The following is a 144,179-nucleotide window of genomic DNA, read 5'->3' on the forward strand; positions in this document are numbered from 1 at the left end:
GTCATTTCTTGTAATAATTTCCTTTCTTCATTGTCCAGATTTTTCTCTAATACTTTGGTTTTGCTCTTATTTAACTTAAATCCTGTTACCTGCCTGAACTCCTGTATCATCTCCAGTGCTTTTATTGCACTGGAGTCTGGATCTTGAAGTGTCAACACCAAGTCATCAGCAAAGGCTTTTAATTTATACTGTTTGGATCCTACTATTATACCTTTAATTTGTTCTTCTTTCCTTATCATACTTAACAAAACCTCAAGGACAGAAATAAAAAGCAGAGGGGAAAGTGGGCACCCTTGCCTGGTACCCTTCTCAATTCTAATTTCCTCCGATACCACATTATTTACAATAATTTTAGCTTTTTGTTCGTAGTAGATCACATTGATACCATTTAAGAACTCCTGACCAACCACAATACTTTCTAAATTTTGTGTCATAAAATTCCAAGATACATTATCAAAGGCCTTCTCCGCATCAATAAACATTAACATTGCTTTACAATTTTTTCTTGCTTCCAATTTTTCCAAAATATCTACTATATTCCTGATATTATCCTTCATGTGTCTTCCAGGCAGAAAACCTGCCTGGTCCTTATGTATATATTGTGACAAGACCTTCTTGAGCCTATTGGCCAATATATTGGCAAAAATTTTGTAATCCACGTTAAGTAGTGAAATTGGTCTATAATTTTTAACATTCAATCTATCTTGATCTTGGGCAGATCTGTCATAAAATCAATGGACACCACCTCCCAGGGCCTTTCCGGTGTTGGTAAGGGTTCCAGTAACCCTGCGGGGGTAGCCCTCTCCCCCTTTGCCCTCTGGCATCGGTTGCACCCTCGTACATATTTTCGTACGTCTTCCCTCACCTTTGGCCACCAGAACTGCCTGGTGACAAGCAGCATGGTCTTGTGCTGTCCAAAGTGTCCAGCTGTTGGGTTGTCATGGAGTTGTTTAAGTACCTTCCCCCTCAAGGTATCCCCCGGTACATACAGTGCCCCCTTATAGTACAGTAGCCCTTCGTTTTCCTCAAACCCTCCATTGTCTTCCCTTCTGTCCCGGAGTTCCCTGATTTTTGCTTGAGCGAACGCGTCGTCTCTAGTAAGCCCTGCCAGTTCTCGTTTCCCAACCAACGCTCCCCCCCACACCCACTGGTCCTCGGGAAACACGTGTTGGGTCTCTGGTGGTCCCTCTCATTCTATGTACTTCGGTTTCCAGGAGAGAGCATCTGCTATTACGGTTTCCTCTCCCGGCACGTATCGGATCTCGAAGGAAAACTTGGCGAACTCCTGGGCCCATTGAATCTGTCTCTGGTTGAGCACTCGCGCGGTCCGCCAGTATTCCAAGTTCTTGTGGTCAGTACAAACCTGGATCTTGTGTTCTCGGTCATACACTGTGTAGTTTTGCTCTGACTTGCTCAGCTTCCTTGAGAAAAAGGCACATGGCCTCCAGCCCTGCTTGGCCCCGGGCTGCAAAAGGACCACTCCAACGGCTCGGTCGGACTCGTCCGTCTCCAGTCTCATGGGCTTCTCCAGATCCACGTGCAGGAGCTCCTCTTCCGAAGCGAACGCCTTCTTCAGCCTTTCAAAGGATTGCTGCGCACTCTCTGTCCACGCGAACTTCTTTTTGCTACTAATACAATCTGTTATGGGCGCTGTCAAGTGAGTGAAGTTCTTTATGAACTTCCTGTAGAAGTTGCTGAAGCCTAAGAACCTCTGCACATCCTTCCGGGTTTTGGGGGCTTTCCATTCCAGCACTGCCTTCACCTTGCCTGGGTCCATAACTAGGCCCTTGTCTGACAACTTGTATCCCAGAAACTCGACCTCTCTGGTGTGGACTTGGCATTTTTCCAGCTTGACCCACAACTGATGCTTCTGCAATCTCTGTAGCACTTCCCTGACGTCTCTGATGTTTGCTTCTCATTGTCCGAATAGATTAAGACGTCATCCAAAAAGGCTACGCAATTCTTGTACAGCAGGGGCCCCAACACGTGGTGCATGAATGCTTGAAAGCAGGCAGACCCCAATTGTAATCCAAATGGCATGACTAAGTACTCAAAAGCCCCCAGGGGGGTGAACATGGTTGTTTACCAGTCGTCCTCCTCCCTTATGCTAATCATAAGTAGGTTGATTTGGCAGTCAAAGGGCCTGTGGGGGGGGTAGTCTATCTGCCTCCCTCTCGCTGAAGACCTCCTTCAAGTCAGCATATTGTGGTGGCACCTCCCCTTTTTGTTCCAAGGCCAGCCCAGCCACCCTGGCCACCGTCATTCTTGGGTCCTTCCCCCCCAGACAATGTTCTAAGCAGTAAGCTGACCCAAAGGTGACTGACCGCTGATGCCATGCCACTACTGGATCATGTAGTGCCAGCCAGCTCATTCCCAGTATTATTGGGGGTCCTGCTAGCGTGGCTACGTGAAAGGCAATGGTCTCCGTGTGCCTGGAGACCCTCATTCTCATTGGTGGGGTCTGGTGTGTCACCTCCCCTCCCAGAAGTTCCCTGCCATCGATGGTGGTCACCTGCAAGGTGGAGTTGGTTGGCAGCCAGGCATTGTCGTTTCCCTGCACCTGCCCTTCCTCCCCCTTCTCGTCGTGGCCTGCAGCCCCCACCATCCCTTGCCAGGCTTTTCGTTGAGGGCAGACCTTAGCAAAATGTCCCGGTCGTTGACAGAGGAAACACTTCTTGGTAGTTTTCCACTCCTTCCCCTCCCTTTTAGGACCTTCACCAGAGTTTGAAACTTCGCGCGCGTGCACGCCATCAATTTCCATCGGCTCTGCCGCCTGGGAAGGCTCCCTCGGTATCTCAGGAATGCGGTTGTCATGGAAACGTTCCCCTCTTATCTCCCGCTTCTCCTGAGCCCGCGCTTCCTGGCGTACGCCGATCGCCAGCACAGCCTTTGTGAGCTCATCTATCGACCGTGGCCAGGGCGCTCGGGACAACTCATCTTTCACTTCGGGGGATAGACCTGCCTCAAACAACATTTGTATCGGTTCAGAGTCCAGATCCCACCCGTGTCGGTGGACTAACATCGCAAAACGCGACCAGTAGTTTCTGACGGACTGGCCCCCCTGCTTGCACCCCATCAGTTCCCGCCGTGTCACACTTTGCTCCACCTCGCTGGAGAACATCGCGTCCATTGCCTGGTAGAATTTCTTAAGGTCCTTCAAGGCATCATTTTGCGTCGCCATTAGGGGCCTGATCCACTCGCACGCCCCATCCTGCAGATGCCCCACAATGTAAGCCACCCTCTCCCTGTCATCAGCAAAGTCATCTTTCTGCAGTTCCAAAGCGTACTGCACTTCTGTTCGGAAAGCATTGTAGTCTTGGGGCTTTCCACCAAACTTGTGTACCAGCCCCGGTACCTTCCTTGCGATGGGGGTGGTTCTGACCTGTGCATCCTGAGCCCGTCTCTCGTCCAGCCGCGCCGTCAGGGTAGCTACATGCGCCTCCAAGTCTCGGTTCCTCTCGACCAGACTCCGCACCACAGCTTGTAGCTCCGGCTGTCCCTGTTTGGCTCATCGTGCTGCCTCTCCGGGGCTGCGCACAAGCAACGTCAGTGACTGACGGATTGCTGTGATGGTTCTAGGGGTTGCTCGTGCGTAAACCGGCGCCACAGCTGGCTGGGTTGCCTGAGTGAACCTTTTCTGTCCAGACAGCCACTCGCCTGTGGCTGTCTCAATCGCTGGCAGAATCCGTCAGTGGGCATTTCTTGAACTTCTTCTAGCAAAGAAGCTCTTTGACGCCTAGTCTCCGCCTACTCTCCCTGCACAGAAGCCTTCTGCGCAAGGAGGGTGTGGGCAGCGGAGGACCCGTGCTCTCCCCGCTGGTCCCCGGCGAGGAGTCATGGGACCGCCTCGCCGATTCCCCCATCTGCCCCCCTTCTCCACTGGTGCTACGCTGATTTCCTTCCCCAGAAGATGGGCTGCTTCTCCCCATCCCGGGACGCTCTCCGGAATCCCTCTAGAGCCCTCTCTCTCCCTCTGGCTCCGATGGCAGTTCCCTGACACATTGCATATTCAATTTTCTCAAATTATTAATCAGGAAATAGAATGGAAAATTAAAATGATGAAACAGAGAAGTTCTGAATCTGCAAATAAATGTGGGAAATTGTTGGCCTGGCAATTAAAAAAGAGACAGAAGCAAAGCACTATTACAAATATTGTATCTGATGGAAAATATATGAAAAACCCTGCAGATATAAGAAAATGTTTTCAGAAATACTTTAAACAGCTGTATAAAAAGGTAAAGAAGAGAAGGATAAAATTGAGCAATTTCTTGAGGCAAACAAAATGCAGAAAATTCCTGAGGATAAAAGGTTCCTACTAAATGGCATGATTACAAGACAGGAGGTCGAGATGGCAATAAATAAGATGCAGTTAGGCAAAGCCCTGGACCAGATGGTCTTTCTGCAAAATACTATAAAATATTGAAAGATTGGTTAATTCAACCGTTGGCAGATGTGTGCAATAAGATTCTAAGAGGGGACAAAGCTCCCGAAACATGGAAAGTTGCATTTATTACTCTGATTCCAAAAACAGATCAGGATAGATCTGATGTAAAAAACTATAGACCAATCTCATTACTTAATGTGGACTATAAAACTTTTGCAAATATTTTGGCCAACATATTGAAAAAGGTTATATCAGATTATATACATAAGGACCAGGCAGGATTTCTGCCTCGGAGACTTATGAAAGATAACATTAGAAATATAATTGATATATTAGAAAGACTGGAAGCGAAAAGAAACTGTAAAGCAATGTTAATGTTTATTGATGCTGAAAAAGCCTTTAATAACACTGGGCAACAATTTTTTACTTTTTGAATGTTGTCTAGATTTCTACAACTGATTTAGGGTATTTTTGCACTGCTGAATCAGGAAATGGCATCCGTTTCTCTCCATCAGGTCAGGTTTACTGTAAACTGAATGGTGGGCACTGATAAAGGTAAGTACACGTAAATTGCATGTTGCTTCACCATTTTTCAAACTTCAGGGATTGAAATTCCGTTTCTTGGAACTCCTGGAATGCTCAGCGGCAGGGAGGTCTCTCTTCAGAGTCCAACAGTAGTCAGCCATCATGACTGCATCCCAGCGACCCTGATACCTGGTCTCCATCTCTTTCATGTCCTGATGGAATCTCTCCCCCTGCTCGTCACTCATTGAACCCAGGTTCTCAGGAAACCGGTCCATATGTAAAAATAGGTAGTGCATCTTGACGCTCATGTTGCAGGCCAGGTTTCTGAAAGCAGACAGCATGTTGTTGACAAGTTCTGCGTAGTTTCTGGCCTTATTGTTGCCAAGAAAGTTCTTCACTACCAGAACAAATGCCTTCCACGCTTCCAGTTCCACTTCGTTCATTGAGTTTCCAAACTCTGGATCTCTGATGAGCTGACGGATCTGAGGACCATCAAAGATGCCAGCTTTCAACTTCTCCATGGTCAATCCTGGAAAAGCCTGGCACAAGTAAGTGAAGCAGTCACCATCCTTGTCCAGAGCCTTGGTGAACTGCTTGATTAAGCCAAGCTTGATGTGCAGCGGTGGGAAGAGTGTTCTGTCTCTGTCCACCAGAGGGTCGTTGATGACGTTCCTTTCTTTGCAAGGCACCAGTTCCTTCCGCACAGGCCAGTCCTTCTTCGTGTAATGCTGAGCACAGTCCCTACTATCCCACATGCACAGAAAACATGGGTACTTGGTGAAGCCAGACTGTTGTTCCAACAAAAAGTTCACCATCTTCAGGTCAACACAAATAAACCACTTATGCTGATCATAACCAATTTTCTCCACCACATACTTCACCACTTCATAGTTCTCCTTCAGTGTACTCGAGTGAGCCAGGGGTATAGAGGCAAACTGGTTGCCGTTGTGTAGCAGAAAACATTTCAAAGCGATAAACAACTGCTTGACATTCAGAAGACATCTTAAGGCAGCCCTTTTTAGGGAAGTTTTTAACATGTGATATTTTACTGTATTTTTGGTTTTTATGGAAGCCGCCCAGAGTGGCTGGGGAGGCCCAGCCAGATGGGCGGGGTATAAATAATAAATTATTATTATTATTATTTCAGTGATCGCTTGCTGCTGTCAATGAACAGTCTCCAATCTTTGGGTTCGTACTGTGGCACTCCAAGCTTGAGCAGAAGCTGTGCAATATCTGCACAGTACACCAAGTCCTTCTCTTCCGAGAAAAAACGGAGGTACTCTTGATGCCTGTTGCGGAAGAAGCTGATGCGAGCACTGTCAGAGAGGAGGTTTTTTCCCCTTCAATCTGGATGCCAACAGTTCGGCAGAGTCTTTTGACAAGCTGAGGTCGCGAACTAGATCATTCAACTCCTTTTGGGAAAATGGATGTGGAGCATCATCTTCAAGAACCACTTCTTCTTCTTCATGTCCTTCAACACTGGAGGCATCTTCGTCACTAATGTCAGGAAGTTCTCTGAAGATAGGCACTGGAATTTCATCACAATGAGCTACAGGACGACGTGCTGATTGAAGATCAGGATACTTTGTGGGGTGGCTGCCCCATTAACTTAGTTTTGATCCCCCAACTTTATGCTTTGCCGCACCAATTTATGGAAGATTTCGAGGTTTTATGACTTAAAACTGATCCCTTTTCGACGTAGTCACCCAGAACTATCAGACCTGAATGCTTGTCATTAAAATAATCATTTCCAATCAAAACAATTATTCGACATGGCATTTTACCCCCACCAACGTCTTCTAAAATGCTCCACACAGGCGTACATGTGAACAAAAACCTAAAAAACGACATGTGGCCATAGCTCAAAAACTCGACCTGATTGAGCAAAACCAATGTGATTTTTGAAAAGATATTTTGATTTTATATAATAAAACAGATATTGCAATCAAACAAAACAACAAAGAAATACAATAAAAAACAACATAATAAAAACACAGTATAAAAACATATGACAAAAAAAATAAAAAAGAACAGAGAATAAAGAAAAAATAGTTTTTGAATTCTTATCTTTATAACCCTCTTTCCTGACTTCCTCACGTCTCCCTTTCCTGCATTCCCCTTTACACAATCAAATTTAGCAGCTCCTTACCCTCTTTCAAATCTTAATCAATATTGTACATTCCAACCTATTATGTCTTCTAATTTCCCCTTTCTTTTTAAATACATTCTTGCATGTTCTTTATAACTTAATCCCTTATATCATTTTATTTAATTTCGACATAATATTACTCGGCCTTTACACCCTTTTCCTTTGAAACATTCTTGCATTTTTCTTTTTACCATGTCACTAATGCCATGTTATCTTTATATCCAACATCATTTTAACATTCAAACATTTTACAATGTTTTTGTAAGTATTCTTTGAACTTCTTCCATTCCTCTTCCACCGACTCTTCTCCCAGGTCTCGGATTCTGCCAGTCATTTCTGCCAATTCCATATAGTCCATCACCTGCATCCTCCATTCTTCCAGAGTGGGCAAATTTTGTGTCTTCCAGTACTTTGCGATGAGTATTCTTGCTGCGGTTGTTGCATACATAAAGAATGTTCTATCTTTCTTTGACACCAATTGGCCGACAATGCCCAAAAGGAACGCCTCTGGTTTCTTAGGAAAGGTAAACTTAAATACCTTTTGTAGTTCATTATAGATCATTTCCCAGAAGGCCTTAACCCTTGGGCATGTCCACCAAAGGTGAAAGAATGTTCCCTCAGTTTCTTTACATTTCCAACATTTGTTATCAGGCAGGTGATAAATTTTTGCAAGCTTGACTGGGGTCATGTACCACCTATAGATCATTTTCATAATATTTTCTCTTAAGGCATTACATGCCGTAAACTTCATATCAGTGGTCCACAACTTTTCCCAGTCAGCAAACATAATGTTATGACCAATGTCCTGTGCCCATTTAATCATGGCTGATTTAACTGTTTCATCCTGAGTGTTCCATTTTAGCAGCAAGTTGTACATTCTCGAAAGTGTCTTAGTTTTAGGTTCTAACAATTCTGTTTCTAATTTCGATTTTTCCACCTGGAAGCCTATTTTTTTATCCAAGTTAAAGGCCTCTCTAATTTGATAATAGTGTAACCAATCTCGCACTTTATCTTTTAGTTTCTCAAAACTCTGCAATCTCAATGTATCTCAATCTTGTTCTAGTATCTCCCAATATTTCGGCCATTTGGCCTCCATATTGAGTTTTTTCAAAGCCTTAGCCTCCATAGGTGATAACCACCTTGGGGTCGTGTTTTCCAATAGGTCTTTATATCTTGTCCAGACATTAAACACAGCTTTCCTGACCATATGGTTTTTGAATACTCGATTAGCTTTTACCTTGTCGTACCACAAATATGCATGCCACCCAAAAGCATTATTGAACCCTTCCAAGTCCAAAATGTCAGTGTTCTCAAGAAGTAGCCAATCTTTCAACCAGCAGAATGCTGCTGATTCATAGCACAACTTCATGTCTGGCAGGGCAAACCCCCCTCTTTCTTTAGCATCGGTCAATATTTTAAATTTTATTCTGGGCTTTTTGCCCTGCCAGACAAATTTAGAGATATCTCTTTGCCACCTCTTGAAACAATCCATCTTGTCAACAATCTGTAAAGTTTGGAACAAAAACAACATTTTTGGCAGTACATTCATCTTTATAGCTGCGATCCGGCCCAACAAGGAAAGCTTCAATTTTGACCAAATTTCTAGATCTTTCTTGACTTCTATCCAACATTTCTCATAGTTATCTTTAAATAAATTCAAATTTTTAGCCGTCATGTTAATCCCTAGGTATTTCACTTTCTTAACCACAGTTAAGTCTGTCTCCTTCTGAAACCTTTCTTTTTCCATTATTGTCAAATTTTTCTCTAAAACCTTAGTTTTTTGTTTGTTCAGTTTAAATCCTGCCACATGACCAAATTCTTGAATCAATTCTAACACCCTTTTCGTACTAGATTCTGGCTCCTGTAATGTCAACACCAAGTCATCTGCGAAAGCCTTAAGTTTATATTGTTTGACTCCGACCTTAATTCCTTGGATCAGCTGGTCCCTTCTAATCATGTTCAAAAGCACCTCCAGGACCGAGATAAATAACAATGGAGAGATAGGGCATCCCTGTCGTGTTCCTTTTTCTATTCTGAACTCTTCTGACACCACATTATTAACTATCAATTTTGCTTTTTGTTCTGAATAAATTGCTTCTATACCATTTTCAAACCCCCATCCCACTCCCATTCCCTTAAGATTTTTCTTCATAAAATTCCAAGAAATATTGTCAAAGGCCTTCCCCGCATCAATAAAAATTAAAACTGCTTTTGTATTTATATTCGTTTGCAATAACTCCAAAATGTCAATAATGTTCCTTGTATTATCAGAAAGATGTCTGCCTGGAAGAAAGCCTGCCTGATCTTTATGTATCACTTCATTTAAAACTCTTTTTAGTCTGTTGGCTAAAATATCTGCAAAGATTTTGTAATCCACATTTAAAAGGGATATGGGACGGTAGTTTTTGAGTTGTGTCTTTTCAAATTCAGATTTTGGTATTAATGTGATGAAAGCTTCTTTCCACGACTCCGGCGCCTTCTTTCCCTCCAGAATCTCGTTGCACACCTCCTTTAATGGTTGAATTAAATAGTCTTTCAAAGTCTTGTAATACTTGGAGGTTAATCCGTCCAGTCCTGGAGATTTGCCTAATTGCATATTTTGAATGGCACCTTCAATCTCCTGTTCTGTTATTTTATGGTTCAATGTTATCTTATTTTCCTGAGATATTTTTTGTAATCCATTAATTCTTAAAAATTGGTCTATCTCAGTCTCATTCTGTGGCCCCTGAGTATAGAGTTGCTTGAAGTATCTCTGGAAGCACTTTCTGATCTCCACAGGATTCTGGATGTTTTTTCCTTCCACCTCAAGATTTGTAACCGTGTTCAGCTTCTGTCTTTTTTTCAACTGCCACGCTAGCAGTTTCCCACATTTATTTGCTGATTCAAAAGTCTTTTGTCTCATTTGTTTAATTTTCCACTCAATTTCCTGATTTGTCAATTTCAAATATTGTACTTGGTATAATTTAATTTCTCTCAGAATCTCCTGTGACTTTGGTTTCGATCTCAATTTTTTCTCTCCTTTTATTTTCTCCAAAATTTTATCTTTTTTCTCATTTTGGGTTCTCTTTTTTATAGCATTCTGTTGTATCAGAAACCCCCTCATGACCGCTTTACTTGCATCCCAGATTATTCTTTTTTCCACTGTAGTTTTCAAATTTACTTCAAAATAATCTCTCAAGGTCTTTTGGGCCTTCTTAACAATCTCTTGATCTCTTAATAGGGTGTCATTCATCTTCCATCTGAAGGAACCAGTTAATGTTAACTTCATTTCCATCTTCACGGCGTTATGGTCGGAGCAGGTTTTGGGGAAGATTTCCACCTTTCTAGTCTTTGGTGCCAGTCCTCTAGTTATCCATATTTGGTCAATTCTAGTCCAGGTCATTTTGGCTTCAGAGAAGAAAGTCCCTTCTCTCCCTAAGGGATTTTTTGTTCTCCAAATGTCAATCAAGTCCATATTGTCAGTTAGGTCAAAAAAGGTTTTAGGTAGTCTGCCGTCTTTTGTCATGTTTTGTCTTTGTGCCTTGTCCATATTTGTGGATACCACCCCATTCATATCGCCCATCATGATAATATTGTTGTAGTCCATATGATCCAACATTGTCTCATGCAACTTCTTGTAAAATTCCGACTTCCCCTCATTTGGTGCATAAATTCCTAAAATCAAAAATTTTTCTCCTTGTATTTGAATTTCAATTGCCACAATTCTTCCTTGCTCGTCTTTAAAAAGGAATTTTGGTGATAGGCTCTCTTTTGCGTAGATAACAACTCCTCTCTTCTTCACTCTGTTCGATGAAATAAATTCTTGGCCTAACCTCTTGTTGATTAAAACCTTCCGGTGGAGCCTAATCACATGCGTTTCCTGTAAACAAATTAAGTCCAATTGTTCCTTTTTTAATATGTGAAATATCTTCTTCCTTTTCTGGGGGGAGTTACAGCCGTGAATGTTCCAACTTAATAGTTGCAGAGTCATGTTGCAGTATATCTATTTTCCTCCTACTGCTCCCAAAAGTTCTTCTCCTTTTGGCGGTGGTGTCACTTTCTCCTGCACGTCAAGAGCCAAAGGTGTGAGTAATGGTCTCAAAGGATCAAATCCTGAGGCTCCTGGTTCTTTTTCAGTCCCTTTCTGAAGGTCTTTTCCGTAGTCACTCAAAAAATTTTCCTTGTCTTCAACTGTTTTGATTTTAACTTTTTTCCCTCTATAATTAAAAGATAGTCCCTGGGGGAACTCCCATCTGAAGATGATTCCGTTGCTTCTCAGTAATTTTACCAAGTCTCCGTAGTTAGATCTGAGCTCCAGAAGATGCTTAGGAATATCCTTGTAGACTTCCACTCTAAAGTCCTGAATCTCAAGAGTCTTTTGAAAGTGTGCACCCAGAATCTTGTCTCTTTCTTCTTTCGTTCTGAGGGAGATCAGGCAGCCTCTTGACCTGACCTTCCTCCCTCCCTTTCCAAGTCTGAATGCACTTATAATTTTAAAGTCTTTATCCTCTTCCAAAGGCCAAAATTTTGAAAACTCTTTTGTCAGAAACTCAATTAAGTCCTCCTTTTCAAGCTCTGGAACTGACCTCAATCTCAATTTATTTTCCCTGGATTTTAGTTCAATCATAGACAGATATGCCTGGTGTTCGCCAATCTGTTTGCGCATAGGTTTGATTTCCTCTTGCACGGCCTCTACTTTCTGTTTGGCCTCCTCAGCTGTTTGACGGTTTACTGTAGTGGCTTCCAATAACTTCCCAATAGATTCTGCATTTGACTTGACTTGCTGGGTCAAATTGTTGACACTAGCTGTGTTTTGGTCAAGTTTAGATGATTGGTCCGCCACTTGCTTACTTAGGCCATCTAATTTTTCAAAAATTTTATCTAGCACTGTAGTAAAGTCTCCTCCTGTGGCCATTCCTTCAAGCCTTGTTTGTTCTAAATCTTCCTCTTGTGCCACAGGAATAGCAGGAACAGATGACCTGCGCAGCTGTGAGATTATGCTAGTCTGTTGTGTTTTGGCTTTGCTTGATCTTGTCCTCCCTCTCATTCCACTGCTGTCTATGTGTCAAGGTCAGTCACACGGTTTGCAGTTCCCATGGAAATCCCCAAGTCCAAAGATGGAAAAATACCCCCAGTCTTTACACCACTTCAATCTTCCACTAGAGGGACACAATGTTTATCTCAAAAGTCACAATTTATACAGTCTCAAATTTACAAAATGTCCCTTCAAATTTATAACAGTTGCAAATGTCCAGCAGACCTAACAGATCCTCTATTTTGCAGAGTTAATCCTAAAAAGTTACAATGTCTCCAAAAAGCGCGAGTTGCAGTTTGACAGTTCCTGCAGCCTGACAGCTCTAGTAGCCTGGCAGCCCGATCTCCAGGGGTTCAGTAAATTAAAATATTTATAAATCCACACGAGAAGAGGGAAAGCCAAATTCTTCCTCTTCCACCTTAAAATAAGGTGAAGTTCTATATCCGATGTTCAGATAGCAGTCTTTTATAGCAAAGTTCTAGGCAACAGTAAATTAATTGTCGTTGCTTTAAACTTTAAACAGAGCCGGGAGACGGACTTCCTGGTTGCATCTCCCGTTTCAGTGTCCAAATTAAGCTTCTTTTTTAAAGATACGAATTTCTTAAACTTCACCTACTCACGGTGGTCGTTTCGTAGCCAAATTGTCCCAGAAAAAAGGTCAGCGCTCACCGGCAGCAGCTTTGCGGCTTCACTCCAAGGAAAGAGCGATCAACTCTCAGCACCGCGCCAACCCCGTCACCTTCCGGAGCCCCTTACGGGGTTCCTATCCAGTTTCGGGGGGCGCTGCAGGTGCCCGCTGAGTCCCACGGCCACAGGCTTCTTCTGCCTGTGGTTTTCCGATGCGGGTCTCCGCTTCGCCGTAGCGGACGACCCGTTTCCCCGGAGCTCCCTCTTCGCGGTTAGAAGAGGGCAGGCATTGCCGTTCGCGCCGCCTCCGGAAGTCAATGTGATTTTTGGATTCAGTGCATCAGATTCGTCCTAAATCAACTGAAAAAATGCAGACAACAAATTTGTTGTTGACCAGTGTAATATTTATTGGTTATTTATGATGAAAAATTTAGAAAGAATTGAGGTTGGCCAGGAATTTCTAAATGGTATTAATGCGATCTATTTTGAGCAAAAAGCAAAAATCATAGTTAATAATGTGGTCTCAGAGGAAATCAGAATTGAGAAAGGAATCAGGCAAGGGTGCCCGCTTTCCCCTCTGCTATTTATTTCTGTTCTGGAGGTTTTGTTAAATATGTTGAGGAAAGAGGAGGAAGTTAAAGACATTGTAGTAGGATCCAAGCAATATAAATTAAAAGCCTTTGCTGATGACTTGGTTTTAACTTTACAGAATCCAGAAACCAGTGCAATAAAAGCACTGGATTTGATTCAGGAATTTGGGCAGGTAGCAGGATTTAAATTAAACAAGAGCAATACCAAAGTTTTAGGGAAAAAATAGATAATGAGGAAAGAAACCCCCTTTTTGAAAGGACAGGCCTTGTTTCTGTGAAAAAAGTTAGATATTTGGGTGTGAATTTATCGGTAAAGAATTTGAATCTGTATAAAGATAACTATGAAAAATTATGGAATGAAATCAAGAGAGATCTTGAGATATGGCCAAATCTAAAACTTTCATTGATGGGCCGAATATCGGTGGTTAAGATGAATGTATTGCCAAATATGTTGTTTTTATTTCAAGCTCTACCAATCATTGATAATGTTAAATGTTTTAAAGAATGGCAGAAGACATTGTCTAAATTTATCTGGCAGGGGAAAAAACCTAGAATCAAATATAAATTACTTACAGGTATAAAAGAAAAAGGGGTTTTTTCACTACCATACCTGAAGATATACTTTGAAGCTGCTGCCTTCTGCTGGATCAAGGATTGGATTCAATTAGAGAATGTTGATGTGTTAGACTTGGAGGGACTGGATAATCGATTTGGATGGCATGCATATCTATGGTATGACCAGATAAAGGCCCACAGTGGCTTTAAGAATCATGTAATTAGAAAGGCGTTATACAATGTATGGACTAGATACAAAGATCTCTTAGTAAGAAAAACACCAAAACAGATTGCGCCAATGGAAGTACAGGCCCCAAAAAAGTTAAATATGGAAAATAAATGGTTGAGGTACTCAGATTTGTTGTTAGAGGATCAGGAAGGTTTTAAATTAAAACAATTTGAACAAATTAATGATAATGTGAATTGGTTGCAATATTATCAAATTAATGAATTATATAAGATGGATAAGAGAAATGGTTCTGCAACAGAAAAAAACAAATTGGAAACGGAGTTGTTAGATACTAAAGTTAAAAATATGTCTAAAATGTATAATTTGTTGTTGGAGTGGAATACAAAGGATGAACAAATTAAATCGGTTATGATTGATTGGGCAAGGGATGTGGGACATAATATAATGATGGAGAATTGGGAGAGGCTGTGGAAGAAAGGGGTTAAGTTCACTGCATGTACGATGTTAAAGGAAAATATTATGAAGATGATGTATAGATGGTATTTAACCCCTGTAAAACTAGCAAAGATTTATCACAATAGTGATAACCTTTGTTGGAAATGTAAAGAAAAAGAAGGTACTTTTTTCCATATGTGGTGGACTTGTCCCAAGGTGAAAGACTTCTGGGAGAAGATTTATAATGACCTGAAAAAAATAATGAAATATACATTTATTAAGAAACCAGAGGCCTTTCTTCTTGGACTAATAGGTTTGGAATTGCCCAAGAAAGATGTCAAATTATTTTTGTATGCCACAACGGCCGCTCGAATATTACTTGCTAAAAATTGGAAAACACAAGAACTACCAACAGTGGAAGATTGGCAGATGAAGATGATGGACTTTTCAGAGCTAGCTGACCTGACTGGAAGAATCCGCGACCAGAAAGGACTTTCAAGAGGACTGGAGAAAATTTAAGGACTATTTGAATAAATATTGTAATATAAAAAAATAGAAATTACTTGAAAGAAACAAATAGGCCTAGGATTAAACTAAGTTATAATTAAATAAATGGGATTTAGAATATTAAGAAATGTGAATAAGATGGACTATAATTGGAAATTGTTTTAGTTTAATAATGATATTGGAAAGCTGTTACTTTCTTTTTTTAAAAAAAAAAATTAATTTTTATTAAGTTTCCATTTACCAAATTAAACATATCATACCAATTAGTCCAAATTGTATCAATACACATCATAAAGTCCAAATGTTTTCCAAATTAATTTTTTTTGTGGGGGGTACCCATGCTTCTCGATCGGCAGGAGTCCAATCATCCATATTTCTGCTGCTTTCATGTTTCCTTTTTAAAAAAAATTATATTTTTATTGGTTTACAAATACAAAAAAAAGAAAACAAAGTTGTACATTCAAACTTCTTAATTACCTCTTAATTCCATTTTTTTGACTTCCCTCAATTTGTCTGAACTTCCTTCATTTTATAACTTTTAACACAATCCTACTTATTGTTATTTATTCTGGTAGCTTCAATTCATTGTTTATACTTATTATTAGATTTTCACATCACAGAGCTTCCTTAAAACTTACAAACGTAATCTGGTTATCACTTAGTTTTTGCAAATATTGAATAAACTTCTCCCAATCTTCTGTAAATCTTTGATCTCGTCGATTCCGAATCCTTCCTGTCATTCTGTGCAATTCCGCATAGTCCATCATTTTGGCTCTCCAATCTTCTATCGTAGGCAGCTCCTCGTGTTTCCATTTCTGGGCCATCAATATTCTTGCTGCAGTCACTGAGTTCATGTTTACAATGATGTTTTCAGTCCCATCTTCTCAACTCTTTGTCGTTACTCATTTTCCTTTTCAGTCACCTCCGAGTTCTCTCCACAAGTGGATTGAAAGAAACAGTCTTATTTATATCTCTGTGTGGGCTTTGTAATGCTCTCTCGTAGATCTCTCACAGAAATCCAATAGTCCAGGCTTTCATTCGAGCAGACATTCGCCATCTTGCCACTCCGATGAAATACAGTCTAAATGTCCGCTCATTAACTTTCCAGATCCGCTGCATCATAATTAGTCTCTCCAGGAGGATAACAGCCCTTTCAAATTTACGATCCCAGCCTGATAACGGATCCACGGCTCTTCCTCCCTAAGACCATATATCATGCAGCAAAGGTCTGCCTGTCCATATCGGGTCACATTTCTTGCTGCTTCACAAAGAGAGCCTCCCTTCTTTCCAAATCTTTCATAAAACAAAACCTTTAATTCCTGTTATTTTCCCCACACACAGTTCATTTTTAATCCCACTTGCAAATTGGTCATTGAGATGGTTCTTTAAGGGGGAGGGTTGTTAGGTAATCACATGAAAAAATAAAAAGTCTCCCCCTCCTTTCCGTTCCGTTCCACCTACCAACATGTCTGCGATTCTCTGATGTTATCTCTGTTCCTTCCATCCTTCCGTCCCAATCTTCTTCATCTCAGTGGTAAAATTATTAGCAGATAAAAACACTCCTGACCTCTCTTGAAGCATGTGCGTTTACTTCTCCATTTTTTTCTTCTTTTTAAGCAACGCAATCAGGCTCGCTCCTGAAAGCAGCTGGCAGGGAGCTCCGAGCCTGTACGAGGGCTTTCCGCCCAGTGCCTCTCACCCCCTCCTTCATCCAAACTCGGGGGTGATTTATGGCAACCGCGGGCGAGGGCAGCATCTTCCCCTTTCCCTGGGAAGATGAGGGAGACTGATTTACTGATTTACTGATTTACTCCCCATAATCAGCCTCTAATTACCTTGTGCAAGCTGGATAGATGGTATTGGCAGCCATCTTCCAAGGCGCCCCTAGCGGCCCCCTGGAAAGCTGTTACTTTCAACTACAAGGAAACTCAGAAGGGAGGGACTAGAGGAAGTCAACCAAGATGTTTAAAAGGTTGGATTTGTAAATAATTAGGTTTGTTGTTATTGTTTATCTGTCTATTGTTCCTTTTTTCTTCTTTCATTCATTGATGTATTTTTCTTTGTGTGTGTGTGTGTGTGTGTGTGTGTGTGTGTGTCATTCTTCTTTGTGGTTTTTGTTATTATTGTGGAAAATCTAATAATTTTTTATTTTAAAAAAACAAGTATTTTTCGCCTTGTGCTGTAATTTCCACTGTGACGTATCTTCCCTCCTCATCTTTAAAAATCAATTTTGGGTTCCATTTTTCCTTAACATAGAAAACCACTCCTCTTTTTTTCACTTTGTCTGAAGAAATAAATTCTTGACCAAGTTGTTTATTCAATAAGATTTTTCTGTGTAAACTTGTAATATGTGTTTCCTGTAAACAAATTACATCCAAATTCTGCTTTGTCGAAACATGATAAACCCGTCTCCTTTTCTGAGGGGAATTTAAGCCATTTACATTCTAAGAATAAATTCTCAAAGCCATAATGGTGAATTAAGGGGTCAATGCTCCCGCCCCTGGCAACTGTGGGCTTTCCAATCCAAGTTCAACCAAGTGCTTTTGCAGAAATCTGTCTTTCTCTCCAACGGACTTATATATTTTTTATTTTATTATTAAATAACACAAGAATGTCAAAAAAGAAAAAGAGAAAAAAAGAAAAAAATCAGATTTCCATCATATGCATATATATAATTATTTACATATTTCAAGCAATATTTAAAAAAGAAAAGAAAAAAGAAAGATTAGAAAATAGAAAATTATTTACCATAAACAATCATTTTAAGTCTGTACTTGCACACAAATGTGTATTTCCATGTTACAAAATACAAATCTTGATTAAAATATTTTAAAAGACTTCCACCGCCTGCACTACACGTCTTTTATACCTAGTTCGCATTAACCTCTGTTCTTCATATCTTTCCTGAAAGTGTTCCCTAATCTATTACCTTATGTTCATTTATATTCTTCACAAAGTTATTCTAAACACAACCAAATTTTGGTATTTGAGCCCTGGTTACGTAAATACTCGTTTAAACAATCCCATTGTTTCTGCACCATAATTTTGGGTTTTCGCCTTATTAAATCCGTCAATTTGGCCAACCCAGCCATTCTCTTTTTGTTGGGATGTTATTCCCTTTCCAGTAGCTATCAATATTCTCACTGCTGTTGTTGCGTATAAAAATATATTGATTTTGTCTTTAGGAATATCTTTCCCCAAAATTCCTAATAGGTAAGCTTCTGCTCTCTTACTGTGTGAGACCTTTATCAATTTTTTCACCTCTTCATGGATCATGTCCCAGAAAGTTTTAGTCTTTAGTCTTTGGACATGTCCACCACATATGGTACAGAGTGCCCTTCATCTTGTTACATGTCCAGCATTTATTGCTATTTGTTCTATTCATTTTTGATCATCTATCTGGGGTCAAATACCATCTGTGATGGATCTTCATGTAATTCTCCCTTAATAAATTGCAGGCTGTAAAATTTATGTTTTTCTCCCAAAAAATTTTTCAGTCTTCCAGATCAATTGCATAGCCCAAATCTTGTTCCCATTTTATCATATTCTCCCTTTTCACCTCCTGTTCTAAAGATGCTTTCCCTAACAATCTGTACATTTTTGAGAGTATTTTTTATTACTTTGCAGTACTTCTCTTTCAAATTCTGAAATTTTTATTTTCAAACCCCCTGGTTTTTATATCTTTCTCATACGTTGCCTTCAATTGAAAAAATTCTAGCTACTTTATTCCTAATGTTTGGAGTTCTTCATAATTTTTTAATTTAAGATTTCTGTTTGTTTCTTCTGCTAACTCTCTATATGCTGGCCAGATAGTTTTTATATTACTTTTTAATATTGAGGTTGCCTCTAGTGGGGAGGTCCACCATGGTGTTTTTCCTATAATACTCTCTTTCGTTCTCTCCCATACCTCAAATAGGGCCTTTCTTACTAAATGGTTCGTAAATACTTTATGTAGTTTGTCAGGGAGCTGACATCGGAGCCAGGAGTGGAGGCAGAGCTCCCAAGCGATGCCGGAGAAGGGCCAAGCAGGGAGAGAGGGAACTCATCGGCTGGGGAAGGAAATCAGCGTAACACCAGGGATAAAGGTTGGGGGAATCGGAGAGGGGTCTCCAGGACTCTTCGCTGGAGACCAGCGGGGAGAGCACAGGTCCTCCTCTGCCCACACCCACCCTGCGCAGAAGACTTCCGCGCAGGGAAAGTAGGCGTAGACTTGGCGTCAAAGAGCTTTTGTGCTGGAAGAAGTTTAAGAAACGCCCACTGACGGATTCTGCTAGCGACTGAACAGCCACGAAGTGAAGGGCTGTCCAGTCAGGAAAGGTTTAACCAGGCTAACTAGCCAGGCAGGGTGGCAACTTACGCACGAGCAACCCCCATACATTCATTACAGCAATCCGTCAGTCCCTGACGTTGCTTGTGCACAGCGACAAGCAGGCAGACCATGAGTCAAACCGGAGGAGCCGGCGCCACGGAGCAAGCAGCTGGAGTGCAAAATCTGGTGGAGAGGAACCGGGATTTGGAACAGCATGTGGCTCTGCTGACGGCGCGGCTAGACGAAAGGCGGACTCAGGATGCACAGGTCAGACCCACCACCGTCGCAAGGAAGGTACCGGGGCTGGTACACAAGTTTGGGGGGAAGCCCCAGGACTATAACGCGTTCCGAACGGAAATAGAGTACGCTTTGGAACTGCAGCATAATGACTCTGCTGATGATGGGGAAAGGGTAGCCTATATTATTGGGCATCTACAGGATGGGGCCCGGGAATGGGTCAGGCCCCTAATGGTGACACAAAATGCTGCCTTGAAGGACCTTAGGAAATTTTTTAGCGTGATGGACGCAATGTATTCCAGTCAAGTGGAACAAGATGTGACTCGACGGCAACTGATGGGGTGCAAGCAGGGAAGCCAATCAGTTAGAGACTACTGGTCGCGCTTTGCCATCCTTATCCACCGGCTCGGGTGGGATCTGGACTCTGACCCCATGAAAATGTTGTTTGAGGAAGGGTTGTCCCCAACGGTGAAGGACGAGCTTTCCCGCGCGCCCCGCCCGCAGTCGATGGATCAGCTGATCAAGGCTGTGCTTGCGATTGGAGTACGACAGGAAGCGCGGGCTCAGGAGAAGCGCGAAGGGAGAGGGGAACGTTGCCATGACTACCGCATTCCTGAAATGCCGAAGCAGCCTTCCCAGCCGGCTGAGCCAATGGAAATAGATGGGGCGTGCGCGCGAGAGGTTTCTAACTCCAGTGAAGGTCGCAAGACGGAGGGAAAGGATTGGAAAACGACCAAGAAGTGTTTCCTCTGCCAACGGCCAGGACATTTTGCCAGGGTCTGCCCTCAAAGAAAGGCATGGCAAGGGATGGTGGGAGCTGTTGGCTGTGAGGAGGAGGGGGAGAAGGGGCAGGAGCAGGGAAACGCCAAAGCTTGGCTGCCATTCAGCGGGCACAGCAGCCAGGCCAGCAACCAATAGAAGTGCCCCAGCCAGACCCCCCCAAGGCAGCTATAGCCATAGAAGTGGTGCTAGAACTCCCGAATGGGCACCCAGTCAAGGTGAAGGGGCTACTGGATTCAGGCAGCTCCTGCAATTTCTTCAGCAAGGACTTTGCTCTGGAGCACCAACTCCACCTGCTGCCCCTAGATTTCCCCTTGCAAGTGATGACCATAGATGGCAGAGAACTTTTGGGAGGGGAAGTGACGCACCAGACCCCACCAATGAGAATGAGGGTTTCCAGGCATACGGAAACCATTGCCTTTCACGTAGCCTCACTGGCAGGACCCCCAATAATATTAGGGATGAGCTGGCTGGCACTACATGATCCAGTAGTGGCATGGCATCAGCGGACAGTCACCTTTGGATCAGCTCACTGCTTGGAACACTGTCTAGGGGGGGGGGAACCCAAGGATGACCGTGGCCAGGGTGGCTGGGATGGCGGTGGAGCCTAAAGGGGAGGTGCCACCACAATACGCTGATCTGCAGGAGGTCTTCAGTGAGAAGGAGGCGGATAGACTACCTCCCCATAGGCCCTTTGACTGCCAAATCAACTTACTCCCAGGGGCTCAGCTGCCGGTGGGTAAACTGTATGCCATGTCTGACAGGGAAATGCAGGAGTTGAGGAAATTTATTGACAAGAACCTGAAAAGAGGTTTCATAAGAGAATCAAAGGCGGTGGGGGGCAGTCCGGTGTTCTTTGTGGACAAAAAAGACACTAATCAGCCTAGACTTGTAGTGGATTATAGGGGGGTCAACCTTGTGTCCGAACCCGTGACCTTCCCAATTCCCAGAATTGACGACATTTTAACACGGGTGAGGCAGGGGAAAATTTTCACCAAGCTGGACCTCAGGGGAGCGTACAATTTGATTAGAATGAGGGAGGGGGACGAACGGAAAACCACCATGTTCACCCCTCTGGGGGCCTTTGAGTACTTAGTTATGCCATTTGGATTACAGTCGGGCTCCGCCTGTTTTCAAGCTTTCATGCACCACATGTTGGGGTCCCTGCTGTACAAGAATTGCGTAGCCTTTTTGGACGACGTCTTAATCTATTCGGACAATGAGAAGCAACATGTCAGAGACGTCAGGGAAGTGCTAAAGAGACTGCAGAAGCACCAGTTGTGGGTCAAGCTGGAAAAATGCCAATTTCATGCCAGTGAAGTCGAGTTTCTGGGGTACAAGTTGTCAGACAAGGGCCTAGCTATGGACCCCAGCAAGGTGCAAGCGGTGCTGGAATGGAAGACCCCCAAAACCCGGAAGGACATGCAGAGGTTCCTAGGGTTCAGTAACTTCTACCGGAAGTTCATCAGGAACTTCGCCCACTTGACAGCGCCCATCACAGATTGTCTCAGTAGCAAAAAGAAGTTCGTCTGGACAGAAAGTGCCCAGCAATCCTTTGAAAGGCTGAAGAAGGCGTTCGCTTCGGAAGAGCAGCTCCTGCACGTGGATCTGCAGAAGCCAATGAGGCTGGAGACCGACGCGTCAGACCGGGCCATCGGGGCGGTACTGTTGCAGCCGGGGCCCCAGCAGGAGAGCTGGAGGCCGTGCGCCTTTTTCTCGAGGAAGCTGAGCAAGTCGGAGCAGAACTTCACGGTGTATGACCGCGAACTGCTTGCAATTTATGCAGCATTTCGACGATGGAGACATCTGCTAATAGGGGCGCAGCACAAGATCCAGGTGTGTACGGATCACAAGAACTTGGAATACTGGAGGACTGCGCGAGTACTCAACCAGAGACAGATTCGATGGGCACAGGAGTTCTCCAAGTTTTTCTTTGAGATCCGGTACGTGCCGGGAGAAGAGAATGTAAGAGCAGATGCTCTCTCCCGGAAGCCGGAGTACATGGAAGGAGAGGGCCCGCCGGAAGTCAGACACGTGTTCTCAGAGGACCGATGGGTGTGTGGGGGAGTGTTGGTTGGGAGACGAGAACTATCCGGGCTTACTAGAAACGACGAATTCGCTCAAACAAAAATCAGGGAACTCCGGGACGGAAGGGAAAACCAGGGAGGGTTTGAGGAAAAGGAAGGGGTACTGTACTACAAGGGAGCGCTGTATGTACCGGGGAAGACCTTGAGGGGAAGGGTACTCAAACAACTCCACGACAACCCAACGGCGGGGCATTTTGGTCAACACAAAACCATGTTGCTGGTCACCAGGCAGTTCTGGTGGCCAAGGATAAGGGAAGATGTACGGGAATATGTACGGGGGTGCGACCGCTGCCAGAGGGCAAAGGGGGAGAGGGCTGCACCCGCAGGGTTACTGGAACCCTTACCCACGCCGGGAAGACCCTGGGAGGTGGTATCCATAGATTTTATGACAGATTTGCCCAAGTCAAGGGGGAAGACAGCAGTCATGGTAGTAGTCGATCTGCTAACAAAAATGTGCCATTTCATAGCTTGCTCACATGCGGTAACGGCGGAGGAAACTGCCAGGTTGTTTGTAGATCACATCTTCAGGCTGCATGGGACTCCCTCGAGGGTCATCTCGGATCGCGGGAAACAATTTACTTCCCGGTTCTGGAGGAAGCTGATGGGCTTGCTACAGGTCGAGGTAGGCTTCTCGACAGCGAGACACCCGGAAACCAACGGGCAAGCAGAAAGAGCGAACAGTATACTCCAGCAATACCTACGCTGCTACGTCAGCGAGAGACAGAACGATTGGGTAGCGAAACTAGCGCTGGCTGAATTTGCGTACAATAATGCTGAACATGTGTCCACGGCAATGAGCCCGTTCATGGCCAATCATGGGTGTCACCCCAGGGCCTTCCCGGGGAAGGGGGAGGAAGGGTGGAGCGTACCTGCGGCAGAGCAGTTTGTGGAAGAAATGGAGGCCTTGCACCAGCAACTCAAGATGAACTTGGATAGGGCCAAGGAAATTTGCAAGAGGCAGGCAGACAAGCACCGTCAGGAAGGGGAGACCATACGGGTGGGAGACCGGGTGTGGTTGTGAACCCAAGGGTTACCTTTTAAGGGAGGGTGCAAGAAGTTGCGGCCCAGGCCGTTGGGACCTTTTGAGGTAACACAGCAGGTGAACCCCGTGGCATTGAATCTCAAGTTGCCTGACAGCATGAAAATACACCCGGTGTTCCATAGGTCCCTACTCTCACTGTACAGGGAGGGGCGGGAATTCCCTGGGCGAGGGGAAGAAGTCACCACGCACCCGCAGGTAGAGGAGAGGGAACACCACAACCAAGCCACGGAAATACTCGATTCCAGGTGGCGAGGGCGCCAGGTGGAGTACTTAGAATCATAGAATCATAGAGTTGGAAGAGACCACAAGGGCCATCGAGTCCAACCCCCTGCCAAGCAGGAAAGCCTGGGAGGGAGAACCCAAGTCAGAAAACACGTGGGTTCCAGCGGAGGCCATCAATGATGGGTATCTTGTGGAGGAGTTCCACCGCCTGTTCCCAGACAAACCGAAACCACTAGCGAGATTCTGGGAGGAGCAATTTGGAACCACGGAGGATGAAGAAGATTTTGTGGGTTTTCCAGCCTCCGAAGAGGAGGGAGGAGAGGCGTCAGAGGGAGAGGAATCGGACTGGGAGAGCCACCACGTGGGAAGAAGTCGGAGCGGGTGGGAAGCGGAGTTTGAATCCTCAGGGGATGACGACAGCTCCTTCCGGGGATTCCCAGCATCCTCGGCCAAGGAAAGGGACGAAGTTGGGTCAAATGGGCGGGCCGGGGGTGGAGGGGGTCCTGGGGGGGAGGTGGATGTCAGGGAACTGACATCGGAGCCAGGAGTGGAGGCAGAGCTCCCAAGCGATGCCGGAGAAGGGCCAAGCAGGGAGAGAGGGAACTCATCGGCTGGGGAAGGAAACCAGCGCAACACCAGGGATAAAGGGGGGCGGTTGGGGGAATCGGAGAGGGGTCTCCAGGACTCTTCGCTGGAGACCAGCAGGGAGAGCACAGGTCCTCCTCTGCCCACACCCACCCTGCGCAGAAGACTTCCGCGCAGGGAAAGTAGGCTTAGACTTGGCGTCAAAGAGCTTTTGTGCTGGAAGAAGTTTAAGAAAACGCCCACTGACAGATTCTGCTAGCGACTGAACAGCCATGAAGTGAAGGGCTGTCCAGTCAGGAAAGGTTTAACCAGGCTAACTAGCCAGGCAGGGTGGCAACTTACGCACGAGCAAGCCCCATACATTCATTACATAGTTGTATCTTTCCGTAAAATAAATATCCGTGCCAACCATATATCTTATCACAGCCTTCTAACCTCAGAACATCAGTATCTTTTAATAATATCCACTTTTTCAACCAACTCCAACACACTGCTTCAAAGTATCTTCTTAAGTCTGGGACTGCAAACCCTCCATTTTCTTTTGGTCCCATCATTACTTCTGATTTTATTCTGGCTTTCTTCCCCTGCCATATGAAATTGGCGAGGTGTCTTTGCCAGCTTGTAAAATACTTTGTTCCAATTATTATTGGGATAGTTTGAAATAATTATTTATTTATTTTTGTAATATCACCATTTTAATCATAGATATTCTCCCCCCTAGTGATAGTTTTAATTTATTCCATTTTTCTTTATTACCTTTAAATTCTTTCCATTTTTTGACGTAATTGTACTTAAATAAATTTGTATTTTTGTTCGTGATCCATACACCTAAATAATTTACCTTGATTTCTATTTTTAATCCTGTTATTTTTTCTAGATCCTTTTTATCTTTCTCACCCATATTTTTTGTTAGTAATTTTGATTTATCCTTATTCAATTTAAATCCTGATACCTCGCCGAATTCCTTCATTTTTACAAGTGCTTTTTGAATGCTTTCTCTTGGTGTTTCAGTTGTTATAATTACGTTGTCCGCAAACACATCTACTTTGTAACATTGTCTTTCAAGGTTTATGCCTTTTATTTTGTCATCTTTCCTTAAAGCTATTAATAAAGTTTCCAATACTGTTATAAATAGGAGTGGTGACAGGGTGCATCCCTGTCGTGTAACTCTTTCAATATTAAATTCTTCTGTAATTTCATTATTTAGAATTAATTTAGCTTTTTGTTTTTTATAGATTGCCTGGATACCATTCATGATTCTCTTTCCTATTTTTAAATTCTCACAAGTTTTAATTAGATAATTCCATGAGACGCTGTCAAATGCCTTTTCGGTGTCTACCAGCAGCATTGCTATTTCTTTGCTCAGTCTCATATCATATTCCAGCAGGTCTATAATAACTCTAGTATTGTCCTTTATTTGCCTCTCTGGCAAACCCCCCCCTTGATCTTTTTTTATTATTCTTTTTAGCATAATTTTCATTCTACTTGCTAGGAAGTCAGGCTCCTCTGCTCTTAGTTAAGCTTTTAAGTAGTTTTTAGCCACTTCCTGGTTTTAAACTCCCAGTTTTAACATCTTACCAGCTGTTTTACTACCTCCTCTCTTCTCTCTGTTTTTAGTTTATTCTTTTATTGTTTTACTGGAGAACGGCGGGGCGGAGCAGTGGGTCGAGTGAAGCCACTTTCTACCTCCGAATAGCGAAGCCCCAGGCTCGCAGAGAAAGCACCTCGCTCTCAAGTTAAAGAAATCTGGAGCATAAACTGAAGTCTGGGAGCAACAAGGAGAACCCGGAGAGAGAAAAATTTTTCGTGGAGTACAGCTGACAGCCGAAATCAGCACAGACGCTAAGCCATATGCAGAGCGGAAAAAGGAAAGTGAGTTGCCCTAGCGGCTATTGTTTCTTTCCCCCCTACTAACTTTTTTTAAAAAGTAACTTTTTAAGAAGATACACTGAGTGTTATATCATTGTTTTAAGTGATAAGGAAGACTAATAGCTGAAGGAAACCTGCTGTGAACTTTGACTGCAGTTGAGCATTGTAGCGTGTTTATTACAACAATAAAAAAATAATTTACAACTTTAAAGAAACAATGGTGACGACCAGGAGTGGCTGCAAAACATCAGGCTTTTCTCTGAAGGCTGTAAGACCCACCTTTAAAAGAGCCACTCTAAAGAAAGCGCAAACAAAAATCACTCGCTTCTACATGAACAGAGCAAAATGTGGAACAAATGAGGAGACGACTGAAATGAATGAGAATGAGAACAAGAAGGGAAGAGAAATTCTACTCTCTCCTACCAATCTCTCTTACAGCCATAGTGAAGGACTGGTTATGCAAAGAAAGGAGTGTACTAAAAGCAGTGATAAAAGCCTGAATATATTGGAAGCAACACAAAATATCCTCGATACAGCCGATGAAGCATCCCCGAAACTGAAAGCCAAATCCCAAGTTCCCCCTGAATCATCGTTAGATCAAAAAATGGAGGAACTAATGTTAAAACAAATTTCGGAATTGGCCTCGGGAAATATTAAACCTTCGAAAGACTCTTATCCTCATTCCCATGAGACAAATGAAGAGGGTCTCTCAATCATCAAATGGCTAGTGCTCCTTACTGAGGACATTGAATCCATAAAGTCCTACTTGGACATTTGCACAAAAATTCTTACCATCATGGCTGACTCCTGTAAAACTCTCTGGAGAAAACCCGTCGGAATGCCTGCAGAACCGGAAAGTAATCATGGCCTCGCCTCCACCCTCTGTAGGAGTGGCCCATTAAGGAAGGGTAAGAAAGCCTGCAGAGCTAATGCTTGTAAAAGGAGATCCATAGTTGTTAAAAATGTTTAAAAAAGTAAAAACATAATTTTTTTTAAGACAGTGCATTATAAAAAAATGGTTTTTAAAAAGCTTTTTAACCTACTTGAGAGCACAACAGTCTCTGGGACTAGAGGGAACCTGGTGAAGTCTTTAGCCAAGAAGTCAGTTAAACAGGATTTGCCCCCAAACGTCTGTGCTGATAAAGCTCTGGATTGTCTAAAACCTTCAGCGCATGCTCCACCACCAAGCTCTAAGCAAGATTTATTGCCCCAAGATCCATGGTCCTACGTTTTAACCATAGACAACTCCAAATCCAAAAAGGAGAGCATTCCAACAAATAAGAACTGGAAGCTGGTGTTGCTTCAAAACAAGCTTGTTTTTTCAAGCTATCCAAAGCCTCCAGGATTTATATCACAAGAGGATCGCAAAGTCCATTTACTGAACTTCCTTAAGGCATACATGCCAGGTACTTTGAGTAATCCCTCGGAGTTGGACAAAGTGGAATATCTATATTTTGATGGCTTGCTTGCCAGGGCGGTGGCTACATTCCATGATCGGAGATTGGCAAAACTGATATATAAACACAGAGAACACCTAAAGACAAGTGGTGTAAAAATATCAAGATACTTTAAAAATGAGGCCTCTCCTATCCCACTATTCCCCAATCCACCAACCTCGACTGCAGCACCTCATCAAAAGGCTGAATACCACACTTTAATTGATATAAAAACCACTGAGGAATCGCCTAATCACCACCCAGAGTTACTTACTAATGATCTTCAAAGACCAGACTCTCCCGGGACTTTATATGAGGCGAGCCAAGGTAACGGGTTTGAAAGTTTTGAAAATAATTTAATTAACTCCTACTGCGCTCTCCCCCAAGAAACTCAGAACAAAATACTCTATAGACTGAATAACCTTCGTTCTTGTCTGACAAATCTGACGAAGGACCAACCAGGACCACACAACCAAAACATATCTGATTATGTCCCAGATCAGGCTTCATGCTTCTATCATCACGAGCTGGATTTATGGGTCGGGAAACCCGCCATTACCCCAGGCCAATTGGTTGCTGCGGAGATGAATCCATCCCTTCAGATCTTGGAGCCGAAACGCCCCTCCTATAACCCAGCTCACATGCAATCCATCCCAGAGGCAAACCTGGTCACTACGTTAGCATGGGATAAAATGAGAGAATTAAATGAGACTGAATTGGGCTCCCCAAATAAAGTGCTCAGCATGGGTGCGCCAGGTTGCAACCCTAGCATTCCACCCTCCTCAAATGTGAGCATACTGAATACATCTTTAAAGATCATTGAATTAGCATCTGAACTATATGATCCCGCTGAAAGGAATAATAGTAAGAACCAGAGGAACTTGGTGTGACATCCGGAATGCACCATGCATAACTCACTAGCAACCTTAAATCAAAGATCTCTCCAAACTCTTTCTATTATGTCCTGGAATGTAGCTGGACTCTCATGTAAATTAGCTGATTCTGATTTTATAAATTTTCTTGAGTCTTATGATATAATACTTCTGCAGGAAACCTGGTCTCTCAAACCTTTAAATATTGCTAATTTTATTACTTATAATTTACCCGCTACTAAAATGTCAACAAAAGGTCACCCTAAAGCCGGTTTGATCTGTGGTATTAAACAGTCTTCTAACCTTAAAATTAATTATATCAGAAATATTGGACAGTATGTACAACTGTTGTCATTTTCCACTGTTTACAGGGAAATTCTTCTTTTAAATATATATTTTCCTCCCATAGAGTTGGAAATGAGACCAGATTATGGTTGGAATATAGTCTCTGAAGAGTTGTATTTAATACGTAGTAAATCTCCAAATATCCCCGATTGTAATGGGAGATACCAATGCTCGAATTGGATCAGATAATACAGCTCTCTATAAACGCTATGTCTCAAATCTAGCTGAAGATGCCCCACTTCCATTGAGAATAGGGAGGAATTCTAAGGACACCATTATTAATAAAGCGGGAGGAAAACTTTTACAATTGGTTTTATAATTTAACCTCTCATTTTTGAATGGCTCTATGTGGCCGGATATTCCAGGAAATTTTACCTTTAGCTCCAAAAGGGGTAGGAGCGTAATCGACTATTCTCTAGTTTCCGTTGAAATGTTAAATGAAGTTGCCTCTTTTACAGTTGTACCTCGCTCAGAGAGTGACCACTTCCCAATAGTTTTAGAGATGTACAGGAATCCTAGAAATAATGATATTAGTCCTCTTATTAGTATTGATAAGACTATTTATGCCAAAAGAATTTATATAAGTGATAAAAATAGGAAGGATCTATTAGCAGTATTTGAAAATAACCCAGTTACTCTCGAACCTGTGGCTAACCAAAATTTGATGCCCATGGAGGACAATGATTGTTACTATAAGACTATACAGGAATTATTTTCTTCTTTTTTAGACCCTCAGTTCAGCAACAAACCTTTAAATAAGTATAACTGGTTTGATAAAGATTGTATTAACTATAAGAAAGAACTTAGAACTTGTCCAAAAGAAGCCTATATTACCAACTCTCAAGGTCTCTGGAAGACTTATTTTGAAATGAAAAATGCTTTTAAGAACATGCTCCTGGAAAAAAAATCTGAGTTCGCACTAGCCAAATGGTCTAAAATTGTTACTGCATTAGAAATTAAAGATACCAAAACTTTTTGGTCACTTCTCTCAATAAAAGATATCACTGATTTCCCTAATATAAGCGATGAGGCTTGGATTTCACATTTTACTGCTGTTTTTTATGATCACCAAGTTTGTAAAAAGGAAAATTTTAAATTTTCTCTGGCAAAAACCACACATTTTCAAATTACTGTTGAGGAGATGAAAAGGATAATTTTTTCGTTTAAGCAAGGGAAATCACCTGGTATGGATGGCATTCCAATAGACCTGTTGAGATTAGATGTAGAATGGTGGGCCAATAAACTTGTGCCACTTTTTAATTCTATCTATCACTCAGCCCTTGTACCTAAGTCATGGAACAACTCAATAGTGGTACCGATCTTTAAAAAAGGTGATAGGAATCGCCAAGAGAATTACAGGCCTATAAGTTTGTTACCATGCATAAGTAAAATCTATGCCAAATCTCTGCTTATTAAATTGGAAGAATGGATGCTGACAAAAGGTCTACCTGGTAAAGAGCAGGCTGGTTTTAAGGCAGGCTCTCAACTCTTGAACAGTGTCTAGTGTTAAGTCATCTTGTGGATAAATATGTCATGAGAAATAAACGAAAACTCTTTGTGGCATTTGTGGATTTAAAAAGTGCCTTTGATTAGGTCGACCGCAACAAACTATGGACTAAACTAGAACACCTTGGTATCGACCCATATCAACTCACACTGATTCAAAGTTTACATTCTAATAACCAAATATATGTTAAAGTATCAAAAAATGGTAGACTTGCAGGTCCTATTCTGAATAATCGAGGAGTTAGGCAAGGCTGTATCTTGGCCCCTACCCTATTTAATTTATTTTTATCTGACCTACCATTATTCCTTCAAAACGCAACCACTCATACTCCTTATTTAAACAATAGCCCACTCTTTTTATTACTTTATGCAGATGATGCTGTAATTATTTCACTCTCTGTTTGGGGTTTAAAAAAATTATTTAAGAGTTTCTCAAATTACAGCTCTCTCAATAATCTCAAAATTAATTATGATAAGACAAAGATTATGCAATTCAGAAAGAGAGGGAACCCAAAAGGCTGTATAATTAATGGACATCTAATACAGGAAGTTAAGCACTTCAATTATCTGGGAATCACATTTAAAAATAATATGAATTGGAATACACATATATGTGCTGCAATAGTTAAGGCCAAAGTGACAGCCCACCATATTAAATCCTATTTTTTTTCTCCAGTAGGAAACAGATTTATTCCAGCTGTATTGCAAGTGATTGACATGAAACTTTGTGCCCAACTTCTATACGGCACACCAGTGTGGATTTCGGGTGACCTCAAGAGGTTGGATAAATTTCACGCATCCCTTCTGAGGTCACTATTAGGACTTGCAAACTCTGTAAAATATGAAACAATATGTTGTGAGCTGGGAATATTGCCTTTATCAGTAAGAGCTTGGCTGAGGACCTTGAAATATTGGATCTTCCTCCATTATAGAGCCCTATCCCCTAATTCTCTACTTTACGATCTTTTAAGTGACAGTGCAATCTACAACCTATCATTGATTTGTAGGAGAAAACTGGATTCGATAGGGCTCACTCTAACTGACTTTGAAATTTCTGATCCCAAAGATACATGGGAAATTATCAGGAAGACTCTTACAGAAAAAAGTGTTCTCGCCATGCTTGAGGTTGCAAAGCACAGCACCTGCTCTCCTATCCACTTAAATCTCCCTTTGTGTAGAGATTTCCAAAAGGGATACATGACAAATCTGAAGAAACATGAATCGTGTAGGCTGTTTATGTTGGCCAGATTTAACATGTTTCCCTCGGTGGTAGTGAGAGGAAGATACTTAGCTATCCCAGAATCAGAGCGTCTCTGCAAATGCAGAAAACAGGAACCCGATACTCTAGAGCATATATTCTTTTCCTGTGATTTTGGCAGCTATGCCAGAAGACAATTATTTGAGGCCCTAAAATTTAATAGACAGATCTCTACACAACCAACTGTTCAGGACCTGCTGGCGGACAGCGATGAGCAAATTACTTTAATAGTGGCTGAATTTTTAACTGCAGTCCATGAAGAAAGAATGGGCCATGATAAAGAGATTTAGTGGTTTTTAATGGTAGGTGATGTTGCTGTGTTGTATTATATCATTTATGTACATCGATTTATTTCTTGGAGTCAAGAATAGGACTGGGATAAACTGTGTTCGCTGAGCCCGTATTTTATACAGTCTGTATATGATGTTTGTTTGTTAATGTGTGGTGTGCTATGCCTAATAAAGGATTTTGGAAAAAAAAAAAAGTCTGTAAATATTTTGTAGTCTATATTTAGTAAGGATATTGGCCTGTAATTTTTTATTTGTTTTAGATCTGCACCTTGTTTTGGGAGAAGAGTTATTAATACTTCCTGCCAGGAGTTGGGTACTTCTCCTTTATCTAGTATTTCATTCATAATTGATTGTAATGTGGGAGCTATTATTTCTTCTAGTTTTTTATAGTATGTTACTGAGATACCATCCGGCCCTGGTGATTTCCCTTCCTTCATGCTTTTAATCACTTTTTTTATCTCTTCTAATTCAATATTTGAATTTAAGCTGGCATATTCCTCTTCTTTAATTTCTGGCAGACCATTCCCTGACAAATATTTTTGAATTTTCTTTTCTTCTTTCAATTCTGCTTTATATAGATTTTTATAAAATTTTATAAATCTATCTTTAATCTGTTCTGGTTCAGTAATTTCTCTTTCCTCATCTATAATTCTATTTATTACTCTTTCTATCTGTCTTTCTTTAATGAGCCATGCTAACATTCTGCCCGGTTTATTTGCCTGTTCAAAATATCATTGCTTGGTCCAAATGATTTTTTTCTGAACTTCTCTATTTGATTGGTTAGATAAATGGACTTGTAAATTCTTTATATGTTGGAGAGTATCTTCGTTCTTAGGGTTCTTTACTAATTCTTTTTCTTTCTCTCTTATTTGTTTATTTACTTCCATAATATTGTTTTCTTTATTTCTCTTTATCTTCCCCATTTGCTGTATTACATATCCTCTCATATAAGCTTTACTCATCTCTCCATATCTCCTCGTTCATTCTCCACCTTCCCATAGTATGACTCTTAAATTTCATATGGACTGATACCAGATTGTGGTGTGATATTGATCTGTTCAATATTTCTGCTTTATCCAGGTTCAACATCAATTTCTTTGATAGCCAAATTGCATCAATTCGTCCCCCAGAATTTTGGGCCTCTGAATAATGAGTTATATCCTTAACACTTGGGTTTTTTGTTCTCCAAGCATCATATAAATTAAAATTTTCAGTTAAGTGAAAGGAAGTGGTAATCTACCTGAATTTGACATTCTGTCTCTTTGTGTTCTGTCCATTTCTATAGATGTCACCCCGTTTAGATCCCCCATGATTACTGTTTTCATCCACATAATCCCAAAATCTCTCTTCTAAATTTTTAAAGAATTCCTCCTTTCTATTGTTCGGAGCATATATACCCACCACTATAATTTTCCCTTCTTTTGTTTGTATTTCTACTCCTAAAATTCTACCTTCCACATCTTGAAACAACACTTGAGACTTCAACATTGCATTTATATACAGAACCACTCCCCTCTTTCTTTCTGTTCCAGACGCTATAAATTATTGTCCTAATCTTGTATTCTTTAACACCCTTACATGGTTTTTGGATATATGTTTCTTGCAAACATATGACATCCCATTTTTTCCTCTTTAATATACATTCTACTCTATTTCTTTTAAGTTTGCAATTTAAATCATTTACATTCCATGAAATACATTTCAATAACATATTCCTTTATTAACATAAAATAGTCACTCTTTAACTAATATTGTACGATTGCAGCCAGGAGAGATCCAACGTCCGTCAATCACATCAATTATGATAAAAATCTCAGTATTATTTTTCTCTCTTCACTGTATCAACTTTTCTCCTCCAAACTCTTCTACCAATCTAAAAGATCTTCTCCTGCCTTTGTAGGTAAATGACAATCCCTCTGGGAATTCCCATTTGAACCTTATTTTGTTTTTCTTTAACGCTGAGGTCATAAATCTGTAGTTGTCTCTGCTCCTCAACAAACGTGTTGGGATCTCTCTCATAAACTCTACGTTTATGCAAAGTGGGTCTCTCCTGCCTTTCAGCAAAAGTTTGTCTCTAAGCAGTCTTGAAATCAGGAATATCAAGCAATCTCCAGGTTCTTTTCTTGTCTTAATTTTGTTCACTCTTATTCTGAAAATTTTTTCAATGTCCAGTATCATCTCCTGTTCTTGAACTCCCAGCCATTCTGCCATTGCTTTTATCAATTTCGTAGATATATCTTCATCCTGGTTTTCTTTAACGCCGTGCAAACGGAGAACCATCTCTCGTTGCTTCATCTCCAAGATGGCAAGAGAATCCCAAATGTCCTCTTGTATCTTTCTCAATTCGTCTATTTCTTCTTTATTCCTTTCTTGATAACGTTTCATTTCTTTCTGATCTTGTTGATTCTTTTTCATACTTTCATCCTGTTTCTGTATCTTTATTTTAGTCTCCTGTACTATTGTTTCTAAATTTTGGTGCTTGACTGTCAATTGATTTACTTGAGTTGAAAGGTCCATTATTACCTTTGAGTTTTTTTCTATTTTAGCACCCATCCTTTCCATCTTTTCATCTAGCGTTTTTATATTCCAATCAAGTGATGTTATTTTTTCCCCTAGGTTTTTTTCCATTCTTTCCATCACTGCTAGAATTTCTTTCATATCCACGTTGTTTTCACTTTCTACTATGGATATTCTCCTTGGGTGATTTTGAAATGTGTTGGCACCACTTAGAGTTGGTGTTTTCTTTGATCCCATCAAGCTGTTGTACTTTCTATTCTTTCTTTCTTTAATCCTTTCTTTTCCTTCTGATCCCTCAGTGTTTTTCGTTTCAGGGAATTCCCTTAGTTTAGATATTTATATGTCCATTTATTTATAAAAATAGTTTGGTATTTTCCTCCAAGTTATTTAGTTGGGAAGAGAAGAGAGCTGTAATTTTGTCACAAATAACATTAAAATCTTTATTTCAGATTGTTCTTTATTTGGTCTCCTTTTTAATGTCTATTTTCCTCTTTTTTATTTGTGTCCAATAGATGGTGCTATTGTCTCAACTTGTATTTTTTCCACTTGTGCCTGTTCCTATGTCAGCCACACGTATCACTGTTTTCTCCTTCAATTCCTCCCTCTCCTATATTCCTCTCTCTAATACTTCAAAGTTTCCTCTTTGGTGTCTCTTCCTGTCTGTGTTACCTTTAGTTTCCGTCAATGGTGGCCCTCCATGTTACTTTTAACATTCCTCACTCGGACACAGGTGTGTTAATTTTAGTCTCCAAACTTTCTTGCTGTCAGCAGTCTTATTTTAAATTATTTTGGAGTCATTTATATTTGGGTCAATTGCCAGTCTTTCTTAAAATCTTCTGTCCACTTTTAAATCGAACTCTGTGTTTTCTTCTAGTCTGTTTTTCCTTCCCGTCTCTCCCTTTCCCTTTCCCCACTTTGTCTTATGGAGGTTATTGGTTTCAGTTTTTTCCTGTTCTTGTACTCAGGGGAGACGTTTTGCTTTTAACAGTCTCCTTTCTTTGGAGAGTTCAGCGCTGCCACGCCGGGGTATTGGGGCGTTAGCACCGGAGAGTGGTTTAGCCTCTTTGCGCAGAGGTCCTCCCTGCGTCTTCTTTAGTTTTTAATACTGGGAGACCTCTATTCGTGCTGCCTCAGGCTTCAGCCCTCAGGATCCCCCCCCGAGGTCGAGGTGACTTACACCTTGCCCCTCGTTTCTCTCTCACCTGCGTCTGGGTCTGCCTCGAGTTTGCAGGAGCGCAGATTCCCACCCGTCTCGTCAGCGCGCTGCTCCAGAAGCCCCTATCCAACAGTCTTAATTCTTTGCTTTCTTCCTCCAAATTTGAAGGAGAGACCCTCCGGGAATTCCCACCTGAAGAAAATATTTTTCCTCCTCAGAATGGTTGTCAAATCTGTGTAATTGGATCTCAGGCTCAGAAAGTGTTTAGGAATCTCTTTAAAAAGGACAATGGCTTTATCCTGAATTTTTAACCCTATTTTGTAGTGCGGTCCCAAAATAGTATCTCTTTGTTCTTTGGTCTTAAAGACCACTATACAGTCACAGGTAATTTTTGAATCTTTTTGGGGACCAAATCTATAGGCCTTTTCTATCAAAGAGTCAATTTCGTCGTTTTTCAAATCCCACCATGCCATGAATTGATCTATCATCCACTCCCTGAGTCGATCCTCTTCCAATTGAGGCACACGTCTCAATCTTAAATGAGATTCCCGTTCCCTCATCTGAAGAAATACAATCGAATTTTCATTTTCATAATGTAGTCCTTCCAAATCAGTCACTCTGTCTCAAGCTGTGTCAACCTTGTCTCGACTTGTGACCTCAGTCTTCACCTCTTTCAGTTCCACTCTCAAGTCTTCAAATTTTTTATTCAGTTTTTCAATGCCCTGAGAATTACGTTTTATATCATCTTTAATTTCAGACAACAGTTGCATTACACTATCCTCAAAGGCTGTACTTCTAGAGCTTCGCCTTACTGCTCCCTTGTCTGTTTTATCAACACTCATAGTTGCTCAAGAATTTCAAGGTCAATCCAACAATAAGCAGGAGAGAGGAGAAAAACAGGTTCCCACCACAGTTCCACAGGAGTCAGTTGCAGGCAGCCAGAAGCCTCCCAGTTCTTTATTACTGAGAGGCAGGCTGCAAAAGAATTTTTTCTCACTCCCTTTTGATATTTAAAAGGCAATTCTGGAGGTAACAGATACTTTTTGCTACTTAAAAACAAGTCCAGACGGCAGCAAGATGCAATTCAATTGAAAAGAAAGTTGAATGTTTCCTCTCTCATTGTGACGTCACAATGGAATTTAGCCTTTCCTACCGGGAGGTCCGCTACAGAATGAAGGAGCCTCTTAAATTTAATACTCAGTCTCGCAGGGTTCTTAAAGTCCAAAAATCCCCCCCCCCCCCGCAGAAGAGGGGTTTTGAGGTTTGCTTGCAAACTTTCTAACAGTCTTTTTCCCACTTAAGGCTTTGGTCCTCATAACCAATTCTCCTTTAGTTCAGCAAAAGGGATCAACCTCCATTTTTAAATCCCTTTTTGTCCCCAAAAATAGCCTGATTTAAACTTTTCCTTTACTCACAGTTCCATTTTTTTTGTCCTTTTTTTTGGAGGAATTGGCCGCTCACGATCGCCAGACTCAGAGCTTCGCGCTGTGAAGGAAGCGTGTCGTTTCCGCTATGCCACGTCTCCAACCTGACTCACTCTCGGGGCTCTTTACGAACTTACCAGGGAGTGGGGGAGTCGCCAAAAGGCACCCACTGGAACACCAGGTCCTCAGAACGCTCGATATGAGGTTTTTTCGGAGCACCGCGTCGAGCAAATTCAGTTTTTAGTTCATATTGAAGGAATGGGTTTCTGTGTAGTAAGTTTAAAAACTGACTCACCCCCCCCTTTGTTCTTTCAAAAGAGAGCACTTTTAAATGCGTAAAACTTGAACTGTTGAGCAAAACCATAATAAGGACACAACTGCATAAACAGTTCTGTCCTTTATCAGGACAGGCAAGGGATGGCCTTGGCTCCCCAGGGGAACAACGAAAACACGTCAGAACTTTATCTTATGTGCTGACCACAAAAGACGTGCAGACCCACGTCTGGGAATAACGCCAGAGTGTGTTCTCGGAAATGGTGACCTCTGCGCCCCAGATAAGAGTAGGAAGAGGAAGATCCTTTTATGGTCAGAAGTACAGGAAGGAAGATCCTTTTATGGTTGAGAGTACCAGAGCAGGAACATATGTGATGTCAACCTGTGTATACAAGTTGACGTGGCTGGGGAAGGGGGAGAGAATGCCTGGAGGGTATATATACTGCATGAAACTTGTCATTTCCTTGGACTTGCTGTGGACTCACCATGCAAGTGCCTTCTGCTATCCGGAGAGCAGAATAAACTCTTTCTTTGAACCAACCTCGGTGTCATTTTGACTTCCTTCCTCCTGTCCCGGAGCAACGCAGACCCAATCGGTGAACTCCAATACGGCTACAATATACCGTATTTTTCGCACCATAGGGCGCACCGGACCATAGGGCGCACCCAGTTTTTAGGGGGGGAAATCAAGGAAAAAATTATTTTCCCCCCCCCCAAGAGCAGTGTACAGGCTGCACACAACCTCTCCCTGCCGGAGAGGTTGCGCGCAGCTATGGAAGAAGGCAAGGCAGCGAGCGGGATGGATCCCACTCGCTGCTTTGGCTTCCCCTTTAGCCCCGTGCAGCCTCTCCTTGCCGGGAGACGCTGCGCAGGGCTAAAGAAGCCATAGCCCCGTGCAGCCTCTCCTTGCGGAGAGGTTGTGCGCAGCTATGGAAGAAGGCAAGGCAGCGAGCGGGATGGATCCCACTCGCTGCTTTGGCTTCCCCTTTAGCCCCGTGCAGCCTCTCCTTGCCGGGAGACGCTGCGCAGGGCTAAAGAATCCATAGCCCCGTGCAGCCTCTCCTTGCGGAGGGGTTGCGCGCAGCTATAGAAGAAGGATCCCGCTCGCTGCTTTGGCTTCCCCTTTAGCCCCGTGCAGCCTCTCCTTGCCGGAGACGCTGCGCAGGGCTAAAGAAGCCATAGCCCTGTTCAGCCTCTCCCTGCCGGAGGGGTTGCGCGCGGCTATGGCAGAAGCCTGCATTCGCTCCATAGGACGCACACACATTTCCCCTCAATTTTTGGAGGGGAAAAACTGCGTCCAATAGAGCGAAAAATACAGTATTTTTTAAAAAGACATCCAGCCTGGAGTTTTTGTACTTCTCTCCTTACAATAATAGGGTATGGTGAGTGAACATGTTTGAATATTTTTTTAAAGAAATTGAAACTTTGTGATTTATATGTTGCAATGCATTTTATTTGCCACTATGGATGCAATCAGTGAGGCCTCCACTGTAGGCCTCAAACCAAAGCTCTCTTTTTTGTCAGTTTCTGTGCCGCTGCTGGCAGAGCTTGTGAGAATCTCAATAGCTAATATTACATGACCAGTGTTACTGCACACAGAATATGGGGTGGGGGGGGGAAAGCTTTATAAAATCAGTGGTACTTTGGCCATCTACAACTACCTTGAAGCAGTGTTCAAAACATAATGTAAAAGGGTATTACATTAACCATGCAATAAGGTAAGTTAAAATAGAATTCATTCATTTTAACTCAAACGATCACCCACACTTCTTAACTGTGAAAGACTCTTTGAAGAATGTGAATATTTTAATCAAGCTGATTTGAAGGACTTTGCATTTACACATACTTTCAATCAATTAAATTACTTCATTGACTTGCTAATTCAGTTTCCATTGGCTCAAGAAAGGTTTGGTTCAGGAAGCCAGCTTTCTCTTGCATCTGTCTTTTTTCTTTCCTTTCCGAGTAATGGTGCTCCATCAGCTTCAGTACTGAAGGATGCTATTTAGAGAAGGATGTCCACATTTCGGGGCTGAAATGTGGCCTGGCCTCTGGGCTATTTTCAAAGCAGGTTATTTTGCTGGAAATAAAGAATGGAATATACATGCATCTTTTTCAGTGGATTTCTGTGTAGCTCAGTCTGCCTTAAATTGAGAAGGGCAATGCCAACTACTAAGCAGTTCTGAAACAATCTACAAAGGGTAATAAGGCTAGTGTTTAATTGCTGTGAAAGATCCTGGCTGTGGAAAGCCGCAGGGAAGTCCAGCCTATCAATCTTGGTGGAAAGTCAGAATATTTCAGCTTTATTGTACAGCGGCAGCACATCTGCTTACAAACTTTCAGGTGCTGCTGCTGGTGGGTGTCTTTAAAAGCAAGGTAATCTCTCCCTGGCACTGCAGGCTTCATTTGAATTTATATATAACCTGGTCTTGGGGTGCAACATGAAACTTCTGTCTGTTGGGCAATTCCATGTTACAGGTGTGTCTGCTAAAATCTGGTCTCATATACTTACTCCTTAAGATCTATTAGCGCTTAAGTGCATGTATTTCCAAAGAATTTTTTGTGAATGTGCATTTTTAGATAAGATTAAATGATTTACAAAATAAACAGTTTTCTTTGTAGAAAGAAAAAGGTGCCTGGTGTAAAAGCATATTATCTGAGCACATCTTTTTGCAATCATGAGGAAAAAATTTCCCCCGCTTACAGGCTGAAATGGTTGACCGCTAAACCAAGGACTAGGTAATTTTGTCCACTTCACCTCCTTTTCTTTTCTTTTTTTTTTTTAAATAAATTTTTATTAAGATTTTAAAGGTTACAGAAAAAAAGGTAAAAAGAAAACAATCGAAGAAAGAAAAAAATAAATACCTATATAAAAAAACATCATCAAAAACATCATCAAAAAACAGAAAAACAGAAAAAAAGAAGTAAAAAACAAGTCAAACCTTTAACTCACTTACTTACATTCACTTATTTCCTTGGCTTCCTCACACCTCCCATTTTTGTATTCTAATTCAATTAGATATTCCAGCAAATCCTTCCAACTTTGTTTCTATCCTAATAATTTATCTTAACATACTATAATTCCCCTCTTTGTATTCTAATTCATATAGATATTTCAGCAAATCCTTCATCTTATTTTTATCCTTATATCTTATCTTAATATACTATAATTTTCCATTCTTTCTTTCACCAAATAACCATCCACTTTTACTTTATTTAATCTTATTTCTCATTAAAACTTATATATCTGTACTTATTCTTAATACGTTTCCCCTAGGGTCAAAAAAGGTTCCACTCCACGATTTTCCCATCTCTCATTAAAAGAAAAAAAAAAAACACAAATTATATTATATACACTTTAAATTCCCAATTCTCTTCCACCAGATCCCCTCCCCGGTTTCGGCCCCTAGCCATAGTTCCATCAATCTCGGAAAACCATCAACCCGGAGATCTTAAGTCCGAGGCTCTTAAGTCTCTTTCATGTCCCCTCTGCCGGTCTTTTTGATAATCTTTGATGTTGAAAACCAGATCTCGGGGAAGCTCCAACCCAACGGTAATCATATTCCTTCCTGCCAAACTTCCATAGTTAAAAATAGGGCCTATAGGATATTCCAAATCTTGTTTCACACTCCTTTCAAATCCAAAGGCCCCCGAAGCTCCAACCTCCACCTGGCTCAGATTTGTATCCCAAAAGTCATTTGATCTCCACATAGGATGATCTCTCCATCTTTCATTTTCCAGACCAAGCCAGGCTTCCATCTCCAAAAACTGGCTCCTCCTGGTTGCCATCATGTGAGGCCTCAAATTGTAGTCCACCATTTGCCTCTGTAGGGTTACGGCTCCCCCTTTCATCACTTTAATCACAACATGATTCTCCTTCTCAAATTTTTCAATTTGTTCAATTGGAAGAGGTTCCTGTGCCGAGTTCTTGTCAACTTCTTTACTAATACCCACTTTTGTTCCCAAGATTACAACATTAGTAGCCATAACATTTATCTGGTCTTGCAGCTTTCCCAAGAGATAAAATGTCCTGTTCAGTTCACACTCGACTTCCTTCCCGACTGCCATCCTTAAACAGTCCAAGGTCAAAAACTGGTTTCTCAGGGCTTTATCTTTAAAAGCAATTTCCCAGCTGCTTCCTTACGACAATATCCCAAAGCTCCCTCTAGAGGGATTCAAATTCCTTTTCACTCCTTCCAGCACAGACCCAAAGGTCCCATATGTTAAATTGTAACAGTTCCTTCCTTCTTTTTAAACGTAATATTGTACCAAAACCGGACAGTAGAAACAAAGTCCTTCTTTTGTATCTTGACAGCTAACCTGACAGCTGTCAAATTTATCTATTCACCGTCAGCGGGCTCTCACAGACCACTCCCGGGTTTAGGGAAGTGGCGCTTCAATTCCCGAATTTTAACCTTCTCCTGCAGGTTCCCCTGCTTCCAAAAAAAAAATATTGATGGTAGTTTCAATCAGTGGAATTTAAATCCTTTACATAAAACTCTCCACGACCTTAGTTAACAGGTTCTTTGCTTCAGTTTATTTACAGAAAGGGGAGGCGGACTTCCTGTTTAGACCTTCCCCGATCGGTGCCAATTTAAAAATTCTTTAAAAATCCAATTTCCATTCTACTCATGGGTTGTTGTTTGAAATCCAATTGTCCACAATAAAAAGTCAGCGCTCTCCGGCAACGGCTACACGGCTTCACTCCGTAAAAATAGTGGTCGATTCAAAACACCGCGCCGCTCACCCGTCACTTCGGAACCCCCGAAAAGGGGTTTCCCTGTGGGTAGGGGGGGGCGCTCCTGGTGTCAGCCGAATCCCACGTTCCCAGGCTTCATCCACCTGGGATTTCTAAAGGGTCTCTGCCTTCGCCGCGGCGGCACGACCCAAATTCCACGGAGCGAGTTCATCTCAGTCAGAGGAACGCCGCCATTGCCGATGGCGCTAACCCTGAAGTCCTCCACTTCACCTCCTTTTCTTAGGTCCTTTCTAAATTCTTCAGTCCCAACATCATTATTTTTTTCCCTTCTCATCCTCTCTCTCTCTCTCTCTCTCTCTCTCTTTTTAAAAAAACAACAACAACAAGGTAACACAGGTGATGATCTGGCATCTGAAATCATTCACACAAACAGAAAGCTTAAAAACACATAAAAAAACATGTACCAGATGCTGGCTCTCCTCCAGGGCTAAATGTGATTGTAGCATATACACACAAATTGCTAGCAGAGATTAAATCACAAAAGAATGAGATCCCCTCGAAAGGTAGCATATTACCGTGATTATCCTACCTTTGCCTCTTAAGATATGCTTCTGTTTTAAATTCTTTCTGCAGAATATTCACTGTGAAAGGGAGTTTTGTTGGGCTGCATTTGGAAGTTGATTGACCTTTTGAATAAACTGTAGGACAGTCCTTCCCAGTTTTCCCTATTATTATCTATTATTTATCTGCAAATGATTTAATCTTGATATACATATTCACGTACTTAATTGACTTGGGACAGTGGTTCAGTTATAATTATGGTACAACAGTAAGTTAAGTGCTACCTGCTGTATGGCTGAATTTTCTTATAAGAAAACATCTGATGACAGTCAGAAAGGGTATTCCTATTAAACCGGAGGAATAAGCAACTCATGCTGACTAAATATAAGCTCATTTCTGCATCTGTATATTACATACAGAAGAAGACAGAGTGCAACTCAACTCTTTAATACCAACTTTTTTCTCTCTTTCATATCTATTTCATTCCATCCCATGTAGAGCAGATGGGGGGCTTGAGAGAGCAGGTACCAAGACACCGCTTAGGGGAAATGTAAGTTTCAAGGGTAAAAGGTAAGATAATAGCCATTTATCAAAGTTAGTTTGAATAGTACTGAGCTTGATACCGACTTTCTGCCCTTCCTCTTCCTTGGAAAAATACTTGTCACCTCATTTACCTGTACAGTGGTGCCCCGCAAGACGAACGCCTCGCAAGACGGAAAACCCGCTAGACGAAAGGGTTTTCCGTTTTGGAGGCGCTTCGCAAGACGAATTTCCCTATGGGCTTGCTTCGCAAGACGACAGCCCATAGGGAAATCTCCGGGACAGTGGGGAAGCGCAGCTCGTCTTCCCCGCTGTCCTCGGACCTCCTCTGAAGCCTGGCGGCGGGGCGGGGACACCTCCTCCCGCCGCCGGGCTTCGGAAGGATGCCCCGATGCCGGGCGGCGAGGCGGGAACGCCTCCCCCCGCCGCCCGGCATCGGAACGATGTCCCGAAGCCAAGCGGCGGGGCGGGAAAGTCTCCCCCCGCCGCCCGGCATCGGAACGATGTCCCGAAGCCGGGCGGCGGGGCGGGAAAGTCTCCCCCCGCCGCCCGGCATCGGAACGATGTCCCGGAGCCGAGCGGCGGGGCGGGAACGCCTCCCCCCGCCGCCCGGCTTCGGGGCGGGAAAGCCTCCCCCCGCCGCCCGGCTTCGGGGCGGGAAAGCCTCCCCCCGCCGCCCGGCTTCGGGGCGGGAAAGCCTCCCCCCGCCGCCCGGCTTCGGGGCGGGAAAGCCTCCCCCCGCCGCCCGGCTTCGGGGCGGGAAAGCCTCCCCCCGCCGCCCGGCATCGGAACGATGTCCCGAAGCCGAGCGGCGGGGCGGGAAAGTCTCCCCCCGTCGCCCGGCATCGGAACGATGTCCCGAAGCCGGGCGGCGGGGCGGGAAAGTCTCCCCCCGCCGCCCGGCATCGGAACGATGTCCCGAAGCCGAGCGGCGGGGCGGGAAAGCCTCCCCCCGCCGCCCGGCTTCGGGGCGGGAAAGCCTCCCCCCGCCGCCCGGCTTCGGGGCGGGAAAGCCTCCCCCCGCCGCCCGGCTTCGGGGCGGGAAAGCCTCCCCCCGCCGCCCGGCTTCGGGGCGGGAAAGCCTCCCCCCGCCGCCCGGCATCGGGGCATCGTCCCGATGCCGGGCGGCGGGGCGAGAAAGCCTCCCCCCGCCGCCTGGCATCGGAACGATGTCCCAAAGCCGGGCGGCGGGGCCGCGAAGCCTGGGCGCGCTGGCAACTCTCCGCAAGGAGCGCTCCCGCTGCTTGCGGAGAGGTCCGCGAAGCCTGTCCTGGACCTCTTCTGAAGGCAGGCGGGGGGCAAAAGTCTTTGTCCCCCCTGCTTGCCTTCCCAGGGGCTTTTAAATCGCCCGGACAGCGGAGAAGTCCTCCGCTGTCCCGGGCGATTTTAAAATGCCGCCCGCCAGAAGAGGTCGGGGGAAGGCGGTTTCCATAGGAACGCATTAATTGATTTTCAATGCATTCCTATGGAAAACCGTGCATCGCAAGACGAAAAACTCGCAAGACGAAGAGACTTGCGGAACGAATTAATTTCGTCTTGCGAGGCACCACTGTACTATATCCCAAAAAAAACCTTAGGTGTGGGGTGAGGTAAAGCCACTTGGGGTTGATTGGTGTAAAATCCAGAGCAACACTGTTTCCAGCATCAAATAACTTCCACCTTATGCCTGTTACTTTTGCTTTGTTGCTTTACTAAATGATCTGTAACCCCCTGCCTCTGCGATACCTGCTTAAGGTACGTGAAAGTGTTCAGCAAAAAATGCTGTGACCACACTTTATTTATTCCTCTTGAGTTATGAAAAATATGGGAAATGATTAAATATAAAAGCAATATAAAAGGATATTGCATACAAAACCAAGGAATCTGCTAAGCACCTTAAAGACCAACAAATTTACATCACAAGTTTTCATGACCTAAAACTTGCTTCAGCAGATTTATCGAATGAAGCAGGCTTTTATTTTTATTTTTTAATGATATTTTATTAAATTTTCACAATAAAGAATTATAAACAATAAATAGGAAAAACACAGAAAAAAAAAACCACAAAGATACAAAAATACAAAAATACAAACACCTAACACAAAAAAGAAGAAAGAAAAAAAAGAAAAAACTCTTTTCAAATTCATATCCTTCATAACCTTGTTTTCATGACTTCCACCCGCCCTCCTTTCTTGTATTCCACTTCAAATTTAATTTAGCAAATTCATTTATATTAGTTTACCCTTTGAAAGTTCCTTCAAATATTATATTATTCAAATTTTCATCCAATATCTATCCCTTCTTTCATATTTTTATTTATCTTAATCACTTGAACCTCTTCTTCTCATTTCAGTGTCCTCAACATTCAAAGATTTTGCAGTGTTTTTGCAGATAGTTTTTAAACTTCTTCCAATCTTCTTCCACCTGCTCTTCTCCTTGATCTCGTATTCTGCTAGTCATTTCTGCCATTTCCATGTAGTCCATTACTTGCATCTGCCATTCTTCCAAGGTGGGTAGATCTTGTGTCTTCCAATGCTTTGCAACCAGAATTCTTGCTGCTGCTGTGGCATACAAAAAGAAAGTTCTATCCTTCTTTAGCACCAATTGGCCGACCATGCCCAGGAGAAAGGCCTCTGGTTTCTTAGGGAAAGTGTACTTAAGTACCTTTTTTAGTTCGTTATATATCATTTCCCAGAAAGCCTTAATCTTTGGGCATGTCCACCAAAGGTGAAAGAATGTACCTTCAGTTTCTTTACATTTCCAGCATTTATTATCGGGCAAATGGTAGATTTTAGCAAGCTTGACAGGGTCATGTACCACCTATACATCATTTTCATAATATTCTCCCTTAAGGCATTACATGCCGTAAATTTAATTCCGGTGGTCCATAACTGTTCCCAGTCAGCAAACATAATGTTATGACCAACATCTTGTGCCCATTTAATCATAGTAGATTTCACTGTCTCATCCACAGTATTCCATTTCAACAGCAGATTATACATTCTTCATAGTATCTTAGCATTGGGTTCTAATAATTCCGTTTCTAACTTTGATTTTTCCATCTGGAAACCAATCTTTTTATCTAAATTATAGGCCTCTCTTACTTGAAAATAATGTAGCCAATCCCGCACCTTGTCTTTTTCATAACTCTGCAATTTCAATTTATCACCCTCCTGCTCCAAAATTTCCCAGTACCTTGGCCAATTGGTCTCCATGTTAAGTCTTTTCATGGCCTTTGCCTCCATTGGCGATAACCACCTTGGGGTTTTGTTCTCCAACACATCTTTATATTTATTCCAGACATTAAATAATGCTTTTCTGACAATATGATTTTTAAATGCCTTATGTACCTTAACCTTACCATACCACAAATACGCATGCCATCCAAACACATTATCATACCCTTCCAAATCTAAAATGTCCGTGTTTTCAAGAAGTAGCCATTCCTTCAGCCAGCAAAAAGCTGCTGCCTCATAATATAACTTAAGGTCCGGCAAGGCAAATCCCCCTCTATCTTTCGTATCCGTAAGTATCTTAAATTTAATTCTGGGCTTTTTGCCCTGCCAGACAAATTTAGAAATGTCCCTTTGCCACCTCTTGAAACAGTCCATCTTATCTATAATTTGCAATGATTGGAACAAAAACAACATTCTCGGCAATACATTCATCTTGATGACAGCAATTCGTCCAAGTAAGGAAAGCTTTAAATTTGACCAAATTTCAAGATCCTTTTTCACTTCTGACCAACACTTCTCGTAGTTATCCTTATATAAGTTAACATTTTTAGAAGTCATATTCACCCCTAGGTATTTTACTTTCTTTACCAGTAATAAATCTGTCTCCTTCTGAAACTTTTCTTTCTCTATTGGCGTTAAATTTTTCTCCAATACCTTAGTTTTTAACTTATTCAATTTAAAGCCAGCCACCTGACCAAAATCCTGGATTAATTCTAAGGCCCTTAGTCCACACAATCTTAGGCTATTGCTTGTTGGTCACCAGACAGCTTCAGCATAAATACACCATTAGCACACAGGGGATAAGATCTGTTAACTTTTGCATCTAAGAATGACTGCTGCTCTACTTGTGAAGTGGCTGGGGTCACATAATAGGCTGGATGTACAACTGGGTTGACCTACTGAAGCAAATAATCATTTTAGAAAATTATTTTTTCCTGCCCCAGTTATTACACAAGTCAACTGGTCAATTCATATTGGTTTTTATTAAATCTGCATACAGAACATTAATGCCAGCATACAGATGCAGAATTCAGGTATGAAAATTCTCAATCCTCTTCCACTGCCCAGAAGTTCCCAGTAAGTCAAGATGTATCCATTGTTTGCACTGTCTCATCTGCCACTTCAAGATCCAAGGGTGTAACTTTTGTATAGAGCACACCTGTAGTTCCCCTCTCACAGCTGTATTGCCCTTGCCTGTTTGAGGGTGGAGAATAGAGAAACAATTATAGAGGGTAATGTGTGTCTGCCAGAAATCCCACTAACAAGGGGGGCAGATGGAGATTGAGATATATACTTAGATCTAGTTGCTGTACTGAGTAAAGTTGCCCTTTTCCCAAATATAACACAGCAAGTTAATCACCCACTTCTGACTACCACACAGAGGAAACAAACCACAAGGCCCTGAGTTACAAGTCACAACAAGCCAGACTCCAGCTTATTTCCTCTGCTGCAGGGCAGTTAGACATGGGCCAAGAGGGAGGCATCTGTACACATAGATTAAAATACAACTGTTTAATGCTGCATGTGAATACATTCTAAGACAAAGTTATTGGAAAGGAAGACTCCATTTTGGAGCAGAAAGTCAAGTTAGAGCTTCGACCCCTGCCAAGAGCACCTCATTCTGTATTTGTAACCCATATCCCTCTTGCACTATGGCTTTTGAAGAACCTCTCCCGGACAGAGAGAATGTCAGTGCCGCCAGTTAGCCCAGTTGGAGGCTATGAGTGGAAACCCCAGGTGACCTTTCTGGGAGTTGTGGATTGCATTAGGACAGTGAAGGAAAGTTTTGCTTCTGCACATCACCCTAGAATGTTCAGTTCACCATGAGTTCATGAGACATTGCATCCTGACCTGTTCTTAGTGCTTGGTTGACCACATCTACGGATGAATGCTATATATTAATCATTAGTAATTGTTTAAGACTTGCTATATTAATCACTAAGTCAGTGTTTCCCAACCTTGGGCCTCCAGCTGTTTTTGAACTACAATTCCCATCATCCCTGACCACTGGTCTTGCTAGCTAGGGATGATGGGAGTTGTAGTCCAAAAACAGCTGGAGGCCCAAGGTTGGGAAACACTGCACTAAGTAATAGTTTAACAAGGAGGTTTCCATGCCTGTCTAGTTCTGTGTTCCCTTTCCCAGCCTTTAATCTATTGATGATTGATGCCTATATGCAACCTTTGCTTTGTACTTGTGTTAACCAATCAGCAACAAGCACATATGTGGCAATGCTGTAATATTCAATAAAAGGGACTCCTCCAGACATGCTCGAGAAGATGCCTCCCAGATGACACCCACCCCTCGTCTGTCGTTTATTTCAACCCAACATCTGGTGACCCCGACGTGATTCCCAGATCCCTTCGCAGCCATCCCTATACTTCACTCGACTGGAAAAGTCTCAGCGCGCTACTTCATGAGTATGAGAGGGGAACTGACAAGGTTCCAGCAGGAGCATGCCAAGGAGCTGCTTCATCTCGTTAGACAGCAGGTGGCGGATGCTCATGTTTCTTTGAAAGAAATTGAACAATTGTTATGTGAGATTGCTTGCCAGTGCCCCTGGTACCCAGAGTCAGGCTCTCTGGGGTCAGAAGCTTGGCAAAAGATCAGAAAAACCCTCTTTGCAGAACCGAGGGCACCAATTCATTGTCTGCTCACTTGGCAGAAGTGTGCAGATGCCGCCGCTAGATTAGGACCACAGGCATCTCCGTTGGCACCTGCTCTTCTAGCCGCTGCAGACAACCCCCCACTTTACCCAAAGATTTTGCCCCCTTCGCAACCTTGCCATCCCCCCTACGCCTCAGCCCACATCCACATCCAACCCCCCCCCATCCCTCCTTTGCCTGCCTCAGCCCCTGCATGTTCTTCCACCGGAGCTGTGCGCGCCTCGCTTTCTCAAGCAAGGCGGCAAGGGCACCTCTCCTAAGAGGAGGAGGCTGGATGGGCTGGGGAAATGCCATCTGCTTTCCCTATCTCCTATGCAAACCCCGGCACGGCACAACAACAGATAATGTATGAGGCACTTCCTTATTCTGTTCTGAGAGAATTAAGGAAAGCCATTACTAATTCTGGCCTCAAATCTTCTTATGTGCTGGGGATGCTGGAGGGGATCGCAAATGGTTACACAATGCTACCTCAAGATTGGAAGGATTTGATGCGGATACTTTTATCTCCTGTTCAGTATGTGGTTTTTGAAAGCGAATTTAAGCATAGCGCAGCAGCCCTGGCTAATCCACGGCATTCAGCCGACCAACTCTTTGGCGCTGGTCTGTATGATAATATACCAGCCCAGGCGCAATTGACACCTTTACATTTCAGTCGCACCGCGACCTGTGTACAACACGCCTTTCAAAAAGTCCCTGTCTCAGGGCAACCACTGAGCTCCTTCGTTAATATTAAGCAACAACATTCAGAGCCTTACCATCAATTTATAGATAGATTGAAAGAATCAATCACCAGGCAGATTGATGACCCTACAGCTCAAAATGAATTGATGAAAAAATTGGCCTTTGAAAATGCAAACACCGATTGCAAAAAGGCTTTGCAGTCAATCATACATCGCCCCAAATATAACCTGGCCGATATGATTCAAACCTGTGCAGATGTTGGCAGCCAGAGCCACGTGATGTCTTTGCTTGCCGGTGCCATCCAGGCTGGCAATAAGCCCACAGGCAATTGCTTCAATTGTAAACACCCAGGTCATTTTGCTAAACAATGCAAAGCCCCTGGCGGGGGAGCAAACAGGAATGGTGATGCCAATAAGGCTAAACCTTCCCAAAAATGTCCAAAATGCGAGAAAGGCTATCATTGGGCAAATCAGTGCAGGAGTTCGGGAAACTCCATAGGGGCCCAGCTCTCGGGCCAGGACAAATAGAGAGCCCTCCGCCATTAGTTTCCACCATTGAAAAATTTTCTAATGATACACCCTCTGATTTCACCATTGATTTAATCAATCAGGAAACCAAAGACGCTGTTTTACTTGGTGAAATTGTGCTCATGCCCACCCAATTGGCGGGCCCCCTACCACCTAAGGTCGCAGGCTTAATTTTACCCAAATTCTCTGCGGCCAAAGAAGGAATCCTGGTTATTCCAGGAGTCCTAGATCCTGACTATGTAGGCACAATTATGGTTCCATTTTGGAGCCATATGCCCATGCAGTTAAAAAAGGGTGAGTCTTGGGCGCATTTGGTAGTGCTCCCTTCTCATCCTACTGTTTCTATTATGGATAGTAATTTGCACCAGCTCTCTCCCCTTTCTCCACAGCTATTAGCTGTAATCCAGAGGATCGGTGAACAGAAACTTCTTCGTAAGTATAAAATCAATGGCAAAGTTCTGGAAGGCTTGATTGACACGGGCGCAGACATTTCTGTCATATCCAGTAATTGTTGGGACCCCACGTGGCCCCTTGAGTCTGCCTCTGCAGTTTGGGGTGTGGGTGGACCTCAAACCTCTTCCAAAAGCGCACAGTGGTTGCCTGTTTCTCTGCCTGATAGCTCTGAAACCATTGCATACATCCAGCCCTGTGTGCTGAAAATCCACCTCAATCTGTGGGGCAGAGACCTACTACAACAATTACAAGCTACAATTCACTTTAATGAGTAAGCTTGCACTCCCCCTCAATTGGAAATCCACCACCCCTGTATGGGTGGAACAATGGCCCATAACGGGGGAAAAGCTACTTGCTTTAAAACAATTGGTGAATGAACAATTATTGGCAGACCATATTGAGTTTTCTGTTAGCCCCTATAATACCCCCATTTTCGTCATAAAAAAAAGAAAAGTGGGAAATGGAGATTTCTCCAGGATTTAAGGAAGATTAATGAAATCCTTGAACCCATGGGGCCCTTGCAGTGTGGTCTGCCTAATCCGAATGTGATCCCCCATTCTTACCAATTGGCTATTATAGATTTGCAAGATTGTTTCTTCTCCATTCCCTTACAGGAGAAGGATCGTAAATTTTTTGCTTTCACTGTTCCTGTGTTAAATAACAGCCAGCCCACGGAACGGTATCAATAGAATGTCCTACCACAAGGAATGTTGAATTCCCCTACCATGTGTCAATATTATGTGAATCAAGCCCTCCAGCCTTTCCATCTTCAGTATCCACACCTTTTAATCTTTCATTACAGGGGTGATATATTGATTGCTGGCCCCCACCTTCCCCCTCAATGGAAACATGATATGGTAGCCTGTTTGTCAATTTATGGTTTGAAAATTGCTCCCGAAAAGGTGCAGGAATCCTCTCCTTTTCATTACCTGGGACACAAAATGATCGCTAGCTATTCCATTCCCATAGTCCCTGAGCTTCATGCTCCAAAAACAATGAAATATGTCCAGCTACAACAATTGCTGGGCAATATCAATTGGATAAGACCATATTTTAAAATCCCTCTTGAAGTTTTACAGCCCCTTTTTTCAGCCTTAAAAGGCCATCAATCTCCTGGTGAGCAAATTACCTTGACCTCCTCTCAACAGAAAACCGTTGCCCAGTTAAAGGAAATTATGCGTCTCCACTGGGTTGACCGAGCAATTCTTAATGTTTTGCCAGATGTAGTCATAATGACAGATTCTGTCCAATCTTTTGCGGCCCTTATTCAGTCAGGCCCATCAAAAGTTCATATTATTGAATGGCTGTATTTACATCATACGCCAAAAAACACGGTGACTCCTTTAGTGGATCTCCTTGCTCAGCTCATCAGCAAGGGTCGCCGTCGATGCAAAAGTCTCTTTGGTATTGATTGCCGCCAAATTATTGTGCCCATGCCACTGGAACAATGGGAAACTGTTTTTTCCACTAGCATGGATTTGCAGTGTGCCTTAGCTGATTTTGTCGGCTCGGTGGGCTGCCATGTCCCCGCCGACCCTCGCCTGCAAATGGGCAAACAATTTTCCCTATCTTTCTCTTCTATATTATCTCCTGTCCCTTTGGATGCCCCTACTGTTTTTACTGATGGAACCCCCTCCAGGGGGGTGATTGCATGGCAACAAAATGAGGAATGGCACAGCCTCTATACTCTCCCACAAAAATCAGCTCAGCGTTCTGAGTTGGCAGCTGCCGTTAAAGCTTTGCATCATTTCTCCTCACAGCCAATTAATTTGGTAGTGGACAGCCTTTATGTTGCAAATGTTATAACTCGTTTACAGGGCAGCTATGTAAGTCCCTTATTGGATGACAATCTATTGAGCCTCTTCTTGTCTTTACAATTGCTTCTCTCCAATCGTTCCCACCCACTATTTGTGGTGCACATTCGCTCTCACCAACCCTTCCCAGGCTTTCTTACTGATGGTAATGCAAAAGCAGACTCTTTGCTTAGGGCTTTGCCTGTTTCCCCCATTGAAAGTCATGCTTTCCATCATCAGAATGCAAAAGCTCTTAGCGGCCAATTCCAAATTCCGTTGGAAGCGGCTCATGCGATTATCCAGCAATGCCCTCAATGCTCTAATCAGATTGGCCACCCCAGCCCTGGTGTCAATCCCCGTGGGCTGGAGGCCAACCAGTTGTGGCAAATGGATGTGACTCACTTTTCCCCTTTCTCACCTTGGAAGTTCATACATGTCTGCATTGATACGTTTTCTGGCTTTATTTGGGCCACCCCTCAAAGGGGAGAACAGGTTAAACATGTTTGCAATCATCTTGTTCGTGCCATGTCAGTCATGGGCAAGCCTCATTCCTTAAAAACTGACAATGCCCCAGCGTATTGTGCAAAAGCCTTTGCTCAGTTTTGTGAAACTTGGAATATTCGCCATTTATTTGGCATCCCTTACAATTCTCAAGGCCAAGCTATTGTTGAACGTGCTAACCGCACTTTAAAAACTGCCTTAATTCGACAGGAAAAAAAGGCCGGAGTCCCAGCCTCACTTTCAGAAAAGGAAGGCTGGTTGGCTAGTGTTCTCTTTACTCTCAATCATTTGAATGTCTCCATACAGGATCATCAACCCTATACTCGCCTCTAAAAACATTTCCAGCAAAAAGAGATACTTCCGGCCCCGCTGGTCCGTTATAAAATATTACCCTCCAACGAATGGTGTGAACCAGTAAAACTGATCACCTGGGGAAAGGGTTATGCTGCAGTTTCTACTCCACAGGGTGCTCGCTGGGTTCCCGCACGCTGCGTCCGTCTCTACCATGGCATGGCAACAGACCCTGCCGAATCCAATACCGCAGTTCGACCATCAACTCCAGATCGCCCAGGATGCGGTGCCCAGCCCCCCCAGGACTCGCAAGCGGGGAAATCGTAATGGAGCAGTGACATGGGACCAAATAAAATCACTCTCATTTCAGCTGAACAGCTTAGAAAGGAAAAGCAGCTAGAAGCAACCCCTGGAAATTTGCTTCTGTCTCTCATTTCCTGCCTTAACATAAATTCCATGATAGTGCTCATTTTCAGCGTTTTGTTTTTGCCCCTCTCTGCTTCCGCTCTTAATAGCGGTGGTTCCACACCAATAAATGTGTGGGAATCTTCTGCAAAAACCCTTAATGTTTCTTCTTTTTGCCTAACCCAGCAGGTATCAATAGGTGAAATCCTTGGCTCTTGCCTTATCCCTGTTTGCCATGACCCTCTTGACGTGCAAAATGATACCTGGTTTTATTCATCCCTACCCCAAAATGATTCTCTCCGCACCCTCGGTTATTCCGGTTACCATAACTGGGGTACCCAAGTGCGCCGACGCCCACCTCTGGCCATTGATTTGTTGACCCCATACGTGGTTTCCTTTAATGTCACTTGCGCCCGTATGGTCAATTGCACAAAAACCAACTGTGTGAAAATGGGCAAGGATAACTTTAATTGCTCTAATTATGTAAATATTTCTTATGTATTTAAATATACAGAGTTGCCTGAAGGCTGGTTCTGGTCGTGCCCAGGCTATACATTCAATTATATTCCAGCAAACATCAGCCATGGCACGCCCTGCTGCTTAAGCTGTTTGTCAATCATTTTACCCAAAAAGCATCATTTGTCCCACTCTCGATATCGCCGCTCTGTGGAATTGACTAATGATTGTGACGATTCTGTTTCTCTTCCCAGTAGATCTGAATATATTTCTTTAGCTGTCTCTCTCTTAGGAGTCCCTGCATTGGCTGTACGGAATAGTATGAACATTAACTCTTTAGCTTGCTCTGCAGCAAAAGCTTTGAACTTTACTTCACAAGCTCTTCACCTTTTGAATAAAGAACAGAGTGAACTTCGCCACGGACTTTTACAAAATCGTGCCGCTATTGACTATTTGCTAATGCTTCATCATTATGGTTGTGAACAAGTGAATGACGTGTTGTTTCAATATTACTGATAATTCCAAAGCTATTCAAAAGCAAATCTCTCATTTGCAAAATCTTACACATCACATTAAACAGGACGTTGGATTTTCTGGCCTCTGGGATTCGTTCGCCCAGTGGCTCACTGGCTGGTTGCCAAATTTGAACTGGCTTCATAATCTTTTTTAATATGTTATTGTCATAATATGTATATTAATTTTGCTATGCTGCTTCATCCAATGCATTCCTGGTCTCATGCGCCTTTGGTCTCAGTGTCTTTCTCCTCCTCTGCCACCCAATAAAATTATTGCTGCCTACTTTGCGAAATGGCAGCACCAACAGTAAATAATAGGGGAGATGTGGGCAGACTTATTTCGGGCATGTGCTGGCAAACCACGTATCCCGAAGTATTTTTGTACCACTCACCCTGAAACGAAATAGGGGAGATATGGGCGGACTTATTTCGGGCATGCGCTGGCAAACCACGTATCCCGAAGTATTTTTGTCCCACTCACCTTTTAATCAAAAAAGAAAGGGGGAGATGAAGGAAAGTTTTGCTTCTGCACATCACCCTAGAATGTTCAGTTCACCATGAGTTCATGAGACATTGCATCCTGACCTGTTCTTAGTGCTTGGTTGACCACATCTACGGATGAATGCTATATATTAATCATTAGTAATTGTTTAAGTCTTGCTATATTAATCACTAGTTATAATTTAATAAGGAGGTTTTCACGCCTGTCCAATTCTGTGTTCCCTTTCCCAGCCTTTAATCTATTGATGATTGATGCCTATATGCAACCTTTGCTTTGTACTTGTGTTAACCAATCAGCAACAAGCACATATGTGGCAATGCTGTAATATTCAATAAAAGAGACTCCCCGAGACATGCTCGGGAGATGCCTCCCATATGACACCCACCACTCGTCTGTCGTTCATTTCAACCCAACAGGACAGTGACCCAGAAAGCTGATTACAATAAGCCTTTTCTTTTTACAGAAGGTTACAAGCACAGGGAAAGTGGCTCCTGCAAAGACAGGATCCTTTTTCAAGGTCAGTAAGTAGTATGTTCCCAAATGGTCCGTTCTAGTCTTTGAAAGAAGTAAATAGCTGCTGCCATGCAAAATGATGCAGTTCTTGTTATTGCCCACATCCTAGTGCAACTCCAAGAATAACTTGGTGCACGGAACAGAATGGAAAACTGCACAGCAAAGTGGCTATTCCCTTGCAAACAAAAATTGAAAGTTCTTACTCTTCCCTACTTTGAAACAGCCATGTCCTTGGCAAAGACACAGCAGATGTACAGGGAATACTGGTCTCCCTAAAGGGTCACAATCCCAGCTACTGCCTTTTCACACCATACTATTTGCGCTGGACAATTGCACTTTAAGAACATAAGAACAGCCTCCTGGATCAGGCCAATTGCCCACCCAGTCTAGCATCCTCTTCTCACAGTGGCCAACCAGATACATAGAGGAAGCCCATAAGCAGAACATGAGCAAAACTGCACTCTGCCCACCTGCCATTACCAGCAACTTGTATTCCAAAGCATACTGCTTCTGACAGTGAAGGTAGAAAGCAGGCATCTTGGTTAGTAGCCCCTGGTAGCCTTAACCTCTCTTAAAGTAATCACTGCCTCCTGTGGGAGCATGTTCCATAGTTTAACTATGTGCTGCATGAAGTACTTTATATATCCTGATTCTTCCAACATTCAGCTTCATTGCATGTCTATGAGTTTTGTTGTTGTTGAGGGAGAAAACCTCCCTAGCCACTTTATGTCATGCATAATTTTATAAACCTCTATCAGGTCACCTCTTGCTTGCCTTTCCTGTAAACTTAAAAGTCTCAAAGATATCAACCTGTTACTCCACCTTGATCATTTTGGTTGCACGTTTCTCAACTTTTTCCAACTCTACCCTTTTAAGGTGAGGGGACCAGAGCCGTTTATAGTATTTCAAAGGCAGTTCCACCATAGATTGGTATAATGACACAATGATGTTGGCAGTTTTATTTTAAATTCTTTTCCTAATGATCCCTAGCACGGAATTTGCCTTTTTCACAGCTGCCACACACAGAGTCAACATCTTCATTGAGCTATCGACTACAAACCCAAGGTCTCATTCCTGATCAGTCACTGCCAGTTCAGACCCTATGAGTGTATATGTGAAATTTTAAAAAAAAAAATTTGTCACAAAATACATCACTTTACACTTATTTACACTCAACTGCCTTTGCTCCTTTGCCTCCCTTTCACTCAGTTTGGAGAGGTCCTTTGGAGCTCTTCACAGTCTCAAATTGTTTTAACAAACCTGAACAATTTAGTATCATCAGCAAATTTGGCCACCTCACTGCTCACCCAGAAGCAAATATAGTTTATAAACAAGTTAAAAAGCACAGGTCTCAATACTGATCCTTGGAGGTCTCCGCTTTCTACATTTTCATATGGAGAACTGTCAATTTATAAGCAAGTCCCCATTTATGTGCAATCTATTTGTGCATGACTGCACACACGTGTGGTGCCAGGGACCCAGAAGAGGTATCTGGAAATGGGGAGCAGCGTGAATCCTGGCTCACAAGGACACCCACCGCAGGGCTCTGGGGAGGTTCTACTCACAAGCCAGGGGATGGCAGGGCTTGCTCAGCTGATGCGCTGGGAAGAGGCAACTGCAGCTGCCAGGCAGGGAGGCTGAGTAGCTCAACAAAGCCCTGCTGCCACCCTCCAGGCTCATTCATGAGTAAACCCTCCTGAAAAGGTTGTCTTTTGGCTCTGGGGTTGGTCTCCTCACAAGCCACCAGGTGCTCCCCATTTTATGCAATTTTGCGTATGTGTGCAGGGGCCTGGAATGGAACTCCCACATAAATGGGGAGCCACCTGTATTTCTACTCTCTTGGCTTCCTGCTATCTAACCATTTCTGATGTGCAGGAGGGCCTCTCTTCATATTCCATAACTGCTAAGTTTATCCAGGAGTCTTTGTGCATGTCTCTCAAAAAAACCCTTCGTTCCTATTAAAATGAACTCACTCCACTTTTGGAACTAGCAGACTTTCTCTTAGGCTGACAACTACTTCAGGCAGAACAATTCTTGTTGCATTTATTTTTCAAGAGTGTGTTTTAATTATCTAAGCTAGAACAGTGTGCAGCCTCAACAAATGGGATAAGATTACCTGTAACATTTCAATTACAAGTGTTTGCACTCTGAAGGCATAATCTGCCTGTTCCTGGTACCTGAAGGTTTAACTCTCTTGTCTGTGGAAACAATTTAAACAGGGGGACTTCTGGGTTAGCGCCATCGGTAATGGCGGAATTCCTCTGACTAGGAGGAATTTACTCCATGAAAATCGGGTCTAGCCGTCACGGCGAAGGCGGAGACCCTTCAGAAATCACATGCGGTTGAAGTCTGTGAACGTGGGATTCGGCGGGCACCCTTTGCGCCTCCCCTACTCGCGGGGAAACCCGTTTTCGGGTCTCCGGAGCGAAGTGGGGTGAGCAGCGTGGTGCTGTGAATCGACTGCTTTTTCCATGGAGTGAAGCCGCGCAGCCGTTGCCGGAGAGCGCTGACTTTTTCCTGTGAACAATTGGATTCTAAAAGACACTACCCATGAGTAGAACAAATTGGCAACTTTTAAAAGAAGAAAGAATTAATTCGGAATTGTAGCGGGGAGGCATAAACAGGAAGTCCACCTTCCGCTTTTGTAAATAGAACAAAGCAAAGAGGCTGCAAGCTAGAGTCTTGGAAAGCCGATTGGAAAGGATTAATTTCAACCTCCAAAAATAGTAAATCCCCCCCTGGAAGCAGGAGAAGGGGGAGGGAAAGGTTCGGACTATTTATACCTGCAAGAGAGAGGGAACGAAGCTAAAATTCCATTGCTCAGAACCTTGGAACGGGCTGCAAATAGGACAATAAGGCTGCTGTATCTGAAGTGCGCTCTGACTGTTAGCTGCCAAAGAGAGATACATTGTATTTAACTGTTTCTAACTGTCCCCCTCTGACTTTAAAGGGAGAAAGAAAGTAACTAAAAATTGAAACTAAATTTCCTGCTTAAGTTATGCTTTAAAAGGAGTTATTTTGGATCAATATAAGTACGGATTGTAACGGTTTCCCCCTAGAGGAAGTTTTGGAAACTGTTATAAGAGTTGGATCAGGGGAATTTTCCATTAGAAAAATAAAACTGCTTGACTGTGGGAATGACCTTGGATTTTCTGAGTGTTATGGCAGATGGGAAAGAAAAAATAGACTCGTCACTCCCAGAAAAAACAACAAGATCTGGGAAGTCTTGGCAGCGAAGAGCGTCAGCATCTGGTCCTTCTGCCTCACCTGCAGCTGTACCAACACAACCTAAACCAAGAGGAATGACATCAGAAGAAGCTTTAGCGATTGCATTAGGTAAGATAAATGAAGCTTTGGAAAATCTTAGCAGGAAGGTAGAAGTGACAAATGTAAAAGTGGATGCATCAAATGCGAAGGTGGATGCTGCAAATACCAAAATGGATATAAATACAGAAAGTATAAATAGTTTGGGACAAAAGGTGAATACCACCATAGAAGCTATACAGAAATTGATACAGGAATCTGCTTTGACCCGTCAGATTGCAGAGGAAACTAAGGAAAAAGTGGCTGTTGTGGAAGTCAAGGTAACTGAATTAGAAACAAAGAGAGTCCCAGATATACAGAGACAAGTTGAAGACCATAAGCTGATTCTTTCTATGATTGAGCTCAAGGAAAAACAAACAAACTTGAGGATCAGAGCGGTACCTGAATTGGAAAAGGATAGTTTGATAGAATTTCTTACGCAGGAATTTGCAGAGTTTTGGAAGTTGGATTTGGAACAAGGAGTGAAAATTGTGAGTGCCTTTAGGCTTGGAAGAGGAGGGAAGAAGAATAGAGGAAGAGACTGTTTGATTACCCTCCAATCTAAAGGAGAGATAAAATTTTGGGTTGGCACTTTCAGAAGACTTTGGAAATACTGCAGACAAGAGTGGAAATATTTAAAGATATTCCGAAATACCTTTTGGACCTTAGGTCCAATTATGGAGATTTGGTTGCTTTGCTGAGAAGGAACAGAATCATTTTTAGGTGGGAATTTCCCCAAGGCCTATCCTTTAGCTTTAAAGGAAGGAAAATAAAAATAAGATCAGGTGAGGACAAAGAAAAATTTCTGAGCAACCACGGGGAGGATTTACAGAAGGGACTTGGAAAAGAACCAGGAGTATCGGACAGACGATCACCAGATAGAGGACTAGAGCAAAGAGTACTGGACAGAAGATCACCTATACTGGACATAGCAAAGCTATCTTTTGGACTGGACTGCCCAGTGAAAGGGATATCAACACCACCGACAGAACAAGAGCAAGCACTGGGTGCAGTTGGAGGAGACTTAAAGTAACTAGATCATGGCACTGCAAATATTAAGTTGGAATGTTAATGGGATGAACTCCCCTGAAAAAAGACGAAAAGTCTTTCATGTATTAAAAAAAGAACAATTGGACTTAATTTGTTTACAAGAAACACATGTGATAAGGCTACATAGGAAAATATTGATAAATAAAAGATTGGGACATGAATTCATTTCATCAAACAAAGTTAAAAAAAGAGGAGTAGTACTTTATGCAAAGGAGAGCCTATCACAGAAATTTCTTTTTAAAGATGACCAAGGAAGATTTGTAGCAATTGAAATCCAATCACAAGGAGAGAAATTTTTGATATTAGGCATTTATGCACCAAATGAGGGAAAATCGGATTTTTTAAAGAAGTTACATGAAACTCTGATGGACTATATGGACTATGATTTTGATGGGGGATATGAATGGAGTGGTGTCTACAAACATGGACAAGGCACAGAGACAGGTAGTCACTAAGGATGGTAGACTACCAAAGACTTTCTTTGACATGACTGACAATATGGATTTAGTTGACATTTGGAGAATTAAAAACCCTCTGGGAAGAGAGGGAACCTTCTTCTCTGAGGCAAAAATGACATGGACAAGAGTTAATCAAATTTGGGTAACTAGAGGGCTGGCTCCAAAGACTAGAAAGGCGGAAATATGCCCTAAAACCTGCTCCAACCATAATGCTGTAAAGGTGGAATTGAAACTAACACCAATTGGTTCCTTCAGATGGAGGATGAATGACACATTGTTTAGGAATGAAGAAGTGACTAAGAAGGCCCAAAAAAATCTGAGAGACTATTTTGAGATAAATATGAACACTACTGTAGAAAAAAGAGTAATTTGGGACGCAAGCAAAGCGGTTATGAGAGGATTTTTGGTACAACAGAATACGATTCAAAAGAGAGTTCAAAATGAGAAAAAAGGTAAGATCTTGGAGAAAATAAAGGAAGGAGAGAAGAAATTGAGAGCGAAACCAAAGTCGCAGGAGATTCTGAAAGAGATAAAGTTGCATCAAGTACAATATATGAAAATGATGAACCAGGAAATAGAATGGAAAATTAAACAGATGAGACAAAAGACATTTGAATCGGCAAATAAATGTGGAAAACTGCTGGCTTGGCAAATGAAAAAAAAAAGACAGAAACTTAACACTATTACAAATTTGGAAGTAGAAGGAAAAAATATACAGAATCCAGTGGAGATTAGAAAGTGCTTTCAGAGGTATTTTAAACAACTATATACACAGGAAACCCAGAAACAAATGGACATTGATCATTTCTTGAAAATAAATGGATTACAAAAAAATTCCTCAAGAAAATAAGCTAATGTTGAATTACAAAATAACGGAGCAAGAGATAGAAGGGGCCATCCAGAATATGCAATTGGGTAAATCTCCAGGACCCGACGGTTTGACTTCAAGATACGGTTTGACTTTCAAGATACTGAAAGAATTGACAATACAGCCATTAAAGGAAGTTTGTAATTAAATATTGGAAGGGAAAAGGGCACCAGAGTCGTGGAAGGAAGCTTATATTACACTTATACCGAAAACAGAGTCTGAGAAGACACAGCTTAAGAACTACCGCTCCATATCTTTGCTTAATGTGGATTATAAAATTTTTGCAGATATTATGGCCAAAAGATTAAAAAAGGTACTAGTAGAAGAAATTCATAAAGATCAAGCGGGCTTTCTCCCGGGCAGACATTTGTCTGACAACACGAGGAACATAATTAACATTTTAGAAAAGTTACAAGTGAACATAAACACTAAAGCAGTTTTGATATTTGTGGACGCGGAGAAAGCCTTTGACAATATTTCTTGGAGTTTTATGAAGAAAAACTTACAGGGGATGGGGGTCGGTCAAGGGTTCGAAAATGGTATAGGTGCAATTTATTCAGAACAAAAGGCTAAATTAATTGTGAACAATGTGGTGACGGAAGAATTTAAGATAGAGAAAGGAACATGACAAGGTTGCCCAATCTCTCCATTGCTTTTTATATCGGTCCTGGAGGTGCTCTTAAATATGATTAGAAGGGACCAAACAGTTAAAGGTATACAAGTTGGAGCCAAACAGTACAAACTGAAAGCATTTGCTGATGATTTGGTATTGACATTACAGGAGCCAGAATCCAGTACCAAAAGAGTACTGGAATTAATTCAAGAATTTGGCCAGGTAGTGGGTTTTAAGTTGAATAAGATGAAAACTAAGGTTTTAGAGAAAAACCTAACAGTGACTGAGAGAGAATGGTTTCAGAAGGAGACAGGATTAACACTGGTTAAGAAAGTGAAATACCTAGGGGTTAACATGACTGCTAAGAATGTGAACTTATTTAAGGATAACTATGAAAAATGTTGGATGGAAGTGAAAAAGGATTTAGAAATACAGTGGTGCCCTGCAAGACGAATGCCTCGCAAGACGGAAAACTCGCTAGACGAAAGAGTTTTCCGTTTTGGAGGTGCTTCGCAAAACAATTTCCTATGGGCTTGCTTCGCAAGACGAAAATGTCTTGCGAGTTCCTACGGGTTTTCCCCCCTTTCCCCCCCCTTTTTCTAAGCTGCTTATCCGCTTATCCACTAAGCCAATAAGCCGCTAAACGCCGCTAATCCGCTAAGCCGTCAATGGGCTTGCTTTGCAAGACGAAAAAACCGCTAGACGAAGAGACTCGCGGAACTAATTCTTTTCGTCTTGCGAGGCACCACTGTATGGTCAAACCTGAAGCTATCATTGCTAGGCCGAATTGCTGCGATAAAGATGAACGTATTGCCAAGGATGTTGTTTTTGTTTCAAACATTGCAAATTTTTGATAAAATGGAGTGTTTCAAGAAGTGGCAGAGAGATATTTCTAGATTTGTCTGGCAGGGCAAGAAGCCTCGGATAAAATTTAAGATATTAACTGATGCTAAAGAAAGAGGTGGATTTGCCCTGCCGGACTTAAAACTTTATTAGGAATCAGCCGCATTTTGCTGGCTGAGAGAATGGATGCTTCTTCAGAACACTGATGTGTTGGATTTAGAAGGTGTCAGAGCCACCCGTGGTCCCAGCTCACAAGAGACCAAAGTCCAGTCCGGCTTATGTACAAAAGCTTTTATTGAAGAACATTCTTAGCTTTACATCCGAGCTCCGTGGCTCTACGTCTGTTACGCTTAGACCGCCGAAGTCCCCTCTGAGTCAGTCCCGCCTCTACACCAGTTTAAAAGGCTTGTACTGGTCCACCTCTTCCTCTCCTTCCTTTTCCGCAGGGTCTTTCTGCCCCCCTGTGTTCTCTCCCTTCGGGACTCTCCAGAGGCTGAATCCTCTGGCGCCTGCTCCCCCCTCCTTCGCGCTTTGGGACCAGGCTCCTCCCCAGGACTCTGTTCACTTCCGCGCGCCTCCCATTTTGAACTTGGCGCGCGTACGTTGCTTCTGACCTTCCCTCCGACAGTTACACTGCTCTCGGTACTACTCTCCGCCCCTTCCGGCAGGACGTCTTGCCCCGATCTCCTTCCCCTCTCTGCTTCCTGTTCTGCTCCTTCTGACACACTGGTCACTCCACCCCCTTCACTCCGTTCCGGCGGAGAAGCCGGTCCCGATCTCCAACTCCCCCTGGGGGTTCCCCCTTCGTTCCCCTGCTCCTGACTGCTTCCCCCTCTAGCTCCCCTTGGCTTGACCAGGGGGGCTCCCTTTTGGGAGTCCTCCGATTCACTGGACGGACTCATGGACAATCTTGGGTCATTGTCGTCCTCTTCCTCGTCACCCTGGAATCCTTCCCCCTCGCTCTCTGTCTCCTCCCTCATCTGCGCCTCTCTCCCTGAACCCCTGACAGAAGGTTTTAAGAATGATTTTGGGTGGCATGCATATCTGTGGTATGATAAGGTCAAAGCACATAAAGCGTTTAAAAACCATATTGTCAGAAAAGCACTGTTTAATGTTTGGATAAGATATAAGGACTTGTTTGAAAATAAAACCCCAAGGTGGCTGTCACCAATGGAAGCGAAGGCTCAGAAAAAGCTCAATATGGAGGCCAAATGGCCGAAATATTGGGAAATTTTGGAACAAGAGGGAGACAGACTAAAATTGCAGAGTTTTGAAAAATTAAAAAATAGAGTGCGAGATTGGCTTCACTATTACCAGATAATGGAGGCATATAATTTGGACAAAAAAATTGGCTTCCAGGTGGAAAAATCAAAATTGGAAATAGAACTGCTAGATCCTAAAATTAAGAACTTGTCAAGAATGTATAACTTGCTGTTGAAATGGAATACTCAGGATGAAACAGTGAAATCTGTTATGATTAAATGGGCACAAGACGTTGGACATAATATTATGATGGCTGACTGGGAACAGTTATGGACCACAGGTATGAAATTCACGGCATGTAATGCCTTAAGAGAGAATATAATGAAAATGATATACAGGTGGTACATGACACCAGTCAAGCTTGCAAAAATCTATCATTTGCCCGATAATAAATGTTGGAAATGTAAAGAAACCGAAGGTACATTCTTTCACCTCTAGTGGACGTGCCCAAGGATTAAGACTTTCTGGGAGATGATCTATAATGAAATGAAAAAGGTATTTAAATATACCTTTCTGAAGAAACCAGAGGCCTTTCTCCTGGGCATGGTCGGCCAATTGGTGCCAAAGAAGGACAGAACTTTCTTTATGTATGCTACAACAGCAGCAAGAATACTTATTGCAAAGCACTGGAAGACACAAGATTTACCCACCCGGGAAGAATGGCAGATGAAGCTGATGGACTACATTGAACTGGCGGAAAGGACTGGCAGAATCCGAGACCAGGGAGAAGAGTCGGTGGAGGAAGATTGGAAGAAATTTAAAGACTATTTAAAGAAACATTGTAAAATTAATAACTGTTAGAAGGATGTTGGAATAATATTATATGATTTTAGCAGGAATGATATAAAAGATTTGGGAATAACCGACTGTTAATTGGTGAAAGGAGGAAAAGTAAAGTTACATTGTATTAAGATAATTTACAGGACTAAAATTTTAAAAGAGGGAAAGGATTTGCTGAAATGGATAATTGACCTAGAATATAAAAAAGGGAGGTGTGAGGAGGTCAAGGAAATAAGCTAATGAAAGATTAGTAATGAGATTTGATGTATTTTTCTTTGCGTTTTTGTTTTTGTTTAATGGATTTTATTTCTCTGTTTTTTCATATTGTGATGTGTTGTTTTGTTTTTGTTTAATGTGGTATTTTTACTTTTTCTTTCTGTAATCTTTAAAATTTTAATAAATATTATTTTTTTAAAAAAAATTTAAACAGGGACACGCTCACCTTTCCCCTTTTTTGTTGGGCATATCGTAGGGACGGAGAAAGTCCAGCTTGTTCTTACTGAGGATGCAAATATCAATGTTACTGCCAGAGCCTAGATCGTTGTATATGCCAGCTGCTATGGCGTCTCTCACAAGCTGTTTGGCTTCTTCCTCCTAGGAAAAAAATTCAAAGTGGGTATCAGACATTTGCCCCCCTTCCCATATTTCCAAGCAATTGCACAATGCCAGCCATCAGCCTCCATTGGAGTAATCATCTCCTGAAGCAAAACTTCCATAGAAACCAAATGCAGGACAGGATCTGTTTGCAAGGCCCAAGATCCTTTTGGTAGAACCTGTGCAACTGGAAATATTGCTCAATTCAAATAAGCAATGAAGTGTATCCATAAATGCTGTAACTATTCCAAGGAAGAGAACATCCAAACCAAAATCCACTTGGAAAAGCAAGCAGGGGAAGGAGGGAATTTTGATCTAAGGGATGAGTAATTTGTGGTCCTTCAGATATTTTTGGATGTGTTCAACAGCTGCTGGGAGTTGCAGTCCAGCATCATTATCCATATATGGTGCTTTCTGCAGAGGCCCCCAAGAGTCTCACAGCTCAGTTGTGACACAGGCAGAGAGGTCTGCATTCTGCTTGCCTCATTTGCTTCCACTGAACAAAATGACTGTTCAGAACACACTCAACCTAAGCTTTGTCCTGGTTCAGAATTAAAAGCAGAAACCACCCCCCTGTGAAAGATGGGCTTCCGGGATTTTTGTCATCAAATACGAGTCCTTGGACAAGCCTCAGACATGTTCATGTCAGCGACATTCCTCAGTTTAGAAAGAAAAAAGATGTACTGAAATAAGCAAACATAATACTTGATACTACCAGAAAAACAGAGGCATTCTTCCTCAGACTGAAAATACAGCTGCTTGCCTGCTCTGTGCCAAATTCAACACTATTTTAGCATGCTTTCAAAGCCATTTTGCATGTCTAAACTGACAAAACCAAACTCCACTTTACCAAATCAAGTACCACCATCAGGCCCACGTAACACTTTTAACATCCATTTTATTAAATCCTATTAATTAAAGAAACAGTTGCATACGAGTGGAATATTGTTTTTGCTCAAGAATGGCACTGTGAAACATTGCTCAGGAAAAACTGGCCCTGCATACATGCCACATATGCTAATTTCTACCACCGAACGAAGTTCTTAAAGCTGCAAAACAGAGGTGTATATTGAATGTGCTGACAGTCGCAGTCTTAACGATGGTAGCACAAATGACACAGGGCAATAATTAATCTAAAGAAGTACCCTAAAAGTTCTGAGTATATAAAAGGAGCACTTCCTCCTTTATGGTTACAAAGCCCAAGCTAACTGTGAATATTCTTCTCTGGGGCCCACGGCTGCTCCTTAAATGAGATTACAGTAAGAGTGATGGACTGTAATACAAGTCAGCTGTGACAAGCAGCCCTTTATGGAGCGCTCAGCTTGCTTCCATTGCTACATCACGCAATGGGTCCCAAGGCTCCAATGTGCTCCTCCATTTACCGCCACATGACAAATGGGCAGCATTTGTAAAAGGCACAAAGAGGTCTGGACCAGCCATGTAATGGTCACCACAGATGTGCCAAACTGCTGGAGGGGGGCACAGCAGACCCCCAAGTTCATTAAACTGACCAGTAATGGATCTCTCAAAACGTATCTGAGGAATTGAACAGTAAAGGCTAAAATAAATAACTCAGCATGAAGGCTCATCCGAAATGGTGTTTGATAAATTATTTATAACTGAGGACATTGTCTGCATTTAATTTTGGAGCTACTGGTAGCATCTTTAAAAGATGATTTATGTGTTGTAATGCCATTAAACTCTATATTGGCCCACTGCTGGCTGTAAAGTCTGCTGAGATTTAGAGAATGAGTTTTAAACTGTCACTGCAACATCATAGTAGAGAGAGGACGGTATTAAATCTTTACTTTAAACCCGTTATCAGGAGAGTTGCATTTTGTAGATGCTCCAAAACTGATAGATTACCTCCCTCTCCAACAGCAGTGGCAAGAGTCCCCAAGTCAGCTCTGTTTCTCCCCTTCCCCATCCCCAGCACACAACATTTCCACATTTGTTTTACAAGTAAGTGCCTTGGTCACTTCACTGATTTGCAGATGGAAGAGATGGAAGGACTGGGCGATGGGCTTCGTGGGGTGGTGAATGCTTCCCTCCGTGAGGGAGCCTTCCCAGACCCGCTGAAAGAGGCGGTTATTAAACCGCTTCTTAAAAAACCATCTTTAGATGCGGCCAGTATGGCCAACTATCGCCCAGTCTCAAACCTTCCATTCTTGGGCAAGGTGATTGAGCGAGCGGTTGCTGAACAACTCCAGGCACGCCTGGAAGAAGCGGACCATTTGGAACCCTTCCAGTCGGGATTCAGGCCTCATCATGGGACTGAAACTGCCTTGGTCGCACTGGTTGATGATCTCTGGCGGGCTAGGGACAAAGGTGAGAGCTGTTTCCTAGTTCTGCTGGATCTCTCAGTGGCGTTTGATACCATCGACCATAACATCCTTCTGGACCGTCTTGAGGGGCTGGGAGCTGGGGGCACTGTCATACAGTGGTTCCGCTCCTTCCTCCTGGGCCGTGTTCAGAAAGTGGTGGTGGGGGATGAGTGTTCAGACCCCTGGGCTCTCACTTGTGGGGTGCCTCAGGGTTCTGTCCTCTCCCCCATGTTTTCAACATTTACATGCAGCCACTGGGAGAGATCATCAGGAGGTTTGGGCTGGGTGTTCATCAGTATGCAGATGATACCCAGCTCTACCTCCCTTTTAAATCAGAACCAGTGAAGGCGGTGAAGGTCCTGTGTGTCTGGAAGCGGTTGGAGGATGGATGGCGGCTAACAGATTGAGGTTGAATCCTGACAAGACAGAAGTACTGTTTTTGGGGGACAGGAGGCGGACAGGTGTGGAGGATTCCCTGGTCCTGAATGGGATAACTGTGCCCCTGAAGGACCAGGTGCGCAGCCTGGGAGTCATTTTGGACTCACAGCTGTCTATGGAGGCACAGGTCAATTCTGTATCCAGGGCAGCTGTTTACCAGCTCCATCTGGTACGTAGGCTGAGACCCTATCTGCCTGCAGACTGTCTCGCCAGAGTGGTACATGCTCTGGTTATTTCCCGCTTGGACTACTGCAATGCGCTCTACGTGGGGCTACCTTTGAAAGTGACCCGGAAACTACAACTAATCCAGAATGCGGCAGCTAGACTGGTGACTGTGAGCGGCCGCCGAGACCATATAACACTGGTCTTGAAAGACCTACATTGGCTCCCAGTACGTTTCCAAGCACAATTCAAAGTGTTGGTGCTGACCTTTAAAGCCCTAAACGGCCTCGGTCCAGTATATCTGAAGGAGCGTCTCCTCCCCCATCGTTCTGCCCGGACACTGAGGTCCAGCTCCGAGGGCCTTCTGGCGGTTCCCTCACTGCGAGAGGCCAAGTTACAGGGAACCAGGCAGAGGGCCTTCTTGGTAGTGGCGCCCGCCCTGTGGAACGCCCTCCCATCAGATGTCAAAGCGATAAACATCTACCTGACATTCAGAAGACATCTGAAGGCAGCCCTGTTCAGGGAAGTTTTTAATATGTGACATTTTAGTGTATCTTTCATCTTTGTTGGAAGCCGCCCAGAGTGGCTGGGGAAACCCAGCCAGATGGGCAGGGTACAAATAATAAATTATTATTATTATTATTATTATTATTATTATTATTATTATAGTATAGAGCACCCAATTTGTGGTGCCAGTTCTCCACTCCATCCAATGCTTTTCACACAGGTTCCTAAGTCATTAAGAAACACAAGTTTTGTAAGTGGAGAACACTGCTGTCTGCTATCACAAAGGCAGGAGACCAGGGGCAGAGGAAATCAATGTGAGGTCACCCCACATACACCAAGTCTCCAGTTGCTAAAATTAAAGAGACAATTTCCTACAGCAGGGGCCCTTTAGATGTTGGACTAAAGCTTCCATCATCCATAACTACTGCCCCATGCTGGCTGGGGCTGGTGGAAGTCCAACAACATCTGGAGGGCCACAAGTTTCCCTTCCTCCCCCACCCCACAACACACGGAATCATCTAGCATCCATGGAAAGGAGGTGATCCAAGGTGCATTTATTTACCCAGGAATCCAAATGAGCTTGGTGGGACTTACTTCCAAATCAACATTCATAGGATAGCACTGAAAACTTATTTTGCGCACAGTACCTCAGCTGTATTAATTTAAAAGCAGTGATGGGTATAAAAAAAATCTCAGTACAAGATATACACTCTCATATTAATTTAGTGAGTTACATAATGAAAGGTCAAACTTGTTCATGAACTGATTCATTGAAGGACCCATAAAAAATAATGCAGCACAGAAGCTTATGCTGCCATACAAATAATTTTCAAAATGGGCACCACTTTAGCCAAGCTGACTAGATTTACTCCTGTACTGACCTTCACCCAATTAAGCAATTTCTTCCTTGTATCCAGAAATAGCTGGATGAAGTGACCCTAACCCGGCCTCCAGCATACAATGCTACAGCAAGCTGTGTACATTTGTGAAGCATTTTACCTCACTGGTGATATTCCTAATTCTAGTTACCATTCAGCAGCAAGGAGTAAAAGCATTAGGAACACAAAAGATTCACAACTTCCCAGTTCCACACGGGGAACTGAAAGGTGGTAGCTTTCCATGTTACAGACCAAATGCCATGTGAATGTTTGCTTCAATGAGGCAGGAAATCAAACAGGTGACGTAACCACACAGTAATCTTCCAGATCTCAAGGCAAGGGAAATTATGAGGTCATGGGTCCCCCACTCCGTTTGAGAATTTAAACATCTAGGAGTGGGGGGGGGTGTTGTCTAGGTTGCCTATATAACTATGATGGACACCATAGACACACAAGCTTTGGCAACAATAAATAAACAAGAGTTTGTTTCATCACGAGAATTCACTCCTGTGCTGATATTTGAAGTGCGCTTTGCACAACAATAAACTCTGCATGCATGGATGAGACTTCCTGGCAGTAATGCTGGGCCTTGACCATCAACATGTGTGCTGCTACAGCTTATCCTTGGCTCACATTCTGGCACAGCAAACCTTCAGGCTGTTCTGTTAACTACATTTTACAAGAACACAGGTGCTCTGCAACGGGTTACTGCAGGTAGGAGCTTTTCAGAGAAGCAAGGAAACATGACTACTTCAGCCACGCCACGCGCCATGCAAACCTACCTTTTCTGACATAACAATAAAGTGGAAAAAAGAGGATGAATCTCCAAATGGAATCACAAGACACATAGGTCAAAAGTAGCATTCTTTCACCCCATGTTACAAAACTCGATCTGAAGCAGGCCAAGGTTCAATAGAAGAGTCCTTGTCTTTGGGGCATTTAGCAAAAATGTCATGCTGTATGATTTGTCTTCTGCACATTGTAAACATCTAAAAATAAATTGTAAAGAAACACTCAAATGTGTTAATGTTGAATTGGTCAACTGCTGATGCACATGCAGTGAAAATAACTTTAAAAATCTTGGTGCCATGGTCATTTAAATGTGTAGAAAATTAATATTTTTTCTGTCAAGATTAATGCAGCTCCCTTGTTTGCTAATTGTCAGAATATCTTGATAGAACTTTTAAAGGGCAGTGGTGTTCTTCAAGACCATCACATCACAGATAAATTATTCAAAGGCAAACTGTCCTGCACCCTCTGGTATCAACTTGCAAATTAGCATCATGACAAATGACAAATGCATTGTCTGCAATTCTCTTCACATTCCCACTGCAGCGGAATGTGAAACCCCTCTGCTTTAATAGGATGAGGGTGGCTGGTGGGTTCTGTGTGCAGATCTCACATGCACTTCGAAATCTGTAGAAAGATACAGTCCAGCCTCCTGCCTGCCAGAGCATTTTGAAACCACAGCTCTAGAGTGCAAGGGTAGACTGACCAATAGGCTGCTTTTCTGGACTTAAATTGTGGAAGATTCAGGATCTGTAGTTCAGGATGGATGTGAAATAACAAGGCTTAGATGGGGGTGTTGTGGAGAGTGAAGGAAATTACTGACATAATTATTTGCGGTCAGGCGCCTGAATAATGGCTGACAACAATGCTGATAGTTGGGAGTTTTTGTTTGTTTTTTGACAACTGCCAAAACTTCAAACTTGATCAGGTCTGGCGCCTCATCAGTCTCATTTAGGCTTCCTGTATGAGTGACTGACACTCAGGAGCGGTGACACGCTGCATATGAATGCTGGCTTCATTAGTGGGGCTGATCAAATGATCAATGCTTTTGGTGAACAGCTTCAGTAGCACAGAATATTCAGCTGCTGATTTCATTAAGCTTGTTTAGATTCCAGATGCTAATTTGCAAGTTGATACCAGAGGGTGCAGGACAGTTTGCCTTTGAATAATTTATCTGTGATGTGATGGTCTTGAAGAACACCACTGCCCTTTAAAAGTTCTATCAAGATATTCTGACAATTAGCAAACAAAGGAGCTGCATTAATCTTGACAGAATATTAATTTTCTACACATTTAAATGACCATGGCACCAAGATTTTTAAAGTTATTTTTACTGCATGTGCATCAGCAGTTGACCAATTCAACATTAACACATTTGAGTGGTACAGAGATTTACCAAATATTGTTCAGTCTTTTCACAGAGGAGCTGTCATCATGCAACCTGTTATGCTACTAAACCTTCCAAGAATTTGTGCTAGAGAACACCCATCTAAAAAGGGGCACTTCATTCTGACCAAGATAGAGCCTCCCTTCATAGTTAGAAAAGCACACACACAAACAGAATTAAAGCCTTTTTGCCATCCAAACCCACATGCACTTGGTAGTCCATGCTATCTACAGTAGTCAGAGCAGGATACAATTCTCTCCCTCCCATAAAACCAGATTAGCCAATAAAACATTTGTTTTTTGTACGTTTCCGAGCACAATTCAAAGTGTTGGTGTTGACCTTTAAAGCCCTAAATGGCCTCGGTCCAGTATATCTGAAGGAGCGTCTCCTCCCCCATCGTTCTGCCCGGACACTGAGGTCCAGCTCCGAGGGCCTTCTGGCGGTTCCCTCACTGCGAGAGGCCAAGTTGCAGGGAACCAGCGAGAGGGCCTTCTCGGTGGTGGCGCCCGCCCTGTGGAATGCCCTCCCATCGGATGTCAAGGCGATGGACAACTACCTGACATTCAGAAGACATCTGAAGGCAGCCCTGTTCAGGGAAGTTTTTAATATGTGACATTTTAGTGTATTTTTTATCTCTGTTGGAAGCCGCCCAGAGTGGCTGGGGAAACCCAGCCAGATGGGCGGGGTACAAATAATAAATTATTATTATTATTATTATTATTATTATTATTATTATTATTATTATTATTATTATTATTTTCAACTAGGGAGGGGCGTGTTCCCTGGCTGAAAGATGAAGGAGAAGGAATGTGGCAAGACTGGAGGGGATCCTCACTTCAATTCTTCCATATAAATGTGGTTATAAGCTGTTTCAAAATGGAAACTTGCTTCTTTCTTCTGGTCAGAGGACAGAGCAAGCTGCTCTGTCTAAAGCATTATTAATATAGTAATGGTGATGATTTTTGGATGAAGAGTGGTATGGAAATGAATAAACCAGTAAAATCATAAATAAATGAAAAGACTGCCAAGGCAGTACAGTCAGGTGTGAAGACCCTGGGGCAAATGGGGCAGCCCCTCTTTTGTGATGCTTCTGCACCTTGACAAGTGACACCACAGGCACACAAAGTATTGGTCTTCTCCATTCTCAACACATCCACTCCCAATCAAGAATAAAAGCTCAGAATTGCTGGGTTAGCACTGGCCTGCTAATCTGAGTCTTGTGAACTCTGCGAGGGTGACACAGGAGCCTGGCCTATCTAGATGTTCACTGTGACTAAAGTAGCGATATTACCAGGATAGAAGCAGTTAAGATCCAACTCATTAATACAATCACCCATCAAGTAAAAATGTTGGGTTGAAGGTGATTCCTTTCCCAAGACAAGCTGTCAGCTTCAACTGAGTGCTGAGTCACATTTTGCTCTTCTGTGAGGATATATAGAACCTCCAACAGTGAACACCTCTGGCAAGGGACAGGTAGGGGCTCTTCCATTACTCTGCACTGGGCTTCCTTCAAAGGACTCAGAAAGCAAAGTCCATTGTTTTCAGACACTCAGAGGCAAGTAGCATCAGCTACCACGGCCAACCAAAATTAATGGATTCCTGTTTATGCTCAATTCAGCAGCCAATTAAAAATGCAGCTTGATTGTGTACATGACAATTGTTTAAATCAGGTTGGCCTTTAAGCAACTAGAAACATAGTATTTTCTGCTCCCATTTTTAGCCAATCTGCTGTTTCAACACACAAATATGGTACAGTAGTACCTCTGGTTACGTACTTAATTCGTTCTGGAGGTCTGTTCTTAACCTGAAACTGTTCTTAACATGAAGCACCACTTTAGCTAATGGGGCCTCCTGCTGCCATGCCGCTGCCGCATGATTTCTGTTCTCATCCTGAAGCAAAGTTCTTAACCAGAGGTACTATTTCGGGGTTAGCGGAGTCTGTAACCTGAAGCGTATGTAACCCGAGGTACCACTGAGTACTGAGGATTTCACCCTTGACAAGCTGGGAGTAGAGAACTACTAAGCCACAAAAAGTGACTTCAATGCCAGTCTCCACTTAAAAAAACCCTCAAGGGCACAGAATGTGGCTTTCTGAAGAACATGCACAGACTGTTGTTGTTTAGTCGTTTAGTTGTGTCCGACTCTTCATGACCCCATGGACCAGAGCACGCCAGGCACTCCTGTCTTCCTGCAGTTTGGTCAAACTCATGCTGGTAGCTTCGAGAACACTGTTCAACCATCTCATCCTCTGCCGTCCCCTTCTCCTTGTGCCCTCCATCTTTCCCAACATCAGGGTCTTTTTTTCAGGGAATCTTCTCTTCTCATGAGGTGGCCAAAGTACTGGAGCCTCAGCTTCACGATCTGTCCTTCCAGTGAGCACTCAGGGCTGATTTCCTTAAGAATGGATAGGTTTGATCTTCTTGCAGTCCATGGGACTCTCAAGAGTCTCCTCCAGCACCATAATTCAAAAGCATCCATTCTTCGGCGATCAGCCTTCTTGATGGTCCAACTCTCACTTCCATACATCACTACTGGGAAAACCATAGCTTCAACTATACAGACCTTTGTTGGCAAGGTGATGTCTCTGCTTTTTAAGATGCTGTCTAGGTTTGTCATTGCTTTTCTCCCAAGGAGCAGGCGTCTTTTAATTTCGTGACTGCTGTCACAATCTACAGTGATCATGGAGCCCCAGGAAGTAAAATCTCTCACTGCCTCCATTTCTTGCCCTTCTATTTGCCAGGAGGTGATGGGACCAGTGGCCATGATCTTTGTTTTCAGATTAAAGACCCAATAATCACCCATACGTTTCACTTTTCCACTCATATCTTAAAGAGCCAGGCACAAAATATCTGGAAACACCAGCATTTGAGGAAACATCAGTTACGTGTTTAACACATCCTGCAGAATTCCTGCAATTACATCCACAAGGCACAGGTGTCAGAATTGTACTGATTTTTCCATGAGAACATAGGTAAACACATTTTACAGTTTTATGTCTAACTCAAGTTTTGTGCATATTTATTAGCACAGAAACAATACTTTGGATAATCCCCACAGAAGACAACAAAGTGACTCTTCAGACTGTTGTAGCATTGCTGTAACTGAAAACCAACCATTAAAGATCATTCAAAGGATTAAAGACTAATAAGCAACCCCATCCTACAAATCACACTATGCTACTATCACAATTACACAAATAAACAGTGGGAGTACAGGAGGCAGAGAGAATGTTTACCTCCATGTCAGGCTTGAATTTGTCTTCAAAAACTGCCATAGCTGCCAATGAGCCTGAACCTGAAAAGAGCAAGAAGTTTTCATTTTAATTTTCACTAGTGTTACGTCCAATACACCATTATGGTTTTCAAATGACAGAACAGAAAAGGCAATGATGAGACAAGAACTTTACAAATACTCATTTACATTCCTATACAGTGGTACCTCAGGATGCGAAAGGGATCCGTTCTGGAGCCCCGTTCGCATCCTGAATGGAACGTAAGACGCGACGGCACGTGCCGCATTTTGCCGCTTTCGTGCATGCTCATGACATCATTTTGAGCGTCTGCGCATGCGCATGCGCAAGTGGCGAAACCCGGAAGTAACGCACTCTGTTACTTCCGGGTTGCCACGGAGCGCAACCCGAATGCGCTCAACCTGAAGCACATTCAACCCGAGGTAGGAATGTATATTTGCTTTGCTACTTTAGAGCAGCATCTCTTATTCAAGCTCAATAACAAACAGAGCCGTACTCTGAAGAAAGGCAAAGGGGAAAAGCAGGTTGATAACTCATACCAAGATGGGAAGATGCAGTCTCATCCGCAGATGCCCACTAACAACCCCCAAGTTCGTAAAGAAGGAGGGGGTGGGGGCACTGGATGGAAAGCCCCCGAGGGAGTCTGGATCTCCCGGACGCTGTCCCCAGGAGCGCCCAAGTTCCATTTCTTAAGATGAAAAATTGGATTTATGTTTTGGACATGCTTTGAGCGAGGATGGGGAAATTAATCTGCCAATTAAGCCAGCCACTGAGGTGCCAAAAGAGACGGAGTGGAAGGATAACATCTAAGCTGGTATGTTGGAACGGAACGGAAATGGGGGGGGGGGGTAAAAGCTTTTTCTACTATAGGACTCAGATTTATTATAATACTTGGCAAAAAAACCCAGAAAAATAATTTACATCATTTATAGCAAGCGAGAATGAAAAGTTTATATTCGTTGATATAAATATGGCTTTAAACTATAAACTGTGTGGAAATAACAATAAATAATTAAAGATTTTGATCTTTGAATTGTCTGGAAGAAGATAAAAGATTCCCCAATTGTTGATATTAGACAGAAGCAGGATCTCATTAGCTGCTGGAGAGATGTTAAAAATTTTTGGACGGTTTCCTAGAATGAGTCGAAGGAGTGATGACACAGTTTTAATTTGGAAATCCGCCATGATGGAATAAGACCGAGCTGCAGAGTTATAAATAGTCATAGGGGGAGGTGAGCTCTTAATATGTCATTATATTTGTATTTCAAGCATGATTTGGTAAATCTCCCCTGGAAAGGCTAATGTTTGATGCAACCGGTCTGGGAAAATTAATGAGCAGACGCCAAGAATTGCTTCATTGGAACTGAGAGAAGATAGCGGCTGCCAGCAGCGAAAAGATTTTTGGATTGATTCGGCAGAAATACCAGTGGGTGAGGAGATGTTGCATGGACAGAGGAGTATCACACAATTAAATCCACACAGAAACATACGATTTTATTTCAACTCACCTGTGGAAACAACTTGAAGACAGTGAAAGAAGGAAAACAACAGGAAGATTTGAAGGAACTATTAGAAATGACTGGCAAAAGCAGCAGAAACATGAGATGATCAGAGCCCCCCCCCCGAACTCAAGCATTTGTTGTTGTTGTTTAGTCGTGTCCGACTCTTTGTGACCCCATGGACCAGAGCATGCCAGGCACTCCTGTCTTCCACTGCCTCCCGCAGTTTGGTCAAACTCATGTTCGTAGCTTCGAGAACACTGTCCAACCAACTCGTCCTCTGTCATCCCCTTCTCCTTGTGCCCTCCATCTTTCCCAACATCAGGGTCTTTTCCAGGGAGTCTTCTCTTCTCATGAGGTGGCCAAAGTATTGGAGCTTCAGCTTCATGATCTGTCCTTCCAGTGAGCACTCAGGGCTGATTTCCTTAAGAATGGATAGGTTTGATCTTCTTGCAGTCCATGGGACTCTCAAGAGTCTCCTCCGGCACCAAAGCATGGGAAGTCCCAATAATAAAAAAATTATAATTTGGCAGAATATTTGGATTATTTGATATGTATATGTAGAGTTTGGAATATTTAATGTAATTTGATTGGATTGTTAAATTGGAAAATCTAATATATATACATTAAAAAAAAGATAACTCATACTAAGCTCCCTGCGGAAGCTGTACCAGGGTTTAGTGGGAGCATGTTCAGCTTTTATTTCTTGAACCCCAGCCCCCTTCCCAAATGCTTTTGAAAATATTCTCAATATCAAAAGTGAATAGTGGTGTGGTATGGCAGAGAGGGTGGTGGGTGGTCCTGCTGTTCAAGCCAAATAAAAAAATCCTACTGGGTATGACCAAGCCTTTAGAAGCACCAGAAGCACCCCTCTAAATCCTGTAGTTGTTTTTTTTTTTTATAGATTGGGGCAGCATTTCTAGAACAGCTGAGATATTTTCTAGAAAAATATATACTGAGCCACGTATGACCAAGCCAGAAGCTCTGAGAAGAGGCAGACTAGGGCTTTAAAATCATTTGGATCAGCTGAAAGGAACAGATTATTTCAGTGGGTTGGTTTAGCACATGCACAGAAAGATATAGGAATCCGGGTGGCCATTCAGTCTCATCTACCCCAGTTCAATTGTGTTTTATTTTATTGGTTTCTGGATTGTTTCTAGTTTGCACTATAAAACATTAAGGCAGAGCACACCAGAGTGGCAAACATGAATCACGCACAAAGGTTTAAACACACACATTTGGTGATTTCAAGAGCTGTCCTACAAAAACACTAACAGAAGAACCCCCTTTCCGATGTCAGCTCCAGGCATTACAAGTCCATGCAAAGAGCGGCTATGAACTATTTGGCAATCTTAAATAAGCTTTGTTCAGAAGAGAATGTGAATCTTCCCTGCATAGACATCATCATCATGTTTCAGTGCAGCCCAGACAGTATTTCAGGATGATCTGCTTTTGGAGACTGAATAAAGTTAGCAACAATTTTTTATGCCAATTAGATTTTTTGGCATTTATTACTTTTTAACTTGTTTTGCATACCACTATCTGTTTAGCTGGGTCACCCAGAAAGCCATATTTTCCATTTAAAATGATTTGTGTACATCACTTGACCACCTCAATGGTTTAGTAAAGAAAAAGGCAGCGATTAAAGAGTTTCAAATGAGGTGTCCTGCTGATTTTATTAAGTCTGCTGAATGTATAATGAAAAGGGAGACGCTGATAGTGACATTGCTGAGAAAATACAGACTATCTTATCTGAACCATTTAAGGAGGTCCAATTATAGATCAAATTTAAAGGGTAGAGGCAGATTTACAGACACAAATCAATGAACATGGTAATTCCAGCGAATGTGACAAAGACTCCTCCTGTTATGGAATATTGCTGTGGTTGAGGATCATTACCTTTACAGTACCAAATACATCACATTTATAATAATTTATTATTTGTACCCCAGCCACTCTGGGCAGCTTCCAACAAAGATTAAACATACATTAAAATGTCACACATTAAAAACTTCCCTGTACAGGGCTGCCTTCAGATGTCTTCTGAATGTCAGGTAGTTGTTTATCTCTTTGACATCTGATAGGAGGGCATTCCACAGGGCGGGCGCCACTCCCTAGAAGGCCCTCTGCCTGGTTCCCTGTAGCTTTGCTTCTCGCAATGAGGGAACCACCAGAAGGCCCTCGGCGCTGGACCTTAGCGTCCAGGCAGAATGATGGGGGTGGAGACGCTCCTTCAGGGTTTACAAAGCATCTTCTTATACTCCAGGCAATGGCTATTTGTTTTTGCCTCGGAGCCACGTACAGCTCCATTTTCAAAAAGGTAGGAATGGGAAACAAAAAGGAATTCTTTGCAAGTGACGAACAGGAGAGGAGAGCAACATGCACAAAATATGCCAGCTGCCAAAAATAGCAAAGAAGAACTGTGCTGAACCACAAGGAGGTCAAAGTGAAGTCCTGTAGTGCTGCTCTGGATGCAGTTTATGAGGCGAGCCTTATTGCCAAGCTCCCCACAACAGGAATAAGCAGAATCAGGTGGAATAAGAGGCAAGCAAGGTGTCTGGAAGAGCCTCACATTGGAGTTTTAACAGGCAAGACAGAGCTGCAATTTGCCAGAAGAAATATTTTACAACAATCTGTTTTTTATGTAATTTATATCTAGGCCTTCCTTCTGAAACAGCCCATTTTGCATTCACATGCTAGCAAAATTCCCAACATTTTGGAAGGCAGGGGATGAGTAGGGCGTGAATAGAGAACATACTGTAAAGATATATACACAGACACGAAGTTACCACCAGCCCGTTCCCCAACCAGGTTCTGATTCCCATCTTTGCAGCTGCAGCACTCTCCTTTTTGACTTTCAAAGAAGAGCCTTAATGGATTCAAAGACTGGATATTGCTTGGGGGGGGGGCGCACACCCTATCTTTCACCCCAAGCACTCGTCAGCTCTCTCCCTGGAGCAGAGGAGGTGCTCTGTCCAGGAACTATGTTCTCAACTATGGGAGGCAGCCTCTTTCTGCACAGCTTCACCCTGGTTTCCCATTTCTTGATCATGCTGGTGTGTGACCAAGACACAGAGCTGGCATTTTAAACGATGGATATCATGGCATATAGCTCGGCAAAAACTACACAAAAGTGTTAATAAAGTAAGAGGCACTAAACCAGAACATTGGGTGACAAGCCTGGGTAACAGACAACCCTCGCTTTCCCAAAGCACCACAAAATACTCAAGGCAGCTTCAGCAACTAGCTCATGCTCTTCAATGCCAGAAGCCCGCAGTCAACAGGCCTGCATCTGGGGACAGGAGCTGCATGTAGCTCTCTGGATGCCATGCGCCCCCCAACACTGAAGAGAACTGCACAACACTGGTCACAAGGCAGTCTGCATCTGCGAGAGCATGCTCTTAAAATGCCTGATGCAGCACCTGCCCCTACACCAGCCTACAACCATCTTACAACCTGCTGTGGGCCAGGCTCTTATTGAGCATGCTACAAGCAAAGGAGGAACGTGCCTCTTGACGTGGCATTTCAATTGTGGAACATCCCCACATAATTTCATAGGCACCAACTTTGTCATCTTTCACAGTGCCAATTCAAAACTTTCGTGCTTGCTTGAGCTGCTTTGCGTGTGTAGTCCCTCTATTATATTTTGCTGCCTTGTAAAGTTGTTTTGGCTGTATTGTATACGTGGGGCTTTTGTGGTTATATGGCCACTTTTGGTCTTATTGTGCAAATATCTTAACTGATAAGGGGTGGTGTCAGGGAACTGCCATCAGCTCAGAGGCGAGAGGGTGTGACAGGTGTCAGAGGGCCAAAGGGCCAAGGGCAGCACCGGCGGGTTTACTGGAACCCTTACCGACACCGGGGAGACCCTGGGAGGTGGTGTCCATAGATTTCATGACAGATCTGCCCAGGTCACGAGGAAAGACGGCGGCGGCGGTCAACCTGCTGACCAAAATGTGTCACTTCATGGCATGTTCCCACGCGGTGACAGCCGAGGAAAGGGCCAAGCTGTTCGTGGATCACGTCTTTCGACTGCATGGGACCACACTGAGGGTCGTCTCCGATCACGGAAGACAGTTCACCTCATGGTTCTGGTGTAAACTCATGAGCCTGTTGCAGGTAGAGGTGAGCTTCTTGACGGCAAGACACCCAGAAACCAACGGGCAAGCCGAAAGAGCCAATGCCATATTGCAGCAGTACCTACGCTGCTACGACAGCCAGAGGCAGAACGATTGGGTGGAGAAATTAGCACTAGCTGAGTTTGCATATAACAATGCTGAACATGTGTCCACGGGGATGAGCCCCTTTATGGCCAACTACGGGTGTCACCCCAGGGCCTTGCCAGGACCGGCGAGGGGGAATGGAGTGTTCCAGCGGCAGAGCCGTTTGCAGAAGAGATGGAAGCTTTGCACCAGCAGCTCCAACTGAACCTGGAAAGGGCCAAAGAGGTATATAAAAAGCAGGCAGACAGGCATCGCAGGCCAGGAGAGGTCATACAGGTCATACAAAGTGTGGTTGTCATCCCAGGGGGTGCCCTTAAGGGGGGTTTGCAAAAAACTGCAGCCTAGACAGCTGGGGCCCTTTGAGGTAATCCATCAGGTCAACCCAGTGACATTCAGGCTGAAATTGCCGGACAGCATGAGAATACATCCGGTGTTTCATAGGTCCTTACTTTCGCCTTATAGGGAGGGACACGGCTCCCCGGGAAGGGAAGAAGGGGTGTCCACCCATCCACACGTAGAGGAGAGGGAACGCTGTAATGAAGTAACGGAAATATTCGATTCCAGGTGGAAAGGGCACCAGATAGAGTACTTGGTGGCCTGGGAGGGGGAACCCAGCTCAGAAAATGCGTAGGTTCCCGCAGGCTCCATCACAGAGGAATATCTGGTGGAGGAATTCCATGCTCTGTTCCCACACAAGCTAAAACCCCAAGGGAGATTCTTTGACTAAGTGTTTGGACCCACGGACGACGAGGGGGACTTCGTAGGCTTTCCATCCTCAGGGGGAGAGGACGGACTACGGAACGAAGTCGAGGAGCTGTCTGAGGGGGAGGAATCTGACTGGGACTTCCCGTCAGCAGGGAGGAACACGGGAGGATGGGAAGCAGTTTTTGAATCCACGGAGGACGGTGACTATTCTTTCCGGGGTCCCCCCCCCCTTCTACCAGAGTCCAGGAGGGGGATGCTGTTAGAGACCCCACCAATGGGGACGGGGGCTTGAGGGGGGTGGGTGGATGTCAGGGAACTGCCATCAGCTCAGAGGTGAGAGGTGGAAGGGCACTTGGGTTACAGGGAGCCTCCGAAGATCGTGCGAAGCAGCTCTTCCTCCGGGGAGGAGGGAAGCCTCCAGTGGGGAAGGGATGCAGGGATCGGAAGATGCTAGAGAGAGCTGCAACACCGAGCCTGAGCAAAGTGGGGGGGAGGCAGGTCCCCCTTTGCCAATGCGCACTCTGCGCAGTCGGTTTACGCGCAGAGAGGAGAGGAGAAGGATGGGGGTCAAAAGACTGTTATGCTGGGGAAAGTTTAAGGACCGCCCACTCCCAGATTCTGCTAGCGACTGAGCAGACATGGACTTGAGACGCTCTGCACTGTAAATGTTTTTGTACAGATAATAAAGCCTGGAAAAGACTGGTGGGTGTCTTGCCTCTTCGCTCTCGAGCAACCATGCCGGCACCTAATAGGTGGTTTAAAAAATATTTTAAAATAAACTGATCAGGGCACATAAGTTTCTCAGTGTTACCTGCATTTAAATTAAAAACAGCCTAGAAATAAGTTCTACACCAATCTCAAAAGAAAGAATAAGAAGAAAGGGAATATTTTCTGTGAACTGCCCTCTTTTCTGTAAACCGCCCTGAGATCTCTGGGTATAGGGTGATATATTAATAATAATAATAAATAATAATAATAATATCTGAATGATGTTCTCTTTACAGTTACATTACAGAGTCACAGCATTCCTTTTTATACATCTGATGACCTAGAGATACTTTTTGTGTTTTAAAATGACCTTGCTGTCCCATATTTAACAGATATTGGACTTGTCCATTTGCACACTGCAGTTAGCAGCCTTTTGAACGTCAAACATTCAGTGAAGAGTGCTTTCTTTTACTAAATAGCCTTCTGCATCTTCCAGCACTCCTGTTTGCTGCTGCCACACTGGCAAACAAATGAACTGTGAAGAGAGTAACATTTAGATTTCTCTAATCCATCAGTGTCAACAGTCCCTGACAGCGCACTTATTCACAAATGCTCATTGTTATTCAATTTGCTGCTCCTCCTAGGTAGATATCCAGTGCTCTCCACAGACCCATCGATCGGCATCATTTTTCACTCTGGTTCCTGGCTGAGAGGCCTGGTCTCTTGGTGGCATTGCCTGTGCGGCAGACAGACATTGCCAATGCATGAAGAGCTGATTTATGAATATGAAACAATACTGGTGCCAAGAGATCAGCCTTAGCCACAAGAGACCACCAGAATGCATCTTGCTGCTTCCCAAGTCTGAAGTACAGACTTCAAGCCCTTTAATTGTATGCATGCATTTCATTATATAGCCATGGCCAGAAGCTTTTCTAGACAAGCCAGCAATCAGACAATCTTGCATCGTTTGCTGAAATCCGCATTTGTCCTTTGTCAGCATAAACACTTTAATTTGATGTTCTCACTCCTGAGTAAGCACTGAGTATGTTTTAAATTCCTTCTAAGGAACGACACTGGTCTCTTATTTAGGAACAAAATGCTGGATTTCTATTCTTTGCCTGTTTTGAGCAACAATACAGAGGCCTTACACGCACACACATGTAAAATATTGCTTAAAACAACAAGAGAAAGGTATGGGGAAATTAGTATTCAGTTTGTAGATACATGGAGGAATCATGGAATAGCAATACTGCTGCCTTGTGTGTGCCTAACCTCTGATCAAATATGAGCAGGTCTGAGTATTTACTATTCTGCTGTGATAGCTAATTCCTTCTGGCTTAAATATGTATTCTCTGCCACCAACCTAAGTGTGGAGCTTGTCAAAATGTTGAGTTTAAAAATCATGCTAATATTTTGGCACATAAGAGATCAGTCAGCCTTCACAGGAGTACTAAAAACACAAACTGTGTTCATATTGCATCACATCTGCCCATCAAAAGGTTACGGTCCTTTCTTTCCAGAAGAGGCCCAAACTGGGTTGTGTCAATGTAGAGGCACTGCAAGACATTCATGTCTATGCCAGTTATCCATCCCAAGAACAGAGCTTGAGGGCATGAATTTTGATGTCTGGTTTTATGATCATTTTAAGATTGTAATCCCTAAGCCTTAGGTATGCTGCACACTGCAGCAAGAAATTCATTCTTCAGTCTCTCAGTTTGCCATATCACATTTAAAACATGACCCTACATTTGGACAAATTATTTTTTCCCCATATAAATTTTTATTGGTTTTCCATTGATTATACATATATACAGTCCAGATTACATAAATTGCATATAACATAGCTGTTACAAGAATCATATATATAGTACACAGTTATTTTGGGCTCCGCCGAGCCTCGGACTTCCCTTCACTTCATTGGTAAGTATCAGATAATTTCTAAAGTTACGTGTTTTATCTCCTTTACATATTTGCCAAACACTGTTAGAGTTGTTCCAACCCTGCCAGAGTCATCGAAGTTCTATACTTATCTCTTATATACGTCAGATATTTGTTCCAATTTTCATGAAACTTCTGGTCATCCTGGTCTCTTAGTATTCCTGTTATTCTAGCTAGTTCAGCATAATTTATCATCTTGATCTGCCAGTCATTTATAGTAGGTATTAATTCCATTTTCCAGCTTTGGGCTAACATAGTTCTAGCGGCCGTTGTGGCATATAGAAACAGATTTTTGTCCTCTTTTTTGATTTCCTTGCCAACTATTCCTAGCAGGAAAGCTTCAGGCTTTTTGGGAAAACTATACTTAATTTTTTTTTTAAGTTCGTTGTAAATCAGTTCCCAAAAGCCTTTTACTTTACTGCATGTCCACCACATATGATAGAACTCACCATCCCCCTCTCCACATTTCCAGCGTTTCTTAATCTTCAGTTTATAAATCTTAGCCAATTTCACTGGTGTGAGATACCACCTATAAATCATCTTCCAGAGGTTCTCCCTTAGTGCCGTACACGCCATGAATTTCATATTTACATTCCACAATTCTTGCCACTTTACAAAGTCAATCTTGTAACCAATATCTATGGCCCATTTTATCATGGCCTCCTTCACCTCTTCGTCTTTTGTATACCAATCCAGTAAGAGGTCATACATCCTAGATGATGTTTTGTTTTTACCTTCTATGACTTCCACATTAAATTTAGATTTTGTATCTTCAAATCCCAGTTTGTTTTTATCATCTTTTAACAGATCATTCACTCGATGGTATTGCAGCCACCCCATGAGTACATTCTTTACCTCCTCATAGGGCTTGAGTTTTATGCCCTGATCAGTTTTATTGATAAGATCTTCATAGGTAGCTTTTTCCCCCTCCATGTTAGTTTTTTTGACAGTTAAGACATCTACTGGTGAGATCCACCATGGGGTTTTCTTTTCCAGCAGGTTCTTATTTCTTTCCCATACTTGAAATAATGGTCCTCTAATTATATGATTTAGAAAGCCTCTATGAACTTTCACCTTTCTAAATCCAAGATATCAGTATTCTCTAGCTTTATCCAGTCTTTCACCCACGTTAAACAAGCCGCTTCGTAATATAAACTCAAATCTGGTAAAGAAAACCCCCCTCTTTCTTTTTTATCTACCAGTATTTTCATTTTTATTCGTGATCTTTTTCCCTGCCAAATGAATCTCGCTAAGATCCTTTGCCAGTCTTTACACTGTTTTAGTCCTTTCATTACTGGTATAGTTTGAAACAAAAATAACATTCTGGGCAGGACATTCATTTTAATAGCCGATATCCTCCCTAAGAAGGAAAGTTTCAATCTCTCCCAGATTTCTAAATCTTTCTTGACACCCTTCCAAGTAGTCTCGTAATTATCTTTGTATAAGTTTATATTTTTTGCTGTGATCCACACTCCTAGATATTTTACCTTCTTAGCAACCATAATTCCCGTCCTTTGTTCTAGCTCTACTATATCTTCCTTGGTTATATTTTTTGTTATCATTTTAGTCTTATTCCTGTTGAGCTTGAGACCTGCCACTTTTCCAAATTCTTCTAGTTTCTGTAGGGCTTCTTGTAAACTGTTCTTAGGATCTTCCAATGTTAATATCAGGTCATCTGCAAATGCTTTTATTTTGAATTCCTTGCTTCCTACCTTAATTCCTTTAACCTCCGGTGTTTCCCTTAACCTTTTATTAAACACTTCCAACACTGTTATAAATAACAAAGGGGATAAGGGACAGCCTTGCCTAGTCCCTTTGGCAATATCAAAGGCCTCCGATATATTGTTGTTTATTATAAGTTTGGCTTTTTGCTCTTGATAAATAGCCTCAATACCTTTTCTAAATCCTTCACCAATTCCCATCGTTTTTAAATTTTCCTTCATGAAACGCCAGGAGACGTTGTCAAATGCCTTCTCGGCATCAATGAAGATCAGCGCCGCCTGCTTGTCTATTCTACTATCCAGATATTCAATAATGTCTATCACATTTCTTACGTTGTCTTTCAATTGTCTCCCCGGGAGGAAACCCGTTTGGTCTTTATGGATTCTTTTATTTAAGACTTTTTTTAACCTTTCCGCCAATACGTCTGCGAATAGTTTATAGTCGTTATTTAATAATGAGATAGGTCTATAGTTTACCTCTAAGCCATCTGTATCTTTTTTAGGGATTAAGGTAATATACGCTTCTTTCCAGGTGTTTGGAATTCTCCCTTCTTTTAGTACGTTGTTCATGACTTCACATAGCACTGGGGAAAGTTGATCACTTAATATTTTATAATATTTAGCCGAGATACCATCTGGCCCCGGCGCTTTTCCTGTTTTCATTTTTTTTATTGCTTTCCTAATTTCTTCCTCTGTAATTGTCCGATTTAGATATTCTCTTTCTTCAGTCGTGATCTGTTGCAGTTGGTATTTTTTAAAGTAATCTTCTATCTATCTCTTTTTCTCTTTTGTATAATTCCTTATAGTATTTCTGAAATATCTTCTTTATCTCTTTTGGGTCCTCCACTATCCTTTCTTCATCCCTTATCTTACATATCGTGTTTTGTTTTTTCCTCTCTCTTAATTGCCACACCTGGCGTGGACAAATTATTTAAACAGTAGATTGAAGTTGTCTATACTGAAGGCAGCCCTGTTTAGGGAAGTTTTTAATATTTAATGCTGTACTGTTTTTAACACTTGATTGGGAGCCGCCCAGAATGGCTGGGGAAACTCAGCCAGATGGGCAGGGTATAAATAAATTATTTTTATTATTAATTATTACTACTACTACTACTACTACTACTATTATTGATATTTACCAGACCAGAGATTTGCACAATATACCCCATGTCATTCCTGTAATGAAGCATTGTCAGGTATGCAATAGCCCAACCCTAAGCACGTTTACTTGGAAACAAGTGCTGTGGACTTCAGTGTGGTTTGCTTTTAAACATGCTGGAATTGCAGCCTTCTTCTTCTCTTTTTAAAGGAATAGCAGACAGATTAATACTGTCAGGCTTCATAGGCTTAGAAGCCTATTCCCATTTAATGACAGCAGTCCTTACCAGTCAGATTTCTTTCACTGGGTGCAGCGAACAATATTCATAGGATAGCCATGCTCTACAGCTTCAAACAAACAGGGTCAAAGGATTCCTGGTGCAAGGCAGACATGAATCCTGCAGTTTTGGGTCACTAATCATTCACTATACAAATGCAGCAAGGTTTATTGTTCAGCAGTTTAATAATTTATAAGTTTCAGGACACATTTATAAATATTAATCCAATTTCATATTTTATGTTAATTCATATAAGGGTCTGAATAGAATAATACACCATAAATCCTATAATAGCATTCTTTCAAAAATAGATTTCATGCACAGAATAAATAATTTACTACTTTGTAGGGTACCATGGCACCATCTATTGGTGTAAAAAAGCTACACTCTGTTCTAAGCATTTTGTACAACTCTGCTTGTCTATGCCCAGGAGTCCAATTTTCCCTAACACTGGCATGAAAGAACATCAAAATCAAACAAACAGATGCAGTAATTTTGGAGTACACCTCTTCCATAATCTAACTAGGGCTATCTGTAATAGAGATGCTTCTATGATTTGTGTGTGTGTGTGTGTGTGCGCGCGCACACACACACACACACACACACTCACACACACACATCATTTCTTCAAGTAATTTAAGAAAAATGTTTGACCCTAGTAAACACAGAGGTGTTCTTGTTTTTGTACATATAGGCAGGCAAAGCATTAAAGCAAAGTGAAATTGGGGTCAGAATGAACTGAATCTATGTGAACAAACATCCATAGTAGTAGTAGTAATAATAATAATAAATTTTTATTTATATCCCGCCCTCCCCAGCCGAAGCCGGGCTCTGGGCGGCTAACAACAATAAAATAATACAACATTCTAAAATCATTTCATTATAAAATTAATTCAAATCAAATTAATGGCAACCATTGGGCTAGAGTTCTGTGAAGATTGCCAAAGGAGGGAATCAGGCTGTGCCCTGGCCAAAGGCCTGGTGGAACAGCTCTGTGTCTTGCATTTGCCTATTAACTAATGCATCCATTTCAAGAACAAAACATTAAATTAGAAGCTCTCACACTCTCCACTGACAAGTGCTACACACCTGTATTTTCAGTCAGCTAACATTATTTTTGCTGCTGACAGCCCCTATATAAGCTACAGGGCTGCTTTAAGAAATCTGCAATCACCCTTACAGTGTAATTTCTCTAGTGGTTCTGATGGCATTTCGGAAACTTTGTGTGTGTTTGTTTTAATGTTCTGATGAAGAACCACTACCTTGGGATTTGAATTAGCAAACCATTTGTCATTCAGCATTGAAGCTACACTCTGGGAGTCACTTCTCTGGCAAATGTGCACAAGCTGTATTTCCCATCTCCCCACCAAGCCATTTACAATTTGCCAATTATTTAAATTATTATTATTAGGCATCAAGAGATATGATCACACAGAGTATGAGATCCCTGTTTTACTTTCACTTTCTACAACGCTAATGACATTTCAGAATCACACACAGGAGTAAAGATGAGGAAAGAAAAACTAATTACGACAGATTTCCACTAGTGGGCAGTGCAGTTACCTAAATTGTAACAGGGAAAGACTCACCCATTGTGACATAAGGCAATTTGTCAGTAGATCCATGAGGATAGATGCTGTAAAGATGGGCTCCAGTGACATCTACCCCACCCAGAACCAGGGCTGCACCAATGTAACCTTGATACCTGGAAGACATAAATGTGTTTAGCATAAGAGTGTGTGAACACCAGAAATGCATTCCAAACAGTGTTAGAAACTGGGGCATAAAAGCTAAGAGCCTAATGACATCTTAAACCTGCATTCCAGGCACTACAAGAATGCCTAGGTGCTTTTTCATTGGAAAAAAAGATTGTGGGGGATCTGCAAGCAGCGCAGCACCAAAAGAGCACAACCACAGCCAACTTGCCAAAGCAGGGGCAGGAGCAGGGCAAGCCATGCAGTTCTGTGCAGTTTTCTCTCCCTCTCAAAATGCACACAAACACCAGTGGTGGTGACAGTTTAAAGGCAGGGGCACTCCCCTCACCCTTCCTAGCAGAAACTATTTAAACCAATAAAAGGGAGTGGGAAAACAAGGGGGTTCCTTAAGAGTGTTGAAACGTCAAGACTCCTCTCATAAAACAGATGGGCTTCCCAGAGAGTAAAAAGCAGCTGCCCCAAAACCTGCACTCCCCGCCCCCCGCCCAGCTTATGCTGCGCAAACAGAAGTTGAGCAAAGAAGAAACATGGTGGCCGCGCACCAGGCAGCCTTCACCACTGGTTTGATTCACAGGGACTTGAAGCTTTCCCAAAGAAAGAGGGGTGGGGAGGAAGTGTTGCCTGTCTGCCCACCTGTCAGCTGCGCATTGCCCAAAGTCTCTGGCTTGCAGGACAGTGAGACCCAGCCAGAGAGACGTAGACACATGGTGTTGGCGGGTGGAGGCAGGCTCACAGAGCCGCATCTCTCTGGCCTTGCAAATTCAGCAGGCAGGAAGCAGCCCTTTACTCTGCAGTAAAGGGCTGCTTCCTGCTTGCCCGTTCTGCTAGGCCAGCGAATAGGTGGCATTCCTCACACAAGCCAGCCACCCATCCCCAGCAAGCAGCCACCCACACAGCAAAGGGGCACACTCTCTGCCTCTCCGCTGCCATTTTTCTGCCCCTCTCAGTAGGATGTGCCAGTGGCTCCAGACAGGGAGAATGGGCTCTGGAGGCTAGAAGGGTGAAAGCTTTTGGCAGGAAGGGCATGGAAGCAAAGGGCAGGAGGTGGACAAAACTGAAGCTTTCTTTGTTAGGCCGAATTGCTGCTATTAAGATGAATGTATTGCCAAAAATGTTGTTTTTGTTTCAAACACTACAGATTGTGGACAAGACGGAGTGCTTCCGGAAGTGGCAGAAAGATATTTCTAAATTTGTCTGGCAGGGCAAAAAGCCCAGAATTAAGTTTAAGATATTAACTGATGCGAAAGAAAGAGGGGGCTTTGCCCTGCCAGACTTAAAGTTGTATTATGAAGCCGCAGCTTTCTGCTGGCTAAAAGACTGGCTACTTCTCGAGGACACTGACGTACTGGATTTGGAAGGTTTCAACAATGCTTTTGGTTGGCATGCATACTTATGGTACGACAAGGTTAAGATCAATAAGGCCTTTAAGAACCATATTGTTAGGAAAGCAGTATTTAATGTCTGGACAAAATACAAAGACTTATTGGAAAACAAGACTCCGAGGTGGCTTTCGCCTCTGGAAGCTAAGGCCCGAAAAAGACCCAATATGGAGGCCAAATGGCCAAAATATTGGGAAATATTAGAAAAAGATGGAGACAATTGGAAATTGCAGAGTTTGGAGAAAATGAAGGATAAAGTGCAAGACTGGTTACATTACGCTCAGATTAAAGAAGTTTTTAAAAATGACAAAAAGTTAGGGTTCCAGGTGGAGAAATCGAAATTAGAAACAGAATTGTTAGAACCAAAGACTAAGGTACTATCTAGAATGTATAACTTGCTGTTAAAATGGAATACACAAGACGAAATGGTTAAATCGGCTATGATAAAGTGGGCACAGGACATTGGGCACAACATCATGTTTGAGGACTGGGAAAGGTTATGGACCACTGGGTTGAACTTCACCGCATGTAATGCTCTGAAGGAAAATGTAATGAAAATGATATATAGATGGTACATGACCCCAGTTAAACTTGCCAAAATATACCATTCGTCTGATAATAAATGTTGGAAATGTAAAGAAAATGAAGGAACATTCTTTCACCTCTGGTGGACATGCCCTAAGGTGAAGGCCTTCTGGGAAATGATATATAATGAACTGAAAAAGGTATTTAAGTATACCTTCACTAAGAAACCAGAGGCCTTCCTCCTGGGTATTGTCGGCCAGAAGGTGCTAAGGAAGGATCGAACATTTTTTATGTATGCAACAACGGCAGCAAGGATACTCATTGCTAAAAACTGGAAAACTCAAGATCTACCCACACTGGAAGAGTGGCAGATGCAGCTGATGGACTATATGCAACTGGCCGAGATGACTGGCAGAATCCGAGACCTGGGAGAAGAGAGGATTGAAGAAGATTGGAAGAAATTTAAGATGTATTTACAAAAACATTGTAACTTGGTTGAATGTTAAGAAGGATGCTAGATTATAAAAAATTGGCCACCACTAAACTAGATTTGAACTCGATGATAAGTGAGATTAAAGAAAACATAATTTTTTTTGGAGAATTGCTAGATTATATTTAAATGAGTGGATATAAGACCGTAAACAAGTTGATAATTTGCTTGGAAAAACCTTTTAACGATGTAAATGGGAGCGGGAGACGTGAGGGAGTCCAAAGAATTGATGAAACTACGTTGTGTTGGAAGTAAGATTGTTTATTATTTGTGTATTTGTATTCAAAAACTTTAATAAATATTTATTAAAAAAAAATAGGAAGCAAAGGGCAGGAGGAAGTGAGGCTGGACAGCTGGGGCGAGGGGGTAGTCCTCCCGACTCCCTCCCTTCACACAGATGCCACACAAAGTCTACATGCAACTGTGGTGTAGAGGAAGGGACCATGCAATGAGGCACACTGAAGCTTCTGGTTGTTTTCTCTCTCTTTTTGCAGTGAGGGGTCCTTTCCAATTCATCCTCTCCCCTAGCAGCCTTGGAAGAGACTCTGCCCTGGAGATCTCGTTTTTGCATAATCCTGCCTGCCTCCCACCAGCCCACCCACCCTCCTCTCTCCCGCCAGGCTCGCATTTGATTGACGTGATGGGGGTCACGCTCTTTCCCATGGTCAGCAGCTTGTTGCTGGCAAGTCCAAGCCTTTGTGCAGAAGTGTGCAGTGGCCTGGCAGCCACGGCTAGATGGGAGGTATTTCAACACTTGTATTTCGGGGTGGTAACAAAAACAGCAGTGAGAAAGAACCACAATTAAGGCTGCTTTGGGCCCCAGGGAGACATTCCTTTAGCCCATCAAATAGTTCCCTGGGGAGCAAGCAGAAAGGGAACGCTTCAGTCCTAGGACACTGCCCTTGGCTCTCCTGCGCAGCCAGAGATCTTGGTCACAAATCACATAGCTGGAAATCTCATTTTGGTTGCTAGGTGGCGCTACTGAGTCGAAAAAGAGATTGGAGACTGGTTAATTTTGAATGCTGATGACAAACACAAAAATTTCCATTTTTAAATGCTGCCCCTGGAGGCTTCTGCTTGTAAAATTGTTTAAACACACACATATTTTGGAGCATGTCACTCAGCTGCTGAACTTTCCCAACTACATGTGTCTGTATACTGCTTAACTGAATGAAGAGAGAAAGGGGAGGAGGCAAAGAGTGGCAACAGCACTGCTCAGTCCACAAGCCAGTTACCTGAAGAGCATCTGCTTGAGCATCCGGTTGGCGGTGACCACCCTTGGAAGCCGTCCAGTTGAGAGCGAGTGGAGCTCCATGTTGGAAGAGATCAACTGAGTTGTCATTTCTGTGACTGCAGCCGTTCCAGCCCCGCAACAACTGCAAACATATTTACTTCATTTAGTAAACAAGCAGCTTCTGAATAATTATCTAGAAGCCATGGCCACACTTGGTTGGCAGCCGCCCCACAAACCCCCGGAACACATTTGCCACTCTATAGGAATCAAGAGCTAACTAGACAGTCTTAGTCCATTAAAGCAGCTGGTCATTTTCAGGAGAGGACAGAGAAAGCCCTTTGTGAAACATGAACAATTAAATACCCATGCTTTTTCTTCCTACTTTTCCCTGGTTCCCTCCATTAGAAACAAATACTTTGCAACTTTCCACTTCCAGAAAATCTGTGGTCATAAGCAGGCCTAGAAAAAGGTTAGTAATATATATATACTTACTAAATGTTTGGAGATATATAGTGTATTTTTGAACAGTTCTTGTCAGCAACAACCATCCCTTCAGTGGCTCTTGTATCTGCTCCAAGTACTATCCCATCCTAGATAAAGAAAGGGAGATGGCAATCCTATGCCCACTTTCCTGGAAGCAAGTGTCACTAAGCTTAGTGGGACTTACTTCTGAGTAGACATGCATAGGACGAACACTGAAAAGCTGATATTACTGCAACAAGCATTGGGCCTCACCTTAAACACTACCCCAGCAATGGTGGTGCCAATCTTGTGGGCTGTGGGAAGACGCAGGCCCTTCTTGGTCCCCTCCACTTCAAGCTGAGAATTCCTACAACAGGAGGTAATCATGAAAATGAGGCACTGGTGCTAAAAATTAAAGTCTTCTCCATAAATAGTGTAAGGAGATCCTGACTACTCTAACTGCCAGAGGATGAGAAAGAAGTGAATGCAGCAAACGGAACCAATGCAAGCACCAAGCCCACCAACACCCCACTCCTCCCGATTTAATAAAAGGAAGAAAGCACTGTCAGGAAGTTAACCTACCCCCATCGCTCCCTGAATCTGGCCCCCTGACTAGTTCATTATAGGACACACACACCCCGGAAGCTGGTCATGCATTTAAAATTTAACTCTTAGAAATTGAAGGTTATAAGTAGATCCCGCTAGAATGAAATCCAACCTTACTTACCTTCTAAGTAAGCCTGCCCAAGGGCTGTTGGCTACAACAGTGGATCGCTTTTGCATGCTCCACACGCCCTATTGGGGAGCAGGCAAGTGTGTTTTCCCTTGGCATTTCAGCGCGCACACAAGCAGTTTGGAGCAAAAACAACAACCCTCACGCTCCCCCCACCCCTGCAATTCTCTTCTACCACCACCACCCCACCCCCCGCTATAATTGGGGGTGGGGGAACTAGCAACTGTTTGCTCCTATGGGAGGAGCTACGATTTGGCAAAAATGGGATTCATAGCACCGCAGTGTTGGAAGGGACCCGAAGAATCACCTAGTCCTAGTCCAGCTCCCTGCAAGGCAGGAATACGAAGCCGTCCCATGCAGGGATCAAACCTGCAACTGGGCAAACGTGGGATTATCAACATCAGGCTCTAAGCAACTGAGCTGCCCAGCAGGATAAAAAGGTGGATCTGACATCTTTCCGCAGGGCCCGCAAGATGGAGCTGTTCAGCCAGGGTTCAGCCTGACTCCCCCTCCCCTTTCATAAGCACTTGCATGAAAGGGGCTTCCCAATTTTTCTCACAGGCCCATACAAACACAAACAGCACAAATAGTTGGGCCTGGTGAGCATTTAAGGTCCCCAACCCTAATCTGCGGGTTGCCATCTGATTGGATTTTATTCTGATCTTGATCTGATTTGAGGATGTATTTTAATTGATTGATTTTATGTTAATATTACAGATAGGTAGCCGTGTTGGTCTGCCATAGTCAAAACAAAACAAATTCCTTCCAGTAGCACCTTAAAGACCAACTAAGTCAGTTCTTGGTATGAGCTTTCGTGTGCATGCACACTTCTTCAGATACACTGAAACAGAAGTGGGGCCAGTAATGGTGTTGTCCGGGTGTATGTGGCAGCAAAGTTGGCATCTGGGTTTATTGCAGGCTCTGGTGCCAGTGTCCGTGTTAGGTCTGGTTGTAGTATTATTGTGGGTTAGGAGTTGTTTAAGACTGGGTGGCTGTCTGTAGGCAATGAAAGGTCTTCCTCCCAGAGCTTGAGAAAGAGAACTGTCATTGTCCAGGAGAGGTTGTAGATCTCTGATGATGCGTTGTACTGTTTTAACTTGGGAGCTGTATGTGATGACTAGAGGTGTTCTGTTATTTTCTTTTTTGGGTCTGTCTTGCAGCAAGTTCTCTCTGGGTATCAGTCTGGCTCTGTTGATCTGTTGTCTAACTTCATCTGTTGGGTATTTTAGTTCTAAAAAGGTTTGCTGTAGATCTCTTAGGTGAGAGTCTCTGTCTGTAGAATTGGAACAGATGCGGCTGTAACGTAGTGCCTGGCTATATACAATGGACTGTTTGGTATGTTTGGGATGGTAGCTAGAGGCATGTAGATATGTTTGTCGGTCAGTTGGTTTACGGTATAAGGTGGTGTCTATGTGCCCATCCTGTATTTTTATAGTAGTGTCCAAAAAATGTATTTCTTGCATAGACTGATTCATTGTTAGGTTGTTAGGTTGATTGTGGGGTGAAAATCATTGAATTTCTGGTGGAAGGTGTCCAGGGTCTGTTGACCATGTGTCCAGATGATAAAAATATTGTCAATGTATCGCAGGTACAAGAGAGGTTTGAGTGGGTAGGAGTTTAGGAAACGTTGTTCTAAATCTGCCATGAAGATGTTGGCATACTGTGGGGCCATGCGGGTGCCCATTGCTGTGCCGCTGATCTGAAGGAACAGGTCATCACCGAATTTGAAGTTGTTGTGGGTAAGGACAAATTGGCAGAGTTTGGTGGCAAAGTCCGCTGTGGTTTTATCTGAAATGGTGTTCCTTATAGCTTGTAAACCATCGTTGTGTGGGATGTTGGTATACAGAGATTCCACATCCATAGTAGCTAGTATAGTATTGTTGGGAAGATTATTTAATGATTGTATTTTCCTCAGAAAATCTGTGGTGTCACGTACATAGCTGGGAGCACTGATGGCATATGGTTTCAGAACAGAGTCCATATAACCGGAGACACCCACTGTAATAGTGCCAATACCTGAAATGATGGGGCGTCCTGGATTTCCTGGTTTGTGTATTTTAGGTAGAAGATAGAAAGTTCCTGGTCGAGGTTCTGTTGGTGTGTTAGTGAGGATCTGTTCTAGGATGTGTGGGGGTAGCTCCTTAACAATCTTGTTCAGTTCTTTTTTGTATGGGGTCTGAGTCCAATTTTATGTAAAAGGCGGTATTGGAAAGTTGTCTGTGAGCCTCCTGAATGTAGTCAGTTTTGTTCATGATGACGACAGCTCCACCTTTGTCCGCTTCTTTAATTATAATGTCTGGGTTGTTTCTGAGATTATCTATGGCTCTCCTTTCAGCATGGTTTAGATTTTGTTGTAAGCGATGGTGTTTTCTGGTCACATCTGTTTGGATTCTGTGGCGGAAGCAGTCAATGTACAAGTCCAGTGTGGTATTGCGTCCATCAGGAGGGGTCCATGTGGAGTCCCTTTTTTGTGTAACACTTTTTCGGTGGTAGTTGGTGGTCAGTGTTCTGTTGGGAGGGTGGTTGTTGTTCTCCAGTGGGTTGAGAGGTGTTGTGTTGTGAAGTTGTTGCTTGTTCTGCTTTGTCTTGTTGTTGTGTGTGTTGAAAATACTCCTTCAGGCTTAAACGGCGGAAAAATGCTTCCAAGTCCCCGCAGAACTGGATCATGTGTGGGGATTTGGCAGGGCAGAATGACAGTCCACGTGAAAGGACTGATTCCTCAGCTGGGCTGAGTGCTTGCTGTGAGAGATTGACAATATTGTTGATCTTGTTTTGATTTGTAGCCTGTAGGTTGGAAAGGTTAGAGAGTTTCTTGTTTTTCTGTTTTTTCAGTAGCTCCAGTTGAGAGTGGTAAATGTTTTGTTTTTCCTTTTGGAACTCTTGCCAAGCTTGGTGGTTCCTGATAGAGTTGTCCAATACAAGGAGTTCCTCCTTTATTAGCTTCTGTTTAGAGTAGAGAATGCTGATCAGATGTTTGAGCAGCTTCTTAGAGAAAGTGTTGCATAGTTTTCTTGCATATTCAGTGGGATACGTGGATTGTAGAGGGTTCTTAATTCTAAGACCCTTGGGTATAATGTCCAGGTTCTTGCATTTAGTAAGAAAGAAGATATCAGTCTGTACCTGTGCAAGTTTCTTGGTGAGGTTGATGGACTTCCATTTCATGCGGCTCAATGTGGTGCCTTCCATAGTTCCAGTTACAGATAGGTAGCCGTGTTGGTCTGCCATAGTCAAAACAAAACAAATTCCTTCCAGTAGCACCTTAAAGACCAACTAAGTCAGTTCTTGGTATGAGCTTTCGTGTGCATGCACACTTCTTCAGATACACTGACTCTCACCTAAGAGATCTACAGCAAACCTTTTTAGAACTAAAATACCCAACAGATGAAGTTAGACAACAGATCAACAGATCAACATCACACATACCATCTCGGGACTATTTAATTGCTCATCGTCTAACATTGTGTATGCCATAAAATGCCAACAGTGTCCTTCAGCTCTCTATATTGGACAAACAGGCCAGACCTTACGCCAAAGAATAAACGGACATAAATTGGACATCAGGAATCACAAGACAGAGAAACCAGTAGGAGAACATTTCAATCTCCCAGGACATTCTATACAAGATCTCAAAGTAGCTGTTTTACTACAAAGGAATTTCAGAAATAGACTGGAAAGAGAAGCTGCTGAATTACAACTTATCACCAAACTCAAAACCATGGAAAAACCTGGTCTGAACAAAAACCTTGGATTCTTATCTCATTATACATGACAAAGCCATTTTTCACCTTTTCACCCCTTGCTTTTTCCTGTAAGACCTATTGCAGTCGTTAAGAGTCGTCAACAGGCTCATCACAGCTATCTGCCAATCACCCATTCCCACCACCCTTCTTAGTAATACCCCTCCCCACCTTCTCACTATATAGAAGGGTCTGGAAACTTCTGTTTCAGTGTATCTGAAGAAGTGTGCATGCACACGAAAGCTCATACCAAGAACTGACTTAGTTGGTCTTTAAGGTGCTACTGGAAGGAATTTGTTTTGTTTTGTTTATGTTAATATGTTATACATTTGATGTTGGCTGCTCTGAGCCCAGTTTTGGCTGGAGAGGGTGGGGTTTAAATAAAAATTATTTTTATTTTGATTGTTCCCGTTTCCCCGCCCCCCCCCCCCCCAAGCAAAGAACCTGAGCGCTATTTTCACCCTCTGGCAGCTGCCTAGTTACTGAGGAGGAAAGAAATCCATTCGAGGTTAAGAAACCCGCAGGTTTAAGCTTTCCAAGAGGTGGATAGTGACGAAGCGACAGCCCTTCCTTCTCTCTTTGAGATAAAGGGCGGGGAGAGGCAAGGTCCCCCCCCAGCCCGCTCACCCCATGGGCGGCCCTTGGAGGTCTGGCTCAGCCACTTCCGAGGGGGGGGCTCCTCCTCCCCCCTTCGGCCCCCGACCCCCCCTCCCGGGAAAGAACGAAGCATCCGCGGATCCTAGGGCGGCTTAAGCGATCAGGCGAATAAGGCCGCCGCTAAGGAAGATCCATGGGGAAACCGCAGCAGCACCGGCGCGCGCGTTACTTTATTACCGTTGTTGTTTCAGAAGAGCCCTTTCTCTCCCACCCGCGTGAGGGCCTCGCTAGGCCTCGGAGCCGCCCCGCCGGGCCCCCACGCCGCCTCCCCCGCTCTCCCCCCGCGGCCGCCACTGACCGGGCGCAGTTGTGGAAGCTGAATCCTCCGGCAGCGTCGGCCAGCGAAGCCTGCAAGACGGAGAGCGTCGCCATCTTGCTCGGGCTTGATGGGTTTCCCCTCAGGCGGCGGCGGAAGCGGAAGCGGCCTAGGCGGGATTGATGGAGGAGGCGAGGAGAGAGAAGGGGGGGAGGTCGCCGCCCCCGCCGCCTCTGTCGATGAGTCACGCGGAGGGCCCCGCCAGGTTTCCCGCCAAAACCTGAGGGAGGCGGGGGAGCCTCTGCGCTCGCCTTCCTCTCTGTGCTGCTGAAAAGGGACTTAAGGCCCTGCTTCATTCGTCGCGTTTAAACCACCCACCCGTCCAAATAAAAAGGTCTCTCTTTCTCATTTAAAACCCTGCGCGGGGCTTTCGATGATCCTTCATTCCGTTTTGTTTTCATTGATTGGTTAAAGAGGAGCAAAGGTTTCCTTTTTTTAATAAAAAAAGGATTTTTTTTATTAACAATTTCAACATAAGAAAATATCAAAACATGTATTCATTATTCCCCCTTCCCCACCTCCCTTCCTCACCCCCTCCAGACTTCCCTCCGCTCCTCTGATTTCTCACCACATATTCTCTGCATACTGTAAAATTGTACAATTCTTTATATTATCTGTCTACTATGTTAACAGTCAATAAATTTGTGTATGTTTATTCAAAACCTGCCAAGGAGTCCAATTCATTTCGTTGTATTTTAAGTAATTTGTAAAAAGTTTCCATTCTTCTTTGAAGGCACAGTTGTCCTTGTCTCGCAGTTTGTATGTCAGTTTAGCCAGTTCTGCATAGTTCATCAATTTTTCTTGCCACTGTTCTTTTGTCGGGGTTTCCTCATTCTTCCATCCTTGTGCTATCAAGACTCTTGCCACTGTTGTAGCATACATAAGTTCTTTATTTTCCTTGGCAGGTCTTGTCCTACAATCCCAAAGAGGAGCTAAGTTTTCCATTAGGGCGAAGACAGCAGCAAAAAGAGGAAGTAAGCCAGGGTCCAAAACATGAAAAGAAGCAAAGAGCAACAAGACGAAACAGCTCCGCAGCCACCCTCGTGGCTTAAAGCGAGAGTCGTATCCATTCCTCCCTCCCTCCCTCCCTCCACTCCCACCCCAACGGGGACACGAAGCCCCTCGGCAGGGCCTTCTTAAGCATATCCGGCAAACCCCCCCCCCCCGTTTCCCAGAGTTGCCGACCTTTTTTAAGGGGGGGACCCCAAAGTTGTTGACCCTTTTTAGGTTGCAAGGTGGTGAAGAAGCAGGGGAAGGAGGGAGAGGCATCAGTTGCAGCGTGTAGCCTCGAGCGTGTAGCCTCAAACATACCAACACTCAATGCTGATGAAGACATTTACTATTTACTATTTATTTATTTACGGCTATTAGCCCATATAAGAAGACATTAAAGAATTTTTTTACTCTCAGCTGGATACCATCCTACCAAAGATGCCTAAGCAGGGTAAAATTATCCTCCTGGGTGATTTTAATCCAAGAATTAGGCAAGATTTCGATCTGTGGCCTGGGACTATTGGGAAAAGAAATTGGCAACAGCAACCAGAACGGAATCTTACTTTTGACTATATGTGCAGCGCACAACCTTCTTATAACCAACACACACTTTTCTTTTTTAAAAAAACATTTTTATTCATTTTCAAATACAAATTTATACAACCATTTTCAAAATTTATTACATAGTCTTCTTTTTTGACTTCCCTCAGTTTCTCTGCCAATCTTCCGATTTAATCTTTTCTTTTGTTTACACATTTCTAATTTTTCTATTGCCTTTAAATTATAACCTCCCTAATCTTATTCCCTTTTTTACAATATTTCTTATACTTTCACAGAACATCTTGAAAACCTACAAGCGTTGTCTGCTCATCACATATACTTTTCAGATAATGTGTAAATTTTCCCCTGTCCTCGATGAACTTCTGGTCTCGCAAATATCAAATCTTCCCTGTTAATTTATCCAATTCTGCAAAGTCCGTCAATTTCAGTCGCCATTCTTCGATCGTCGGAAATTCTTCCTGTTTCCATTTTGGGGCTAGGAGTATTCTCGCCGCTGTTACTGCGTATTGGAAAAGTTTACAGTCTTTTTTATTTACTTCACTTCCTACCATTCCTAAAAGAAAAGCTTCCGGTTTTTTAATAAATGTATATTTCAACATCTTTTTCAACTCATTATAAATCATTTCCCAGAAGCCTTTCACTTTCTTACATTCCCACCACATATGATAGAATGTCCCTTCCTTTTCTTTACACTTCCAACACTTATTACATGTTGTGGTAAACTTCGCCCCCAACCGCTCGCCCCTCCCTCACCTGTCTTTGCTCTACGGCCAGACCAGGTTTCTTGAGCAGGGTTGGCAGGCACATTTACATTTACAAAAACAGAACAAACTAGAACCGGTAAGGCTGCCACCACTCCCTTTGGTCCGGGGAACTCAGAGCCACAACCCAGGGAGAAGGCTGTGCCCAATTATTACTAATTATCCCCCACTCCACAAGTTGTATCCACAAACTTGCAGACAGAAATTACACGGTAGAGCGTAACCAAGCGTAAGGCTAGGAATTAGCTTTTCCCCCCGGAAAGGCACATAAACCAAACAGTTTCTTCTTTAAAAATTTATTTTAAAAGAACATAAGAAAACATGCTAAAATAGCAGGCACTTCTTTAGTAAGTTGCAAGCAAGAAAACAAGAACATTGTAAAATCTAACTGACTTACATACTCACGACTAAGAGACAGATAGAATGGTTAAAGTCCTTTCAATGTTCCGCATTCAGAGTCTTTCGCAATTCTCCATCACAAAGGATGAAAGGACGGCTACTTAGATGGAACATCAGCAGCCGGGCAGTTTGCGGATTGCAGAGCACGCTTTCTCAGCCATTCCCAAGATCTTTTATCCCCAATTTGCACGTAGCGTCGGAACCCCCGAAACCAATCATAACTCCTGATTATTTTCAAATTCTCCAATGACCGGTCTGCGGGCTAATCAATCTAACTTCTGGCAGCTGGTCTCATTAAGAACCCAGAGCCTAAATCAAAGGGGTTTCCTCCCTTCCGTGGCGTTTATGCAGATGCACATTCTCAGGCAATCAAGGCCAGATAACATCACTAAGGGAATGCACATAACTTCGGACCCAGGTGTCAAAGCTTTCATTAAAGCAGGGGTTTCCTTTCCCATAGTAAACCTCTCACACCCTGGGAGCCTGTTAGTCTGAGGTTAAAGGGACAAGACTTATTTCCCATGGTCCTTGTGGCTTGTTGGTTACCCACAAGGCCTCACTCTTGTTGCTTGACCAAGGAACAGCTTCTAAACAGACACTACTTTACTACACATGTTTTATACATTTTTGCAAGTTTTATTGGTGTAATATACCATCTATAAACCATTTTCATAACATTTTCCTTTAACGCAGTACATGGCGTAAATCTTAATCTATCATTCCATAATTTTGTCCACTCCTCAAATTGTATATTATATCCAAAATCCCTAGCCCAATGCACCATCACCGATTTAACTTCTTCATCTTTTGTATACGATTCCAGCAGCAGTTTATACATTTTTGATAATATTTTGTAATCATTACTTAATATTTCTTTTTGAAATTTTGAATCTCTTTCCACATAGCCATACTCTTTAAAATCCTTTTTAAACATTTCATTAACCTGGTAGTAATGCAACCAATCATACACATACTCTTTTACCTCTTCATATGGTTTCATTTTCCACTTCCCTCCTTTTATTATTAGCTCTCATATGTTATCCATCTCCCCCTCATATTGATCTTTTTAACACTCATCACTTCTAATGGAGTTATTTTTATATCTTCTGTAGTGATGTTATTAACTATCAACTTTGCTCTCTGTTCTGTATATATAGCCTTTATTCCATTGAAAAATTCCTTTTCCACATCCATCAATTCCAAGTTCTTTAACATAAATGGCCATGATATATTATCGAAGGCCTTTTCTGCATCCACAAATATTAGCATAGCTTGTTTCTCATTCCTGGCGGTCAGATATTCCAAAATATTAATTATATTCCTTATATTATCTTTCATCTGTCCGCCAGGAAGGAAACCCGCTTGATCTTTATTGATAATTTCTTGTAGTAACTCTTTAATCCTCTTTGCTAATATGCTTGCAAAAAAATTATAATCTGTATTTAGCAATGAAATAGGCCTATAGTTTTTGACTTGTGTTAAATCTGAGTCTTGTTTTGGGATAAATGTGATGAAGGCTTCCTTCCAGGTTTCTGGAATTTATTTTTCTTTCAAAATGTTGTTCATAACTTATTTTAGTGGTGCAAGTAGGATGTGTCTCATTTCCTTATAGTAATTTGCCGTAAATCCATCTGGTCCTGGAGCCTTCCATTTTTTCAGTTCTTTTATTGCCTCTTTTATCTCTTCAATTTCTATTGGGGCATTCAGTCTGTCTTTTCTTTCTGTCGGGATCTTCTGCACCTCTTTTTCTTTTAAAAATCTTTCTATTTCCCTCATATTATTCTTCTCTTTTCTTTTATACAAATGTCTGCAAAAATCCAAGAATCCCTTTCTAATCCCTTTCGGATCTTCTATTTCTGAACCTTCAATGATGATTTTGTTAACGGTATTCTGTTCCTTCCTTTTCTTAATCTGCCATGCCAGCTATTTTCCTGATTTATTAGCAGATTCAAAGTTCCTTTGTCTCATCCTTTTTATATTCCATTCCACTTCTTTATTTATTATCATTGCAAATTGTGTTTGCAAAACTTTTATATTCTGTCTTATTTTCAAATTGTTAGGTTTTTTTTATTAATTTTTGCTCATTGTCCATTATTTGCTTTAAAATTTCCTTTTTCCCTTTCTCTCTACTTTTATTTTTCAATGAATTCTGCTGGATAAAAAATCCTCTCATCACAGCTTTGCTGGCGTCCCATACTGTATTCATTTTCGTACCCTTATTGCAGTTATTAACAAAATAGTCCATCAAATATTTTTGTGCTCTGTCAATAATTTTTTGATCATCAAGAAGGTAATCCTGAATTCTCCATCTAAAAGTTTTTTCCTCATATCCTTTTATTTCAAATTTTATTGCACTATGGTCTGAAATTACTCTTGGTTGAATTTCTATATCTAATATTCTTGGAGTCAATTCATTAGAGACCCATACTTGATCTATTCTTGACATTGACTGATTTGGTTCAGAATGGAATGTGAACTCTTTTCCTAACGGATGTCTAAGCCTCCAGATGTCTATCAAATTACAATTCTTTGTCATTGAGAAAAAAGTCTTAGGTAATTTTCCATCCTTACTCATCCCTGTTGCTCTCAGCCTATCCATTTCCATTGACACAACTCCATTCATGTCTCCCATTATTATAATCTTTTGGTCCATATATTCAAACAGTTTTTCTTCTAGATTTTTGTAAAAATCAGTCTTATTATCATTGGGTGCATAGATCCCGACTATTATTAGTTTTTCGCCTTGCCATTTGATCTGGACTGCAATGATTCTTCCTTCATCTTTGAAAATCTGCTGAGTTTTGATTTTATTTTTAATATACAATACCACCCCTCTCTTTTATTTTTGTCCCAGGATATGAATTCATTTCCTAATCTTTTATTAATCAACACTTTTCTATGTCTTCTTGCCACATGAGTTTCTTGTAAACATATAATGTCTAAATTTTTCCTTTTAAAATATTGTTCAATTTTATTCCGTTTTTTTCCTCGTTAATCCCATTAATATTCCAAGTCCATAATTTTAACGCCATTTTAACTTCTTATTAAAATTTTAATTTATTTACAAATTTTATAATTTTTGTTCCTCTTCTTCTTCTTCTTCTTCATCTGTCTTTCTCCTATCTTCTTCTTCTCCCTCCTCCAGTTCCGTGCCACCTGTGGCCTCTGCTACTGCTTCTGCACCTCTTGCTTCTTCTTCATCTGCTCTTAACTCCTTATATCTTCTCAGAAATTTATTTGTTTCCTCTGGGCTTGTGTGTCTATGTTTCTTACTTTTGTAAAAGAAGGAAATCCCTTCCGGAAATTCCCATTTGAATTCTATCTTGTTTCTCTTAAGAATTTGCACCATTGGTTTATATGGGTCTCTCCATTTCAAAAGCCTAATTAGGATGTCGTTAAAGATAATTATGTAATTTCCTTCAATATTCAATCTCTTCTCTCTGTTCTTTTGTAGTATCATATTTCTCATTTCTCTGTCTTTGAATGTAATTAGACAATCACCTGGAAATTTCCTTGCCTTAGTTGTTCTTACTTTCATTCGGAATGCATTTTGCACTGTTTTTGCCACCTCTTCTGTCTGAAGCTCTAACCATTGTGCTATTTCTGCTATTAGTTTCTCTTTAATATTTTCACCTTGCGTCTCCGGCACAGATCTTAGTCTTAAATTAACTTCTCGTTGCCTAAGTTCGTTCATGGCAATTGCATCCCATACATCCTCCTGTGCTTTGTTAATTTCCGACATCCCAGTTTTAATTTTTTCCTCCTCTTTTCTCACTTCTTTCATCTCCAACTTTGTCGTTTTCATCCCCTCTTCTAAAGTTTGTGTTCTCTTAGTAACTTCCTTTAACTGTCCTTTCAGTTCATTCTGTGCTGGACCCGGGGGAAAGGTACCGTGAGCGTAGTCTAAGTCCACACGAAGAGGGGCGAGGTCCGAGGCGGAGAGCCGGGCGGGGAACAGGAACGCTGGAACAGGAGGCCGAGCAGGGAACAGGAACACCGGATGGTCAGGAACAGGAGGCCGAGCAGGGAACAGGAGCACCGGATGGTCAGGAACAGGAGGCCAAGCAGGGATCAGGAACACAGGAAGGTCCAAAGCCAACAACGACGTTGCTCCCGCAACCTGGGACCGGGCTGACTGGGCTTTTATCCTCTTCTAAGGCCAGGGGCGGTCCCGGCCCCCAGGAGCCCCGCCTCCTCTGGCCTTAAGGCGAGCACTCCTCCTGGGAGCAACCAGTTCCCTTCGCCTCTCTGCCCTAAGCCTCTGCAGATCAGGAGAGGCCGAAGGGTTACTGGGCCCTGGAGGAGGCTCACCTGTAGCCACTGAGTCCTCAAGCCCCTCTGGGGCCTGAAGGGTTTCACCTGGGGCCAGCTCCTGGTGCTCTGCCACAGGTGCAGGCTCTTCAGCATCTAGGCCTTGCCCCAGTTCAGCCGGCCCTGGAGGCGGGGACTCCTGTGCAGGCTGGGATTCCTCTGGTTCATCCTCTGAATCGGAATCCCAGGCCATCACACCATCCCCCCTCCCAGGCCCCCCCCCTCAACCGAGGGTCCGGACCCGGCTTGCCGGGGTACGTCGCATGGAACTCTCAGAGGCAGGCAGGTGCGTGGACGTTGGCCGCTGGTTCCCAGGAACGGTCCTCCGGTCCGTACCCCTTCCAGTCAATGAGATACTGCAGCTTTCCCCTGCGGTATCGGGAGTCCAGGATGCGTTCCACCTCGTACTCAGGCTCTCCCTGAACCAACACTGGCTGCGGTCGGGGACGGTTCGGGTGGAACTCGTCGGGTGGGGCCACTGGACTTAGAAGGGACCTGTGGAAGACCGGGTGAACCTTCAGGGTTGCGGGTAACCGGAGACGGAATGCCACAGGAGAGACTTGGTCCACGATAGGGAACGGGCTGGTGAATCGGGCGTCCAACTTCCGCGAAGGTCGAGAGGGGTGGAGGTGGCGAGTGGAGAGCCAAACCAGGTCACCGACGCGAAGTTCCGGCCCCACCTGGCGGTGGCGGTCGGCCTGGGCTTTGTACGCTTCCTTGGCCTGGTGCAGTTGCTCCACCAAAAGCTGTTGCTGGGACTGGAGCTCTTGAAGCCACTCCGTCACCGCCGGGACCGCGGATGCCGGCAGCACATCTGGAAACAGCCGTGGATGATAACCGTAACTGGCCTGGAACGGGGTCTGCTGGGTGGACGCATTCACCGCGTTGTTGTAGGCGAACTCCGCCAATGCCAGGTGGTCGACCCAGTCATCCTGCTGGTAGCTGCAGTAACACCGGAGGTACTGCTCCAGCACCGCGTTCGCCCGTTCCGTCTGGCCATCGGTCTGTGGGTGGCAGGCTGACGAGAGGCAGACCTCTGTCCCGAGGGTCTGGTGTAATGCTCGCCAGAACCGGGATGTGAACTGAACGCCCCGGTCGGACACCACACGCTCAGGTAGGCCATGCAGGCGGAAGACATACTGAAGGTACAGCTGAGCGGTTTCCTTGGCTGTGGGTACAGATGGGCAGGGGGCGCAGTGCACCATCTTGGTGAAATGGTCGGAGAAAACTAGGAGGCAGGTACAACCACGAGACGGGGGTAAGTCCACTACAAAGTCCAACGAAACCGTGTGCCAAGGGCGCGGTGGAACTGGCAATGGCTGAAGTAGGCCGGGGGGTCGCCCGGTAGGGCCCTTGGCGCGCCGGCAGACATCACAACCAGCAACGTATCGAGCCACGTCAGCCTTCAGGCGGGGCCACCAAAACTCACGACTGACCAGATGGGTGGTCCGATACTGTCCAAAGTGCCCCGCTGCTGGGGCATCATGGGCCATCCGGAGAACCTCCAGCCGCAGTGGCCCTGGCGGGATGTACAGACGACCGTGGTGCAGCAGAAGGCCCTGATGCAGGACCAGCCCCGGATACTGTGGGCTGGACCCTTCAGCTAGCTCCTGGAGTCGTTCCTGGGCCCAAGCGTCGACCCGCTGCTGTTTCTGCACCCGAGCCTGCAGTGTCTCCGCCTCCTGGGTGGCCAGGAATGCAGCTGGAGGTAGGATCGTGGTGGGTTCTGCTTGCTGTACCGTGTCTGAGTTGTCTTCAGGTTTCCGGGACAGGGCATCCGCCTTCTGGTTCTGAGAGCTAGGGATGTAGCGGATCCGGAACTGGAACCGGGAAAAGAACAACGCCCACCGGATCTGTCTTTGGTTCAGCTTGCGGGTGGTCTGGAGGTACTCCAGGTTCCGGTGGTCGGTTCTCACCTCCACCGGATGTCGTGCCCCCTCAAGATGGTGGCGCCAGACCTCAAAGGCCACCTTGATGGCCAGTAGTTCCCGCTCCCACACAGTATAGTTACGCTCCGCTGGTAGGAGCTGGCGGGAATAGAAGGCACAGGGTAAGAGTGGCGCTTCAGGTCCATTCTGTTGAGACAAGACGGCACCGAGAGCCGTACTGGAGGCGTCGGTCTCCACCACAAAGGGTCGAGAGGGGTCAGGATGTTGTAAGATTGGCGCCCTCTGGAAACAGGCCTTCAACCCCTGAAACGCCTCCTCTGCCTCCTTGTCCCAGGAAAACGGCGTCTTTGGGCGCAGTAGCCGGGTCAACGGGGTGGTGCGATGAGCATAATCTGCGATGAAGGTCCGGTAGTAGTTGGCGAACCCCAGGAAACGCTGTAGGTCCTTGCGGTTCCGGGGTGCCGCCCATTCTCGAACCACTGCCACCTTCCCAGGGTCCATCTGCACCCCATCTGGAGAGAGCCGGTGTCCAAGGAAGTCCACAGTCCGCTGATGGAACTCGCACTTGCTGAGCTTTGCGTACAAACGGTGCTCACGCAAGCGCTGCAGCACGGTCCGGACATGTCCCTCATGGCGAGCCGGGTCACGGGAGTAAACCAGTATGTCATCCAAGTACACCACCACGTACTTGTCTAACAAGTCCTGGAACACGTGGTTGATGTAGCGTTGGAACACAGCAGGCGCGTTGCACAAACCGAAAGGCATAACCAAGTATTCGAACTGCCCGTACCGGGTCCCAAATGCTGTCTTCCACTCATCCCCGGCTCGGATCCGAATCAAGTTGTAGGCCCCCCGGAGGTCCAGCTTGGTGAACACCTGTGCCCCTTGCACCCGCTCCAGCAACTCCGAGATAAGGGGCAAGGGGTACCGGTCTGGGATGGTAATTTTGTTCAGGGCTCGGTAATCATGGCAAGGGCGAAGTTCCCCACATTTCTTCTTAACAAAGAGCACTGGTGCCGCGGTAGGCGAGGTGGAAGGCCTAATGAACCCACGCTCCAGGTTCTTGCGCAAGAAGTCCTGCAAAGCCTCGCGCTCTGGCTCTGTTAGAGAATATAAGCGACTCACTGGTAAGGGCGCTCCGGGCTGGAGGTCTATGCCGCAGTCAAAAGGCCGATGCGGCGGCAGCTGGTCTGCCCCCCGTTCCTCGAACACGTCCTGGTAGTCCTGGTACACGGCTGGGAGCGTGGGTGCTGCCTCCTCCGTGGGCGCGGCCGCCAGCGTCTCGGATTGAGCATGGGAACATGGGTCTGGGAAGTGCACAGTCCGTTTGACCCAGTCTGTGCTGGTCCCAGGGGGGATGAGGTACTATTACCGTAGGCCAAGATCAACAGGGAGCCGGGCGGGGTAGCAGGAACGATGGTAGGGCAGAAGCAGGAAGCCAGGCGAGGAACCGGAACACTGGTAGGGTAGAAGCAGGAGTCCAGGCGGGGAACAGGAACACTGGTAAGGCAGAAGCAGGAGTCCAGGCGGGGAACAGGAACACTGGTAAGGCAGAAGCAGGAGTCCAGGCGGGGAACAGGCACACTGGGAGTGCCGAACAAGGACTGGGTAAAGCAGATACTTCACAACGACGTTGCTCCCGCAACCTGGGACCGGGCTGCCTGACCTTTATCTTCTTCTAAGGCCGGGGGCGGTCCCGGCCCCCAGGAGCCCCGCCTCTCTTGGCCTTAAGGCGAGCACTCCTCCTGGGAGACACCAGTTCCCTTCGCCTCTCTGCCCTAAGCCTCTGCAGATCAGGAGAGGCCGAAGGGTTACTGGGCCCCGGGGGAGGCTCACCTGTAGCCACTGAGTCTTCCAGCACCTCTGGGGCCTGAATGATTTCACCTGGTGCCTGCTCTTGAGTTTCCTCAGCAACTAGGCCTTGCCCCAGTTCAGCCGGCCCTGGAGGCGGGGACTCCTGCGCCGGCTGGGATTCCTCCGGATCACTCTCAGACTCGGAATCCCAGGCCATCACACAGTCAATCTGAACGTTGTGAGCTTCCAGCCAGTCCATCCCGAGCACGAGGGGGAACCGGGGTATAGAGGCAATGTCCAAAGTTCGCAACTCCCGGTGCTGCTGGAGACACAGGACCAGGGGCTGGGTCTCCTGAGTAACGGCTCCTGAACGTAGAAGCCGTCCGTCAATTGCTTCCACCTGGACCGGTTCTGGCTTGTTCCGAAGTGGCACCTGATGATGGGCAGCAAAAGCAGCGTCCATATAAGAACGGGTTGCTCCTGAATCCACCAAAGCATGGGTAAGAATCCAGGGCCCACCTGGAGGGTATAAACGTACCGGAACCATAAGATGTTGCAAGTCCATTGGTGCGGGCCCATTCTGCGCTGTTTGGGACCCCCGGTAGCTAGGGCCATCAGCTACTGGGGGTTGGCGGTTTCCCTGCGGCTGGCGTTTCTCAGGGCAGGACCGAGCGTAGTGTCCACTTCCGCCACAGTAGAGACATAGATTCCCCTCCCGACGCCGCACCTTCTCTGCGGGGGAAAGGCGTGGCCGCACTGCCCCGAGCTGCATAGGCTCCTCCGATAACTCAGTTGTGACCGTGGGGCTGCCGGAAGAAACTGGTGCCGAGAACTGGAGGTGTCGTCGGCCCCGGGCCTGGCGACGATCCTCCAGCCGGTCATCTATCTGTAGACTCCGTTGAATGAGAGTGTCTAGCGTGGTGGGGCGTTCCATTGTGGCCAGCTGGTCCAGTATCTCGTCCGAAAGCCCTTCGAGATACTGGTCCCGCAATGCCGAGTCGTTCCAGGTCAAGTCCTGTGCCAACAGCCGAAACTCCGTGGTATATGCGGCCACCGTGGACTCGCCCTGTTTCAACTGCCGAATCGCCCGGTTGGCTTGACTCCCTTTCTGGGGGTTGCCGAACGCGGCCTCCAAAAGATTGCAAAACCCCGTATAGTCTGCCAGCAAGGGGGAGTCTTGCCTGAGTAGCGGCAACGCCCACTTGGCCGCCTGGTCCTTTAACAAACTAATCAAAAAGTGCACCTTGGTGCGGTCGTCAGGGAAGTTCCGGGCTCGCCCCTGAATATACAGCTTGGCTTGGGCGAGGAACATGGGAAAGCTGGCCGGGGCTCCATCAAATTTCTCGGGCAAAGCCACTGGGTACTTGCCAGGAGCCGGGGCGTCGGCCCCAGGAGCCGGTAGGGCTTCCAAGCGCTGCTGAAGTGCCGTAACCGTGTCGCTGAGCTGCTGCACGGTGTGAGTCAAGGCCTGGTTCTTCTGGGCCAAAGCCACGAGCGCAGCCACCTGGTCAGCCATGGCCTCTGGCTCTTCCCGAACGCACCCCAACGAAGGGGGAGTGCGGGTGTGGAGGGAGCAAACTGTGCTGGACCCGGGGGAAAGGTACCGTGAGCGTAGTCTAAGTCCACATGAAGAGGGGCGAGGTCCAAGGCGGAGAGCCGGGCGGGGAACAGGAACGCTGGAACAGGAGGCCAAGCAGGGAACAGGAACACCAGATGGTCAGGAACAGGAGGCCGAGCAGGGAACAGGAGCACCGGATGGTCAGGAACAGGAGGCCAAGCAGGGATCAGGAACACAGGAAGGTCCAAAGCCAACAACGACGTTGCTCCCGCAACCTGGGACCGGGCTGACTGGGCTTTTATCCTCTTCTAAGGCCAGGGGCGGTCCCGGCCCCCAGGAGCCCCGCCTCCTCTGGCCTTAAGGCGAGCACTCCTCCTGGGAGCAACCAGTTCCTTTCGCCTCTCTGCCCTAAGCCTCTGCAGATCAGGAGAGGCCGAAGGGTTACTGGGCCCTGGAGGAGGCTCACCTGTAGCCACTGAGTCCTCAAGCCCCTCTGGGGCCTGAAGGGTTTCACCTGGGGCCAGCTCCTGGTGCTCTGCCACAGGTGCAGGCTCTTCAGCATCTAGGCCTTGCCCCAGTTCAGCCGGCCCTGGAGGCGGGGACTCCTGTGCAGGCTGGGATTCCTCTGGTTCATCCTCTGAATCGGAATCCCAGGCCATCACACATTCACTGCTACATCGACTTTTTTATCCATCTGTCCAATTCTTTTATCTACTTGTTCTAATTTAGTCTCTATATTCTTTTCACTCTGTTTTATATCATTTTTTAAAATAATATTTATTACTTTTTAAAAAGGAAAAAGAGAGAAAAGAGGAAAAAAAAGAACAAGAAAAAATAAAACCATACAAAACACAACCTCAACACATCACCCAACACAATGAACTAAACTAAACTAAACAAAAACAATTTAAAAACATACATCATACCTTTTCCATATTCTAACTTTCATTCCCTTATATCATAGACCTCCTCTCACCTCCCTCTTTGTATTCCACTTCCATTAATTGTTTTAGCAATTCCTTTCCATCTTTCTCCATTTTCTATCATATAAATGTCTTAACATATTTTTAATCTTATTTCCATTAAAATTAGTATACTTATTTAAGCTTAACTCCTTATAGCATTTCTACTAAGGTCATAAAAATTCATTCCAACATTTTCCTGTCACTCATTAATTTTACAATATTTCTATATATAGACTTTAAATCTTCCAATCTTCTTCCACCATCTCCTCTCCCCGGTCTCAGGCTCTGACAGACACTTCCGTCCACTCCATACAGTCCATCAACCTGGAGATCTTATGTCCGAGGCTCTTAACTCTTTTCCACATCCCTTCTGCAGTTCTTCTTCATATTCTTTGATGCTAAAGAGCAGATCTCGAGGAAACTCCAATCCAACGACACCTCCACTCCCTCTCGACAGGTCAGCCAAATTTCCACAATTAAAGCTAGGATCCATAAAGTATTTCAGGGCATATTTCAAAATTCCTCCAACTCCAAAGGCCCCCTGAGCTCCAATCTCCTCCTGACCCAAGTCCATATTCCAAAAGTCAGTTAATCCCTGCATAGAGGGATCTTTCCAACTTTCCTTTTCTAGTCCAGGCCAGGCTCCGATCTTCAGAGTCTGACTTTTTCTAGTTTCAATCATAAAGGGCCTCAACTTATAGTCTTCAATTTGCCTCTGTAAGACTAAGGCTCCCCCTTGTATTATATCATTTTTAATTTCTGCAAACATTTTCAATATCTCCCCTTTAAAATCTGATTCCTGTTTAGAGCCTGTCAGGGAACTGCCTGTTACGATATGGATGCAATGCAGCTGCAAAGTGCTAGCTTGAAAAGTAAACATGATGGGAATGTTGGGACTGCCCGTGGGAAACAGAGGGACAGTCAATTCACAGTGCGAAGCACCGGAATTAGCTCAGAGTGTAATATGAGCTGTTCCGTTTATTCCTGTCCAGGAAGTGCAGGAAGTTTTTGTCACTGGACTGCTGGAGCTTGAAGAGAGCAGTCATGTTTTTTTGTAATGCTGCAAAGACAGAAATAAAGGCATGTAAATACGTTTCTGTCTATCTCTTTCCCCTGCCCGGGGGGGGGGGGCAGGAAAGAGAGGTGTGTTCTTCTCATGCTGAGAAGGATCGCCTATTGCGACCTAGCCTGGATCTTGCTGGGGAATGCAGCCAGGGAGGTCAACAGGGAATCATGCCGGGTGCCTGGGAGAGTTGCCAGTTTCTCCTGATAAAGGCTTGATTTCCTACATCTGGTAGTATGGAGCCGATGGCATCGATCCATGGAAGCAGCTAAAGAGGTTGATGGATCGTACTTCATCCTCTGCAAGGAGATAAAGGTGTTTGTGGTAGCGTGCGGATGGAGGCTACAACGAACGGCTGAACACCGAAGCAGACGTTTTTGCTGATAAGCAAGGAGCAACGGAACCCCAAGGTATGCTGATTTATGGGCTAAAAGAGTGAACGCAGATTGATTCTTCTCTGGTTCACAAAAGCTGCTTTTTGGATAAAAAACAGCACTGAGTGAGAGCCACATTCTTCGCATTCTTGGGACTGATAACGGTTTGCTGCTCAAACCTGGAATGTCCAGTTGCTAAGCAACGAGACTTCAGTCTTTTCAGCTACTTCAGAGAAAGTTAGCTTGAAAAAAAAGTGGAAAGTTACTAGCCAACACAGAAGTGAGGCTGGGACTGTAAGAGGCTAGAAAAACAACGTTTGTTTTGTCTGCTATCTCACTGCTCTTGGAGGGACTTCCAAAGCAGCCTGCGTTTAGCTGCCAGGTGCAAAGAGTAAACAGCCAGCTATTGGATTTTAGAGGCTCGAGAGTGAGAGCTGAGGTTTGGATTCAAAATGGATACCAAGAAGGGGGGAGGTTTACCTTACCCACCTCCACTGACTAATGACAATTATGCCTCATGGTCTGTAAAGATGAAAGCCCTGCTTCAGAATCAGAGGATTTTGGGGGTGATTGATAACCCCATCCCTCCTGCACCAACACCAAGTTGGAATTCACAGAATGTGAGAGCCAGGACGGCCATAATTCTGTGTGTCTCAGATGCTCAACTTGTGCATATTCAGGATATGGAATACGCGCGTGAGATTTGTCAAACGCTGCGTAGAATACATCAAAGAGATGCTGGTTCTTCAGCGTTGCTGCATTTTGAAAAGCTGACCAATCTAAGGCTAGCGCCTGATGGAGATGTACAAGCGCATCTGACAGAGATGAAATTCTTACGCCAGCAGATGGCGCAACGCAATTTTCCTCTACAGGAAGAGATATTCTGCTTCATGATTATTAACAGCCTTAATCGGACTTATAAAACGGTTGCAAGTCAGCTGGGTTCTCTACCTGCCAGAGATCTTACGGCGGAGAGAATTTGTGCTGTGATTCTCAATGAGAGAGACCGCCTTGCTGCAATAGATGTCAAAGACAGGGGGAGAGAAGCTCGGAGTTCTGACACCCCCACTGCTATTGCTAGTGAAGAACAGGCTGTTGCTTTGAACCTTGTCCGTTGTTTCAGTTGTGGACAGACTGGGCATCTTCAGCGGAATTGTAAGAAGCCACGTCAACAGAAAGGAGCTAAGGGGAGCTCTGCAAAGCCTGAGGCGTCAGGCAAAGGTCGTACCAAGTCCCAGATGAAACCTGCAAAGGCATTGCTGTCAACAAAAGCCGCATTTTCAACAGAAAACGCTTTTGTTTTGGACACTGGAGCGACGCAACACATGACGTCGCGCAGACAACTGTTTTCTACGTTTAAGAAGCAAAGCTTCGCTGTGAAACAGGCCAATGGCCAGGAGCTGGAAGCGACCGGGTTTGGAACTGTGTATCTTGAAAGTCTGAACTTGACTATTAACAATGTGTATTTGGTTCCTGATTTAGAGTTCAATCTGCTGAGTGTTTCGCAGATCACAAAGAAAGGACTGACTTTGTCCTATGATAGAGAAAGCTGCAAAATCTTCAAAGATGGAGAGCTGTATCTTTCCGCCAGAGAGAAATATGGACTGTATTTGTTGACTTTTGATCAAAGTGATTGCATAAATTGTAATGCATCTGAATCTAACATGATTTTTTTTGCAGGTATGGCGAAGGACGTCCAGAAGGCGACCAAAGTTAACAGTGCATTTCAGTGAGTGTATGCTGATGTGATTGGTCCTCTAGCACCACCTAGAGGCAATGCAAGATATTATCTTGTGTGTGTGGATTATTTCACTCATTATGTGTGGATATACATATTACAGAAACCACAAGAAACCTTAGAAAGGTTTAAAGAGTTTTGTGACAAGGTTAAAACTGTTCATGATGCTAACATTGATTGTCTTTTCACAGATGAAAAGCCAGTTTTTCTTTCACAGGATTTTCAGGATTTCCTGGATAAAAAAGGGATAAGGCACAAGACTGCTGTTTCTGCAGGAGCATGGAACAAAAGTGTCTGTGTGCAAGTGAACAAAGAATTGCAAAATGGGATGAAGGCACAATTGCTGAGTTCACATTTGCCACATGAGTATTGGGCGGAATCGTTATTGTGTTTTTGTTACTCTTGGTTGAGAAAGGTTTCAAAAGGTTTGGGATGTTCTCCTTTTGAAAAGCTATTTCACAGAAAACCTTCTGTAGCCCATTTTAAGGTTTTTGGGTCTCATGTCTTGAGTGAAGCTCCAGGTGGAGTAAAGTATGCCAGAGGCATTTTTGTGGGTTATGAAAAGGGTCTCTACAGAGTAATTTTGTCTGAATCTGGTCAGGTGATTCTCACAAAATTTCTAGAGAGTGCTCCTGAACAGGAGAGAGTAATTGTTCACACATTTCCCACTGAGGACAATTCAGATGATGATGATGATTTTACTGATTACAGTGGTACTGAGAATGACAGTGATAGCTCAAAGAGCTCAGTTGACACAGTCATTGAGAGGAAATCTCACACAATGGCTAGACCTTCACAGGTGGAGGATGAACCACTGTTTACTATTGGAACTGGTTCTCCAAAGAGTCCTGAGACTGAACCAGTGAGCAGAGAGGATCAGCACCTCATACGCAGGACCGAGAGTGTTACCAAAAAGGAGCAATGCAGCAGCGAGCAGCAGCAGCTTCTTCAGCTGCAGGTGGCTGGAAAGCCAGACAGGATGTTTGTGACTGTTGCCATGGGAAGAAAGGGGCAGTCCATTCACCGTACTGAGCACCGGATGTTAGCTCAGTGTGTCATCTGACCTGTACTGGAAGTACATGGGTGGAGTTATTTTTTCTCTCTGCTGTTTTAAAGAGAGTGCAGACATGTTTTCTCTGTACTGCTGGAAAAGACAGAAATAAAAGCATGTAAATACATTTCTGTCTGTCTCTTTCCCCTCCCTGGGGATAGCAGGGAGGAGAGTGAAGGAGTGGTGTGTTCTTCTCACGTCTGGGAAGGATCGCTGATTACAGACCTCGCCTGTTTTCCTGCCGGGAGTCGCAGGGGGAGGTCAGCGAGGAATTCAGCCGGTGCCTGGAGAGTGGCACATTCCTCTGACTAGGCTCGGATTCCAACAATGGTAGCAGAGCTGATGGTTTCTTCGATCCATGGAAATCTGCAATGAGAGGTTGATCCTCTGCACCCACGGAAACAAGATAATGTCTGCGTGCAGCCAGAAGCTGACAGTCAAGCCACGGAGCCCCAAGGTATGAGAATTTCGGGCTAAAAGTGTGAACGCAGATTGAGTTATTCTCTGGTTCACGGGAGCAGCGTTTGGGAAAAACAGCTCCGAGGGAGAATGGTTTGCATTCCAGAAATTCTTGTGGTTGATAAGGTTTCCTGTACAAGAAAGGAATGCACAGTTGCTAAGCAACGCCCGTCAGTGTAGTGGAAAATTACACAAAGGGGCTGGACTGTCAGGCTGAGCCTGAGAGAGGCGAAAAACAACGTTTGTTTTGGCTAGAATCTCACGAGCTCTTGGGAGGGACTTTCCAAAGCAGCCAGCGTAAGAGCTGCCAGGTGCCAAGAGCGTAAACAACCAGCTATTGGATTTTAGCAGGCTTGAGAGTGAGAGCTAAGGCAAGGACTCAAAATGGATGCCAAGAAGGGGGGAGGCCTGCCTTATCCACCCCTCCTAACTAATGACAATTATTCATCTTGGTCTGTCAAGATGAAGGCCCTGCTGCAGAATCAGAGGCTCTTTGGGGTGATTGAGAACCCTATCCCTGCAGCACCAACGCGTGCTTGGGAGTCACAGAATGTGAAGGCCAGGACGGCTATAATTCTGTGTGTTTCAGATTCCCAACTTGTGCATATACAGGATTTAGAGTATGCGCGAGAGATTTGGGACAGACTTGCTGCACTGGAGGTAAAGGACAAGGGGAGGGAAGAACGGAGTTCTAACACCCCCACTGCTATTGCTACTGGAGAGAATGCTGTAGCTTTGAACGTTGTCCGATGTTACAATTGTGGACAGACTGGGCATCTTCAGTGGAACTGTAAGAGGCCACGTCAGCAGAAAGGAGCCAAGGGGAGCTCCGCGAAGTCTGAGGCGTCAGGCAAAAGTCATACCAAGTCTCAGACGAAGCCTGCAAAGGCTTTGATGTTGAAAGGAACCACGCCAGAGGTGGGAAACTCGTTTATAATTGACACGGGTTGCACTTTTCACATGACATCACACAGAGAGCTGTTTTCGTCGTTTAAGAAGCAAAGCTTCGCTGTGCAACAGGCCAACGGTCAGGAGCTGAAAGCGACCGGGATTGGGACTGTGTATCTTGAAAGTCTGAACTTGACTATAAACAATGTGTACTTGGTTCCAGAGTTGAAGTTCAATCTGCTGAGCGTCTCGCAGATTGCTAAGAAGGGACTGAAACTGTCCTATGATGCTGAGAGCTGCAAGATCTACAAAGATGGAGAGTTGTATCTTTCTGCCAGAAAGAAAGATGGACTGTATTTGTTGACTTTTGATGAAACTGATTACATGAAATGTAATTCTTCTGATTCTAACATGATCTCTCTTGCAGGTATAACCAAGAAGAACGCCAAGCAGGTAACCACAAGGGTCGACAAGGCATTTCAGCGGGTGTATGCTGATGTAATTGGTCCTCTAGCACCATCTAGAGGCAATGCAAAATTTTACCTTGTGTGTGTGGATTCTTTCTCAAATTTTGTCTGGATTTATGTTTTGGAGAAACCAAAAGAAACCTTAGAAAGGTTTAAAGAGTTTTGTGACAAGGTTAAAAACATGCATGATGCTAACATAGATTGTCTTTTCACAGATGAGAAGCCAATATTTCTTTTACAGGATTTTCAGGAGTTCCTGCAGAAGAAAGGGATAAGACACCGAGTTGCTGCTTCAGCAGAAGCGTGGGAGAAAAGTGTCTGTGTAAGGGTGAACAAAGAATTGCAAAAGGGAATGCAGGCGCAATTGCTTAGTTCACATCTGCCACATGAGTACTGGGCGGAGTCGCTATTGTCATATACTTATACGTGGTTGAGAAAGGTTTCAAAAGAGTTGGGAAGTTCTCCTTTTGAGAAACTGTTCCATAGAAAACCTTCTGTTGCCCATTTCAAGGTTTTTGGGTCTCATGTGAGGACAGAAGCTCCAGGTGGAGTAAAGAATGCCAGAGGCATTTTTGTGGGATATGAAAAGGGTCTCTACAGAGTAATTTTGTCTGAATCCGGTCAGGTGATTCTCACAAAATTTCTAGAGAGTGCTCCTGAACAGGAGAGAATGATTGTTCACACATTTTCCACAGGGGATGATTCTGATGATGATGATGATGATTTTATTGATTACAGTGGTACTGACGATGACAGTAGTAGCTCAAAGAGCTCAGTTGACACAGTCATTGAGAGGAAATCTCACATAATGGCTAGACCCTCAGAGATGGAGGACGAACCACTGTTTACAATTGGTACTGGTTCTCCTACGAGTTCAGAGGCTGAACCAGAAAGCAGAGAAGATCAGCACCTCGTACGTAGGTCTGAGAGAGTTACGAAGGGTGTACCTCCCAAGAGGTATTCAAAAGAGTTTACCAACTTAGCTATTGCATGTGTTGCTGTTGGAAACAACCGAGGACAGGTTGAAGCTGTGTCTAAGTCAGAGACAAAGGCACAACAGAAAGTTGCTAACCAAGGTAATGCAGAAGCACTCGTTCCTTGGAAGTCAGACAGCCAGAGAGGTACACTGGGGAAACCAGTGGCGGGTAGTTCCAAGGGTGGAACTGAAACAACAGGGGATTGTTATATGTATAACAACTGTTTGTTTTCTTCTCTGGATCAAGCTATGTTCGCAGCGCACATTGATTCATATGGGGGAGTATGTTACGATATGGATGCAATGCAGCTGCAAAGTGCTAGCTTGAAAAGTAAACATGATGGGAATGTTCGGACTGCCCGTGGGAAACAGAGGGACAGTCAATTCACAGTGCGAAGCACCGGAATTAGCTCAGAGTGTAATATGAGCTGTTCCGTTTATTCCTGTCCAGGAAGTGCAGGAAGTTTTTGTCACTGGACTGCTGGAGCTTGAAGAGAGCAGTCATGTTTTTTTGTAACGCTGCAAAGACAGAAATAAAGGCATGTAAATACGTTTCTGTCTATCTCTTTCCCCTGCCTGGGGGGGGGCAGGAAAGAGGGGTGTGTTCTTCTCACGCTGAGCAGGATCGCCTATTGCGACCTAGCCTGGATCTTGCTGGGGAATGCAGCCAGGGAGGTCAACAGGGAATCATGCCGGGTGCCTGGGAGAGTTGCCAGTTTCTCCTGATAAAGGCTTGATTTCCTACACTGCCATCAGTGCCGGAGGGAGAGAGCAAAAGCCAGAGGGATTCCAGAGAGCGTCCAGGGATCGGGAGAAGCAGCCCATCTTCTGGGGAAGAGAATCAGCTTAGCACCAGTGGAGAAGGGGGGCAGATCGGGGAAGCGGTGAGGCGGTCCCATGACTCCTTGCCTGGGACCAGCAGGGAGAGTAGGGGTCCTCCATTGCCCACGCCCTCCTTGCGCAGAAGGCTTTCGCGCAGAGAGGGTAGGAGGAGACTAGGCGTCAAAGAGCTTCTTTGTTGGAAGAAGTTTAAGAAATGCCCACTCACGGATTCTGCCAGCGACTGAGTCAGCCATGGGCGAGTGGCATCTGGACAGATAAAGTTTACTTTGGCAGCCCAGCCAGGTGTTTGCACCCAGCCAGGGAGATAGTTGCCTGCTTGCGTACGAGCAACCCCTTAGAAACCACAACAGCAATCCATGAATCACTGACGTTGCTTGTGCGCAGCCCGGGGAAGGCAGCACGATGAGCCAGACAGGACCAGCCGGAGAGACAGAGCAAGAAGCCATGGTGCGAGGTCTGGTCGAGAGGAATCGAGACCTAGAGGCACATGTTGCTACCCTGTCAGCGCGGCTGTAGGAGAGACGGGCTCAGGATGCACAGGTCAGAGCCACCCCGATAGGGAGGAAGGTCCCCAGGCTGGTAAATAAGCCCTAAGACTACAATGCTTTCCGAACGGAAATTCAATACGCTTTGGAGTTACAGAAAAATGACTTTGCTGATGACAGGGAGAGGGTGGCGTACATTATCGGACATCTGCAGGATGGGGCGCGGGAATGGATCAGACCCTTGATGGCGACGGGGAATGATGCATTAAAAGACCTTAAAATTTTTTATCAGGCAATGGACGTGATGTTCTCCAGTGAGGTGGAGCAAAGTGTGACACGGAGGGAGCTGCTGGGGTGCAAGCAGGGGAGCCTGTCCGTGAGAAGCTACTGGTCGCGTTTTGCGATGTTAGTGCACAAGCTCGGTTGGGACTTGAATTCTGAACCCATACGAACGCTGTTTGAGGCAGGTTTGAAAGACTGTGCTTGCGATTGGTGTACGCCAGGAAGCGCGGGCTCAAGAGAAGCGAGAGATAAAGGGGGAGCATTTCCATGGCAACCGCATTCTTGAGATGCCGAGGGAGCCTTCCCAGGCCGCAGAGCCAATGTAAATTGATGGAGCGCGCGTGCGCGAAGTTTCAAACGCCAGTGACGCCCGGAAAAAGGAGGGGAAGGAGTGGAAAACTACCAAGAAGTGTTTCCTTTGTCAGCGGCCAGGACATTTTGCGAAGGTCTGTCCCCAACGAAAGGCCTGGCAAGGCATGATGGGGACAGCAGACCACGATGAGGAGGGGGAGAAGGGGCCGGTGCAGGGAAACGAAAAAGCCTGGCTGCCGACCAACAGGGGCAGCAGCCAGGCCAGCGACCAGTAGAAGGCAGCTATAGCCATTGAAGTGGTGCTAGAACTCCCAAATGGGCACCCCGTCAAGGTGAATGGTCTGCTGGATTCTGGGTCCTCATGTAACTTCTTCAGTAGAGACTTCGCCCTGGAGCACCAGCTCCACCTGTTGCCCCTAGATTTCCCCTTGCAGGTGACCACCATTGATGGCAGGGAACTACTGGGGGGGGGGGACACACCAGACACCGCCAATGCGGATGCATGTTTCCAGGCACACAGAAACCATTGCCTTTCACGTGGCCACGCTGGCAAGACCCCCAATAATACTGGGAATGAGCTGGCTGGCACTACATGACCCAGTGGTGTCATGGCATCAGCGGTCGCTCACCTTTGGGTCAGCTTATTGCTTAGAACACTGTCTGGGAGGGAAGGAACCAAGAATGACTGTGGCTGGGGTGGCCCTGGAGGAAAAAGGGTGGGTGCCACCACAATATGCAGATTTGAAGGAGGTCTTCAGCGAGAGAGAGGCAGACAGACTGCCCCCCCCCCCACAGGCCATTTGACTGCCAAATCAACCTGCTTCCAGGGGCCCAGTTACCGGTGGGTAAGCTGTATGTCATGTCCGACCGGGAGATGCAGGAGTTGAGGCAGTTTATTGACAAGAACTTGAAGAGAGGTTTCATAAGGGAATCGAAGGCGGTGGGGGGAAGTCCAGTGTTCTTTGTGGACAAAAAAAACCAATCAGCCCAGATTAATCGTGGATTACAGGGCCGTAAACCTGGTGTCAGAACCCGTGGCCTTCCCAATGCCCAGGATTGACGATATTTTGACACGTGTGAGGCAGGGGAAGATTTTTACCAAGCTGGACCTCAGGGGAGCATACAATCTGATTAGAATAAGGGAGGGGGACAAATGAAAAACGACTATGTTCACCCCTCTGGGGGCTTTTGAGTATTTAGTTATGCCATTTGGATTACAATCAAGATCCACCTGCTTTCAATCCTCCATGCACCATGTGTTGGGGCCCCTGCTGTACAAGAATTGCATGGCCTTTTTGGATGACGTCTTAATCTATTTGGAGAATGAAACGCAACACGTCAGAGACGTCAGGGAGGTGCTACAGAGATTGAAGAAGCATCAGTTGTGGGTCAAGCTGGAAAAATGCCAATTCCATGCCAGGGAGGTCGAGTTCCTGGGGTACAGGTTGTCAGACAAAGGACTGGCCATGGACCCAGGCAAGGTGAAGGCAGTGCTGGAATGGAAGGCCCCCCAAAACAGAAAGGATGTACAGAGGTTCCTAGGCTTCAGCAACTTCTACAGGAAGTTTATAAAGAACTTCGCTCACTTGACAGCACCCATAACGGATTGTCTTAGTAGCAAAAAGAAGTTCGCGTGGACAGAGGATGCGCAGCAATCCTTTGAGAAACTGAAGAAGGTGTACGCCTCGGAAGAGCAGCTCCTGCATGTGGATCCGGAGAAGCCCATGAGACTGGAGACAGACGCGTCCGACCACGCGATTGGAGCGGTACTTTTGCAACCCGGGTCCAAGGAGAACATCTTTTGATAGGGGCGCGGCACAAGATCCAGGTCCGAACTGACCACAAGAACTTGGAATACTGGCGGACCGTGCGAGTGTTCAACCAGAGACAGATCAGATGGTCCCAGGAGTTTGCCAAGTTTTTCTTCGAGGTACAATACGTGCCGGGAGGGGAAAATGTGAGAGCAGATGCACTCTCCAGGAAACTGAAATACATGGAAGGGGAGGGGCCACCGGAGACCAGGCACGTGTTCCCCGAGGACCGGTGGGTGTGTGGGGGGGAGCGTTGGTAGGGAAACGAGAGCTAGCAGGGCTCACCAGAGATGATGAGTTTGCTCAGACTAAAATCAGGGAGCTCAGAGACGGAAAGGAAGACAATGGGGGATTTGAGGAAAAGGAAGGGCTACTGTACTACAAGGGGGTGCTGTATGTACCAGGAGAGACTTTGAGGGGGAAGATACTTAGACAGCTCCATGACAACCCAACAGCTGGGCACTTTGGACAGCACAAGACCATGCTACTTGTCATCAGACAGTTCTGGTGGCCAAAGTTGAGGGAAGACGTACGAGAATATGTACGAGGGTGCGACCAATGCCAGAGGGCAAAGGGGGAAAGGACTACCCCCGCAGGGTCACTGGAACCCTTACCTACACCAGAAAGGCCCTGGGAGGTGGTGTCCATTGATTTTATGACAGATCTGCCCAAGTCAAGGGGAAAGACAGCGGTCATGGTAGTGGTTGATCTACTGACTAAAATGTGCCATTTCGTAGCTTGCTCGCATGCAGTGTCGGCAGGAGACAGCCAGGCTGTTTGTGGACCACATTTTTAAACTGCATGGCACCCCATTGAGGGTAATCTCAGATCGCGGAAAACAATTTACCTCCCGGTTCTGGCGGAGACTCATGAGCTTGCTGCAGGTTGAGGTGAACTTCTCGACGGCGAGGCACCTAGAAACCAAGGGACAGGCCGAAAGAGCGAACGGTATACTCCAGCCTAACCTACGCTGCTATGTCGGCGAGAGGCAGAACGATTGGGTAGAGAAATTAGCTTTGGCTGGATTCGCGTACAATAACGCTGAACACGTGTCCATGGGAATGAGCCCTTTCATGGCCAATTACGGGTGTCACCCCAGGGCCTTCCCGGGGTGGGGGGAGGAAGGATGGAGTGTACCTGTGGCTGAGCAATTTGCTGAGGAAATGGAGGCCTTACACCAGCAACTCAGGCTGAACTTGGAGCGGGCCAAAGAAGTTTACAAGAGGCAGGCAGACAGGCACCGTCGGGAGGGGGAGGCCATACGGGTGGGAGACCGGGTGTGGTTGTCATCCCAAGGGTTGCCCCTAAAGGGAGGGTGCAAGAAGTTGCAGCCTAGGCGACTGGGGCCTTTTGAGGTAATACAGCAGGTTAACCCAGTGGCATTTAAACTCATGTTGCCCGACAGCATGAAGATACATCCGGTGTTCCATAGGTCCCTACTTTCACATTACAGGGAGGGGTGGGAATTCCCGGGACGGGAGGGAGGGGTTACCACCCACCCGCGGGTAGAGGAGAGGGAACACTGTAACGAAGCTACGGAAATACTCGATTCGAGGTGGCGAGGTCACCAGGTAGAGTACTTGGTAGCCTGGGAGAGAGAACCCAGGTCTGAAAACACTTGGGTCCCTGCTGAATCAATCACTGACGGGTATCTGGTGGAAGAGTTTCATGGTTTGTTTCCAGGTAAGCCCAAACCATTAGCTAGATTCTGGGAGGAAGAATTTGGACCCACAGACGACGAAGGGGACTTTGTGGGTTTTCCTGCCTCCGAAGAGGAGGGAGGGGAGGTGTCTGAGGGAGAAGAATCAGACTGGGAGGTTCAACCAGCTGGAAGAGATCCGAGGGGGTGGGAGGCTGGTTTTGAATCCTCAGAAGATTATGGCAGTTCTTTCAGGGGATTCCCCGCATCGTCAGTCAAGGAGAGAGAGGAGGATGTATTGGAAGATCCCGCCAGGGGTGAGGGGGTTCCTGAGGAGGGGGTGGATGTCAGGGAACTGCCATCAGTGCCGGAGGGAGAGAGCAAAAGCCAGAGGGATTCCAGAGAGCGTCCAGGGATCGGGAGAAGCAGCCCATCTTCTGGGGAAGAGAATCAGCGTAGCACCAGTGGAGAAGGGGGGCAGATGGGGGAAGCGGCAAGGCAGTCCCATGACTCCTTGCCTGGGACCAGCGGGGAGAGTAGGGGTCCTCCGTTGCCCACGCCCTCCTTGCGCAGAAGGCTTTCACGCAGAGAGGGTAGGAGGAGACTAGGCATCAAAGAGCTTCTTTGCTGGAAGAAGTTTAAGAAACGCCCACTGACGGATTCTGCCAGCGACTGAGTCAGCCACGGGCGAGTGGTGTCCGGACAGATAAAGTTTACTTTGGCAGCCCAGCCAGGTGTTTGCACCCAGCCAGGGAGATAGTTGCCTGCTTGCGCATGAGCAACCCCTTAGAAACCACAACAGAGCCTCTCCTTTCCATCGGTGTTCCCCCCTCACTCACTTTCTTCTGTAAATGAGTCATTTTAATTAAGCACTCTCCAAAACCCTTCCTAATCCTTCCCAAAGGACCAACAATAAGAAAACAGTTACACCAGCACGTAGAGAGAGGAAGGATCCAACACCTCTCAAAACAGTGGATATATTCTTCTTGACAGTTTCGTAGCCACTGACTTCCGATTCCAACAATATCCCAGACTTTAAAATTATATATTTAAAGTTTTAGAATTATATATTCCACTTATAACTTATAATATTCCACTTATAACCCACAAAACCAGAATAGAAAAAAAATAACCAAAGAGCAGATCTTCTTGCCTCTTGGATGGCTAAAGATTCCCAATTTTCGACAATGTAGAAATAAAAAATAAAAAATAAAAAATTATCTTCTTGCCACCAATTAGGCTACTCCACCGTTCCGACAGATGTATAAAATAAATTTATTCCATGATCAAATTGTATTTTTAACTCCAAATATTAAGTTTTTAAAACCAACTACTGAGCCACAGGTAAAGGAGATATATATGTATATAAAAAAAATATTAGCCAAATTATATCATGAATAAAAGTAGTTATGTCCAAAGATCCGAGCCAGATACTCCCCTAAAAAGCAGCCAAATATTTCCCAACCGCAACAAAGAAGCAGTGCTGTAAAGCTGTAAAACACTTCCTTCGCCTCCACAAAGAGCTTTGAACTGGAGGTGGGTGGGGTAGTCTTGCAGTTCTATAACTTAAATTCTCAGCAGCTTTCAAATAGTACCTATTCTGGTAAGATCATAAAACAATATAAAACAGCCAAAATATATTTTGACAAATCGTCCAATCTTCCCCCAATTGCTGCTAAAAAGGTTTTTTTCTTTCTTTAAAGCAAAAAATGGAGAAGCAAAAGTTCTATTTTCGTTACGCAGTTTTTTTAAAAAGCGAAACTAAAAGGGGAGCCTTTCCAATCCTTCCTTGAACTCCAGCCGTTCCTTCAAAGACCCTTCAAAATTTGCAAGATAGTAACCCTCTGCTTCCTCTTTTGTCCTTAGTTTTATTGTTTCAATTTAACTCCCTAGCAAGTTGTTTAGCATGAGAAAGATTCAAAAGCCGCTTGTGCTACTCACAATCCACTCTCCACAGTTCCGCTGATATTCTTGCGTCTAAGTTCAATTTCAGATGAAGCTGACCTCCGCTTTTACTTCATCTTATCCAAATCTTTTCTTCATTTTAAAGCCAATTTGTATCCATTTTAAGATCGAATTTCTTGCTGTTTGAGAATCGGTCACTCACCCTGCAAGCCTGGGGCTGCGCTTTCGGAGGAGAGATAATGGCTTCCCGTTGCCAGCTTCCTCACTCCACCGTACTCCTCACTTCTTTTACAGAGCTACCTGATGGCCGGGTGGTCTGCAATTTGGCTTCGCTGGGAACCTGACCCTCTGATTTCCCTCCAGAGGGGTTTTGGGGGGCTACGGCGCCCTGTAGCACCCCCTTTTTCCTCTCGAAAGCTCAGAATTTCCCTCCTGGAAAATTCCCGCTTGCGCTGGGCTCGCAACTCGACCGGAATTTTTTACTCTCAGCTGGATACCATCCTACCAAAGATGCCTAAGCAGGGTAAAATTATCCTCCTGGGTGATTTTAATCCAAGAATTAGGCAAGATTTCAATCTGTGGCCTGGGACTATTGGGAAAGAAGAAATTGGCAACAGCAACCAGAACGGAATCTTACTTTTGACTATATGTGCAGCGCACAACCTTCTTATAACCAACACACACTTTCAACAAAAAAATAAATTTAAAACATCTTGAAGGCACCCTCTGTCAAACCACTGGAACCTCTTAAACTATGTAATTGTCTGAGCAGAAGATCGCTGTGATGTGCTCCTTACCAGAGCTATGACGAGTGCCAACAACTGCTGGACAGATGTCAGAGGCACTTAAAACACACAAGTCCAGCTAATTAAAAAGGAAGGCTTATTGACGAATAAACAGAAAGTCCAGCAGCTCGCTCCTGAGCAGCCTCCATCACAGCCTACGATGACTCACCTGGGGCCTGGTTTCCCTTTCTCTTCCTACGGAAAAAACAACGGAAATACGTCCTTTTCCTAACCCACCTCTCTGGCAAAGTCTGTAGCTTATTGGTTCAGGCACTCTCTCTGACAGGCTGTCACTGTCTGTGTTTTCTCTCACTCTGTCACTTGAATGTTCACCTAATTCCTGGCTGCTTGTTTTCCTAGCAACCTGCATACCATTCTCTTCCTCCCCCCTGTCTCCAACTTCTGCTGTAATTTGCTCTTCGGACAGTGGCAGATTATGAGATGTAGGTTCTTCAATCCTGACAACAGATCACCAATTAATACACTCCACAATGGCTATCAATATTATACCTCAACGCAGGCTTCAGGGAAGGAAGTAAAGGTAAAGGAACCCCTGACCATTAGGTCCAGTCGTGACCGAATCTGGGGTTGCAGCGCTCATCTCGCTTTATCGGCCGAGGGAGCTGGCATACAGCTTCCGGGTCATGTGGCCAGCATGACTAAGATGATGCCTTCCTGGAACAGATGGCCAAGCATGCAAAAGGAAGGGAGATAGTAGTAATGGGGGACTTCAATTACCCGGATATTTGCTGGATGTCAAACTCAGCCAAGAGCATAAGGTCAAACTCACTGGCCTTGCAGACAACTTCGTTGTCCAGAAAGTGGGAGAAGCAACAAGAGGAACAGCCATTTTAGATCTGGTCCTAACCAATGTTGATGACCTGGTTAGTGGGGTAGAAGTGGAAGGATCATTAGGCGTGAGTGATCATGCTCTTCTGAAGTTTACTATACAGCGGAAGGGAGCAGCCAAGCATACTAGGACTCAATTTCTTGACTTTAAGAAAGCCGACTTCATAAAACTTAGGGAAGTGCTGGGTGAGATCCCATGGACAGTAATACTAAAAGGAAAGGGAGTTCATGATGGCTGGGAGTTTGTTAAGAGGGAGATAGTAAAAGCACAACTTCAGGCAATACCAATGAGACGGAAACATGGAAGGTGCTTAAAGAAGCCAGGGTGGCTATCTAAAGAACTTTTAACTGAGTTAAGATTAAAAAAGGATGTGTACAAAAAATGGAAAAGGGGTGAAAGCACCAACCAAAGAGGAATTCAAACAAATAGCCAGCACGTGTAGACACAAAGTCAGAAAAGCTAAAGCACAGAATGAACTCAGGCTTGCTAGAGAGGTTAAAAGCAACAAAAAAGGCTTTTATGGGTATGTTCGTAGCAAAAGGAAGAACAAAGAAACAGTGGGGTCACTCAGAGGAGAAGATGGTGAAATGCAAACAGGGGACACAGAAAGGGCTAAACTCCTCAATGCCTTCTTTGCCTCAGTCTTCTCCGATAAAGAAAACAATGCCCGACCTGAAGAATTTGGAGCAAATGATTCAGCAGTGGAAACACAGCCCAGAATAACTAAGGAGATAGTACAAGAATACTTGGCTAGTTTAGATGTCTTCAAGTCTCCAGGGCCAGATGAACTGCATCCAAGAGTATTAAAAGAACTGGCAGATGTGATCTCAGAACCACTGGCGGTCATCTTTGAGAATTCCTGGAGAACAGGCGAAGTCCCGGCAGACTGGAGGAGGGCAAACGTTGTCCCTATTTTCAAAAAGGGGAAAAGAGAGGACCCAAATAATTACCGCCCAGTCAGTCTGACATCAATACCAGGGAAGATTCTGGAGCAGATCATTAAGCAAACAGTCTGTGAGCACCTAGAAAGGAATACTGTGATCACCAATAGTCAGCATGGATTTCTGAAAAATAAGTCATGTCAGACTAACCTGATCTCGTTTTTTGACAGAATTACAAGCCTGGTAGATGAAGGGAACGCAGTGGATGTAGCCTACCTTGATTTCAGCAAGGCATTTGACAAGGTGCCCCATGATATTCTTGTAAAGAAGCTGGTAAAATGCAGGCTTGACTATGCTACCACTCAGTGGATTTGTAACTGGCTGACTGACCGAACCCAAAGGGTGCTCATCAATGGTTCCTCTTCATCCTGGAGAAGAGTGACTAGTGGGGTGCCACAGGGTTCTGTCTTGGGCCTGGTCTTATTCAACAGCTTTATCAACGACTTGGATGATGGACTCAAGGGCATCCTGATCAAATTTGCAGATGACACCAAACTGGGAGGGGTGGCTAACACCCCAGAGGACAGGATCACACTGCAAAACGACCTTGACAGATTAGAGAACTGGGCCAAAACAAACAAGATGAATTTTAACAGGGAGAAATGTCAAGTATTGCACTTGGGCAAAAAAAATGAGAGGCACAAATACAAGATGGGTGACACCTGGCTTGAGAGCAGTACATGTGAAAAGGATCTAGGAGTCTTGGTTGACCGCAAACTTGACATGAGCCAACAGTGTGACGCGGCAGCTAAAAAAGCCAATGCAATTCTGGGCTGCATCAATAGGAGTATAGCATCTAGATCAAGGGAAGTAATAGTGCCACTGTATTCTGCTCTGGTCAGACCTCACCTGGAGTACTGTGTCCAGTTCTGGGCACCACAGTTCAAGAAGGACACAGACAAACTGGAACGTGTCCAGAGGAGGGCAACCAAAATGGTCAAAGGCTTGGAAACGATGCCTTATGAGGAACGGCTAAGGGAGCTGGGCATGTTTAGCCTGGAGAAGAGGAGGTTAAGGGGTGATATGATAGCCATGTTCAAATATATAAAAGGATGTCACATAGAGGAGGGAGAAAGGTTGTTTTCTGCTGCTCCAGAGAAGCGGACACGGAGCAATGGTTCCAAACTACAAGAAAAAAGATTCCACCTAAACATTAGGAAGAACTTCCTGACAGTAAGAGCTGTTCGACAGTGGAATTTGCTGCCAAGGAGTGTGGTGGAGTCTCCTTCTTTGGAGGTCTTTAAGCAGAGGCTTGACAACCATATGTCAGGAGTGCTCTGATGGTGTTTCCTGCTTGGCAGGGGGTTGGACTCGATGGCCCTTGTGGTCTCTTCCAACTCTATGATTCTATGATTTTATGATTCTATTCTATGATTCTAAGCCGCTTCTGGTGAACCAGAGCAGCGCACAGAAACACTGTTTACCTTCCCGCCAGAGCGGTACCTATTTATCTACTTGCACTTTGACGTGCTTTTGAACTGCTAGGTGGGCAGGAGCTGGGACCGAGCAACGGGAGCTCACCCCGTCATGGGGATTCGAACCGCCGACCTTCTGATCGGCAAGTCCTAGGCTCTGTGGTTTAACCCACAGCGCCACCCACGTCCCTCAGGGAAGGAAACCAAGGTGCAAAATGAACACTCAAGCCCTTCAAGACCCTATTAAGCGGGACTGTTAAGGACCATCTGCTTTCGGAATTCCCTGATAACATTGAGGATCAAGCTAAAAACACTGGACCAAGCTAAAAACAACCATTACTGCAGCCTATGAACAAACAATTGGATACTAAACCAAGAAACACCAGGACTGGTTTGATGAGAATGACAGAGAGATTGGATGCATTTGTAATGGTATCAGGGGGTTGCTCGAGAGCAATCAGGCAAATTCCTCCCTGGTCGGCTGTAAAGCCTTGTTATTGGTGCCAAAAAAACCTTCACCATGCAGAGTGCCACTCTTCCGTGGCTTGCTCATTCACTGGCAGAATCTGAGAGTGGGCAGTCCTTAAACCTTCCCCAGCAGAGTAGTTTCTTGACGCCCTATGAAACACCGGATGTATCCTCATGCTGTCCGGCAATTTCAGTCTGAAGGTCACTGGGTTAACCTGCTGTATTACCTCAAAGGGCCCCAGCCGTCTAGGCTGCAATTTTTTGCAACCTCCCTTTAAGGGCAAACCCTGGGGCGACAATCACACCCTGTCCCCCAACCATATGACCCCCCCTGGCCTGCGGTGCCTGTCTGCCTGCCTTTTGTAGACTTCTTTAGCCCTTTCCAAATTTAGCCGGAGTTGTTGATGCAAAGCCTCCATCTCTTCTGCAAATTGCTCTGCCTCTGGCTCACTCCATTCCTCCTCTCCGTGCCCTGGGAAGGCCCTGGGGTGGCACCCGTAGTTGGCCATGAAGGGGCTCATCCCCGTGGACACAAGTTCAGCATTATTATATGCAAACTCAGCTAGCGCCAATTTCTCTACCCAGTCGTTCTGCCTCTCACTGACATAGCAGCGTAGGTACTGCTGCAATATTCCATTCGCTCTTTTGGCCTGGCCATTGGTTTCTGGGTGCCTTGCTGTCAAGAAGCTCACCTCTACCTGCAGCAAGCTCATGAGTTTCTGCCAGAACCACGAGGTAAATTGTCTTCCTCGATCGGATACAACCCTCAGTGGCATCCCATGCAGCCTAAAAATGTGGTCCACAAACAGCCTGGCTGTCTCCTCTGCTGACACCGCATGAGAGCAGGCCACAAAATGACACATTTCGGTCAGTAGATCGACCACCAACATCACCGCTGTTTTCCCCCTTTACTTGGGCAGATCTGTCATAAAACCAATGGACACCACCTCCCAGGGCCTCTCCGGTGTCGGTAAGGGTTCCAATAACCCCGCTGGTGCGGTTCTTTCCCCTTTGGCCCTCTGGCACCTGTCGCACCCCCGGACATATTCTCGTACACCCTCCCTTACCTTGGGCCACCAGAACTGTCTGGTGACTAGTAGCATGGTCTTATGCTGCCCAAAATGCCCGGCTGTGGGGTTGTCATGGAGCTGCCTAAGTATTTTGACCCTCAATGTCTCTCCCGGAGCATACAGTGCCCCTTTATAGTACAAGAGCCCTCCTTTTTCCTCAAACCCCCCATTTTCCCCCTTTCCATCTCTGAGCTCCCTGATTTTAGTCTGAGCAAACTAACCGTGTATGGTGAGCCCAACCAGTTCTTGCTCCCCTACCAGTGCTCCCCCACACGACCATCGGTCTTCTGGGAACATGTGCCTGGCCATAGGAGGTCCTTCCCCTTCCATGTACTCAGGTTTTCTGGAAAGTGCATCCGCCCTCACATTCCCCCCCCCCCCAGGTACGTATTGTATCTCAAAGTGATACTGTGAGAACATCTGCGACCATCAGACCTGTCTCTGGTTGAGCACGCGCGCTGTCCGCCCCAGTATTCCAGGTTCTTGTGGTCCATTCAGACCTGGATCTGGTGCTGCGCCCCAATCAAAAAGTGTCTCCACTGCTGAAAGGCCAGCAGTTCTTTGTCATAAACAGTGTGTTTTTGCTCTGACTTGCTCAGTTTCCTGGAGAAAAACGCACAAGGTCTCCAGTCCTTCCCTGACCCTTCTTGCAACAGTACTGCTCCAATGGCCTGGTCTGAAGCGTCCGTCTCCACCCTAAGTGACTTCCCCGGATCCATGTGCAGGAGCTGCTCCTCAGAGGCGGAAGCCTTCTTTAACCTTTCAAAGGACTGCTGCGCTTCCTTGGTCCACGCAAACTTCTTCTTGCCGCTGAGACAATCCGTTATGGGTGCTGTCAAGTGAGCAAAGTTCTTGATGAACTTCCTGTAGAAGTTGCTGAACCCTAGGAACCTCTGCACATACTTCTTTGTTTTGGGGCTCTTCCATTTCAGCACTGCTTTCACCTTCTCTGGGTCCATGGCCAGCCCCTTGTCCGACAGTCGGTACCCCAGGAACTCCACCTCTCGAGCATGGAATTGGCATTTCTCCAGCTTGACCCACAACTGATGCTTCTTCAATCTCTCTAGCACCTGCCTGATGTCTTTCACGTGCTGTGCTTCATTTTCAGAGAAGATTAAAACGTCATCCAAAAAAGCCACACAATTCTTGTACAGCAGGGGGCCCAACACGTGGTGCATAAAGGCTTGAAAGCAGGCGGATCCCGATTGCAATCCAAACGGCATGACGAGATGCTCAAAAGCCCCCCCCCCCCGGGGGGTGAACGTGGTCGTCTTCCATTCGTCCCTCTCTCTCACTCTGATCAGATTGTACGCTCCTCTCAGGTCCAGTTTGGTAAAAAATTTCCCCTGCCTCACACGCGTCAAAACATCATCAATTCTGGGCATGGGGAAGGCTATGAGTTCAGTTACCTTGTTCAAGAAGCGGTAGTCCACTACAAGCCTATGCAGATTCATCGTTTTCTTGTCCACAAAGAACACTGGGCTCCCCCCTACGGCCTTCGATTCCCTTATGAAACCCCTCTTCAATTTCTTGTCAGTAAACTGCCTTAACTCTTGCATCTCCTGGTCGGACATGGAATACAGCTTGGCCCCCGGAAGCAGGTTGATTTGGCAGTCATAGGCTCTGCGGGGGGGGGGGGGGGCAGCTTGTCAGCCTCTCTCTCGCTGAACACCTCCTTCAAATCTGCATATTGCGGTGGCACGCACCCCTTCTCCTCCAGAGTCACCCCCGCAACCCTGGCCATAGTCATTCTTGGTTCCTTCCCCCCCCGGGCAGTGTTCCAAGCAGTGTGCCGACCCAAAGGTGAGGGAACGCTGATGCCACGACACCACTGGGTCATGGAGTGCCAACCAACTCATTCTCAGTATAATGGGGGGTCCCGCCAGTGTGGCCACGTGAAAGGCAATGGTTTCCGCGTGCCTGGAAACCCTCATCCTCATCGGGGGTGTCTGGTGTGTCACTCCTCCCCCCCAGTAGCTCCCTGCCATCAATGGTGGTCACTTGCAAGGGGAAATCTAGTGGCAACAGGTGTAGTTGGTGCTCCAGAGTGAAGTCTCTGCTGAAAAAATTGCAAGAAGACCCCGAATCCAGAAGAGCGTTCACTTCTACTGGGTGCCCATTAGGGAGTTCTAACACCACTTCAACTGCTATGGCTGCCTTGGGAGGGTCTGGTTGGCGCTCTTCTACTGGTCGCCTGCCTGGCTGCTGCCCCTGTTGGTCTGCAGCCAGGCTTTTTCATTTCCTTGCACCTGAGCCTTCTCTCCCTCCTCCTCATTGCCTGCTGCCCCCATCATGCCTTGCCAGGCTTTTTTCTGGGGACAGACCTTCGCGAAATGTCCAGGGCGCTGACAGATGAAACACTTTTTGGCTGTTTTCCAGTCCCTCCCCTCTTTTTTCCTGAGCTCACTGGTGTTTGAAACCTCACGCGCGCAGGCTCCATCAATTTCCATTGGCTCTGCTGCCGCAGACCGTGGGAAGTCCCTGCAGGCATCTCAGGAATGTGGTTGCCTTGGAAACGCTCCCCTCTGGCCTCCCGCCTTTCCTAGGCCCGTGCTTCCTGCCGTATTCCAATCGCTAATGCTGTTTTAGTTAGCTCATCCGTGGACCGTGGGCGGGGGGGCTCTGGATAATTCATCCTTTACTTCAGGATTCAAACCTGCCTCAAACAGAGCTTGCAGGGGTTAAGAGTCTAGGTCCCAGCCTAGCTTGTGCACTAACATCGCAAAACGCGATCAGTAGCTCTTGACGGTCAGAGGCCCCTGTTTGCAACTCAGCAGCTCCCTTTGCGTCACACTTTCTTCCGCCTCGCTGGAGAACATAGCGTCCATCGCCTGATAAAATTTCTTCAGGTCTTTCAAAGCATCGTTCCCTGCTGCTATCAGCGGCCTAATCCATTCTCTAGCCCCGCCCTCAAGGTGTTCGATTATGAAATCAACTTTCTCTTTGTCGCTAGCAAATTCCCCTTCTTGTAATTCCAAAGCGCATTGTACCTCTGTCCGGAATGCGTTGTAATCTTGGGGCTTCCCTCCAAACTTATTCACTAGCCCTGGGACCTTCCGTCTGATCGGGGTGGCTCTGACCTGACTATCCTGTGCCCGCCTCTCCTCCAGCCAGGCTGACAGCGTAGCAACGTGCGCCTCGAGTGTAAAAAACCTTACAGCAGCCAGAAAGGAAGGGGGAGGCAAGCCAGTGTTTGTTTTTATGGTTCTTAAATGGTCTTTTCTCTTCTTGACCTCCTCTGCAAAATGAATGAACCATGTGCAGGTGTTATGATGTTATCTGATATCAAGGGAGAGAGGGGATATAACAATTTATGCTCTGCAAAGGGTTTTATAAAGCTTTTTTACACCCTCCCCTCTCAAACGAATGGATTAAAAAAAAATTAGTGGACCGGGAGTGGAGAAGAGAGCAATTTGCTGAGATGAAGGACTGCTAATTACATTCAGCAGAAGTTTATACATGTGACTTTGAACTTTGACTGCGAGCTGTGGAAAATGATCCCTGAGTTTTAATGGCGGAATGGATGTCTTGTTGGGAGGGCACAAGGAGAAGGGGACGACAGAGGATGAGATGGTTGGACAGTGTTCTCGAAGCTACAAACATGAGCCTGACCAAACTGCGGGAAGCAGTGGAAGACAGGAGTGCCTGGCGTGCTCTGGTCCATGGGGTCACAAAGAGTCGGACACAACTAAATGACAAAAAAAAAAAAAAGGTTTGCACATGGAAGGTCCCAGGTTCAGAGTGAAATCCTGGAGGTGTTGCCATCAGTATGTAGGCAACACTGAATGAGATGCACTGAGCTTCCTACGTTCCTGTGGAGCACAAGAGAGGGGATCCTTTAGCTGTAAGAAAAATAAATTACAAAAAACTTCTAGGAGTAGCATCTGAAGATCAGGCACAGCCTTAGACTTTTTGCAATGTGGTGTTAATAAATATTTTAAAATTAAAAATTGCAGCACTGCAGTTATTAGTTGTTGGAAAACATGCTTCCTATATTTTTTCATTCCTTCTTTTCTAGTTCTTACACCTTTAATCAGGTCCAAATGTTTATAAGAGATCTGAGCCAAAAGAACTTATTATTCCCTGAAAAAGGAAAAAAACACACCTGTTATTTGGAACTATTTTTAATTGCTTTTATATATGGACTTATTTTTAAATGTTTGTTTTGCTTTGATACATGGAATTGATTTATATGTGGAACTGCTTTTACATTTTTCCTGTTTTATGGTTGTAATTGTTTTATAACGGTATGTCTTATTGTCCCCCCCGCCCCAGATTTTTATTTTACTAAACACAATCCATTAAAACAACAAATCACCAAACAACCATTAATAATAGAAGCAATCAGATCTATCTTTCAAATGCCCTCTAATAAGATGTCTATCTAAAGGTATAGGGGGATCCAACATAGCGGCGAAGGTAGTTACCAAGTAATTTTGCTTACCCTTATCAAAGTTTTAAGTGGTTTTAAACGGTTTTTATCCTCCCTTGTTTTTATCCGTGAGTTTTAATGATCTGCTGGCTGTGCTGGCTGTCTTTTAATATCCCGCCACTTGTGTTATCTTTGTTTTCTTTTTATCTGGGTTGCTCCGACGCCCAGACTCGCCGCCACAGCTGCCGCCGCCTCCCTAACTGGGAGAGATAAGTGAAAGGTTCTCCTGGGCATAAATCCTCTGCCCTGTCGACCAGCTCTTTCCTTTAGCTTTTAGTTTACTGCATATTGCGAAGTGAAGTTTGCCCAACTGCTGGAACCGGGCTGTCTCGAAAATCCTAGGAACAAGGAAGAGGGGAAGGAAGAGGCTTGAACTGGCTGCCTTACTGTGAGTAATTTTATGGCACCACTCTCCTGGAAGTGGTAGTATTCTTGTGAGGAAGACTAAAGGATTTAAGGAGCTCCCCAGCACAGTGCCCACGACGGTTCTCTTGCAAAATTGATTTATGGGCCATGGAAAACGCCCAAGAGACTCTGACGAGGCATTACCCTCTCTGAGGCCTAAGCAATTAAGGAAGGGTTCACCTAAAGGAGGGAGAGGCCCCGAGGAATGTACCTACTCAAGAGCAACTCAAAATCGTTTCGATCCTCTAACTGCCCTTGAAACAACATCAGAAGATGAGGCCCCTGAGACGTTACAAATTGGAAACGCTAATGGTAACACAAATGGGGATGGTCCCTATCCGAAGGAGGAGTTGGTAGCCGAATCGGACTGCACAGGATGTGAGCAACTCCACCTAATAATTAGAACTCTAAACTGTATATTTAAGAGAATTGACGGCCTATCCCCTCAGCTGCATAGCCTTCAGCAAAAACTGGATGACCAGCCGGCACAGACAGCCCAAGATGGGGCAGTAGATGTTCCATTGCGCCGGCAGAAAGCTCCACCAAACACTGATCGTATGAAGTACTGCAAATACAATCTCAACCCCGCACTGAATCGCCAATCCCTGACTCTACATCCAAGGAAGATTTCCCTAACCTTCCGGGAAAGGGACCTAAGTTGGACAACGCTACATGGGACTAAAGAGCACCTCAGATGGCTTCTAAAACACGAGACATCACAAATAGATCTTTGTGCTGTGCTTCCCTTAGTCCGCCAGAACAGATATCAGAGAATGATGCTGGCTTTCCACTCTGCAAAAATCCCCTCTCTTATTATTAAGCAAAAAGTTTTTTTGAATAATCTTGGTATTTTTCCAACGAGAGTTTTCATGGATTCCATAATTAGACCCCTCCTATCGGAGGGATTAATCAAGGAGATGGTAAAACCTTCCCGCCCTGAACCACAAAAGAGGGCTGAGCTGTACACCCCATGTCTGGGCCAGTCTCATAGTACCTCCACTCCTACAACTAAACACTACGAGTGTGCCAGTAACTCTTTGACACCCCAGGAGGAAAGAGAGCTTATCGCCTCCTTTGGAGAGTTACCAGCGATGGAACAACAAGAAATTATAAATAGGCTGGATTTACTTAAACTTCAGCTCCTAAGTATCGCCTGCAACAGAGTTCCTACGAATGATACCCACTCTAATTTAGCGGTGCCATGCCCCATGGAGGTGGAAACAACAATTCCCCAATACCCAGCATATAAGGTGCCTTCTGCAGTGGATGGGAAGGTCTCACTGCTGGAGGCAGACTCTTCACCTTCCCTTCACGCTGGTAACTCATCCTTGCTTTTAATAGACTTATCTGTTCCCTCCGTGATTAACCAATCAAAGAATGGAACTCAGGATAACACCCCCCTGGATAAATCGTTGTCCCTTCACCCCTCCATGCCGGACTTGGAATCAACATACATCGAAGACCATCCACGTCCTGAGACGGTAGTGGCCACTTCAAGTCAGGCTTCTCCACCAAAAATCCAACAATCATGTGAGGAAGACACCACAGTGTCGAGAGTCACCACAGAGTGGACTGAAGACCCAGCAGGACACATAAATCAAATGATCACAAGTGGATCGGTTAGATCCCCAAAGAGGACGGCTCCAGTGGACTTGGCAGGAGCCTCTTCAGAGCCTAGTTGGGCCCAACAGCTAAAAACGCCAAATATTATCTCTACTCACCAGGATGCTAACTCTCTTCTGCTCCAAAAAAATTCTGGCCCTCGCGATTTGATTGTGCCACAACCGGCTCGCACTAAAGCAAAAGACTCACCACAACTGGCGCGCACCAGAGCAAAAGACTCACCAGACCAGGACGACAACTCTCAGCAAAGGAAAATAACGGACTTCTTTAAGGGAGCGTCCTTGCCGCATAAGAGCCCCCCACAATAATTTAAATGACGGTTAGCTGGACAACCCAGAAAACCACCAATATCGATCCTCTGTTGGAATATCGCTGGCTGGTGTAGGAAAAAATGTGATCCAGAATTCCAGTCGTATATCAATTCGTTTCATATCATTCTATTGCAAAAAACTTGGGAGGAGGGTGAAACTGTCATAAACAGATTCGACCTACTATCCCTTCCAGCTTCCCCCTCCCAGAAAGGAGGACGGCCGAAAGGTGGTCTAGCTATTGGTATCTCACTGAAGTTGCATTTCAAATTTTCATTAGTTTTGACTGCTCCCCCTTATGCTTTATCCGGGTTGATGTCGGGGGGGAAAGTATCACTGCTAATTTCCAATATCTACCTCCCGCCAGGGGGTTCGTCCCTTGAACTGCATGATAGATGGGAAATATTAGAAGATCATTTAGTATCACCCAGAGTCAAATATCCCAATAGCCAGTCCTTAATTGGTGGTGACTTTAACGCACGTATAGCAGCAAACTGGGTCGATTTAACTAAAGCTAAATGGTGGACTACTCCATGCCTCGACAATTATGATTTGAGACATGCCTTAGGGAGAGCCTCAAAAGACTCTAAAGTAAACGAGGCTGGAGTACTTCTTTACCAAATGGCTATTCGCTTAAACCTAGTACCTCTGAATGGTTGCTGCCCTCCTGATATACCGGGGGAGTATACCCACCTAGGCATAAAATCAAACAGCGTACTAGATTACCTTTTAGCCTCGAGTGACCTGATTTCGAAAGCTCTCTCTTTTAAGATTGGCAATATTCAGTTCAGTGACCACCTCCCACTTGCTGCTACGTTTGACCTAGACTGGCATGGGGACGAGCACAGTCATCCAACTCAACTAGATACGAACACAGAAAACCCGGTAGAGGGTACTAATACGGCATTACGAGTGAAGGGTATAAAGTGGTCTGTCACGCAGGCTCAAAAATATTCTGAATTTTTTCAGCAGGAGATTATACAAACCTATTCAGCCCTTGGCATAACTTCATATGCACACGATCAAACTATTAATCTATTTGCCAATCTGTTGAATGACCTTACGTCATTCTTTACTGTTCCAACCCACCAGACAAATAGGGCCCACTCCAAGACAGGTGCACCGTGGTTTAACCGTAATTGCAAACAAGCCAAACAACATCTCTGTGCTATTTATAATGATTACAAATCCTCAGGGGCGACTACGCTTCCCAAGGAGTACTATCAGGCAAAATCAGCTTACAAATATGTGCAAAAAAAGGCCAAACAGGAATGGCAACTGAACTGATGGCAAGCACTTATAGCTGCCTCAAGTACCCGCAATTCCCAAAAATTCTGGCTCTTGGTTAACAGAAAATCTAAAAGATACCCCCTAACAGTTATTCCTGCCCCAGTTTGGGAATCCTTTCTAAGGAACTATTTTGCCTTACCAGACCTTAATACTAGTACAATCGATGGATTCTATGAGCAGCTCCCTCTCTGGCCACCCACTGACCCGGAAGAAATCCACGGACTCATTTCTAATCTTAAAATCGGAAAAGCCCCCGGTCCTGACCTAGTCCCGGCGGAAGCTATAAAACTTCATGCAGACTGGTGGGCGAAAATCCTGGCCGCTACTTTTGATGCCGTAAACAACAGTGGGAAGGTACCAAGAATATGGAAGGATGCGATTATTGTTCCAATTCATAAAAAGGGCTTGACAGATGACCCGGGAAATTACAGGAATATCAGTTTATTGTCATTAATTGGGAAAATATATTTTCAGGGAACTGCCATCGGAGCCAAGGGTGGCGCTGAGGCTCCCTAATGATGATGCTGGAGAGGGAACCAGCAGAGGGAGAGAGGACGCTTCCGCTGGGGAAGGAGATAGAGGTGACACCAGGGAGAAAGGGGAGTCCGAGGGAGCTGCGGAGAGAAGGCTCCAGGACTCTTCCAGTGAAATCAGCGGGGAGAGCACAGGACCTCCTCTGGGGACGCCCACTCTGCGCAGACAGCTTTCGTGCAGAGAAGGGAGACGACGATTGGGTGTGAAAGAACTCTTATGTTGGAAGAAATTCAGGAAACGCCCACTGACGGATTCTTCCAGTGATTGAGACAGTCATGGTGTACTGACTGTCCAGCCTGGGGGGAAAGTTTTGTCCAAACTACTCAGCTCGGAGCAGTTTGCGCTTTACGCACAAGCAACCCCATACCCCATTACAGCAATCCGTCAGTCCTTGACGTTGTTTGTGCGGAGGGAACATCATGAGTCTGACAGGAGGAGCAGGCGCCGGAGAGGGAGCCAGGGGAGGACCAACTCTGGAGGAGAGAAACAGAGATTTGGAGCAACAGCTGGCTTTACTAGCGGCGCGGCTAGATGAAAGGAGGACTCAGGATGCTCAGGGGAAACCCACCCCCATTGGAAGGAAGGTACCAGGACTGGTGCATAAGTTTGGGGGCGACCCGAGGGACTATTATGGTTTTAAGACGGAGGTGCAGTATGTGCTGGAACTGCAGTATGATGATTTTGTGGACGATGGTGCAAGAGTTGCCTTTGTGATTGGGCATCTTGAAGGCGGCGCCAGGGATTGGGTGAGACCCTTGATGGCATGGGACAATGCTGCATTAAAAGACCTGAGGAAGTTTTTTAGCGCCATGGATCACATGTTTTCGAGTGAAGTGGAGCAGAGCTTGGCGCGCAGAGAGCTGATGGCTTGCAAGCAAGGGAGCCAATCAGTTAGAGAGTACTGGTCACGGTTTTCGATGCTAATCCACAAACTTGGGTGGGAAGTGAGTTGGGAATCTATTCAGATGCTGTTTGAGGAAGGCTTAGCCCCCTGGGTTAAGGACGAACTTTCCCGCTCGCCCCGCCCGCAATCGATGGATCAGCTGACCAAAATGGCGTTGTCAGTTGGAATACGACATGAAGCGCGGGCTTTGGAGAGGCGGGAAGGGAAAGCAGAGCGTTGGCATGACAACCGGATTCCTGAAATGCCGAGGCAACCTTCCCATCCAGAGGAGCCAATGGAAATCGGAGGCACGCGCGGGGTTTCAAACTCCGGTGAGGTGCGCAAAAAGGAGGGGGAAGCGACCAGGAAGTGTTTCCTCTGCCAGCAGCCGGGACATTTCGCCAGGGTGTGCCCGCAGAGAAAGGCTTGGCAAGGGATGGTGGGGGCCACGGGCAGTGAGGAGGAGGGGCATTCACACATTCACAGCAGGGAAACGAGAGAGCTTGGCTGCCGATCAAGGGGCACAGCAGCCAGGCAAACAACCAGTAAGAGTGCCCAAACCAGACCCCCCCAGACCAGCCATCGCCATAGAGGTGGAGCTAGAGCTACCCAACGGACATCCTATTAAGGTGAAGGCACTGCTGGACTCGGGCAGTTCTTGCAATTTCTTTAGCAAGGACTTTGCACTAGGGCACCAACTGCAGCTGTTGCCCTTGGAGCGCCCCTTGCAAGTCACGACCATAGATGGGAGGGAACTCCTGGGGGGAGAAGTGACACACCAAACTCCTCCCATGAAGATGAGAGTCTCTAGGCATACTGAGACAATTGCATTTCATGTAGCCATACTGGCCGGGCCGCCAATCATACTGGGAATGAGCTGGTTGGCGCTGCATGATCCAGTAGTGGGATGGCACCAGCGCACAGTATCCTTTGGGTCAGCTCACTGTGTAGAACACTGCCACGGGGGGGGGGGGGGGGATCCTGAGATGGCCATAGCCAGAGTGGCAGGGTTGGAGATGGAGGAAAAGGTGAGGGTACCACCACAATACGCTGATTTGAAAGAAGTTTTCAGTGAGAAGGAGGCAGATAGGCTGCCCCCCCATAGGCCCTTTGACTGTCAAATCAACCTACTCCCAGGGGCTCAGCTGCCAGTGGGTAAGCTGTACGCCATGTCGGACAGAGAAATGCAGGAGTTGCGGAAGTTTATCGACAAGAACCTGAAGAGGGGTTTTATAAGAGAATCGAGGGCGGTGGGGGGCAGTCCAGTGTTTTTCGTGGACAAGAGAGACTCAAAAGAACTTAGATTAATTTGTGATTACAGGAGGTTAAACTCAATATCGGAGCCGGTAACCTTCCCAATGCCCAGAATCAATGACATTTTGACCAGGGTAAGGAAGGGAAAGGTTTTTACCAAGTTGAATCTTCGAGGGGCGTACAATTTAATTAGGATAAGGGAAGGGGATGAATGAAAGACTACCATGTTCACCCCCCTGGGAGCCTTTGAGTACCTAGTTATGCCCTTCGGATTACAATCGGGCTCGGCATGTTTTCAAGGGTTCATGCACCACGTGTTGGGGTCCCTCTTGTACAAGAACTGTGTGGCTTTCCTAGATGACGTCCTGATCTACTCGGAGAACGAGGAACAGCATGTAAAAGATGTCAGAGAAGTGCTGAAGAAGCTTCAGGAGCACCAGTTGTGGGTGAAACTGGAGAAGTGCCAATTCCATGCCCGAGAGGTCGAATTCCTGGGTTACAGGTTGTCAGACAAGGGGTTAGCCATGGACCCAAGCAAGGTGCAGGCAGTGCTGGAATGGAAGACTCCTAAGAACCGAAAGGACGTGCAGAGGTTCCTGGGGTTTGCGAATTTCTATAGGAAGTTCATCAAGAACTTCGCGCACTTGACTGCACCAATCTCCGATTGTCTCAGTGGCAAGAAGAAGTTCGTGTGGACGGCAGAGGCACAGCAATCCTTTGAGAAACTAAAAGGAACGTTCGCTTCAGAAGAGCAGCTCTTGCACGTGGACCTGCAGAAGCCAATGAGGGTGGAGACAGATGCGTCAGACAGAGCGGTAGGCGCCATTTTGCTCCAGCCGGGGAAAGAGTCCAACTGGAGACCGTGCGCCTTTTTCTCGAGGAAGTTGAGCAAATCAGAACAAAACTACACGGTGTATGACAGGGAACTGCTTGCTATTCACGAAGCGTTCCGACGCTGGAGACATTTGTTGATAGGGGCTCAACACAAGATCCAGGTGTGCACGGACCATAAGAACCTAGAATACTGGAGGACTGCAAGGGTTCTCAACCAGAGACAGATGCGGTGGGCTCAGGAGTTTTCCAAATTTTCTTTTGAGATACGGTACATACCGGGAAAAGAAAACGTCCGAGCAGACGCCCTATCCCGGAAACCAGAATACTTAGAAGGAGAGGGAGCACCAGAAGTGCGACACGTGATACCCGAGGACCGATGGGTGTGTGGGGCAGTATTGGTTGGGAAAAGGGAACTGGCAGGGTTGACGAGGGACGACGAGTACGCACAAACCAAGATCAGGGAGCTCCAGGAAGCGGGTGAAAACCAAGGGGGTTTTCAGGAAAAGGATGGAGCATTGTATTACAGGGGAGCATTGTACATACCAGAGGGGGATTTGAGGAGGAGGGTACTCAAGCAATCGCATGACAACCCCACGGCAGGGCACTTTGGTCAGCACAAGACCATGTTGCTTGTTACCAGGGAGTTCTGGTGGCCAAGAGTAAGGGAAGACGTGCAGGAATACGTAAGGGGGTGCGACCAATGCCAGCGGGCTAAGGGGGAGAAGGCAGCACCCGCAGGGTTACTAGAACCCTTGCCCACTCCGGGGAAACCATGGGAGGTAGTAGCCATAGATTTTATGACCAATTTGCCCAGGTCCGGGGGAAAACAGCGGTCATGGTGGTAGTGGACCTGTTGACCAAGATGTGCCATTTCATTGCTTGCTCGCATGCAGTATCGGCAGAAGAAACAGCTAGGCTGTTTGTGGATCACGTTTTTCGGTTGCATGGCGCCCCCTTGAGGGTTTTGTCCGACAGAGGAAGGCAATTTACTTCCAGGTTCTGGAGGAAGCTTCAAGTTGAGGTGAGTTTCTCGACGGCTCGTCACCCAGAAACCAACGGGCAAGCGGAAAGGGCCAATAGCATACTACAACAGTACCTACGATGTTACGTCAGCGAGACAGAGAACGACTGGGTGGAAAAG

At 44.7% G+C, this 144,179-nt stretch overlaps 1 protein-coding gene across 2 annotated transcripts; it reads right to left on the reverse strand.

Moving 5' to 3' along the window:
- Window positions 1-47,160: 47,160 nt before the first annotated feature.
- Window positions 47,161-98,733, reverse strand: LOC309333219 (proteasome subunit beta type-7-like). Of its 2 annotated transcripts, none has more exons than XM_081846639.1 (8): window positions 98,405-98,733; window positions 93,253-93,346; window positions 93,010-93,107; window positions 92,519-92,659; window positions 88,764-88,879; window positions 74,990-75,048; window positions 65,118-65,269; window positions 47,161-47,390 (listed from the first exon to the last, which is right to left on the reverse strand). In XM_081846639.1, the coding sequence occupies exons 1-8, from the start codon at window positions 98,716-98,718 to the stop codon at window positions 47,279-47,281; spliced, it is 1,086 nt and encodes a 361-aa protein (XP_081702765.1). In that variant the 5' UTR covers window positions 98,719-98,733; the 3' UTR covers window positions 47,161-47,278. The 2 variants fall into 2 exon arrangements, with proteins under 2 accessions (XP_081702765.1, XP_081702766.1); XM_081846640.1 differs by having other exon boundaries at window positions 47,272-47,385; window positions 65,112-65,269.
- Between the last annotated feature and the right edge of the window lie 45,446 nt (window positions 98,734-144,179).

The sequence above is a fragment of the Podarcis erhardii genome (assembly GCF_964252035.2).
Source record: "Podarcis erhardii genome assembly, chromosome: W".
Taxonomy (NCBI): domain Eukaryota; kingdom Metazoa; phylum Chordata; class Lepidosauria; order Squamata; family Lacertidae; genus Podarcis; species Podarcis erhardii.

Excerpts from the sequence above, each read along its gene's own strand:
- LOC309333219 (XM_081846639.1), bottom strand. The coding sequence starts at position 98,718 with ATGAAGCAGGGCCTTAAGTCCCTTTTCAGCAGCACAGAGAGGAAGGCG. Across the intron at positions 93,347-98,404 it reads AGCTTCCACAACTGCGCCCG|GAATTCTCAGCTTGAAGTGG; the intron begins GTCAGTGGCGGC and ends CTCCTGTTGTAG. Across the intron at positions 47,391-65,117 it reads CCCAACAAAAAAGGGGAAAG|GCAAGGGCAATACAGCTGTG; the intron begins GTGAGCGTGTCC and ends ACCCTCAAACAG.